This window comes from Triturus cristatus, chromosome 6, assembly GCF_964204655.1.
Source record: "Triturus cristatus chromosome 6, aTriCri1.1, whole genome shotgun sequence".
NCBI classification, from domain to species: Eukaryota; Metazoa; Chordata; class Amphibia; order Caudata; family Salamandridae; genus Triturus; species Triturus cristatus.
In genome coordinates this window covers 1273798564-1273942742 of record NC_140589.1, presented here as the reverse complement: position 1 = coordinate 1273942742, position 144179 = coordinate 1273798564, and positions in this window count along the sequence as shown.

Here is a 144179-nt window from a genome sequence, read left to right as displayed (position 1 = left end):
AGCATTTAGCGTATATTTTCAGGAAGCGTAATGAAACTACAATATTAAATAGCTGTATTCATGATATTCATTGTAATTTACAGAACTCCTTGCAAAGCATAAATAATTTACATTCAGAAGTATTTATTTGTACTGTATTCCGTTTATGTATTAATAGATCATTGCATCGCATCACCATGACTTATCAAAATTTAGGAGTAGAGTTAACAAGGGAGTGCATAACATACATACCGAATTATTATTGAAGTATGTTTTTCCTGTGTATGCTTTGTCACTGTTTACACCATGCACTGGTCACTTTAAAAAAAAAGAAATACCTTGGCCAGTGCTGTCATGTGATCAAGGTCTAGCTGGACCGAAACATGTAATTGCCAACTAAATAAAGAAATAATTATTTTGCACTAACTTTGTGGTCCGCGCCTTCTTCCAAAGAACGATTGATGTTACAGTAAGCGGAGAATCTGGATATATATATATATATATTCACTGAAAAAACCATAGGTTTCACACACGTTATAGGTAGGAATTAGCATTTAAAAAACCTTGCAAATTCACTGAAAAAACCATAGGTTTCACACAAGTTATAGTTAGCTGTACATTTCACTCGTAAAAAACCAATGAAATTCCACGTTATAGTTAGTGCAGGCAACTATAACTCACGCGACCGCAATCCTCTGCTGATGCTAATACTGTATTTAGACACTTATTTGCCCATGTCTTCTTCCATTAAATTTTAGCTATACATATATTACAAATATTTTTTTTTCATAAAGACACATATGTCATCAGCAGAGGATTGCGGTCGCGTGAGTTATAGTTGCCTGCACTAACTATAACGTGGAATTTCATTGGTTTTTTTACAAGTGAAATGTACAGCTAACTATAACTTGTGTGAAACCTATGGTTTTTTCAGTGAATTTGCAAGGTTTTTTAAATGCTAATTCCTAACTATAACGTGTGTGAAACCTATGGTTTTTTCAGTGAATTTGTACGTTTTTTTAAATGCTAAGTTACTTTACGCTGTTTGTGCCGTGCGCGCCCACTTCACACACCGTGCGCGCACAGTGAGCACGCGGTGCGCTTCGCGCACCGCGCGCCCATTTTACGCAGTTAGTGCCGTGCATGCACGGTGGGCCCACGTTACGCTGGATGGGCCATGTACGCGCGATGCTTCGCGCACCGTCCGCACACGGAGGACATATTATGCGCATCGAGGTGAAAGGGTAGCTATTACATGTTCTTCGATAAAAGATATGCCAGGCGCAAAAGGTGCCCGGCGGGCACCTTTTGCACACGGGGGGGGGGATATATGTGGAATTTGGTTTTTTTTTAAATATTTTTTACCGTACGCATACGGTAAGCGTATTCGGAGTTTTTAAAAAAAAAAAAAATTTTTAATTTTTGGCCTGGGGGGTCCTTCTGGGACACCCTGACCAAGGCTAGGGGGTCAGGAGCTGTCTAGTCTGCCCCTTTTCGTTGTTATCCAACTTAGTTTTTCCTCCCCACCCTCAGAGTGCGAGAGAGAAAATGGCGGCCGACACTTCCTGGTTTCGACCGATTCGAATGTTTACTAAGATCTAACAGCCAATCCGAATCGCGCTCGCGCACGGCACCGTACGCGTACGGTAAGCTTACGGTGCGCGCTCGGAGCACGCTTACAGATATATATTTATTTAAATGCTATTTTCTCAGGAAATACTGAACAGATTTACACCAGACCTACAAAAGGCACTTCCTTGACCTGAGGACTACCTCTCTGCCAAATTTCAAGTAATTCTGTTCAGCCGTTCGGGCTGTAGCTGTGTCTAAAGGTCCTATGGAAAAATGCATGGGGAAAATGCGTTTTGGGACCCCCCTTTTTTCTCAGCCCCCGCTTGACGAATCCCCCCGAGACTTTCAGGGTAGGAGCGGAGCGTAGCGCCTCATTAGTTTTGAAAATTTCGCGAGGATTCGTCGACCGGCGCCAAAGTTATTCCAAATAGAATGTTGCGGTTTTCCTATGGAAAGAGGGTCCTAACTATAACTACCTACTGGCGACCGCCAGTAGGTAATATATATATATATATATATATATATATATATATATATATATATATATATATATATATATATATATATAAGCGTGGTGTGGTAAAAGCCATCAATAGAGGACAATAGAGGAACAGGGCCAAAGTGGTGACCCTGCGAGCCTGTGCTGCGATTGAGGACCAGTACCAAACCTGTAGCACCACCTCCTACCTGTAAGAGCAACCGAAAAACTTACCCATCATCAACGGAGCATGGAGAACCCCCGGCCCCCACATCACAGGACCGTGTGTGAGGAACAGTGGACAACAACCCACCTGGGCTGCATGTGAAAGAATTAACAGCAACAGCTGCTGCAGCTTTAATGCCCATGAAAGGGGGCGTCAAGAGACTCCCATTACTACGAGCCTGCTGATGGGGTAAGACTGATTTCAAGCCAGACGCCCTGAGTGAACTTGCTTGCCACATAGTGCTGAGGCGCTGGAACAATTTTGAATTTCATTAAGAGTCTGTTTTTGCTATTTGTGCTCTGCAAGTTAGTGGTTCCTTGTTGCTGTTCTCTGGTAAACGTAAATCTAATTGTAATCCATTTTGTTTGTGTAGAATTTGAGGGGGAAGATGGTAGATTGTTAGAAAGGTTAGCATATGTATGCTAATTAGATTTTTAGGTTCCAGGTAGTTTGAGGTTTAATTGTAGGTAGATTTGACAAGCCTAATTATGTTTAACTTTATATGTATGTTGTTTTTTAAGGAAGTGGGTTCTATCTTTAACTATTTTTAGGATTTTTCCTCGTCTGTTTGTTCATTTTTAGGGTTGATTTCTCTGTATTTTCTCTTAAAGGTGTTTTCATTAAAAGCTAACTTCTTTTTTAGATGATGGGTGCATTTAAGTTTTTTTAAGGAAAAATAGTTGGGGTTTTTTTAGCCAAATTTTTTTTTATTATTATTCGTTTTTTATAGTTTTTCTGGAGCAGTTTTTGAACCATATTTTTGTGTGGTTTTGGAGAGGCTTCAATGGATTTTATATGATAGATTGTATGTTTTGAGCTTAAGTTTTGCATTATTTTGGCAATAATTTTCAACACTTTTTTAATTAATTGTGTATTTTTGGAAGTCACTCAGTGTGGCAGGGACTTCAGCTAAAAAATCAAAATTAAATGTATTTTTATTTTATTTATTTGCAGGGTAGAAATGATTTGTGGTATTGTGCTTGTTTTGTATTTGACCATTCAGTAGATTATGTGCAATTTTATTTTGGTTTCATTATGTAGTGTTTTCGATATATGTGTGCTACGTATATTACTATATGTTTATAGTATTATTTTGTGTAAATATTTAACTATAGTAATGTTTTTATAATTCTGAACTCATGCTTTCTAATTGTTTTACTATTTTATTCAGGGTGATATAAATGAAATAATATTTTTGTTTATTGTTTTGAGATATGTTCTGTAGATATTTTTAAAGCAGTGTTATGGCTAATAATTCAAGATAGGGTAGGTATTAGATACTAATAAATAATCACACTTTGCCTGTTGGTATTTTGTGCATTTATTTAGATTGCTTTAATATTTTTGGTTTCAGTTGTATACTCTATTCTCAATTTTTTTTCTTTTTTGATTATTTCTAGAACTTGATAGAGTGTATGAAGACTTCTTCGAGGTGTTCCAAAGAACACCGCCACCCATCACAGACATTCCATCATGGAACTAAAAATTTGGGTTGGTACTACTGTCCTGATCTATGCAGGTGACAGTTTATTTTTGTTTCTTTGGTAGTATGGTGATTATGTTAACATGATGTAGTGTTTGTTTACTTCTGTGACAGGAGCGTAGGTTAATGATGAATATTTTGTACTTCATATGCAAATTGCACATTGCTGGCATATACTACAAGTTGATTTTTGTAGGTGCTTCCGTATACTTTGATTAAAGTAGTAGCAGCACCCTTGTACTGCTGTGTGTGGGTGCACTTTTAAAACTGTGAAAATCATTGCTTGTTCAAAATCAATAGATTTATAGGGATTTATTTTTTGTTTGATTGGTATTAAGAGCATGTAATAGGTTGCCCTTTGCTTCTTTGACAGTAGTGCATATATTTAAGAGAAATGTATTTTACCGTACTGCCTATGTAAAGTGTATATTTGCATAAAGGGTGCTGGGCACAATTTAAATATCCCATTCATCATCCATCTCTTGCAATATGCTAGTATAAGTAAGCTAATGTTAGTTGCATTTTTATTGTCATACTGTAGAAAATCTTGGTTAGTATGTTTTATATTTACATTTTGGGAGATTTCTATTTCTTCATATGTTCAGCGTGCTCTTGGTATTTCCCTAGCACCGCTCTATTAGACCTGTCAGCCTTAAGGAGGTCTTCCACCAAACTTTCTGCCTTTCTCCACCATTGTTGGTGATCTCGTTTCCGTTGGCCTTAGGACTTTGTGCACTTTACCACTTCTAACCAGTGCTAAAGTGAGTATGCTCTCTCCTTTTAACAGGGTAAAATTGGCTTACACCCAATTGACACATTTACTTGTAAGTCCTTAGTAAAGGTAAACTACATCTACCCAGGACCTGTAAATTAAATGCTTCAAGTGGGCCTGCAGCACTGATTGTGTCACCTACTTAAGTAGCTCTTTAATCAGGTCTGCCATTGCAGTGTGTGTATGGTGAAAAGTGCCATTTTGGCCTGGCAAAATGAACCTTTTGCCAGACCTAAACCTTATTTTTTAATACATATACATAACACCTTGGGTAGGCCATAAACAGCGCATAGGGCAGGGTGCAGTCCATTAAAAAAGTTGGACATTACTTTAAACTTTCACAAGTCCTGCTAGTCAAAAACATTTAAATTCATTTTTCACTACTGCAAGGCCTACTTCTCCCATAGGATATGGGTTGCCTTGTTACATTTAATAAGTGATAACTTTTAATTTAGACCAGTAGGAATGTTGAGTTTGGTGTCTAAAGAATTGTAACTTAAAACCCTCTTTAATGGCAAAATCAGATTTTAAGTCACAATTCAGAAAATGTCACTTTTAGAAAGTTGTCATTTTCTTGTCCTCCCCGCCGCAGCTGCCCCCGCGACCATTCTCCCCAGTGTGCCGCTCCTGCCTCCCAGCTGATCACCCGCCCCGACCCCTACTTAATGGTGGCTGCTGCACTGCCGCGCCGCTGGCCCCTGATCACCCTACCCCCCCGCCGATATGACCCCAGCACCCTCCATGCTCTTAACCCCGGATGCAGCAATAACTGCCAGCTCTCAATGCTGAGCAACACCCAAGGCCCCATCTCCTGCCCACACTGCCGTCGCATCTTCACTCACCTCCAGACCCCAGCAGCAAGCCTCCATCCCACTGGATGCTGGTGCACACAAACCACTGAACTGCATCCTCCTCGATGTGCGCTCAATGCATAGACAAACCATAGAAATCTGGAACCTCCTCAACACCAACACGCCCAACGTTGCCTTCCTCACAGAGACCTGGACCAATGCCAGCTCTGCACCCGACATCGCAACCATAATCCCAGAAGGATACAAGATGCTGAGAAAAGACCCACCCCCACCTGCCCAGGAGGATGCATTGCATCATCCACAAAAGCTCCCTCAGCAGGACAACAACTGCTAAGGATGACGCCTTGTGTCACTTGGAATACATCCACTTTCAGATCCAGACCAACCCCAGAATGACAGTCTGCAGGAAACCTCGTCTACAGACTGCCTGGCCCTGTGCTCCATTCACCAACGTCATCGCTGACCTCATCACACCTCACGCCCTCACCTCCACAGACCGCATACTACTCGGAGACCTATACTTCCACCTGGACAACCCCGATGGCCCCAACACCACCGCCCTCCTAGAGAACCTCACCAATATAGGACTGAAGCAAAATGTTTCCGCTCCCACTCACACAGCAGGACACACACTCAACGTTGTTTTCGGACGAGGAAACAGCATCTCCTTCAACCAGACCACGGAACTGCTCTGGACTGACCACCACTGCATCCATTTCTCCTTTAGAAAACCCACGGCACACAAGCACGCGAGTAGCCTCCCACACAGAATTTTGAACAAAGTCTCCGAAGAACACATCACCTCCACCCCCAACTACAACAGACGCCAACACCACGGCAAGCAACCTCCACCAATGGATCGCCAACTGTGCCAACACACTCACCCCCCTCCACAAGACTACCACATGAGACAACAAGAAAGCAAACTGGTTCACCATGGCACTCCAATAATCCAAGTGCTCCTGCTGATAAATGGAAAAGACATGAAGAAATAACAAAACTCCGGAAAATCGTGCACTGCCTATAAAATCCACCAAGGCACACCACCAACTCCAAGGAACTCTTCTCCATCAAACAGGAATTTGCCAAACCCAGCAGTAAAACAACAGATGTCCCTCTCTCCCAAGAACGCAGCGTCAGACTCTGCTCCTTCTATCACCTCAAGATCAAGCCACTCAACAACAATTTCAATGACCAACACCTCTGCACCACTCAACCCCCACCCCCAGTGATGCCACCCAACAGACCCTACTTACTTGCACCCCACACATGACAGAGGACACCCTAAAGACCATGAAGAGCATCTACTCTGGAGCACCTTCAGACCCCTGCCTGCCACACATCTGCCACATGGCTGGCACAGCCATCACACCCGAGCTATGGCAATCCATCAACTGCTCCCTCGAGACTGCCACATTCCCCAACAACTGGAAGCACGCCAAAGTCAACCCCTTCCTAAAGAAACCCTCCGCAGACTCAACAGACATCAAGAACTTCAGGCCCATCACCCTGCTTCCTTTCGCTGCCAAGGTCATCAAAAAAGCTGTCAACACCCAACTAGCATGGTTCATTGAAGCCAACAACATCCTAGACACCTCCCAAACCAGATTCTACAGCAACCATTGCACCGAGACCACCCTCCTTGCTGCCAGAGGTGACATCCGTGATCTCCTCAACCAAGGGAGAATGGGAGCCCTCATCCTCCTGGACCTATCTGCAGCCTTCGACACCGTATCCCACCACACACTAGCCACCAGACTCCACAGAACCGGCATCCAATGAAAGGCCCTAGTCTGGATACGCTCACTGGCAGAAGACAGATAATAACACTCCTGCCCTTCTTCTCAGAACCAATAGAGACCAGATGCTAAGAATCCCAAGCATCCTCCCTCAGCCCCACTCTCTTCAATGTCTACATGGCCGCCTCGCAACCATCGTCAGAAACCATGGGCTCAACAAAGTCTCCTACGCTGATGACACCAACCCCATCCACTCCCTCACAAAGGAACCTGACATCACCAGGCTCAACTTCCAAGAAGGGATGAAAGCTGTCACAACCTGGATGAAGAACAGATGGCTGAAACTCAACTCAGAGAAAACAAAAGTCCTCATCCTCAGCTTCACCCCCTCCATATGGGATGACACCTGGTGGCCCACTACCCTCAGAAAAACAACAGACCATGCACTTAACCTCAGCATCATACTTGACTCATGGCTAACCATGAATCACCAGATCAATGCTGTTTCCTCTGCATGCTTCAACACCCTCCGCATACTACGTAAAATATTCACTTGGACACTCTCTGACTCCAGGAAAATGGTCATTCACGCCCACATCACCAGCAGACTGGACTACGGCAAAGCCCTCTATGCCGGAAAAAAAACTCCTCCCCAAAATCCAGACAGTGTGGAAAGCCGCAGCCAGACTATTCCTCGATACCCCATGGCACAACAACATCACCCAACACCTCCCAGACCTCCACTGGCTCTTCGTCGAAAGAAGAATAACTTTCAAGCTGCTCACATATGCCAACAAGGACCTCCACAACATCGGACCCCAATACCGTTGTAAATAAGTAAGTCCATTCCATGTAGTATGTTCAAGTTGATTTATTGAGTAGATGTTACAAGGGAGAACCCCACCGGGAGCAGCCTTACTGCTTCTCAGCCCATCACCAACTGACAGTCACACTCACGAACATTCCACTCACCAACATTCTCACACACAGTCACCCAGGCTGAGCAGCAGCAGTATTACACATCCCCATCCTTTATAATGGAAAGAAAGGAACTCTCAAAAGCCATTAGAAAATTTGCAAGAAATACATAAGATGACAACTTTCTGAAGCATAGCATGAAAAATTAAAGATGGAACATTCATGCAGAAAAAATGAAGTAGGAAGGGAGAAACAGTAACACGAGAACAAAGACTCATGCACACGATCTTCCTTTCAAGCGCAAAAACAACCCAAACACTCCCACACCACAGCCTACAAACCAACCCAACTACCTGGATCATGCAAGCAGGTCAAGAAAACACAAGAAGCCTTAGAGAGCCAACAACAACAGTGTGAAGGAAAACCAACCTATAGAGAAAGAAGCACTTCCCCCAACAACACAAGTTAGGGTGGAATGTGTGGAAGGGACACCTCACGGGACAGCAAGAATAACTAACACTTCCCCCAACAAAAAATGTTGGGGTGGTATGTGTGAAAGGGACTCCACACAGAACATCAAGAACAACAATTGTACTTCCCCCAACTAAAGACGGGGTGTGATGTAGAAAACACTCTACACAGAACCTCCGTAAGCACACTACACTTCACTCAACATCTGAAGACTTCCCCCAAGCAAAAATGGGGTGTGATGTGTAGGAAACACTCCACACAGAACCAACGTAAGCACACAACACTTCACTTAACATCTGAAGACAACCCCGAGCCAAAATGGGGTGTGATGTGTAGAAACAACTCTACACAGAACCCGTAAAGGTCACAGCGATCATCAACCATAAACTCCACCCAAAATGAAAACTGGGTTGTGACGTGTGGAAAAGGCGCTCCACACGGAAGATGAACAGATCAAGCAGAAACTCCACCCAAACATAAAGTTGGGTTGTGATGCGTGGAAGAGGCGCTCCACACAGAACACATAAAAGTGCACAACACTACACCAACAAGTAGTAAGGGAAATAGGTAGTATATCGTTACCAACACAAAACCACAAAGGAGTGGGAGACAGCAATATCAGGAGTGGAAGCACGCAAAAACGCATTACACGAATCACGATAAACCCTGTAACCAATGGCGTACTTGGTAGCAAACTTAGCAAAATGTAGAATAGCATGTAAAACCCAAGGCAGCAAAATAAACTGAGGGTGAGCAAAACACAAAACATCATGAAAGCAAGCACGCAACATACATGGCACACAGTAACATATTGAAAGGTAGCAAGCATTGCATGTGACCAAAATGAACAATGATGCAGGAAAATGGCAGGTAAGCACAGCAAACAAAATCTCAGAAACATGGGAAACAACAACATAGAAAAAAAACCATTATAAAGCAGGCATAATTTCTGAAGCAAACTCGACGAGCGAAGACTCTCCTGCTGATATTGGAACAATGACCCAGTTTCTTTGGTGTACCAGAATAAATAGAAGAAAATGCTGCCTACAGACGATCAGAATGTGAAGCAAAACAGGTTGGCCACGTCCTCTTGTCCAATGTTTGTTGTTGCTCCACAGAGAAAAAAACAAATTGAAAAACAAAAAAAAATGAGATACCACCTTTCAGAAAATGCCAAAGTCATGCGTTTCACCAGCATTGGGTAAATAACGAGACGCTCGAGGAAATTGCATAATATTGACTGTTCCACAATGCAAAAACTGTATCCATACTAAAGGGAGAGGGAGACCTGAGGCACAGATGAAGACAGATCGATGTTGTCATTGACAAGAAAAAAAAACTGTCCTCAATTAATTTTATTAAAGAACACACGATATGGTTGGCAGAACGTGTAGGATGCTAAAAGCAGGAAATAGCATGGTAAAACGCTCCAAACACAAAATCGAGGCATACACTGGAGACGCCGCGCCGGATGGCTCACGGCAATAGCGTGCTGCAAAGCTTCTGAAGGAAAGTTGCATGCCATAAAGACGTCACTGAGGAGCACTCGGGAACAACGCGTGACACCACGCACACGCGCCTAAATCTCGAGGCAAGTTTGACAGTTACACTAACTTAAAAAAAAAACGATAAGAAGGCGCGCGTTCAAATGCAGTGCGGTAGCTCTGATGCCTGGCCTCACGCATAGGTGACACTGAATGCAAATAAGCTCAAAGTCACAGTCTGTAAAGCACACAGCAAACATGCCGCAAACTCACTAAAAATGCCAACACGCCTGATAAGATGCCCACCGTCACAAAATTCCCAATGCGGCCAGTAGGAGCTCCTAGTTGACGGTGCAGAACAGTCCAGAAAACACTGCTTGTAGCTGAAAAAACACAGTAGACAATATCTGATGCCAGGTACCACCACTTGCAAATTAGCCAGTGGGCACAAGCAGGAATGGCGGGTCTTCTCCCTTCATGACAGTCACCGGGCAAAGTAGGTCACTGGGTAACTTGGCAGTAGCAAAATGTAAGGAGGCAGGAGCCAGTTACTCCTCTGGGAAACTCCACTTACAAGAGACACTGTCCCAATGTAGGAGGACAAGGACAGCTCATCAAAGACAGCAAGGCAGGGAGACATAAAGAGAAGCAGGAACTGGAACCTTTGAGTTGAGCTGGGAACAACTCATTCAACACAGCAGGCAGAAGGGAAGGTGAAGAAAGTCCAAATGGAACTGGCACTAAGGGGTTGGAACTGGCACCTCAGGGTTGGAACTGGCACCTTTCAGTTGTGGGCGACCGATTGAGTGGTCACTGGTGGGACTCTGGGGTGCCAGCTTTCTTTAAATATGTAGTTTTAAGTTCCTTTACCTTGAAGCTTTTCAAAGTTCATAGTTTCAGTCCACAGAAGTTGCACACGCAGGTTCTTTTCCTTAAAATCGTCGCCAAAATATGTTGTCCATAAGTAAGTCCATTCCATGTAGTATCTTCAAGTTGATTTATTAAGTAGATGTTACAACGACGAACCCCAGCAGGAGCAGCCTTACTGCTGCTCAGCCCATCACCAACTGACACTCACACTCACGAACATTCCACTCACCAACATCCTCACACACAGTCAGTCACCCAGGCTGAGCAGCAGCAGTATAACAAATACCTCAACAACCGCTTCTACTTCCATGCCCCCAAGAGAAACCTCCGCTCAGCCGACCTCTCCCTAACCGCCATCCCATGCTTCTACAGGAACAGAGCGGGTGGAAGGTCCTTCTCTTATATCGCAGCCAAGGTCTGGAACCATCTCCCCCTTCACCTCCAGCGTAGCCCGACACTGGACCAATTCAGAAAAGACCTTAAGACCTGGCTCTCCGAATGACCCAAACTGAGCTGCTCACACACCCCTAGCGCCTTGAGAACCTATCGGGTCAGTGGCATGCTTTACAAACCCTGATTGATTGATTGATTGATAGCACCATTGTTGCCCCCTTAACTGAGCTGGCTTCAGAAGAAGCAACTGAAAAAGATGATCTGAACAGAGGCCTACCAGAAAGCCTTTGACACTCTCAAGGAAGTTGGATGTACAGCACTTGTTCTCTGGGCTCTGACTTCTCCGAGGAGTTTATTGTGCAGACAGATGCTTCAAAGCATGGTACAAGGGCTGTCTTAGCACAGTTAAATGAGGAGGACCTAGACAAACCTGAAGTCTTCATTAGCAGGAGGTTACTTCACCGGTAACATAGGGGGAGTGATATTGAGACGGAGGCCTTTGTTGTGGTTTGGCCACTGAAGAAGTTGCCACGGTACCTATTTAGGACTACTCTCCGAGTTCAGAAAGACCACAGGCCCCTCCGATGGATCATGCAAATGAGTGGTGAGAATCCGAAGCTAATGAGGTGATCCATCTCCCTACAGGGTAAGAACTATATGGTGAAAGAATGTCCTGGGTCTGACCATGTCAATGCTGATGGCCTCACCAGGTTCTTCCACCTTAGTGATGAGAACTCCCAGGAGGTTGGGTAGTTCTCCCCACTTTCAGGTCGGGGGCGTGTGGTAAATAATTTAATTACCGGTACTTAATTTGATGCGGAAAATCTATAATAATAGCTCAGTAAAATAAGAGGCAGAATCCGTGGTATTAGAGGTTCGGAACGGGTTTTATTCCAAAATCAATTCGAATTGAGGACTCCATATTCCGTCACCACGAAGGTTCAGGAAGTGAAAGACAATACTTTATTGACAGACAATCATATTTATAGAAGAGGCATTATAGTGAAACAGATGCAGGAGGCGTAACAGTTGATAACAGAGATAAGGACATACATGCGTAACTAAAATGGGTGTAACTAGGCGTAACTAAAGAACGTCATTGGGTATGATGTCACAAATGGGTGGTTCCATGAAAGAATTTCGCAATGTCAGCAAAAATACTTGGCAGAGATGCGCGCGCAGCAGCATGACGTGTGTTTGACGTGTAACTAGAGGGTGAAGGGGACTTGACATTTAGCTCTACATGTGGAGACAGAAGTCTGGGGTTATGTCAACCTAATCCCAAATCATATCTAATATCCTATGTTTAAAGAACTGTGTTATCCAAAAAGAGAGGTCTCTTAGGATAGAATCTTATTCTATACTGACTATACTGACTGTTAGTGCGTGTACAAGCGTCTAAGTGTCTACACTAGATGCGAGGGTGTAGGAATATTCCATGGTAACAGGCTATGAATTACTTGCATGAGGGCAGCGAGGCCTGGCCCCTTTGCACGGTAGCTGGAGGAATGTTTACCTAAACTACTAGACAGGAATGCATCGGATGAGGAGCGGAGCAGAGCAGATAATCTTGAAGGTGAAATACAGTTTTTGGCAGGCAGATAGGCCGAGTCAGGCACCGTTAGCCGCGCAGGGAGTAAGACAAAGTTCATGGTCACAGATGCAGGCTCAGACTGGAGCTTTCAGAGGCAGAAGGCAGAAAAGGCTTGATGACAGAATTCGGGCCTACTCGCCTGAATCTGTAGAAATGTGGGAAGTGAACCATATAAAGCCGGTGGCCTTTCATATTTAAGAATAGAATATCCGGCCCATTCATGGCGGATCTGAAAGAGGACATGTTGACGGTGGACGCACATGTGTTTGCGTCTTCATAACTGGAACTGGAGGGAACATACATGTACTTGTGATTTATACTTGAAACCGTTGGGGTCCAAGATAGGGGACATAACTGATCATAAAAATCCATATTTCCACATTCCCTCCTTGTCCCCTACTTGCCCTTAAGAGATATCAATCTTCATCAATCCATCGATCTGTTCATATAACATCATTTGTTCTTCTTTCTTCTTCCGGGATCTTGAATGAAAACTTGGATGTGGGATACACGAGGTGGCACATAGACCACAAATCGCTGGCCCACATTGTAGACATAAGCAGCAACTGAATAGTATGAGAAAGCCAATACCTAGGAAGGAGAGCATTCTCCATCCCCAGGCTGACAACACGCCCCAGAACCAACCGGACCAAGTCCAGGTGCCTGGACTCTGGTGTATCTGGCTTACAATCTTATGAAGGCGGGTTATGGCTTTATATACTGACGGTGAATTTTCTGGTATGAAAATGCAACAACTTGATCCGATGACCCTACAAGCTCCGCCCCTATCGGCCAGGATGACGTCAAGGACAAGACGATTCTGAAGCACAACAATCCGCATAGCAGACTGCTCTTCTGTTAAATTGCCTAAGGCGGAAATAGTTTCGTTCACTACTGCTTCAAGGGTTCTGGTTAATCTACGTATCAGCTTACTATTAGTGACTGTACCTATATAAGGAAAGAAACCTTTATTGAAATCTGTGTATTTTTCCCATGCTGTTTCAGTGTAATCGACGATTGGGAGATCTCTCTGCTGTCTATTGTGTACTAAATGAGTATTTCTATGATAATCAGGAGGAGCTAGGAAAACAGGTGGTAGGAGGAATGCTATGTAACAGGTACCATCCCAATCTAAAGGTAAACGTATATATGCGGTCTGGCCACATATGAAGTAGGAATGACGAGAAGCTCTAAATGTAGACTTGCCTTGATCACTGAATTTTATCACAGTGGTGCATTTACTATGGCCCATGTGTATGGAGCCATTCTTTCTTATGCATAGTTCCCCTTTAACCGGGAATACCGACATGGCGGGCAATATTGGTGTAGCTTCAGATTCAACGTTCAGGATCATGAGGTTAAGTGTAAAATTACCTAATCCATATACTTCATTTTCTAGATCAGTTCCTGTTCTTTTGGGAAGTCCCTCCTTGTTAGGGTAGCAGACTTTAAGCAAAACTAAGTTCAGGTTTCCCCATACCCAGTTGTCTTGATAAACTGCTGAGTTTGAATCTAAGGAATTAATTAAACTAAACCATGCTCCACAGGAGCCATTGTGTGTGAACGGATATGGAAAGAGAGGCAGAATTCCCTTATAGTTCTGATAGGGAGGGAGTCGGCCACATATCCAACAATTTGTAGCATTGCTAGTCTGATGGGAATGATGTAACATACTAATAAAAGTGTTGTTGCGCAGCGCAAATCTATATGACAACTCATGCGGGGGTAATTCACTAAAAGAATGTTCAGCAGTAACATTGTAAACATGTTTAGAAATAGGATAATATATGTGCAACAATATACTTGCAGCGATTATTAAAAGACATAAGAAAAACAAAATTAACAACGTCACTGTGCAATGACTACGCAGTGATTTACAGTACGCATGTTTTTTCAACTGTATTTGATTATTTCTTTCTCTATTCCGGTCCAGAGGATACATGTCAGAGACAAATTCAACCGATTCACCTTGGAGAGGACTTAAACAATCAAATTGTCTGACTGACTGGACCTCAATTTTAGTCTATATAGTTCTGAGTTCGTTTGCTCAACCAAGGGGAGCTTTAAGTCTGTCTTTGAGGAAATACAGGGTTTAGTCTCTATATCGGATGGTAGTCCATAAAATTTCTTGATATGACTCGAATGTATCCAACCTTTGCGACCTTCGATCTTCACGGCTGTCCTCGTGGTGAGCAGTACAAGTTGAGGCGATTTCCACCTCGGATCCAGCTGAGTCTTCCGGTCAAAATTCCGCACTAACACCAAGTCCCCGGGAACTACGTCATGGGGTTTCACCTCGGTGTTGTCGGGAAAGGCTGCAGCTACCTGTGAACGACAAGATTGTAGTGCAGACATCAAGGAAGCCAAGTAATCTGTCAGCATATTACAGTCAACGTCAGTGATTTTACGAGGTATAGGCGTCCCCCACATATTTGGTGGTCTACCGAAGATCACCTCATACGGGGATAGCCCTGTTCGAGAGTGCGCTACCATTCTCATGTAAAAGAGTGCAACTGGTAAGGCTACTACCCAATCGACACCTTTCTGTCTACATATTTTGGACAATCTAATTTTCAGAGTTTGATTATGTCGTTCCACGAGACCTGCTGCCTCGGGGTGTCGGACACAGTGAAATCTCCATTGATAGCCTAACAAAAGTGAAACGTGTTTCATTAGTTCGGATGAGAACGGCTGGCCGTTATCTGAGTAGACAACACGTGGTAAACCGTACCGTGGGAAGAATTCTCGAACTAACTGTTTGGCAGTAGTCGGGGCAGTGTAATCTGAGACCGGGTATGCCTCTGTCCAACGGGAAAGAGCACAAACAACTACAAGAACATATTTGAATCCTCGACATCGTTCCATCTGGATATAATCCATCTGGAGGACTTCAAAAGGGTGATCAGGAGGCTGAAATCCACCCTGTTCCACGGGAATGCTTTTACCTGGGTTAAACTGACAACAGATCATACAGGTACGAACTTTTTGTTTAGCTGCTGCTCGTAAATGTTTGTTGAACCAAATGTGTTGAATGCTATCTAGCATAGCTTTTTCTCCTAGGTGCGCTGGACTATGTATTGTATTAATGATAACTTGGACCATTGAGTCGGGAAGAAACCATACAGATTTCTCCTTCGTCATCCATCCCTGATCGGTTTGGATCCCTCCTAATTCAGTCCATTTCTTTATTTCTTCTGGTGTAGCATGTGTCTGTATGTCAATTACGTCAAGAGCGGGATCCTTAACCGTCATGCAATGTGTTGGTGTCAGAACTATTGTCTTTGTCATGTCAGATGTGTGAGTTTTATTCTGAGCAGTCTGTTTAGCTGTTCTGTCAGCTAGATCATTGCCTTGGGAAATGATATCAGTAACTTTCGTATGAGCTTTACATTTCATAATTGATATTGCAGCGGGTAGATGTATTGCATCTAATAAGGCATGAATGAGGGGTCCGTGCTGAATGTGGGCACCGTGAGAAGTTAAATAACCTCTCTCTCGCCACAGCACGCCGAAGTCATGTACAACTCCGAATGCATAACGTGAATCAGTGTATATGTTGACTTTCTTATTTGTGGCTTGAATACAGGCTTGTGTCAGAGCGATGAGCTCTGCTGCTTGAGCTGACAAGGTATTAATACGATTTGTTTCAATAATTTCAGTGTCTGTTGTGACTGCATACGCGGCCACTAGCTCTCCTGTATTTGTTCTCATACATGAACCATCTACATACAACGTCAGGTCTGGATCTGACAATGGGACGTCTGTCAAGTCTTGTCTGGGTTTCGTCGTGATAGTAATAACTTCAATACAATCATGTGCTAGTGGGTCTGTTCCGTTTACTGGCAAAAGTGTGGCAGGATTCAATGTACTACAACGTCTGATTTCTATGTGTGGCTGGAACAATGTTAATTCGTAACCGGTGAGTCTTGCTATAGTCAAGTGTTGTGTCTGTGTGCGGTTCAAGAGAACTTCTACTGCGTGTGGTACTTGTACTGTCAATTGATGTCCTAACACTATGGCATCGCTTTGTCTGATTGCTAAAGCTGTCGCTGCCACTGATTTCAGGCACGCAGGCAGAGCCTGAGCTACGGGATCTAATGTGCTAGAAAAGTAAGCACATGGCTTGTGTGATCCTGCTTGTTCCTGAGTGAGTACTGACAAGGCAGTACCTTCGCGTTCTGTAACAAAGAGTGTAAACTGTTTACTGTAACATGGTGTTGCTAGGACAGGTGCTTGACATAAAGCTTTCTTTAAACTTTCAAAGGCGTGTGTATGTTCTTGAGTCCAAGGGAGGACAGTCGATGTGGCCGCCTCCTGTGTTGTCAACTGAATGAGTGGTTTTGCTAGAAATGCATACTGAGGGATCCACTGCCTACAATATGAAGTGAGGCCTATAAAAGCTCGTACCTCCTTTTGTGTCTTGGGTATTGGCATGTTAGCAATTAACTGGATGCGGTCGGGTGTAAGCTGCCTTCCCTCCTTGGACAGCGAGTGCCCAAGGTAAACAACTCGCTGGACACAGAATTGCAGCTTAGAAGGGGACACCTTGTGCCCCTTTTCGGCCAAAAATTGTAAAACCGTCAGTGAAGCTTTTTCACATTCAGGTTCGCTTCTAGCGGTGATCAGCAGATCATCGACATATTGAAGCAGGGCAGTGTTGACTGGCATGTGGATACTGTCAAGTTCTCATTTCAGTGCTTGGCTATAGATGCTGGGGCTTTCTGTGAATCCTTGAGGTGCGCGTGTGAATTTAAAGCTTCGTCCATTTAAACTAAATCCGAACAAGTATTGGCTTTCCGGATCTATTGGGACGCTGAAAAAGGCATTCTTGAGATCAATTACAGTAAAGAATGTTGCTTCGGAATCAATGGCTGTCAGTAATGAAGAAATGTCTGGAACTACGGGGTATTGTGGTACAATACATTTATTTAATTCGCGCAGATCAATAACCAATCGATATACTGGCGGGGCTTTAGGATCAGTTCGTTTAAGAATCGGAATTATCGGGGAATTACATACATTGGAGTCGGTTTCCACAACCACTCCTTGGGTAATAAGCTCGTCAATGATTTGCAGTAAAGCCACTACAGCATCTGGTGGTAACTTGTATTGTCGCATACGTGGTAGTACCACTCCTGTCTTTAGTGTGACTCGATATGGTGAAATGTTCATGCAACCAACATCTGTAGGGCCTTGTGCCCATAAATGTGCGGGTAAAGTCTGCAGTCGGTGATCCATGTCTCGGGACACGTAGTGTCCTTTGAAATCACGTAAAAACAATCTTACTCCTTCCGGAGAACAACATATTATAGCTCCTAGAGCTTTCAATGTTTTTATACCTAACAGGTTTTCTGGACATGATTTAGTAAGCAATAAATCTGTAGTTCGTGTCAAAGGACCAATCGTAAGTGGAAGAGGCTGTGATACCTCGTTAATGATAGGTTTTCCTGAAAAACCAAGGGAAATATTCTGTGAGCCTGAGAGGGGTGCCCCTGGAACTTCACTACGTTTTATGGTTGTTCGGCTTGCCCCTGTATCAAGTAAAAAATTTCTATCTTGGCCTAATAGTTCACTGTGTACATAAGGTCCTTCTTGATCTACAGGGACCTCGATAAGGGGTAAGCCAACTTCCCTCTCTAGGCTGTTTCATGAGTATCGTTGATAATCAGGATAGTCATACTGTGCGGTCTGGTACATCTGTCGTGTCGTTGTTGGTGTGGCAGCAATAGGCTGCGGTGGTGGAGCTGGCATAGACTGTTGCGGAGCTGGCATGGCCTGTGCATGCTGCGGAGCTCCTTGTTGGTTCTGATCCTGTCTAAGTGGTCGTGGTCTTTCTTTTGTATTACCTATGGCGATATTATGTTTTAAAACTGGACAATCGTGTACATAATGACCTGGCTGTTTACAATAGTTGCATGTCCCTTTTACAGAAACTGCTGAAACACTGGACTGTGTCATACCCTTTTTATGACCGTCAGCTGGAACTGTCTGGGAAACTAGCATTTTCATTTTCGTGTCTTTCATGCGTCTTTGTTCATGTTCTTGTTCCTCTCTAATTCTATTGTGATGGTACTGTAGCATTTGTAACATTTGTGACGGAGTGTTACCTTGCCAGGTACTCTCGAATTTCAATACTCTATTCTTAACTTGGGGCAGGGCATTTTCAACTAATTTTGTCACAAACAGATGTGGATAAGATTCGCTACTTGCTTTTATTCCACTATTTATACCAAAACATTTTTCGAATCGGGCATAAAAGTCACTAGTGTCTTCATCTTGCTTTTGTTTACAGGCTGAGATTGCACCCCAGTCTTCCTTTTTCGTAGTTAATAAACGTGGCAGTACCTGTACTAGTAAACCTGGTAGTATTTTGGTCTTTTCCCCAAGCCCTAAACCTGGACCTCGAGCTGTTTCTTCGTTTTCTAATGCTGTCCAATCTATCTTTTGGTCTCCCACCTCCCAATCCTTTTCTTTGAGTTTTTCGTAAATGCCCGCAGGCATTAATACCTTTAATATTTTCATAATGTCGGGATAGGTATACTCTCCCATGAGCAACATGTCTTTAATTTCACGGTGGAAACCCGCTGGGTCTTTGTCATGACTGGGTACCACTTTCTTCATTTCTAATAGTTCCATTTTGGATATGGGTGTGTATACAAACACACGTTTAAACCGATTGTCATCACCTTTTATCGGGTGCACTTCGCGTAAGGGATTCTGTCTATCCATATAATACGTCGTTCTTTCCTTGATGGGCAGTGAGACATGTTCGGGGCATACAAAAAGAATGTACTGCTTTCTGGATTCTAGTATTTCTCTAATTAACTCAGTACCTGAACCTCTCCATTTATTCGTGAGTAATTCGGTTAACATATCAGGTAAGGGACCAGGATCGGAGTGTTGGCTTTTATATAATATAAGGAGTTGTTGAATCATGTAGATACCAGCTAAACGCTGTTCATCTGGGTTGAGGTTCAAAAACGTGTGTGCTAGTGTATCATCACTATATTTTCCGGGACTGTCAACCCAGTGAACGGCTGACCTGGCTAATTCTTGTTCGTCCATAGAATCGAGTATATGATAACCCCTTCGTTCTCGGAGTAATTTGTCAGCGGCTTGGAACGAATGTTCGGGGGACCTTATATTTATTATAGGGTTTTGGAAGTTTCTGTTATTATCTGGACGTATCGGACGTATCGGATCAGTAAAGCATCTAGTATTATTGCAAGATCTTCCTCTACCTACATAGGCCATTGTTTCTAACTGTCCTGTGGGCAGTTCTAATTCTTCCTCCTCTTCGGTTTGTTCAGGCTGGTCTACTGCTAATCTTTCTTCGTGTATTCGTTCTACTTCTTTGCGGATCTTTCGGCACATAGCTATTATACTTAATCGTTTATCATGTCTCCCTTCTGATATATTCCGACTCCATGTGGTAAGAATTTGCATTTCTTCCGGATTTACCCCTGGTCGATCTTGATTTCTGACCACACAATTTATGAGGAAACGTAACAGTTCTCCCTGTATCTCCACTTTCTGGTACTCCATGGCTCTATTAATACTTTCAGAATCTCGCCCTGACTGGACAAAGTGATATATATTTTCTAAATGTGTAGTCATTCCTGGTAGCCTCCCTAAATATATTGCAGCTCGTCGGATACGTAATGATGCCAGCAGCATTTCGTCCTCTTTGCCGGGCACAGGATCATATCTACAATCTATTAGAAGTTCCTTAAGCATGTCGGGAGTTACTAGTTTGGGCGTACGTTGGTGAGCTAATTCTTGAAAGGAAAGTTTATTTACTCTGGGTGGCGTGGAAAAAATGTTTGTTGTACCTCCTGTAGCACCGCCTGGGGTGCTGGATGTGAAAGGATTCGTTGAACGTGATATAGCAACCATAGGTGTGGGTACAGCTGTAGAAACAGATGTACTTGCCGGAACTTGTGTCGGAGTTTGTTGTTGTGGAGGTACAGACGGAGGGTCTTGGCGTTGAACCCCCTCGGCAGGCGGTCTATGTGGCGCGGTATTAGCATACTCGGGAGCTGCGTCGTCTAAATAAGAAGAAAGGAAAACATCTTCTGCGGTTCTGGGATGCCCTTTGGGATGTGCTTTTATCGGAAACAATGGGGGTGGCAAGTCTTTTGGTATCTCCGGAGTAGCCTTAGGTAACCCTTCGGCCAGAAGAGGATACATACCATTCATAAGGGCATTTCTTTGTCTGTCTACTTGTTCTGATTTTACTCGAGTACCTTCTTCAATTAATAGATTTTCTCGGATTTTATTTGAATTCTCCTTACTCTTCTCTTCCTGTCTACGTGCTTTTTCTGTACGTCTATACGATTCTTTACGCCATAATTCAATGGCATCTTTCTGTGATTGTCTAGCTTTCTTTTTCCATAATTCTTCCTCTACTTTCATGATGCAATCTGCATCCCAGGTCCCAGCTGCGGGCCACCTCTGACTTTCTGGTAATTCCTTGGTGTAGTCTGCCCATAAATCAAGAAATAATATGGCGTCTAGGCCATGTTTATGATACATGAAGTACCCTGGAGTGTCCCTAGGAGGAATGGGAACAGCTTCTTCGAGTACCCCTTTTCTAGTTTTGATCTGTCTTAATTTCGAAAAGAGCGGCATATTGAGAACTGATCTGATACCTAATTTTGAACACGTTTAATACAACAAAACACAATAATGAACAGTCATTCATACCACAATATGCAGAACGTATTTAAAACATTTTAACATTTAACATTTAATGAACAACAATGATGGCCATTTAGGGAACTAGTCACTAAGCATAATACTCGGCACTAACTAGGTAATTCTGAATTATATACTAGACATACTTGATATACTGCTGAACAGTACAGATACACTGCTGAAACAGTGCAGACCGGATTTGTGTACCCAAACCCGTCTTGACCGGCACAACCTATGTGCACGTCAGAACGCCTCCCCGGCAATGGTACTCACCGGGTAGCTCGGAACGGAAGGCCTCGGAACTGAACTGAACTGGACTCGGACCGGACTGGACTCGACTCGAAACTTCGGAACTTCGGAACCTCGGAACCTGGTGGGCCTCTGTATACCTCGGATCTTGCTCTCTCAGCTAGGCTCTGGTCGGGATACTTCGCACTTCTCACCGCCTCGTCTGGGTGTTGATCGCAGCCTCAGTTACCCCCGCTCGGCAGGAGGGAGATACAGGAAATCCTGTGGGTACGCGTTGTTGTCCGTCCAGCTGTGGCAGGAGACCGGGCCTGCAACGCACCTCCGGCGCGTGAGATGAGAAAGTGTCCCTATTCGGGCGCCATTTATGTGGTAAATAATTTAATTACCGGTACTTAATTTGATGCGGAAAATCTATAATAATAGCTCAGTAAAATAAGAGGCAGAATCCGTGGTATTAGAGGTTCGGAACGGGCTTTATTCCAAAATCAATTCGAATTGAGGACTCCATATTCCGTCACCACGAAGGTTCAGGAAGTGAAAGACAATACTTTATTGACAGACAATCATATTTATAGAAGAGGCATTATAGTGAAACAGATGCAGGAGGCGTAACAGTTGATAACAGAAATAAGGGCATACATGCGTAACTAAAATGGGTGTAACTAGGCGTAACTAAAGAACGTCATTGGGTATGATGTCACAAATGGGTGGTTCCATGAAAGAATTTCGCAATGTCAGCAAAAATACTTGGCAGAGATGCGCGCGCAGCAGCATGACGTGTGTTTGACGTGTAACTAGAGGGTGAAGGGGACTTGACATTTAGCTCTACATGTGGAGACAGAAGTCTGGGGTTATGTCAACCTAATCCCAAATCATATCTAATATCCTATGTTTAAAGAACTGTGTTATCCAAAAAGAGAGGTCTCTTAGGATAGAATCTTATTCTATACTGACTATACTGACTGTTAGTGCGTGTACAAGCGTCTAAGTGTCTACACTAGATGCGAGGGGGTAGGAATATTCCATGGTAACAGGCTATGAATTACTTGCATGAGGGCAGCGAGGCCTGGCCCCTTTGCACGGTAGCTGGAGGAATGTTTACCTAAACTACTAGACAGGAATGCATCGGATGAGGAGCGGAGCAGAGCAGATAATCTTGAAGGTGAAATACAGTTTTTGGCAGGCAGATAGGCCGAGTCAGGCACCGTTAGCCGCGCAGGGAGTAAGACAAAGTTCATGGTCACAGATGCAGGCTCAGACTGGAGCTTTCAGAGGCAGAAGGCAGAAAAGGCTTGATGACAGAATTCGGGCCTACTCGCCTGAATCTGTAGAAATGTGGGAAGTGAACCATATAAAGCCGGTGGCCTTTCATATTTAAGAATAGAATATCCGGCCCATTCATGGCGGATCTGAAAGAGGACATGTTGACGGTGGACGCACATGTGTTTGCGTCTTCATAACTGGAACTGGAGGGAACATACATGTACTTGTGATTTATACATGAAACCGTTGGGGTCCAAGATAGGGGACATAACTGATCATAAAAATCCATATTTCCACAGGCGTGTTATACCTGTCTATTAGATTGTTCTTCCCCCAAACTTTCTGCCATTCACCCTCATTTTTGCTGATCTCGTTTTTATTGGCCTAAGGCCCCTTTACCACTGCTAACTTGTATTAGAGTGCATATGCTCTTTGCTTTAAAAATGGTAAAATTGTCTAACACCCAATTGGCTTAATAAATGTACTTGTAAATCCCTAGTTAAGGGTACTACATGTACCCAGGACCTGTAATTCAAATGCTAATGTAGCACTGATTGTGCCACCCACTTAAGTAGTCCTTTAAACATGATCCAGGACAGGTATGGTAGCCTGTGTGGCAAAGTAAGGTTTTTGCCAGGTCGAAAACATCCTTTTAAATACATATACGTAACATCTAGGGTAGGCCCTACACAGCCAATAGGACAAGGTGCAGTGTATTTAAAAAGTTGGAAATGTACTTTTAACTTTTACATTTCCTGGTAGTGAAAAACGTATGCATTAATTTTTCACCACTGCAAGGCTTCCCTCTCCCACAGGATAACATTGGGTTACCTTATTGCATTTACTAAGTGACAATTTTCAATTATAAGCAGATAGGAATGTTGAGTTTGGTGTTTAAAGAATTGTAATTTAAAGCTCACTTTAATGGTAAATTTGAATTTTAAGTCACAATTCTGAAAATGCCACTTTTTGAAAGTTGGCTTTTTCTTGTCACAACTATTTGGTGTCTGCTGCCTGTGTCCTGGGACACATGACTAGGTGTTGCTGGCAGTTGATCTTTGTGTATTCCTCTCAGAGAGTGAGACAAAGGAGCATAGGTGTTGGCAGTATGGGCCTTCTCTGACTTGATGAGGGGAGAGGAGCTGCCACCTCTCACACTTGCACATCATAAAGGTTCTGCTGATCACATTCACAAAGGGTTTGACACTGGTCTATTGAGGTCACAGACAAGCTGGGGTTAGGACATGGAGGCAGGGAATTCCAAACAGCTCGGGAAGTGGTAACTTCCAGAACGTTCTCCAACGTGAAAGTGGGCATCAGTAATAAATAATGGAGCATCAGCCCCAACACTTCAGCACACCTCTGTACCTGTGGAAGACTCAGAAGGACTGCTGAGCTGCTCTGCAAGAAGGAATGCTACTCTGTGCCCTGCTACCCTGCTGCCTACTTCTCTGGTGCCTGAGTAAAAGGACTGGACCTGCATCTTGATTATAGGTTGACATGATTGACCCAGAGGGCTAGTTGGCTGGCCTTCTGATTAGATCCTCAGGGGCAGAGAAGGCTCCAACCACTTTGAACTCAGCAGCTGGACTCGTCCTGCTGTGAATCTTGCCCCCCAAGTGGGTCCAACCCAGTCCTGGACCCTTAGAAATGGTCTTGAAGGTGCTCTGCCAGTTCAGCTGCGGTTCTGTGAGCAGAATCGATGCAGCAACTCCTAACAGCAACTTTGGAACTGGCGCTGGACTATGCATCCTCGATGCAGGACTTTTCAATGCAGCCCGCTGTCTCCACGGAACCGCCCTGAGTGACACATCGTTGATGCAGACCTTCATATCACAAGACCCTTGTAGACTCTTTCTCGATGATAGCACAGAATTCCACATCACAGCCCTCCAGCTCCCGGGAACCACAGGTGCGTAGTGCATCCTCAACACATGATGTCAGAATGCTCCGCAAACCAGCATTTAAGATACTTTTGTTCAGAGTACCTAACTGTATCTAGCCTATGCTCCATCGTGGTCAGTCAGAATGTGTGACTTCTTCCCACTCAGGTGTGACCAGATAACCACAGTTTGTGTTTTTAGGCACTATTTTAACTTACATCCTTAAAAAGACATATCTCTGGATCCACTGTTTGAATTTTTTTTGATTTGGTGACAACTAATTTCTTACGTTACTTTATTTTTGTAAATTGGTGTGAACATTTTCCTCTGCTGTGTTCACTTTGTTATTGTTTGAAGGGCTGCATAAATACTTTATACATTGCCTTTAAGTTAAGCCTGACTGATAGTGCCAAACTTTCAGAGGGTTAAGCACAGGTTAATTTGCTCGTGATTTAGCCCTGAGAGAGACTGTGGGTGCTGCTTGAGTAGGGTTTCACCCCTATCAACTAGTAACCCAATTTCCAACACAATCTTTGTTGTACTTATTAGTCTGTTCAGATTTTCCAGGGCAGGGAGTTAACCAGTCCCTTCTTCAGGAAATTGGGGGCTTATCTTTTACTATAGTTACTGTGAGCTGTTGTGAGCTTGTGCTTGCAACTCTTAAGTCATGTGAATGTTCCTAAATTGAGTTTCACTCAAGTTTGGAGAGTGATTGTGTTCCCTTTCACTTTCAATAATGTCTTCTTTGGTGGTAGCCTTACGGTAGCAAGCATTGTGTTGCTTGAATATGAATTTACCTTTGAAAAAATGAAAGACAAGAGGCATTTGGCAAAACGGGAACAGTTGTTTAATTAAACGCATCGGCCGGGAGATCAGGCAACAGAGTCGGGGTCTGAAGACTGTCTCGAAGCCCATTGGTTTTGTTGTCATTTTACACATTACATGAAGCATCATAAACCGATTTATGCATTCCTTTGGTGACAGAAAATTTGGGTCTAGTCACGGGTCATAAATTGAGTGTTCTGATAAGAAGCACAGGTAGGCCTCGACCTAGCATGGATACAATGCACGCCACTGGGTACTTGTCCAGAAGTCCGACATGGGGAACATGTGATCACTGTGTGTAATATGAATTTTGTGTTCTGATTGGATGTGTGTTCCTAGCTTAGTGCAGCATCTGACTTTATGGTGTTCTGGGAATGCTCGCCCCTCCACCCAAACATGTTTTATTGGGGGCATTCTCCAGGGACCATTGTAGTGTCATTGCCTATCTGTGGGATCGATTTGGGTTTTACTGTTCGTGCATTTGTCTAAGGGTTACTTACTACCCCACCTGTGATCTGTCAATCAGTTGCTTCAGGCCTAGGTCACAGGGCCTGCCTAACCCACTATTTCTGACTCTGGTTTTGGAGGAGTTTGCATTGGGTAAATTCAGACATGTAGGCTCGTTTTTATACATACATATATCATGGTGTACATCGAAATTGTATTTTCCAATTTTCACAATACAATCCTTTAACAGAAGTGCTTTCTTTGCTACAGTTGTATTCCTACATAACTTAATAGCTGCTTCTTCTGTTGTCATTTCATATATTTTGTATTTTCCAACACTATAGCTGTATATTACAGCATTATTAAAATATATGAAGTTTTTATGTAGATTATATATTCTTAAATAAGTTACATGACAGTTTGTTTATGATGCAACCAGTGGAGGCTCCTCCACTAAGGCGAAGGAGTGTTGCCCCACTGCTTGTACTGCAAGCTGAATACAAAAAATTAAATAATAATGTTTGTTATTATCATTTTGTTTTCTCAATTCATCTTGCAGCTGAAGCCAGGGGTGCGGGGATGGGCTCCCAGCATCAAAGCGGAGGAGTGGTGGCAGCACCGAAAGTGCACATGATGGTTTGCCCAGCCATCTCAGGCCAGCCAACGCGTCATGTGCACTCTGCAGGTTCTCCACGCAGGCTGTATTACAGCCTGTGTGGAGAAAATGCACAGCCTGCCAGCCCCTGCCAGCCACGGGGCTCAGACCAATCACAATGCTGATGTAAGGCAGCGTTGTGATTGGTCAGTGGATTCTGGGAGACTGTGTGCTTCCTGCGAAAGGAGGACGGAGGACTGAGGAAGAAGAGGTGGCGGGCGGCGGTATAGGTAAGTGTTTTTTGTTATTTTCTATTATTTCCCACCCCTCCCCGCCACACCACCTCTGTTCGGTAGCAGCCACTAGTGGATGCAACTCCTGGTCTGGCTATCTTAGTAGAGCAGGCCTTGAGTCTAAACCTATGCTTCTGTGTTTTGATCTACCTTTAGTGTCACCCACTTTACGCAAAGCAGTTCAAAGTAACGCTAAGAATTTTTTTTTGCTGTAAAAAGTGCACCTTTCTGGTGCAAAACAATTATTGTACTGGATAGTAAATGACACTCACCATTTGCATCTTTGCACCACACAAGCGCTGACGCAAAGCATTACATAATGTGGGCCCGCATGGTTGTTTTCTTTTTCACTTTAAATAACACTGTTCATTGTGCCACGTGAGCTGCTTATGCTATTTCCATTCTAATTGTCACTCCATCAATATTCTGTAAAGGAATGCAGGCGTGCTAGTGACAACACTTGTTCAATTATGATCTATTGTTTTTCTCTTAAAAATGAAACAATGGCTTTAAAAATGACGTTATTCATATATGACATATGTGATGGACAGCAGCACACTCCTACCAGGCACATTTCAAGAGTGATCATGTGTGGAAGGCGTCAGTTTAATTGAACTCTCATGCTGACAGAATAATCCTGGGAAACCGTTCTCAATTTCATTTCACCTCTTTTTTCGGTTAGCATGAATATTTTTCTTCACTGCAGTGCTGGTTTCAGCTCTGTAACGATGCACAACTAATTTGACCATGAGGGATGCTCTCAAATCAAGCTGAACAGGGCATATTTCAGAGGGTTGTGTGAACTAGATGAGCTATCTTAAAACTTTGTTTTCTTGATTATCTATGTGATTGTGGGACTCACGTGGACAGGGTTTGAAGCGATGTATTAATGGGATTCTAATTCATGAATCTCAAACTAAAGACCATGCTTCTATTGTATACTATGTGGTTCTCGACAACTTGTGTTACACTAGTCATTGCAATAAACATATCAATAAATTGTCAGCGCAGTTCAGCAGCAAAGCAATCTGGACAAAGGGGAAGGCAACACCATTAGGGAGACACAGAGGGGCAGATTTACAAGCCCCCTGCTCCACCACTACGTCACTTTTTGTGACTTACTGGTGGCGCAGGGGGCTCCTCCATATTTACAGGGAGAGGAAAAGCCACCCTGCGTGAATTTTCCTCTCCTCGTAAATATGGCCCCTTCACACGCAGCACTGTGCGTTGAAGGGGCATCCCATAGGTGCTGCTGTGGGTGTGCCCACGCAACACCCATGGAACCAGACACATCTCCAGATTTACGAGAAATCGTAAATCTGGAGATGCGTGTGAATGCTACACCACCCTAGAGGTGGTGTAGCGAGGCGCAATGAGGAGGAATGTTTTCATTTCTCCTCATTTTTTCCTTTTTCAATGCGTGCTGCATTCTACAGCACGCATTGAAAGAGGAACAAGCCTCCTTTGATTGTTTTTGTGCAGGAAGGTGTCCCTTCCTGCACAAAAACAATCTCCCACGAAGCAGGCATCCTTGCACCATGGTTCAAGGGTGCCTGTGCCGGCGCATGGCTGCAGTTTGTGCGTCAGCGCAGGGGAAGCACAGAGATGCGACATATTCTTGAAAATATGTTGCATCTCTGTGCTTTCCAAACTAATGCAGCACGGCGCAGCAAAATGACTTGCTGCACCGTGCTGCGTTACTTTGTTGTAAATCTGCCCCAGACAGTCTTGTTACTGCTTGGTGATACCACCAAACACCATCAGTAGTTCTTCAGTGAACATCTTCCTATAGAGATTCAAGTAATTTTAATGCAGTGTAAATGTTTGGTTACTTAACAAAAATTGTCTTTTCAGGCAAGCACACTTTCAAAGGTACTTAGAAAGTTAAATTCAGTCACATGAGAATTCTTAACCAAGCAAACCAATACACATGTATGCTATTTTACCTAATACTTTGGATCAAACTAGACTCAGCTTTTGTAGTCAATGTGGAAAGGCACCATTGAAGATGCTGCAATGCTTTCAGCAAATCACTGTTAATTGGAAAGACTCTAAAGAAATCTCCTATAAAGCATGGTGGTATGCGGTCTTCCATAATCAAAGATTGGATACCACTTTTGTCTACCCCCTACGTATGGCAATTAAACGTTTGGACTTGTGTTCACCAGTTACATTGTACATAAATGCATGTACCAAAAATGCTTCTAAACCTAGGCCATCCCAACAGGAAGTTCTGAAACCACCTTGACTCCCCTAACACGTTCCTAATTTGCTTGTATTCTACTGGCATTCATATTTTATTTAGTTTGTTTGATTTTTTCTCTCTTATTGAAAGTCCGATTCATATACTTTTATTGTACTAGATTTGTGACGTATTGTTATGGTCTTAATACTTTGTATCGCATACATAAATCTTTTATCTCTTTAATAAAATTTTCTTGAACTTAAAAAAAGTAATGTGAAGATGCGGCAATGCTGACTCAGAGTATGTAAAACGAAGGCGTGGGTGAAGAGTCATAACACCCAATCATTCTTCTCTGCCACCCCTCCCCCCCCCCCCCCCCGGGAAGCCCAAAATCTTCGGATATAGTGTGAGACAGATGTTCTTTTGGTTCTTTACCTGAACAGCATCATGGAGGCATCTGGCTCCACCCTCACTGTTTCCTGTTCAGGAAGTGGGAAGTGTTGTGGGGTGTGGCACCTTCTCACAAGCTATGAGAAATCAAAAAGGGTACCAACAGAAAGAACTTCGGGGCATATTAACAAGCGCCAACCCCACATAGCGGTAGAAATATTATCGCCGTCTATCGCTGAAAATTATCGCCATGATAACGCTATATTAACAATACATAGCGCTATGGCGATAATATTTCAGCGATAGCGGTGTTTACCATGGAACATCGCTGGTTTTCCAGCGATGTTCCATGGAAAACAGCGATAACATTGCTGATACGACCCTGTGGTCGTATCAGCATAATCCACCTACCATTATTAGTATGCCTTAGTTTGGAATTTAACAGACATTAAATTCCAGCGTTAAGGCCGAGGTAGCGCGATTTTTTTTATCGCTGCACCTTCTTGTTAATATCGCGATATTTTCATTTGTTGTTTTCACAGCCACGCCTTCTTTGCATCTCATTAGCGAGGCGAGGCTGTGAAAAAATGGGTTCTACATCAAAGAAACACACGCTAGCATGTCCTTGATGATATTGCGATATAATTATCGCCGCTTATTGCCCGAAAACGGACGCTAAAGCGGCGATAATTATATCGCCAGCCCTTGCAAATATGCCCCTTTGTGATTTTGTTTTTGTTATGTTACTGGTTTGTCAGAGGGGGCCAAATTGTTTAGTCTTTAAAAAAGATGCAGAATCCTCAGCCACACTAAATGGTTTGATATGATGCTTCATCATATGGGGAGCTCAGAGCCAGCAGCTAATGTTCCTAAGCGGGTTTTCCACAAGCACTTTTTTTTGTTTTTGTTGATGCTGTAAAGTTACTATGATTTTAGCTTTCAATTTTGAATCTTTGGGGGTTTTATTACTGCTAAATTGTGTGTAATCGATCAATCACACATTTATTTTATTGGATTCATTAATACTATTCCTTCCATAGTCGTCACACTTGTCTTTTTGTGTCAGGTGAGAAGGGGAACTGCAATATATGCGCTGTCCCTTTGTTCATATTTGGTCTATTCTAAAATTGTAAATCTCTTGTAAACTATTGATTCATAATCAGGGAGGCAGCATGCTAGCTAGATTTTTGTGTACCTCTACCTGAACACTGCCCTCTCAGACTGGATCTGTTTCAGTTGCCCAGTAGCTGGTGAAATCAGACCGGGCAGGTGATCCTCTACAACTTCAATTCTGGCTTGTGGTTAACCCTGGGTGTAGTTCGCGTAGCGTAGTTGTCCGCTCAGGGTTACTTGTGGTACTCCCCAGAACTGTTGTCAACTGCAGGGATGATACCAGTGAGTGAAGGTGGCACATAGGTTTCCAGAGCAACCCCACCAACGCCCGTTGAGATGGTTGATAGAGGCTCTTCTGAGGAAAAGGTGGGCTCCGGGGCACAATTGGCATAATAATATGTGCAAACACCTAACATTTTTTAGGAGTCTACGGTTTGCTTCCATTGGCGCTGCCCATCTATATAAGTAGTTATAAATCATACTCACAGTATCAATCCTCAGTTCATCTAATTGTACTTAAGGATTTGTGCAATCTACGCACAAAAAGGGGCATACGTGTTTAAAGTCTGTGGATGAATATGTGTGTGCTGTTTGCTCATATTCAAGTCTGCATTATGTTGAGGAGTGTGCTTTATGGAAAGGATGTTTTCAGCGCTGCAATGTATTCAGCGTTTTCTAAGGCGCAATATCCAAGCACCCATTCCCTCTGTTAAATGTGCTTAATATCTTACACCGAGCTGAGGGCTCTGTTGGAGGACCAATTTGAGAGTTTTCTAAGGCATTGCTTCGCCATAGAAAAACACTCTGACAACACAGTTCAAATTAATAACTAACTACCATTTACCTAAAACAACAAAAACTGCTCTTTAAGTTAACACAAGCATAAACTAAAAAAAGACATTTCTAGCTCACTTCATGCTACCAAGGGCAATAATGGTTGAAGACCTTCTATATGTGTTACAAACCCAATCTACAGGCTCTTGGCCATTTCCATTAATGAAATTGGGGCATATTATCAAGCACGGCGTTAAAATTGGGCTTGATAATATGCCGCAGAGAATTCCAATAGAAGCTCATATTGACACCAGAACATCGGCTTCTATGGGAATTCTCCAGGTCATATTATCAAGCCCATTATCGCCGCTTTAGCGGCGATAATTTTAATGCCGTTTCTTGATAATATGCCCCATTGTGCTGAAAAATGCATAATTTTACCCTATTGTTAGAACATGTTCTTGGGGACAACATCTCCCCGTACCCTACTGAACCACTCTCAGGACAGCTCTCGCTCAGAAAAATGCATGGTTTCATTTACGGCCCACCACTTTCAAATGCCACCAACAGCCACTGCCTTTTAGTTCTGCTTCATTGTGTGCAGTTTTGTGACATGAATCTAATAATGTTTTACCATATATCTACATATGTCTTTCCTAAAGTTCTGTTTTGCTCAGTGAATATGATTTTAAAATGATTTATTCCAGTGTTTACGTACACTTTAGGATAAACTATTGCCAGGATCCTGTGATGTGAGACCCTCGTCTTAATGTGAGCAGTTTCTGCCCTACCAAATTGAGCAAATATGGGAATCTACAATGATAAATGTTTTTTTTGTTCAATAAAGAGATCTTAGGCTCCTATTCGCTAGTCTAGCCTGAGCAGAAAGGCTTTCTAGAGTGAAAATATGTCAGAAATTGTTTATAGAAAACCAAACAAGTATTATCACATGTCTGGAATCATAGAGCTTGAATGTGCCCATCAAGCTTAAGTACAACTAGAAACAATGATGGAATTAAATTTAAATGAGGAAAATTGGATACATGATTAGAATGTTGTTCAGCAAGGTAAGCTGTTCCTTTTTTTATTTTTTTTATTTTGGATTTGTAATGCGCATGGCTGCCTCAGCGACGAGGCGTCCCAGCACGACCAAGGACCAAAAACGAGAGCCTAGGAGAGAGACAGAGTGATTTGACAGCCGAGGTAGGAAATGCCAAATAATTCGGAATAATTCTGATAGGAGTCGGGAGCGAGTTCCAGAGTTTCGCCGCCATACCGCGGAAAGAGCGCCCCCCGGCCCTCGCTCTCCAGACTCGAGGAATACAAACCAGAGCAAGGTCAGCGGATCGCAGCGAATGCCTAGGCACATAAGGCTCCATCAGATGGGATAGCCCCGATGGAGCCTGTCGTGACAAGATCTTATGAGAAATACACAGCGCCTTGAACTGAATACGCTTGTCAACCGGTAGCCAGTGGAGTTTGGGGAGAACGGGCGCCACTGAGCAAGATCTAGGCGATGCAACCGGAATCCGTGCTGCCGCGTTCTGAACCCTCTGCAGGCACTTAATGCTAGCCTTGTTAGCGCCCAAATAGAGGGAATTTCCGTAGTCCAATCTTGACAAAACGGACGCCTGGACAATGGTCTGGCGCACCTTGGGAGGGAAGAACCCGATCAAAGGTTTTAGGCCACGCAGGAGCCCGAAACAGACCCTCGCAATGGCTTTCGTTTCTTTATCGAAAGTCAAGCCATTATCAAACCACACCCCCAGGTTTTTTACAGTCTCCTTAGGGAGTGGGGCGGGTTTGAGGCGGCCCAGCCAACATTGCTCAGACCATAGATCCCGGTCCTTCCCAAACAACAGAATCTCCGATTTACTGGCATTTAGCTGTAAACAGTTTGCCGCCATCCAATCGGAGATAGCCAGAAGATCTTGCCTAAACTTATCCAAGTTGGTATTGCATTTCTTCGAGAAAGCTATTACCAATTGTGTGTCGTCAGCATACAACACCAAGGACAACCCCCTACCCTTTGCCACCTCCGCCAGGGCGCTGACATATAGATTGAACAAAAGTGGGCTTAGTATGGAGCCCTGTGGCACCCCCTGATGCAACGCAAACTCCTGAGAGGAAAAAGGAGGCACTAAGACCAGAAAAGACCTCTTCTCTAGAAAAGAGCGAAACCAAGCCAAAGCCGAATCCCTGATCCCAATAGGCGTTTAAAACCCATCGAAAAAAAATTCTTGCTTGGAAAATCAATGGCAAGTTTAAAAATAGCTAAAATACATATTCAAGTGACCTATGAAGGTCTGACTGAAATTTCAGCACCACAATTGACTGCAGTACAAGTGCATGCATTTGGAATGAAAACGGTGGTTGGACCTGGTGAAGACTGATACCAGGATATTTTAATAACCAGGAAAATTCAAATGGGTCGAACCAGCAAGAATGATCTGAATATGGTTTTAGGTAAGTTGGAAGAACAAAGTAAAAATCTTTGGGTGAATGTTGGTTAGTCAATGGATCAATCAATTATCGGTGGCTCGTCGACAAGCAGTTACAGAGGGGTCAGATGTAGCAGCTGATTTAGGAGAAGATTTCTAAATTCTTACTTAGTCACATGTTTGGAGTTTGAAGTGGCCCAAATAGATGATTGTGTAAGCTCCACACTGAGTCGAAAGCTCAGCACACAATTTCACTACAAAAGAAAACCTCAGAGCAGGACACTGGAGTCCACTTATAAGTTCACTCCTTGGCCAAATGAATGCTCATGCTTCAATCAGATCTTCTGGGACTAGGAAATGTGGAGATTATTGCCATAAATCAGATTGATGTCCTATTAAACAAAGGGAGCCACTTCGAGTTGGGCCAGGTGGGAGCATTGCCATAATTTGGCAGTGGTTTCACTCCATCAAACACTGGATTTTCATGTCCCATTTAGCAGTGGAAGAATCAGAGACTTTTACCGATGGAGACTCTGCTGGCTCTGCCAGTGGAAACAATTGACCTGGTGCAAGCCAATACTGGGTCACCCTACATATGAGGGGGAAAAAAACAATCAGCCCCACAAGCGGGGAAAGAACTTATAGCATGCCAGGACAATTGCTTTTTCTTTTTCATAAATAAACCCCTGCTTTGTGGTTTTGTTTCTCAAAAAGAAAAACAAATGACAAGCTGGTCAAACATATCATGGTGGTTGTCTCATAATTAGCAGTGGCAAACGTGTATATTTGCCATACTAACAAATGTCCTTTCTATACAGAGATTGCAGCCAGGAGGAGAAAGATGTTTAATTGTGGTGGTTCAGTAGCTTCCTTTGTTTCTGTACCTTCTTCAACCTCCTGGGCATGTGGGTATCCATGCTCTCTGAAGTAGTTCCTGTAATGTGAAAGAATTTCTGCCTGTCTTCAGACAGACAGGGACATATTTTAGCACTGTTGGCATCAAAGTATTCCTCATTTATGCTATTCCAGGGTGGTTCTGATGTGCTAATGGGTCAAGGATCAGCTTTTAAAAGGTGAACTGACATGTCACTGGTAAGTGATTTTGATCCTATCCATAAAACATTCCCTACGGCTGAATTTGCATCACCATATTCCAGTTCCTGTTCTTAGATGTTCCAGAATAGAAGGCTATTGCATAGGGTGCCACCAAGCTGGGACCACCATTCTGTCCATATGGTCGAAAAATATATTGACTAGTCGATGAACAGAGGAAGAGCGATACAGTCAAATGCCCCTTAAAATTGGGCTGATAAAAACTTGCCCTGTCAATGTCTAATTTTTGGTACTCAATATTCCTATCTCCAAATGACACTTAAAAAAAGTATCTGAAGACTGATCAGTATCTGGACCAGCCTGTAAGAGGAGAAAATTCATAGGCATTTCCATTCGAAAAACCACAAAAACGACCCTATCTAAATTCCTTTTAGTACACATTTGAAAAATGAACTAGCAGCTAAATCAGATTGCATTTTGCTTGTAATCTGTTGAGGCAACTGTGAAATACTGAATGCTAATTTATTTTCCATGCATTTGCCTCATGTTTCATTTTGTTCAATGGATCGCTATATGACTGCATTGATTTTCTCGCGCAGCCATTAGTGCCGCCAGGCACAGTTCAGGCTTAGAATAACTTTTTAATAAATAATGAATAAACATATAGATTAACAGTGCTACCAGCTTAACAGCAGGTCGCGATTTCACCGAAAGAACCTTACAAATGTGTGTGTGGAGTTCATTAAGATGTTGAAACGCCATCTGTAAAAAAAAAAGAAATGCTGCACGTTGTTATGCAGCCTGAGCGTATTGACGCACTGTGGGGCATATTTACAAGTAGGCGATAAAAAATTATCGCCGCTTTTGCGGCCGTTTTCAGCCGAAAAGCGGCGATAATTTTATCGCCTAATTAGCAAGGCCACACTAATGCGTGAAACCTTGCTTTAGCGTCAGGATTCCTAACGCCCAGCTTTGCATCTCTAATGAGATGCAAAGTGGGCGTTCCTGACCTAACATGACAGGTTTCTCCTATCATCAAGCCCCACGCTATGAAGCATAGCGTCAGGAAAAGTAGCGATAACCCCTGTTATCGCTACTTTCCTTACGCCTGCTTCAGGACTAACTTAGCCATGATATCCTATGGAAGGTGGATATCATGGCTAAGTTTGTGAGTCCCTATCAGCAAGCTAACGCCACATTGCGTGAGATTATCGCTGGGTTTCCAGCGATAATCTCACGTTAGGCAGTTAGCGTGAGGATTTTTATCGCTGAGGAGATAAGCGTTGCTAATAGCACGCTATCTCAGCGATAAAAATCCACGTTACCCGGCGATAATTATCCTTACGCTAAGAGCGCTGAGCGATAATTATCGCCGGGTGTTGCTGATATGCCCCAAAATCTTGTAATCAGTCCATGCCTCGGAAAGCAGAATCAAACCGAGGCTGCACTGCACATTCTATCATTCTGGTTGCTTCATGGTAGTCTACAGGCTAGGTGGCTCCTTTCAGAGAAAGAGGTACAATCATGAACCCACCATGCCCCCCACACCACCCCCATTCCTTTCCTATTTTTGGTCACCTGTACTGTGGGGCTGATTTGAACATTTGTGTCAAGGCCGTATTCAAGGCCTCATTTACAAGCCCATTGTGGCGCCAGTGCAATGTGCCTGCCCATATTTACAAGGTCATGTAAAGTCACTCTGCATGACTTTTCATGGCCTTATAAATATGGGCCCCAATCACGCATTCAACGGGTGTTGCAGTGGTTGTCCCCAAGGAATGTGTCAGAATTCTACGCCACCCAAGGAAGGCGTAAGAGTGGCTCAACAAGGAGAAATACTTTTATTTTTCCTCTTTTCTATGGATGCTGCTTTCTGCAGCACACATAGAAAGGGGAAACTGCCATCAATTATTGTTTTTGTGCAGGAAGGTGTTCTTTTCTGCACAAAAACAATCATCTCCACTATGCAGGCACCCATGCAACATAACACAAGGGTTCCTTCGCTGGTGCATGGCCGCCAATTGTGCTCCAGTGCAGGGGAAAGCACATGGATGCGTCCCAATGTTGTTTATGCGACGCATCCCTGTGCTTTTAAAATGACGCCGCTTAGCACAGAAATATGGCTTGCGGTGCCACGCTGCATCATTTTGTAGTAAAAGAAGCTCTTAGTCAGGAAATGGCACTGCTGCCATCGGTGCAAGCAAGGTAAACAGGCCCCCATCTACAATCTGAAGAGTGAAATAGAGCAGTAATTTGCGTGCTATGGACCACTATGGTCCTTGGTGCCACTGCACCTACTCCATTATTAATGGCCATACCTCTGTCCACGTGTACAGATATTCTAAGTGAAAACATTAGCGGGTGGGAAAACTGTATATGATATGTGTGTCCCTACATGGAACACTGCTTTCCAGATGTGATATCTAAGGCTATTATAAAGCTTATTAGCCATTAAAGAATAATTTATTCTTCCTCCCTCTCACCTTTTCTGTGATATGGTCTTAAAAATAGTCCTGCCTTTTTGCTTTACACAAAAAGTTCCTTTGTCTGACTTTCTGTTTGACAATTTGTGTGTTCCGTATTAAAGAAGCCCGCCTAGTTACATAAAAATATATTTTTTTCTTCTTATACTGACCTGTGTTCTCCTTTGCTATCTTCAAGTTTAAAAAATTGTAAGAAGCATCCGAGTTTTGGAAATATCAGAACAAAGCGTACTGCCTGAAACATTCCAATGGTCCTGAAAACACGAACATATTGCAGGTTTGCTTTCAAGTATGTAATATAGGCATATACTTTTGTAGGTCTGTCCCAAATGTGAATTAATGTTTGCCTTTGCAAGACTAGTTTGAGCAGAAGATTTCTTGTGGGAAGGATTTCAGTGGCTTAGGAGCCTATTTACAAAGATAAACTTACATGTGAGTAATGTACACATGCAAGTGTACTCTTACCCATTTATGTAACCTTACCACTTTGGGCTGTGCACTATTTACAAGTGTAAAGTTATTCAACAGTGAGGCTTATATGTCTCCACCCCCTGAAAGAGGGAGCAGAGTCAGTCTAAACAACATAAATTTACTCAAATTTAAAGTTACTGCCAGTAAATTTATAACTGTGTTTTACATTCCACACATTTGGTTGGACTATCTGCACTCAAGATGTAATCCTCCGCACACTTTACAAGATCTCTGCCACCTGAGCAAAGATCTTTGCATTGAAGAGATAGGAGAATTGCATATACCTGAAACAAATCACATAAACCTGACACTCATTCCCTCCCAACAACGTAAATACTGCCCACAACATAGGATCTGTTTTTTACTTTTCATTGTTCCATCCAGAAGCATGTAGTCCTCCCATCAACAGAAGAAAAGAAATTCCACTGAGGAGGAAACAGCACTGGCATTGAAATGTGTGTTGAAATACTACAAACAACTACAAGGGCTGCCTCCATTAACCCTCAGTGGATCCCAGAAGTCAGCCATATGTCAGGAGGTGACCGCTCCTGTCATTGCATTGGGGAAGAAGCCCACTCAGTGGAAGGGGCAAAGGAGAACTTCTCCAGGATTCAGGTGATTGAACTACTGCCTGGAGAGCAACTGGATCCTATCTCTGTCTCACCCTCTGCAAGGATGCAGGTCTCTCCACAGTGCACCCCGACCTGCTACATGGGCTACCATTTCACAACAACACCAATGTGGTGCCAGGTAAAATTTTAAACTACTCCCTGTCTCTATCTGTCCCTCTCACTAAAGGCAAACAAAAGATCACTCATCCATATCTGTCCTTCACCCACACCTGCATTGTTAGGCACATATCACATATACCCCTTTAAAAACACACTCAAACTCACCCCTATAAATTCCTACATGTTGTACTATTTATATTTTTAACTTCTCTTCATACAGCCACTCTTTTCAGTAAATAGGTTGCAATAGCTGGGGAAGGATTCATTCCCAGCGGAACAGAGCAATACACAGGGCAGGTTTTGTAATGCAACCTGCCTACACCCACAGGTATGCCCTTATGCTAACAATATGATTAGCACACTATAGAGAATTTCTATTACATGTTTGGTTAAAACGTAACGCTATATTTTACAGTGTGTTCTGGAATTGTGTATAATGGTAGTTAATAGTAACCATGCCATTTATACTCTTAGACTATTGTATACTTATAATTTAGTTTTAACATTTGTAAGGCCTTGTGTTGTTGTCAAACCCACCAACTGCCATTACAACAACAACTGCTCCGAGCAGGGCAACTAAACCTGAACTGGCACCACGCAGCAAACGGGTGGTGGGCAGTGGTATGTTAAATGTGTGTTCTCTTACATTTGGATGAAACCTTTTTATTACTGAATGGGTAGCTGTATGTCTTTTGTCAGAATTCACTAATGGCGACATGCTCAATATGTAATGCAATTCTAATATTATATATTGTCTTACATATTTTCCCTTGGACTTGCAATGTAAGGTTAGCATACTATAAAACTTTCTATTAAACCTTGTCTAAACTTGCAGGAGAGAAATATTTGTCAGCCACAAAATGATTATTGAAACCATATAAATAGTATCTTCTTGTATGATTACAATGAGTTACTCCTAAATCAATACCTCTCTATACTGTCAGCGTCTGTCGCACAAAAGCCTCTGGTGTCCATCTTGAGAACATCAGCACCAATGATGTTAAGGGATATCTTAACAGCAGTTCTTAAGCCCTCTACCATCCATTTGTTAAGTAAGTCTAGTAAACTCTGAACTTAACTTCTGTTGTCTCATCATTAGTTCTATCATGTATCATTTATTACATTTTTAAGTATATCCAATGTTAAAAGTAATTTTATTGGTATTACATGTTTTGTTTGTTTTATGCATCTCAAATGGTGTTATAATATGTAGTCATGATGATTTTTTTAGATTGACAATATTTATTGAACATTACCCCTTTTTCAATAGCTAATGATCTAGAGATGTTTTGGAAACACCAACTACATTGACATAGGTTCAGCTGCTGACCGCATGGGGTATCTCCAGAAATCTAATCTCGGTGGCTGCACCTGGTGACTTCACATGTTAGAGATATGAAAATTCTATTCATGGATCAACCCTTAATTTAATATGTTTTAAGTTCAGATGGTAATCAATGTGAAATGTATTTGGAGAATGACTATTTAAGTACTGTGTTGAAACTGACTCAAAACTAGATTTTCTGTACTTTTAAATGCTGACTTCTTGTTCTTCCAGGTACCGGGGACATTGCGCCAGACAGTGATGCTAACCCGTCTGCAAGTGGAGGATGAAGGAGAGAATCCAATCCTCTATCAAGCAATGATGCCAGTGACCGGCCCTGCTCAACAATAGGTGTGGGCGAAGAATTATGCTCGCTCGGAGGAGTTCGCAGAGTTTTGCCTACTCCCCACTTCCCGAAAAAATCCACAAAGTGACACAGAGTGGATATTTTTTTACAGCTCCGGGTGAGATTTCTCAACACGTGCAGTTACGGCAGGTCACGACTGCTCCTATTGAGAAATCTGCAGCTCCCGTTGAGGAAGCTGCCGGTCGAGCAAAAGGTCTACTTGAGTGGCAGAAAGCAGCATTGCTCTCTGGCATAACACATAGTGCCTTTCGCACTGATTTTACAGCGTGGGACAAACTCAAGGTGCTAAAAATCAGCGCAAGCAACCTGACTTAACAGATACCACTGGCGGAACTCCACGGAGCACGGCAGAGTTATTTTTTCACTTTGTGGAGTTCTGCAGAGTAGAACTCCGCAACCTCCTCCCAGGCCTACTCAACAAAAAGAGGTGGAGGTGCAGGAACTGTTCAAGGAGGAGAAAGAAGAGGGCCTGGATGAGTTGAATATTGTTGCCCCCACACAGAACATCTTCAAGAAGGCCACTTGACAGTCAGACAGCAGTGCTCCCCCTAAATCATTTCTGAGAATTGCAGTCCCCAGTCTTTAGCTAAACAGTCATAGATGCATGTTCCGCCTACACAACACTCACCTCAAAACAGCCCTCCACTAACAGGTACTTCTCTTCAATTTCTACACACTCCTCACATAAAAGAGAACCACAAGTCTCCTCTCAATCATCTGAAGGAGGAAAGACCCCTATTGCATAGCCTCCCAGCTGCCACTCTTCTCTGTGCTAGTAAACCCGCAGGACATGTCAGAAGACCTTATGTGCAGGGGTTGGCTTGGTCTAATGAGTATCAGTTTTACCAACAGCAGTCTCTAAGGTGCCTGTGGATATTCATGCAACGGGTCTATTCTCTATGGGATAGATGACACCCTTGAAGGAGTCCCTCAGATGATTGACAGTCATACCCATGCTTTGAATAACATTGAAATATGTTACCAAGATGTGGGAAAAATGCTACAAAAACATCTTAGAACTTTTGGGGATGAGAGTCCAAGACAACATGCCTTGGTTAAGATGATAGAGGAAATAAGCAAACAATTGCAGGGCTACTCTTCATGACCAAAGCATGAAGGATATTCTACTGAGGCACCTCCTCTTAGGTGGGACACAACACCCGACAACCTTGCATCTCTGCTACAACCTGCAACACCTCCACCTCCTCAACCTCCAGCACCACCAATTCAGCCATCCACAGCACGAGTCCAGTCTCATCACCACCATCGCATAAGTAGAGTAGTAGTAGAACCCCCACTAAATAACTGTTTTTGGTTGAAAAATAACAACTCTATCACTCACACAGTCACTGTCACTATTTTTCTTCATTAAAACTATACACACCATTTTGATTACAACCCTGTGTCTAACTTTCTTCTGTGTTGAATGATTAATGTTGCATTTAACACATAAGAAAGTGACATACTTGTTTTGTTGGTTTGCCTACTAATTGAAATGAATTGAAACATTTCATTCTGATATTGAAGGCATTTTCTAATTAACTGAATATTTATTTTGCATGTGATGCAATGCATTAATCTGTAAATTATGAAAACGTGAAGAAAAACATTGAAGTATGATTTATAAGTATACTTTGATGAAGAAAGAAACCTAAAGTATTTAGGGCCTGATTTTTATCTTGGCAACAGTGGCGGAGTAGCTTACCACCAAGATAATGGTCCACCCACCCAATTTAGATGTGGGCAGATCATAGGATTAGTCATGGCAGAAACTGCTCCATCTCCACCATGATTGAATCCCTCCGTTGGCCCTGTGGAGTAAGAGCCTTAGGAGTCATACCTGTTTTTCGGCCCACCTGAATTAGATGGGTAAAATTAGAGGTCAGTTTGCACTGCCTGTGACTGTCAGGAAAGCCCTACTGATAAAAGGCAGTGAAAATTGCAAAATAATCACCTCGCTATGCAAGAGGACTCAATGGTGAGGGGAGCATTGTCTTTTTCATTTTTGAACAGAAAATCCTATTTCAGGATTTTCTTTTTGAAAAGGAAAAAAGAAAACTGTTTGGTTCCGGGCTCCGTCATGTTGAAGGAGTCCTGTACTAAACAGCAAAATGATGTTGATGGCAGTTCCAGGCAATGCTTTATAAATGTCCATCAGCTTGGCAGTCATTTATAAATCTGGTGGGTGGTGCCTCTACCAGGGCAATGGAGCAATTTACTCCATCACCCTCTACCAGGGCAACAGAGTAATGTACTACATAGCCTCGGCTGAACAACGAGTTATCTGCCAAGTAATAATCTTGCCCTTAACTACAAATAATATTTTATGCTAAACTAAAAATTGTCATTGGAAAGCGCAAAAATTAAATAAATTGAGTCTTAGAGCAGAATAGAAATCCTAACTTGAGGGACAGGTGGAAAAATGATAAGAACACTGTTATGATGTGAATACATCATCTTGACTCTTCATTCATTTGCATATGTTCTATATATCACATTCCATGTTAGATTGTGAGGTGGATGAAGTTCCAGGGTCGGCAGTTGCTGCCTGTACCTTGAGGAGGACCGACGCCAGGTTGTGTTACCGATAAAGGTCTTTGGAATAACCTCATTCGAGCAGTGTGGAGCAGTATTTTCATCCAGTACATTTTGGCGATGAGGGGTTTACTGCGGAAGAGGGTAGACACACAGTGTGATGTGCGTTCGGTACCACGGTTTCTATCGGATTATGGAAACAGAGTCTGGATTTTGATGTCTGTTTCACTACTTTTCCTGTGGCAGTGAGTGTGGTGTATGTGATTTGTCAAGGTACTGGGTTTTCATTTATTTTTGTGAAGAAGCTTACCGTTGCATGCGCACTTTCGCGAGGACATGGAATCCAGTTAACTCATGTGGCGTTGCAAGCGAAGAACCCTTAGCTTCTTCTTCCTCGTCACTGATGCTGCATGTCAATGAGCCGCACGATAACCACGTTGCGTGTGGCCATCTTTGGTGCTTTCGGAGTCAGCATACAATACCGGAAGACAAACGCTGTTTGCCATTGAAACACAGTGCAGCCACGGTGTGTGCTGTCATCTTTTTATATAAATATACTTTGTTACATGCTGTGGACATCGTACAACATGCACACTACACCAGGTACCTTTCTTCCGGCATATCAAAGGCGGCACCCGGGTTACAGGCAAGTCTGTGTTCGGTGATGTGCATACCTATTATACGTACAGACAAAGGTTCTTGAGAAGTCTCTGGTTTCGGTGATCTGCACACCATTTAGAGTACAGGCAAAGTCTTGATTTAGCATCCACTTTTAGATTCCTGAGTATATGTCTATGTTTCTGGTGATCTGCACACACAGGTCGACCCATCTTACGTAACTTTTATACATTGGATACATTGATACATTGAATAATCTTTTTGTATTCATCAGTCATGGCTGCTATTAACAACATATTAGTTCCTCCATTTTTTTTAAATGTACCTGGCACACCTACAATTCCTTCGGAAGATTGGATGGAGATACTTGATAACTACATAATATCATTAGATGGCCAAGAATATTTTGCAGCAAGAAAAAAAGCATAATTGCTAAGTGTTCTAGGTAATGAGGGGCAAAGGGTTTTTAAATACTTGCCTGTAGCTGTAGAACTAAATGGTCAACCTATTTCAAATGTGTATGAAGAAGCGATCAAGTGCCTGGAAATAAGGTTCGCCAAGGAAATAAATCTGGTTATGGTACAGTATAAAATTTACACCCATCCACAAGCAGAACATGAGTCCATTGATGAACTTGTGGCAAGGCTTAGAGAATTTCTGTTAAATGTCACTTTGGCTCAATGACCTAAGAACTTATTTGTGATCAGCTTATTGTCCAATGTAAGGATACAAAAATACAGAAGAGACTATGGGCAGCAAAGGATCCCTCTCTTAGGGAGGCGATTGAGATGGCAAAGGTTATTGAGGAGCCCCAAAGGTGTATTAAGGAACTTAATAGGAAATAGAAGGCTGGAGAAGTCTCAGCAGTAGACAACTGAGGCCATGATGCTCAGGAGGAAGTTTGTGTTGTTAATAAAAAATATGGGAAAGGAGCAACGATGTCTACTGGTAGAGGGAAGTTGAAAGAGTGTGCACGCTGTGGTAGCACATCTCTTTCCAGTGACTTCAAGCAATGTTTTGCTATCAACAAAGAGTGCAGGAGATGTGGACTCAGGGGACATTGTGCAAGGATGTGCAAAGAAAATGGTGAGGGCAACAAAGAAAGAAGATCAGAGGATAGGGGTAGTAGGTGAAACATTTGACAATCAACAGGGGAATATGGGGATAGGATACTTGTGGTGGATGTGGACGCCAAGTGTGAGAGCATATGTACCAGTACAGATGAAGAGAGGAGACTGACAAGGTCGGTGGCCAAGTCTGTAGTGTGTGGGAAGGAGGTGGACCTGATGGTTAACCCGGGCTCGATATACACCATTATCCCTAAAGAATTGTTTGAGGCACGATGGGTTGGAGTGCAATTAAAGCCGAAGGACATTAGTCTTAGCGGGTTTCAAGGTGAGCCCATTGATATTGAGGGTAACATGGAAGGAAACATTAAATTTGAGACACAATGCATAAGGGGTAAAGTATATGTTTCTGTGGGAGGGCCACCGATATTGGGATGGATGCATCAACTCGACCGTAACATTATCATTATCATTAACCCAAGAGCGAACAACCAGGCAATGGTTGTTGGCAATGTTCCTTTGAAGGATGCATTGGAAGGGGAAGCGAATGTATTCAGTAAATCCCTAGGATGCTTAAAGGTGTATGTTCATACAATTTTGTTGAAGGAAAATGCTGTAAGTAAACAACACAAACTTAGGAGAGTACCACTTTCTGTGAGGGAGAGAGTAAAGGAGCTATTGAGTGACATGTTAAAAGTAGGGATGATTGAACCAGTAGAAGCCTCACAATGGATATCTCCAGTGGTCATCACCCAGAAATCCGAAGGCCGTTTGAGATTTTGTGTGGACCTCAAAGCCCTTAATCAGGAGGTAATCACAGACACATTCCCTCTCCCAAACATAAGTGAGCTGTTGGTCTTGGTAAGCGGTGGTAAGTACTTCTCCAAATTAGACCTGATGAGTACTTACTGTCAGATCAGATTACACGAAGACTCAAAGACCTTGTCAGCATTTATCACTTCTGAAGGTACTTATCAGTTATCTCGTATGCCGTTCGGGTTAGCGCTGGCTATGAGTGTCTTCCAAAGGACGATGGCAAAAGTCTAGGAGGGAGTGAAAGTTGTTGTATACTTTGAGCATGGTTTTGAGGAAATTAGGCCTAACATTCAATAAGGAGAAATGTACCTTATTGAGTGAGCAAATAGAGTACCTGGGCTACACCATATCTAATGGTGGTGTCAAACCCAAACGCTCGTTGGTGGGTTCCATAAGGTTGGCTCCTGCTCCAGTTGACAAAGTTCAACTAAGATAATTTCTGTGACTCATTGAATACTATTCCAAATTTGTAGATAGATATGCTGATAAACCTAACAGCCTAAGGAAACTTTTGCGTAAAGGAGAAAAGTTTGCGTGGGGGAAGGAGCAGATCATATGTTTCAACAAAATAAAGACTGAGGTTTGTGATGCTGGGATTTTATCTTTGTTTGACAATAAATTGAGATCTATATTGACTGTGGATGCAAGTGCGACCGGTTTAGGGGTGGTGCTATCCCAATTATATGCTAAGAATGAAAAACCTCTTGCATTTGCATCACTCACCCTTCTGCAAGCTGAGAGGAATTACCCAGTAATAGAAAGGGAGGCGTTAGCAGCTGCCTGGGGTGCTGAATATTTTTGTGTATATCTGTGGGGAGTTACTTTTACCATGCACACTGACCACAAACCTCAATTAAAAATAATATCATCCAAGGGAGAAGGGAACGTTTCTGCTAGGCTGGCCAGACTAGCAGCAAGACTTCAAGAGAAATTCATATGTGGTGGAATTTGTGCAAGGGTGGAAGAATGTACAAGGGGACTGTCTAGATTGCCTTTGGATTGGGAAAATGTTGATGGTATGGTAGTAAGGGAGTCAGAGGAGGAAGGTGCTGTAGACTCAATGCAGGGTGCAGTACAATGTGGTTTGGGAGCATTTACTTCTGCGGAATGGGAGGAAGAGTGTATGGTGTTCTCAGAGAGGTTGGCAATTTGATCCAACGGGGTGTGCTGAGGGAGAGTATGTTGTCACAATCAGTGTCCGTACTTTAAAAAATCTTGGATGAGTTGACATTGTGTGGTCGGACTATCAGAATGAGCCTCCAGTTGGATTGCGCTGCAAGTTGTTTGACTTTGCTTATGAAGGCCATTTGGGACAAGGTTTGACTAGTAAGAAGATTAAAGAGGACTTTTGGATGCCTGGCCTTGATGAGCAAGTCAAAAGATGGGTTGAGTCCTGATGTATTTGCAAGTAGAGTGAGAAAGGGTTGAGGGTAGGTTATGGAAGTGAAGCAGGGCACTTTGAAGATCCTGGAAAGCGCTTGCACACTATATGTTTGGACTTGATTGGACCCATGGCAGAATTATCGGGAGAGTTGAGGTTTGCTATGGTCATTGTGGATGTTTATTTCAGATGGATAATTGTGAGGTTTACGAAGGATGTGACTACTAGAAGTACTATCTCAGCTTTGAAGGACATTTTTGAGGATGAAGGTGTCCCTTTAGTCCTCATAACTGACAACGGTACTAAGTTGACCTCACATGATAAGACTACCTTTCTCAAAATGTTTGTTGTGTGAAACTTTTGCACCTCTTTATACGATCCACAGAGAAATGGCATGGCAGAAAGAGTAAACAGATTGGTGAAGGGTACCATACACTGGCTATTACTAATCGCTGTGATGTGAAAAAGAATGGTAACCCGCATTGTGTGGGCTTATCGCACCACTGCACATAGTTACAGGTAAAATACCTTTTCAAGAAATGGAGGGGGAGGTTTGCAGGAACTCAGTTGGTGCCTACCTGGTTGGAGGATGGACTGAAGTGTGAGAGACCAGAAGTGAATAATTCTGATGAAAGAAGGAAAATGCGGATAGTTAGTGGAGATTGGGTCAAAGTAAGGTCTTGGAGAGTTGCAAGGGGACTGTCTAAGTTCAGAGGTCCTTTCCGTGTTGTCAAGGTGGGAATTTCATTTGTAATTTTGGACAATGGTGAGAGATGGAATTTCAGAAATGTGGCTCTTTATCAGAAGGGCGGAGTTTGTTTGAGGGAGGAGGACGAAGGGTGTTTGGGTGTGATGTTGATGTTGATGAAGGATGAGGATGTAGGTGGTGCACACAGTTCCGGTCTTGATTTGGATTTCTCTGGAGGAAGTACCATACCCATGGGTAATGTCCCAACTTCTGATTGTGTCTCTAGAATTCAGAGGCCACCGTCTTATCTTTGAGATTTTGTAACAGTTTAGAATTTTTATCCTTCTCTCTTGGGATGTTGTTATTATTTACTTTTCTCTTTGTTTTGCCATCACTGTGACTTTTCTATCCTTTAATATTTCTCTTTCTTTTCCTTAGTTGCTCACAAGGAATGAAAGGAGATGTGTTATGATGTGAATAAATCATCCTTACTATTCATTCATTTGCATATGTTCTATGTATGACATTCCATGCTAGATTATGAAGTGGAGGAAGTTCCAGGGTAGGCAGTTGCAGCCTGTACCTTGAGGACGACCAATACCAAGTTGTGTTACCCATAAAGTTCTTTGGAATAGTCTCATCTGATCAGTTTGGAGCAGTACTTTCATCCAGTACAAATACCCCAGGAAATGTCAAGGAAATCAGCCTGCCTACAAAGGGGAAAAAAAGTCCATACACCAAAAAAGTCCCAAAACAAGAGACCACTGTCCCAAACTGGGAGAAGGGACAACAGGAGGTAGGGTGGGTTGTTGAGATACACAATACATAAGAGGAGAGTTTTTAAACACAGCTGCAAAGCATTGTAAAGGATGTTTAACTCATCTATATATTTCACCATAAAAAAGTCCACACATCAGTAATTAATTGTGTGGCTGTTGAAGGTAAAAAGTAAAAACTCTTTGGTGGTTAGGAAGTAAGGTAAAGGTACACAATGTTACCATCACATAAAGTAACATTGGCTAAATTGAAAAGGTAAAGATTTCAAAAGTATAACTTTTGTTTTACCTATTATGTTGATAGAAATTTAGAGTTTGTTAAAAGCATATTACAACCTTTTACAAGTAGATATCAACAATCTAAAATTTGGTATGCTCATATGTCCCCAATTTATTGCATTACAAAATGTTAAAAACACATCAAAATCAATATTTCATATGATAAACAGCCAACATGTGTTTTACGGTGTTAACTCTACCACTATAGTTTGAATTCTCTCATAAATGTATTCAGGGAATCTCAATTACGCATTCTAGGAGCACTCATTTTTATATTTCATTTCATGGGCTGGAAATTTGAGTTATGGCAGTCAGCATCCTGTAATTTATTTTTACATATTAAATATTTTTCATTCATTTTTGACACTCTATAAGTAGCAAAAAGAATTCATATAACCAAAATCGAACAAACAGATGTCGTTATTCTATCAGTGATTTATCAGAATGCATTAACACATCTAGTCATCATTAAGGCGAACAATCCACACCTCAAGAGACTCTAACCCTTCCACATTTACTAGTCAGTACAATTGTACTACTGCTAAATGTGCTACAAAAAGCAGTTTGTGAATCGGCCCTCTTGCGTCCTCTCCTGCTGATATTTTGTAAAACTTTGATAGTGAGGTATGCCCTTATATTAAAAGTTCAGTTAACATACCGGCAAGGGACTTTCATGAAATTTTACCTGTTTGCAATAATTATCACAGCATATCACAATTTCGCACAAGCCTACTTTTGAGTGCTATTTATCCCATGGCTTTTGCTTTAAGGAATTCAAAATTTTTACATAAAGCAAAAGGGTGGGGCTCAGTCTCAATTATTTGTGAAAATATCTGTAGTGAAAATGTGTGTTGTAAAACGTTTTGGTATCTTGGGGTCAGATGTACAATAGTTTTTGGCTTGCGCAAACGAGTTCTAGACCCATTTGCGCATGCTAAAAGCCTTGAGCCCATGTACAAAACCTATTTTGTGGCTCGCTAATCAATTAGCGACTCGAAAAATAGGTTTTGCGACACGGTATTAGGAAGGGGTGTTACCTTCCTAATAGTGACTCATGAGCCATGTATGAATGTTCCTTAAAGGAAAACGGGCTGCATTTTATAAAAAAAAGCTGCTTTATTTAAAAGCATTCCCAGACATGGTGGTCTGCTGAGCCTAGCAGGCCACTATCCCTGGTGGGGCCAGCCATTCCCAATGGGGTCGCAAAATGCGAGTGCCTCATTAATATTAATGAGCTTCGCATTTTGCGACCACATTGAGAATCGCAACCAGTGTCTCTGACACTGTTGTACATCGTAAATTGTGGCTCGCAATTTGCTACTCGAAATCGAGCGCAAATTGCGAGTCTCAATTTGCTAGGGTCGTACATCAGGCCCTTCGTAAATAAAGGAGAGAAAGAAAGCAGAGAAAGTTGAATCATTCAAGTGGTAATGTAGTAATAGTCCACATGCCTTTCATAAGAGGTGAGTTTTCAACTGTTGCCATTAGTTTCCAAAGCCTATGAACTGTAAGTACATTTTCCATAAACCCTTCCTAGATCGTCGGTTCATCTGCTTCTAAATGTTTGCACCACATGCTCCAAATTGCACTTTGAGATGTTTTTAGCAGTTTGAGTCTCACAGTTTAACAGCATCTTTTTTTGATTTGTTGCGCTGAAAGCACATAGCATATCACTGAAAACAGTCACCAATGATTACACAACAATTTTGGGAGACATTTGAGGCATTATTTACTAACATTTGTGTGGGTGTACGCTTGCCACACAGTGATGCAAAGCATTCCATTCACTTACTGTTAAAAGGGGCATTGTGCATCCATACAAGAGTGACTGTGCAATCCTTAGTAAATCTAGGCCTTTGTGTTTTTTTGGAGGAGGAGGAGTTTTGAGAGGCTATTAATCGTGCAAACACTTTCCATCTGTTGTACCTTGATTTTTGTGTCCAGTGACAAAAATCTGCATGTCCTTTTTCAACCACCACATTAAAGGAGTATTAGAGGGATAGGTACTGCATTCTATTAGAAGAAATATGTCACATAGAGTTATATGCTATCATTTTCTGTGATGTGTGCAGCACAATAATCCTTATATGTCCTCAGCACTAGTGGCCAAATATGGCCAAAATAGTAAAAGGATTGAAATCACTGAGGACTCTACTGCAGTAACTGTTGCCAGTGAATGCTTTTGAGTGTGTTTTGCTTTAGAGCACCAAGCAGTCATAAGTAGTACATAGACAAATCAAATACCAGTCATGACAGCTAGCCCACTCATCACTGTCACTTTGGTGCAATCAGTTCAAAATGGCAAATGTGTACGATCATTCAGTATTGAAACAGATCACATTACCCATTCAACTGCTGCCAGTGACTGCTCAGGTTCCAAGAACAGTTCAGACCTCAAAATCTATTGCAATAGAGGATGTGTTAAACGGATTCTTAGGAGCAGATCAAGAACACAGTAACCTGAGATATTAGTTGAATTTTGCATCACATTTCAATAGCCCTGTGGCTTGAACATTGATGATGGTGTTTTACAGAATAACGTAAATTAGGTTCCTTGTTGTAAGAGAACCTGGTAGAGGGTATTCACAATAGCACTGATATTGAGTCAAGCACTGATTCACAATACCACTTATATTGAGTTGAACATTGCTCATAAACCATGGTTGTGTATGTACACTGTGTAGAAATTTTGTATGTGGGGTGAATCATTGAACATTGATATCTGGACTCTATGACCTAAAAATGCTGGGAAACGTGTGGGTGCTTTGTCTGCACAGCCAAAGGAAACAGCTGCATAAATAAAACTAGGAATTACAATGAGTCTTCCACAAAACCAGAAAACATTGGAGACAAATTTAGAATTGTCCTCTAAGTCGAAATGCAGACTGAAACTTTGTCACCTTTTGAGAAGGAAAATCTTCTCCGAATGAGATGTCCTCTGTAAATGGCATTGTGTAACCAAAGGCCATATAGCTGAAGCAGGTTGGTACTACTAATGGTCTGGAGTGTTTAGGGTTTCTTGCTGAAAATGTCACATCTCAGAATGGGACTTAGTCAGGTGCAGAGATCTCTGTGTGTGACGAAGCAGAAACCCAAACCCTTACTGTGGAACTGCCAGTTAGATAATTTTTTAGATGGGTCTCAGTCAAGCTCTGGAGGAAAAGGTTTTAAAAATTTCGAAACCTTCTGCTGGTGCTCAAACACCCACAGGAATGCCATTCCCTTCTAAGGCCCACAGGACTTCAAGGGAAGTCACTTAGAGACTCTCAAAGTATTAGGCAGAGGACAACGGTCCAGTTCCAGTCCTATTGCCACTAGTCCACTGGGATTCTTCACAACAATATCCTCTTCAGCTTTTTTATGTTTCCTTAGCCACCCAAGAGATCAGTCTTATGATCCTTGGATCTCTACTGTCCCTGCATTTGAATTGAAAGGGGTTGCAACTTCCCCAGTCCTTCTCATGGGTCACAGTTGCCAAGTGCAGCACCCTCAGAATGCCTGTTCTGAGGAAGGCTGGTGACCTGTGGAGTAACTGTTCTTTAGTCCTAGCCTATGTACATTTTCAGAACTTCTTGTTTGCCTTACTGCAAACAGACACAAAATGAATGGGTCAGGGCAAATCTAAGATGGCCAATGTCTTCAGCAACACTAAACTTGGAATCTGAGAGCGCTTGGAGTATCCTCCCACTAGTGTCCTCCAACATGTAACACTCAAACTCTGAGAGCTGGGGGTGTCCTCCCATATCTAATGCTAAAATCCGGTTTGAAAAAGGCTCTGGACACATAACAGAAACTAAAATAGATATCTACTATGACAAAGTAAGGTCCTTCAGTAACCAGACAGAGATACAGAAGAATTGTCATCTGGGTCTGTTTGATCCCTTTTTAAGGCGCACAAAAGCACACAAGTTTTACATGCTCCTCAGACAGGCTTGTGATGTAGGATTTGATTGTGCTGCGGCAATAAGAGGGTCAGTAGCTTACACCCTGACATTTCTGCTGAGCTCAGATCAGTCATCCCTTCCCATTTACGTGGATTTGTCAATCAAAGTGGTCTATAGTGTTGCTCAGGGAAGGAATATCACTCTTCATTTTAGACAGGGATTGGCTGGCCAGTATCTGCAGAGCGTATATTGGCCCGGAAGGTAAATATAGCTTTTCTTAACTAGTTTGAAATAATCTGAGTTGACCAGTGAGTTGGATTTTTAAAATGCATTAAGAACAGTTATTAAACTTCTATTATAGCTATTTCCTAATGGATAATGCAGAAATCCTGATGTAATCTGCTTTACCCGTATTGTCTCTTGAAACAGTTAAACCGATATACACGGAAAAAAACTTTAGGTTGTTTATTCACTGCAGGCACATGCTTACATTCATTTAGGAATGCACCACTTTTAGGAACTATGCACCGTATCCTATGGGCAATAAAGCAATTTTAGGCATGAGTTGTTTAGTGTTAGAAACATGGTTTTAGACCTGTATAAAACAATTTACAAGTGGAACGCTGGGGGTGGCCATCCAAAAAGCTGTCACTTTGCAACAGGGTTGAAAGCATTGACAGCATTCAGCGGGGACAAAGGATTCACAAACTCTAGGCAAAGGGACACTTCAAACTTAAATGAACAGACATTCTCCAGCAAAGAACAATATAACCATAACTTGTCTTCGAATAAGGGAACACTGCCATGATATTGCTGGTGTTACATGTATTTACATCTGTCTCAATACTTACTGATGCAAAACCTTTCAACCAACTAAAAGAATGATCTACGTCAAACACCCTTCTTCATTAACGAATTCACTGGGGTCACTTTCTTTCCTATGTGTTCACCATGCAATTGTTTTAAGAAAATTGACCTACCCACAGAAGTGAGGCACCATCATTATCAGAAGACTTAGGGGAATGAGGGTGGAAGGAAGTTTATGGCCCCCCACACATTCCAGAACTTTCTATCTCAGAAATGTGAGGAAAATGTGTTTGTTTAGTCAAAGTTTGAGGTTTGCAAGGGATTCTGGGTAAGACAATCTGGTCAAAACCCCACAAGTCACTCCATTCTAGATTCCCCTAATTATCTCATTTTAAAAAATGTCCAGGTTTGCTAGGTTTCACTAGGTTTCGGCTGAGCTATGGCCTGAAATCCAAACCTTCACTTTGCAAAAACAGGTCAGATTAGTGTTGAAAAATGTCATGTGCCAATGTTTTGTTTTACGCAGGTGCCTGTCGTAGTCACTAGGCCTACCCACACAAGTTAAGTACCATTTTTATCTGAAGACATGTTGAATATTTGGTATTAGCCATTGGATTTCACAGCATTTGTGCCATCCAAATGTAAGCCAGTGTGTAAGAAAGAAGACATTTTAAAAAATACCCTCTAAATTATATGCATGTACGGGTATCTACAAATTGAAAGATGTACAAATTACCACTGCTCCTAAACCTCATATTTTGTGCCCATTTCAGAAATACACAGGTTACCTTAATACCTATTTTTCACTCTACATATGTCACCATATGAATTGGTCTATACTCAATACACAATGAAAAACCATTGTACAGTGCAGCTCAGTTGTTGGCTCTGGGTACCTTGTGTTCTTGAAGGACTTACAAACCCTATATATCCTCACAACCAAAAGGGTCCAGGGAATGCAATGGTACACTGCTTCTGTAAATCGTGACAAAATGTTACAGATGGTACAAACTGCTGTTTTTCCTACTCATTTACAATATTTCCTTATTTCAACAGTAAGGTTCTGTAAGAAAACCTTGAGGGGTCAACACATATGTCCCCATCCTGAATTTATATTCAGGCTGCAATGCTAGGTATATAAGGCTCTTAAAGCTTTAGCTGGGAGCCATGGATTAGTTGATGTGTGGACTCGTAAGGTAGTAGGAGATGCCGGTTATACTTATTTTTCTTGCCCCCACCAGAAATATGCTAGATTAGATTATTTTTATATTTCCACCTCCCTTATAGACCGTGCTAATATACGGAAATTCCCAAAGATCCTGTCAGATCATAACCCGTTGATTTTAGAAGTGGAGCTTTCTGCATTTCTGAATCGTCCTAGCAAATGGTCCTTTGATAGGAAACTTCTTGTAACTGAAGGATTTGTAGATCATCTCAGGAGTTCAACTAAGCTGTTTTTTGACATAAATCGGTATAGTGCGTCAAGGGAAACGGTTTGGGATACGTTCAAGGCATATTTAAGGGGGGAAATTATAAGTTTTGCTGGACACCTCAGGAAAGAGCATAGGGTGACTGTACAGAAACTTATGGCTGACCTCTCTATGAATGAGGAACTGCATCTTAGATCAATTGTTAATAAACATAAGGATGCTGCGAGGCTAGCTGAACTAGAAGTGATAAAGGCTAAAGCTAAATTAAACGGAATTTACAATAGTAGGAATGCTAAAATATATCAAACACGCTCCAGGGAGAATTACGAATATGGGGAAAAGACCGGAAGGCACCTTGCATTAAAATTAAAACAGAGGACAGCGGCTAACAATATCCTGGAGGTTAAACGGGGTGATGGGAGTAGTGTAACAGATCCCCAGGATATTCTTCAAGTTTTTGCTGATTTTTATCGAGACATTTATAAATCTCAGACTGATCCACAATCTGCCACAGGTCAGGGTTTAATTTCTCCTACTCCCACTCTTACTCCTGAAATTTTACAGGAACTGGAAGAAGATTTTACACAGACTGAAGTCGATGAGGCTTTACAGTCTATGGCATCTGGTAAGGCTGCTGGTCCCGATGCAATTCCTATAGAATTGTACAAGGTTTTGCACTCCGAGCTATCACACATACTTCTGGACTTATTTTTAGCAGTACAATATCATGGCACTACACCCTATTCTTGGAAAGACACTAACTTAATTGTTTTTTTGAAAAAAGGGAAACCTTCTGTTAATCCAGCCTCATATAGACCTATTTCTTTGATTAATACCGACGAGAAATTATACTCTAAAATTATAGCCAACAGGCTATCAAAAATAATTGCTTCATTGGTTAGCCCATGGCAGCATGGCTTTATTCCCGCGCGTGGAACAACGGATCATGTGCGCCGGGTGATCTCCTTATTTGATATTACCGAACAGTTGGGGGGTCAAATGTCCTTGATCTTACTAGACGCACAGAAAGCCTTCGATCAGGTTGAGTGGGCTTTTCTTTGGCAGATTCTAAATTCCAATGGCTTTGGTCCCCGTATTCAGACTGCCATAAAGGCTATGTACTTACAACCATATACAAAAATACAAATGATGGGGATGGAATCGGGGAGAATTAAGATCTCACGTGGCACCAGACAATGATGTCCATGCTCCCCGATTCTTTTTGCTTTGTACATAGATCCTCTAATAAGATCCATGCTTAACGATCAGGCTATTAAACCTATAGTGGTTAGGGGATTTAGTACAAAAATCTTAGCATATGCGGATGACATCGCTATAATCACTCCTGACCCCCTGACTGCGTTGGTTCGTATCGAGGCTCTTGCATTAGAGTTTGGTCGTCAATCAGGATACAGGTTGAATACAACGAAAACTAAGATTGTTTGCTCTGATAATATCCCGCTTAATGATGATAGGAGATCCTCGGAGGCTACCTATTTAGGGATCAATATAAGTGCGAGCGTTTCTTCTATTTGGGATATTAATCTCCCACAGCTGCTAACTAAGATTAGCACTGACTTAAAGCGCATAGATAAATTATATATTTCTATTATAGGACGTGCTAATATCATTAAAATGACTATGTTTCCCAAAATTTTTTATTTTTTTAGATGCATTCCAATTGAGCCCCCAAGAGAGTTTTTTCAAAAAATTGACGGGATATTTTCTCAGTTTGTATGGGGGTACAAAAAGATTAGAAGATCTATAAAGTTGATGACTTTGCCACAAGACCGCGGAGGATTAGCTATCCCCCATATGAAATTTTATTTTTGGGCTGTAATGCTACAGCAAATGGTCAGCTTATTTCGACCGAAATTTGGACCAGGTACAATTTCGGCACAGTATAACACGGACTCCCCTCCATCTGTCTATGAATTAGCATTAGGAGACTATGCACCAGGCGTTTTATTAAGGCAGTTAGATGGCAGCTATTATAAGAGAACGCGGTTCAAAATAGTCAGAACTGCCTGGAGTGTTTGGAGCAAAATAAGTAAATGTTTGGGGATCCCCAAGATACATAAATATCATGTTATTTGGCGCTCGTCTATTTTTCCACCTTTATTTTATGATAATTTAGGAAAAACCTGGGAACTGGCTGGTATAAATCTAATCGGAGACTTATTCGTGAGATCCGAGCTAAAATCCTTTCAAGAGCTTCAAAGTCAATTTGGGGTGGAAACTAAGACTTTTTTTAAATATTTACAATTTAGGGAGATTATCAAAACTGCAAAGTTTCAATTAACTGGTTTTGACGATATACCAATGCTCGATTGGCTCGGGCATAGGCAGCCTCGAATAAAGGACTTATACTTAATTTTGCTGAATGCTAATCAAGATGATATCGTCAGTTCCGAAAGTGCCTGGGCAGGCTTATTAGGGGACCCAGACGTGGATATTTGTAGGTCTCTTTATCTGTCAAAAAAAATATTTCTTGCAGCTAACCTTAAAGCTCAACATTTCAAAACTTTGTTTAGGTTATACTATACCCCGGCTAAACTCTTCAGTTGGGGGAAAAGGGAAACTGATTGCTGCCCCAGATGTGATTATGGTCCGGCAGATATAATACATATGTTTAGTGGATGTTATAAACTGGATAATGTGAAGGTAAAGATAGAGAATTTTCTTAATCAGGTTACTGGTGGCTCGGCACGACTAACTTCAACTCTGATCATTTTAGGGATTGATGATAGTCTAGGTCTAGATTCTTCCCAAATTTATTTTTATTTTTTGGCCGTGGCCATTTTTCGTTTAACTATTGCAACTCACTGGAAGGATCCTGAACCACCCTCCTTTCAGGAATGGTTTTCAAGACTTCATCATGTTTTTAATTTAGAGAAGGCACTGTATAAATGTAAAGGAAATAGAGCCAAAAGAAGAGGTCTTCGGATATGGGGCCCAATCTGGGAAACTGATGAGATGTAGAGATGTTTTTTTTTTTTTTTTTTTTCTCTGTACCGTTCAACCGTTATTTTGAAGTGCATAGCTGGCTTTGAAATATGTTATTTGCAGTGATTATTTTGCTTTTCCTCATTGTTTGTATGACTATCTCTTTTGTTCTTTTCTTCCTTATATTTTTTTTTTCTCTCACAGTGTAACTATGTTTCTCTTGATTTCCCTGTTTAAACCAATAAAATATATTTAAAAAAAAAAAAGAAAAATGGGCAACCTCTCTGAAAAATACCAAAACTGTGGCAAAGAATTAGGGGGCTGTTTACGATGGCGGACGTACTTTAGCTCCCGGGACTTGAGCCTGCCCACCTTTATGGCAGCGGTCCCGCATATGGAATTGCAATGCGACTGCCACTGTGATGACTAGAGCACCTGCCGCAATGGTAAAAATGCAAGTTTTGCATTTACGTGCACAACGTGGCAGGCACCACGCGGTGCCTGCCACATGGTGCAGAAAAATTTTGTGGGGCACCTTTGTACAAAACTTGAGTGCCCCTGCTGAAGGGGGGCCCGCTACAGGCCTCCAAAGTACATCTCTGCCAGCCTTTGAATGGCGGTTGAACCATCTGGTTTTCCTTTTGTGAGTATGGTATTATAGTGGAGCGATACCGTTGATGGTGATAATAAGTCCAAAAAAAACCCTATAGTATGATAAATAAATGGCGGTTGAACTGCCATTTACAGGCTGGCTGGGATGCAGCATCCTAATCCGGCGGACGGTGCCTGCTAGGTACCGCCACCATTTTAGAAATGCTTGGTGGGTCCCCCAGGCAATCGTAACGATTGCCTGTGGTGGACCCATGGTAGACGGACTTTGCGTCTGCCAGCTCACCGCCTGCCATCGTAATATGGCGGGCTGAGAAGTGCTTCACGATGGTGGGGAAACCGCCACTGGCAGGCTGCTGGTGGCGGTTTCTCCGCCATTGTAATCAGCCCATAGGTTTTTTGATTCAGCGATGCATGTTCCTGAAAGCTGGGAAGATGGTAACTTTATCACAGCAAACCATTCACTGATGCCATTTTAGGGAAAAAACCCAGACACGTTTATCCAGTGCACATTTTTCAATTTTTCCCCTGAAAATTAAACATTTAACTATTTTTCGCCTAATTTTTTGGTCCCTTCCAGGGGAATCCACAAAGCATGGATTACTTTGGAGGGGACCAAGGATGATCCAAAAAAAGGATGCACATTTGGCTTGAATACAGTTGTGGACAAAAGGTTATGAAGGTCTAAGCACAAATGACCTCAAACAGCCAGAAAAGAGCCCAATACTGGAGGGGGGGGGGGGCAGCAACTAAGGGGTTAATTTACCACTTCCTGTGCCCACTTTATGTGATAAAATCCAAAGTATGTAGCTGCTCTGTGTGTGAGAAGTTTCTTCTATCCCATTTTCTCAGTCCGCTTCTTTGCACTAAGGCAGAAACAAGTATTGGCAAAACTCAGTAGGTCTAGCTTTAATGTAACAACAATTGTTAACATAGGAATTCGCAAATGTTTTTTACATCCATCGTTTGCACATATGCTATTTATCACATCAAGAAATCCTCTCCTATTGGCTTTGCTGAAGCTGGAAAAAAGTATCGAAAATATTGATTTATGTGTAGCATGCTTATAGAAGAAAAAGAACCAAATGTTACTAACAGGACCTTTGAGTTTATTTTTCAGATTTAGGATAGTCACTTGTGCATTCTAATGGAAGCACTTCTGGTAACGGGGAACAATACATTGCTAGCTGATGGCATGAGATGAGAGAGTAGTACTCATCTGGGTGGGGACAAGCCAAATCCTCTCTATGCATGTTTAAAGAATTGATAAAAATGTAACCCAGATAATTATGCTGCCAAGCCAGACCTAAAAAGAAAAGTGTACCATACCCAGATTGGCCACTATCTTGCACTAATATTTGGTCATTCACAGACATGCTACTTTGAAGATCATTTAGAACGTGTTGGATGCAGTAAAATGCAGTGGAATTTATAAGAAGTAGTTTTCATTACAATTAACTTAATTTTTGCTTTAAGAAGAACTGCATTCTGTTCCTATTAGCACCAGAGCATAGGAAAAGACTGGTGTTAATTTTTACCAGTAATATTGAAAAAAGAGACAGAAAGTGAACTAAATGTGCAATAAGGTCATGATAACTAGTTGCAGTAAAATTATTACAGAATTTTGCCGTAACAGTAATGCATCTGGCATTCTGTACATGACTCCATTAGTCAAGAGAGCTCATTTGTTCCAAAGGCACATGGCAAATCTAATCTGAGGAAGAATGGTGACCAAAAAAATGAGGGCCTGGGATGCAGTCCGAGTAGTTACCACTGGTTGAGATTAATTTAATCAGACCATCCATCAAATGTTTGCACTGACCTAAGTAGCCTAGGGTATGCCCAGAGTTCAGATTTGTACTCACTGCATCACTGGTACCAAGATACATCTGACTGAAGAGGCCTCTCTTGGATGAAACTTGTCTCTAACTGTTTGCGTTCTAGTTCAAAGCGGACCTTTTTGACAGTTTGGGCTGGACTGCACTGATTGGAGCAGGGTCAAGACTGATTTGTATACAGCTGGATCTAATCTGAGGTGGAATGGTCAGCAGAAAAAACACTACTAGTCCGAATAGTTACCAGTGACTGAGAATAATTTAAGTGTACGGAAACAGGCTTTTTGCAGGCTCACTTGAACTTTCTTCCACGATTTTAACTACTATGCACCGATGTAAAGACTAACATTTGCTGAGGCCTTCCAACCATATCTCAGTGCCAGTGTTCTAACCCTTTACAAAGTGTATTGTTGAACTGACTACCCCTATATGACAAAAGCTTGTTACTTATAAGTCCCTAGTATATGGTAACAGGGGTAATCAGGGCATGTACTTTAAAGTGCCAACCCATAGCTGCAGCATTAATTGTGCCACTGTGAGTGTGACAAAGCCCAACATGGCTCCCAGACTGCCATAGCAGACTGGAAGAGCAGTTTAATGAAATGCTGGTTTGACTTTGCCATTTAAACTTATAGCTAAGTCCTAGCCTCCCTTAATGATATATCTAAGTCACCCCTAAGGAAGGCTTGTTAAGAGCTAAAGTAGAGAGATGTATATTATTAGATAGGACATATGTTTTATTATGTCCTAATGGAAAAAGCCCCAAATTGACATTGTTACTGTGGAAGGGCTAGAAGTCCTGTTGGCATGTACAGAGCTGCAAGCTGACATCTCTACTCTGCTAACTTCTTAATGGAACTACTAAAGTTGGTACTTCAAAGTAACAAGTTAATTGTGGGATCAAATCTGGCTTGGAATCCTACTCCTTGTTTGAGGAAGAACAATTTGGCTTTAGACATGGCCATGGTACAGAGTAGGGGTGGGCGGAATTCGCGGAATCGCGTTACGCAAATCTCCGCGAAATGGTAAAAAATCTCCGCGAACATGCAGAAATTCCGCGAACACGCGGAATTGCTTGTTCGCGATACTTTTTTCCTGTTCGCGATCGCTGTTTGCGTGCTCGGGGTGAAATATCTCGCGAACACGCATATTGAGAACGCGAACAAGCAAAAAATTTCGCGAAGTCGCGGAACGCAGATTTTTGGGCAATTTCGCGTTCTCCTCGGAACGCGAAATTACCCAAATTCCGCAAATTCCGCGAGCGGAACGGAATTTGCTGCCCAGGCCTAGTACAGAGACAGCATTAGTGACTGCCATAGACGAGATTTGTATGAGGATAGATATTGGCCACTCTACAGTACTTGTTCTGTTGGATCTGTTGGCCACCTTTGATACGGTCAACTTCTGAACCCTGGCGGAACGACTGTTTTATTGGGACCACATGGAAGTGGAAAAAATCCTACCTGCAAGATCGCTGTCAAACTGTGGTGCAACCCCATTTTAATCAGACTTTAGATGCATCAAACATGGGGTGCCACAAAGATCAGCACTCAGCCCTGTGCTGTTTAACATATAAATGGTGCCACTAATCCCTCTGATAAAAATGCATAATATTTCCTTGGTTAATTATGAGGATGACATACAGCTGATTCTGTCTCTTAACAACAATCAGTCAGATGATGTAAAAACGTTTCAGACCTGCTTAGTGAACATTGCACACTGGATGAGTGCAAACTCCCTTAAACTAAATGGGGACAAGGCAGAATTTTTACATTGCATGGTGAACAAGATCCCAATGCCACTACCCTCAAATCTTTGGCCATTACCTACTGACACTGTGCTGTCCTCCTTGGAGGCAGTACGCAACCTGGAGTTATCTTTGATGACTGTCTGTCTTTAGAAGAGAAGCATGTCAATAAAGTTGCCAGTGCCTGCTTCGCAATGCTTCATGACCTCAGAAAATTGTTTGTGGTTTTGCCTGCTCATGTTATATCCTTAATTGCGTGGAGTGTCATCCTCAGTGAACCGGACTACTGTAAAACTCTTCTTTTGAGAGCCCTTGAATACCTGGTCAAGAGGTTATACAGAGTCCATGTGGCTCCAGTCAAACTGATGCTGAATAAAGTATGGTGATCCTCAGCCTCCAATGCTCTTAGAGAACTTCATTGGTTACCGGAAGAGCAAATAATTGTATTCAAGTATACATGCATTGTGTTCAAAGCCCTACAGAAGAAGGGTCCAGTTCCGTTGCAACGTAGACTGAGAAGATATGCCCCGGAAAGGGCTCTATGGTCAGCAAATGCAAATTTTATACAGGACTATAAGTTCTGGAAGGTTAGACAAGGTAGTCGCACTTTCACAGTGACAGTTGCACAGCCTTGGAACAGGACGCTGCCCATTCTAAGATCCTTGACAGATTTGCTGATATGTAGGAAAGCCTTGAAGACCTGACTGTTCCCAAAATAAGAATTGTTGTTGATGTTCCTTAATAACTGAATACCTGTGTTTTGGTACAGTTTCTGGTTTTCTCCCCACTTGTAGATAATTACTGCTCATAACACCAGGATACCAGTGCACTCTAAAATCTAAATACTATAAATATAAACATATATACAAAATTAAGATACCAAGTCGGATTGATGTCACTTTTAAAGAAAGTCAACATTTAGAAAGTTACTGCTCTGTTGCCCAGTTATTCCTGTGGGTATTCACAGATGCTGGCCACCATACAGCCTTTGCCCTCCTAGGGTGGAGTGTGAAGGACTCCCACACACAGGAACAAGTGAGGCCTGCCACACAGAGAGGTTTTACCTCCCTCTCACAGGAAGTCACAAAGGATGTTGGCCCAAAAGGATAGCTTCAAAGAAAAAGCTGCCTTTGATTAGCAAATGGCACCACACCTGAGAGGGGCTGATATTTTGTTCAGATAGATGGGCTGGCGGCAGAGGCAGAGAGGGGGAACCAGTTGCCAAACTGTTTTTTTCTGTGGGGGTGTAGCACACAGGTAGTCACACAGCTAGGGTGGGCTACCAAGTTCCCAACGCCAAGAGAAGGGTTCAAACATCTTGATAGAGGGCAAAATAGTGCACTCTGGGATAGTTAGAAGCCACGCATTGACAGAAGTCATCATAAGGCAGGAGGGAACCTGGTAGCCCATTGGATGGTGAACTCTTCATACCCAAGGGCACTTTCAGGAAACAAATATGGCACACCTGGCACCCAGAACATCGGCTCATGTCTGGATTGGTGAGAGGACCAACAAAGGTTTGCCCAGCTGACCACCTGTAAGAAATGGGTTTACTGGAGGGGGTGAAACCCTACACAAATAGCAGCCACAATGTTTGGAAATGTGAAACACCAGCAAACCCCAAATGAACCTGTGGTTAACCCTCTGGTACCTTGGCACAAATGCAGTCAGCTTTAACTCAGAGGTAATGCGTAAAGTATTTATTCAGCACACAAACCGTAATACAGTGAGAAAACAACACAACAATATTCCCACACCAATTTAAGCAAAAAAATAGGGTAACATTTAATAAATTATTTGACACCAAAACACCAAAAATTGAATTGGTAGATGAGCAATTTGAAATATTTAGGTAAGAATTGTGCTTAAAAGCACAAAGTGCCATATGAAGTTATCTGGTCATACAGACCGGGACAATGTCACCAGTTCAGGCCGACTGCGATTGAGCCCCGACCAGCTACAGGGACCACGGTTAGGCCCAATGAACAAAGTACCTAAAATCCTGGTTGTGCAGCATTGTGAGGTCCCATTTCTAGAATACGTTGTGTAGAGGCGAGTCATGCTGCAATGCGAGGTCCTGCGTCGAGGATGTGCCACACAGCAGCTGTACTGAGGAGCTGCAGGCTGCAATGCTAGGTCCTGCATCAATGATGCATCATGCAGAGGTGATTCTAAAGAGCTATGAGGTCCTGCATGGGGAATGCATCATACAGTTCCAATGCGAGGCTGTGAGGTGATACGCTTCATTGGTTCTGCTTGGACCACAGCTGGACTGGTAGAGCACCTTCAAGCCCACTTCTAAGAGTCCCGGACTGGATGGCACTACTTGGGGGACAAGACTCATAGTAGACAAAGTCCATGTTCTGAGTTCAAGTTAGTTGGAGACTTTTCTGTCTCTGAGGCTCAACAAGCCAGCCAACAAGCCCTTGGAGTCACACGGGTGGTCTTGACTTCAAGTTGCAGGTCCAGCCCTTCTCACTCAGGCAGCAGGGAAGCAGGGTAGCAGGACAACAGAGTAGCAGTGGCTCTTACAGCAGAACAGCACAGCAGTACTCCTGAGTCTTCCACAGGTTCAGAGGTGTACTGAAGAGTTGGGTCTGGGGGTCATATACTGGTACCTGGGGCCATATTATGGAAGTGTTGTGGAGGTGCAACGGGCATTAGCATCCGCTTTGAGCACCCCCGGGGCCCTTTGTCATTACAGAAAGGGCCGCAGATGCTTGAGCAACCCTTTCTGTAATACTGGAAGCGCTAGCGCACATGTAGTGCCAGAGCTTTCTTAAGAGGGCAATCCATCATGTTTATGGGGGTGTGGCCTCATGCAAATGAGGGAATCCCTTTGTCTCTGTTGCAGCACCTTATTATAGACAAGGGTATAGAGACAAAAAAGGTGACAGTAGGCATACTAACAGTGTGCCACCTAAAAGGTGGTGCACTGTCAGTGTGCCCCCTGATGGCAGCCCTCTGGAAGGGGGAAAGAGTGTCCTATGGACCCCCAAGACATTCCCTTGCAGGCAGGTGCAATAACTCACTGAACCCGCCTCCAATGGAATCTCTAATCTACCTTAAAAGTGAAAGCGGTTTTCCGTGTGCACTGTGAAATACGGAGTGACTGGTTCAAAACCACTCTGTATTTAACCTGAATGTGCTGCCCCCAGGGCATTCATTGTAATGGGCGCACATTCCCTGTTTGTGCCCGACACACCTGATTTAAGGCATGCCGTGGTGCAAACAGGGAAAGTGCGCCCTATACATACTACGCCCCCTGGTGCCAACTTTGAAGTAGGCGAAGGTACTGGAGGTTTCCACCCCAGAGGTGCTTGGAATTTCTTGTCTCCCTGCCCTGGCCCCAGATTGTCTGAGGGCACAATAGACTAGTGTCAAATCCTTTTTAGCATGCTTAGGCAGAGCCTTTGTGACGTGCAAGTGTGGTAGGTGACAGCTCTTCCTCCTCATCAAGTCAGAGATGGCCCATCCTGCCAGCACCTGTGGCTCTTTATTTTATTGTCTGAGAGCAAAACACAAAGACCAACTGCTGGCTGCACCTAGTCATGTGACCCAGTAAACAGGCTGCAGGCACCAAATGGTTGGAGCAAGATAATGCCAACTTTCTAAAAGTAGCATTTTAAGAATTGTGACTTAAAATCCAACTTTACTATTAAATTTCACTTGTTTAAACACCGAACTTGACATCCCTACCTGGTCCCAATTGAAAGTAACACCTATTAAATGTAATAAGTTAACAGAAAGTAAATGTAGGCCTTGGAGTAGTGAAAACAAAATAAGACTTTCTCACTAACCGAGCATGTTAAAGTGCATGTCCCGCTTTTGAAATGCAGTGCACTCTGACCTTTGGACTATTTAGGGCTTACCCTAGGTGCGACTTCTATGTATTAAAAAGGAAGGGTTAAGCCTGGCAAAGGTTTATTTTGCCAGTCCAAAATTTCAGGTTAAACTGCACACACAGGCTGCAATGGCAGTCCTACGATACATTTAAAGGTCTACTTAAGTGGGTGGTACAATAAGTGCTGCAGTCCCACCTCTACCATTTAAATTACAGGCCCTGGGTACATGTAGTACCACATTATTAGGCACTAAATGTACCAATTGGGTGTAAGCCAAAGTTACCATGTTTAAATGAGAGCGCACTAGCACTTTAGCAATAGTCAGCAGTGGTTAAGTGTGAAGAGTCTGAAAGCTAGCAAAAACAAAGTCATCAAAAAAAGGAGGCTGGAAGGCAAAAGGTTGGGGAAAATCCATGCCACGATGTCAAGTCCAACAGCGACCAAATAGAAATCCAATGACAAATCAGCAAATCATCTGTGTAACAGTGAACCTGATTTTGTGGGTATCCAGCATAGGTAGAGCGTTATGCAAAGACCTGAGTAAAGAGTCAAAGTTGATGCTGAGAAAGTTATGTGCTAATACACAGCCAGATGTACCTGAGTCTCCATAGAAATATTACTAATGTGTTGAGCATCAGAACAACCTGCCCATTATTTATGTTCAAGCTGCAAAGAATAGTTAAAAGCAGAAGTTAAGCCCAGCATGACTTATTAATCCACAAAGCAATTTTTTGGACCACAGCAAAGATTGAAACCCAGACCACAAAAAACATAGCAGAACTGGATGACTGCCTCAGACTGTGCAATCCAAGGATGAGACACCCCATTGACAATAGCAGAGACCTCTAAAACTTGATAGACCCTAGAACTTCTCTGATTGTAAAAATCCTTGAAAAAGCCCTAGGCTATCGGCCACATAAGGTGAGATGTGGTGGCTGTAAATCATGCACAAAAATGATTAACGTTTAAATAAACACTGGGCTACATCTGCACTATTAAGAATAACAAAGATGTAACCAATTCAGTTCAGAAGAATAAAGATCTAACTTTGGTTGTCAATCCTCTAGACAACCATGGGGCTGTTTTCAAAAACGGTATTGGTTTTAATATTATTATTCTAATTATTGTTATTATTCTGATTATGTAAACTGTTTTCTCTTAGGATTAGCAGCTAGCAGAATCCTGGCAGAAATCTTAGTATGCAAGCATAGCATATCCAAAATTCTGCAATATGAACAATTAATTGTGTTGCCTTTCTTAAATATAGTAAGCTGATGGGAGCCCTTCCATTGCACAAATAGATGACACCCATTTACAAAATACTTGAAAGCAGGGAATAAAATTATGGACTACTAAACAGAACTAGAGGACATCTTGAAAACCACCCAGAAATGTTGTTTTGCAGCGGGAAATGATTTTGGACACTTGATTGACAGATGTGGCCCAACAAGTTGGTATAAACTGAGGAAAATGGGGTATACGAAATTATCAATAACACAATTGTACAGCCAAATAATATGCTTGGTGCAATTATCCTCCGATATCTGGCTACTGGTGCTACCAAGTGTAATATCAATAAGCACTGTAGCAATGGACCAAAGGCTTTTAGATGTTTTCCTTTTACTGCAAGTCTCAAGGATTCCAGGTTTTTGATATGGAGGTTGTCACAATTGGGTTCCATCCAATAAGTATGCCTAGATTTTTTGCTTTGTTGATCACCTGGTTTTGGACTTTTTACTGTGGGTGAGTCTCACTACATGTGTCTCACCCACGTTAATTGCAAGGCAAATGGACTACACCTGTGTACCACCAGTGTCCTCCTTTTAAGATAAGGTTGCTGTGATGCAGCTAGGTTAATGGGCACATAGATGGTTACTCTAAACACAAGTGCACACACATGTTCACATGTTTGTAGGCTACGTGTGTGAGACTACATTCATGCACAGCCCGGTAACTGTGCACAGGTAGCCTGACGCAGAAGGGACTGCAGGATAAGGTATTGACCTTGGGCGGGCCTTATAATGCTAGTATACACTCGTAGGGAAAGTCAGTGTGGTTAACTGGTTTGTTTGCAGTGTCCCTTTATTATACACATGGTGGAAAACTACCTTAGAGTGCAGTTTTGCTTCCCTTTGGTCTTCAAAGTCTGGTGACATATCAAAATGGAGTGGAACATGAGCTTCAAAATCAAATCTGAGATTTCCAAGACGGCATCTATACAACTTATGGGCCATTCGGAAACACCATATTTCTCTGGCTCAGCTCGGGGTCAGAGCCCAGGCCTTTTATCACTCTGCTGGTCCAAGTAAATTACATTTCTCCCCAGCAGAGGGAACAAAGGCAGCCACACACATAATGAGTAATTAACAGTACTTCCCTCAGCTCTTGAGAAAGAAAGGAGGGATACAAATAATCTGCATCTGTTAATTACCTGTGACACTGTCCCATGTTTGGGGAACAGCCCATACCCACTGAATAAAGGAGGAAGCACCAACAAATGGAGCCAACCCAAGACGGGCTCCTCTTTATGTTTTTGGTGGGAAATTCCCCGGCAGTGATATCAGTGAGAGATGGAGCTGAGATCCCTGATGCAGATGTGACCAGGGAATCATGTATAATGCCATCTTCAACTTTACCAGCATGCTGTGCAGGGGGATTGGGACAGGGGTGAAGACGTGATGTGTCACACTAGGATTGGCAAGGGGTTGTTGGCTTCTAGAACCTTCCACCTTCTTTTATAAACTCTTGTACAAAGGAGAGAAAGGGATGTGTATGTGTTTGTTTTTTGCTGCTAGGCACTGTGACAGCCATAGACAACAGGAAGGAAGAACTCCCTGATGCCTAAAAGAAATAAAGAGACTGACCCAATTGACCCGAGGACCTGTGGGCCTCTCCAAGGGCCAGTGAGGCTGGTCCCCTTTACAACCCATGATGGTCAGTTGGCGAAAGGTCTGCACCTCTGCACCAAGAAACAAAGACAAGGAGGAGAGTTGGTGAAGGATGCCAGAGGAACCATCTCCCTGCGAAGATACCACATCAGAGAAGAAGAAAGCTGCTGAAACTGCTCCTAGTCACTCAAGCTGACTAATAGGAGTAAAATGAGTCCACGATCATCATAATTGACAGAACAAAAACGGAGCACATGGGGCTTCACTGAATCTCTACAAATTACCTTGGATTGGGCCAGGGGATTGATGCAAGATTGATTTATTCAAGGAGGAAACATGCGGGGCCACCTGCTAGACTCTCCATTGGCCCAAGGACTCCATACCCTGGCCCAATAGTATTGGAAAGGGGTCTGGCATCCCATCCCTGAAGCCAAAGAGGATGGAGAGTGCTGTCACCTGCCCTTAATGGTGGTGGCCTTGCACCCGCTCCCTGTGCAACTTCCTGGGGGGAGCACTGTGGCCACCACAGAATGCTGCATACAGCCTTTAATAAAGCGGGCAGGGAAATGAAGACAGGTGGTTCCTGTGCCAACAAGGATGGAGCCAGTCACAGGGGGACCTGGATGGGTTGTGTAGGAGTAGGCTTCCCACACGGCCCCACCAATGAGAAGCACAGGGTTGTCTGGGTGGGACTGGGCACCCCCCTAAACAGAGAAAAAAAACAAAAGAAAATCTTTGTGGCTCACCCTAGCACCACCTAAGAGGCGCTAATAAAATATTCACTGCTCCTGGCTGGGGCGTCCCATAATGCTGGTTCTGTGGTAGGCATGGGCAATTAATTCCGTTCCTCTTGCGGAATTTGGATAATTTCGCGTTCCGCGGAGAACGCGGAATTGCCTAAAATTCTGCGGCTTCGTGGAATTTTTTGCTTGTTCGTGCTTTCAAAATACGTGTTCCCTCCCCGGGCATGCAAACAGTGTTTGCAAACAGGAAAAAAGCATCGCGAATGGGCAGAACAAGCAATTCTGCGTGTTCGCGGAACTTTTGCGTGCTCGCGGAGGTTTTTTACCGTTTCGCGGAGCTTTGCGTAGCGCGACTACGCAAATTCCGCCCACCCCTATAAATCTGTGGCTGTATTTATTTGTGGCTTGAATGTGTATAAAAAAGATATATAGAGTGTAGCACCCTCTAGTGGCTGGGTCTATGGTTTCACTTTAAGTGGTGCTCTCTAGTGGCTTTTGAATGATTGTAATTTTGATGGCATCATAGTATATTAAAAACACACAGAGACATGTTACATTCATTTTGAAATGTTGTATTGAAAACATAAATATACTTTTCAATTTTCTAAAGAAAAAGCACTGACTGGGCAATCATTTTTTGAGTGTTATTATTGTGTGCCATCGAATGGTGATTACTACTCGCACACACCACCTCCCATGAGTAGGCCTAGGACTGCTCTGCTTCACTACCCTGAGAGAGTCAAACGCTACAATAGGGTGCCTGGTTCCCAGTAAGGGGAAATTGTCAACCTGTCACTTACACAGGCCTAACATCCTGCACAACTCATAACTGAAATTCCTACAGAGGTTCAGCTTCTTCCATTTGATTAAAAGTCTGCATAGCTTTCCTGAGGATGGCTCTCAAACTTTGGGGCATATTAGCAAGACCGGCGATAAAATTATCGCCGTTTTAGCGGCAGGAAACTGCCGCTAAAACAGCGATAATGGGCTTGCTAATATGCGTTATAGAATTCCAATAGAAGCCCAGGTTAGATGTGCAAGACATCTAACCTGGGCTTCTATTCGAATTCTATAACGCATATTAGCAAGCCCATTATCGCCGTTTTAGCGGCAGTTTCCTGCCGCTAAAACTGCGATAATTTTATCGCCGGTCTTGCTAATATGCCCCTAGATGTAGGAAATCGTCAAGGATCTCACACTTTACCTGTGAGTTTGCGAATGGTTTGACTATTCCAGACAATGTCTTAATCAAGCCATTTACTGGAATTTAAGTCAAATGATTTATGCTGCCTATTGATCAGCTGAACTGATTCCCTGCATATGTCCTTGAGCAGTAAACTGCAATTGGTGATTGCAGTTTGTTGGTTTACCTGCCAGAAAGGGGAGAGGAGACAAGAAGCTAGTAATAATACCGGCACAGTACCACCCCACTGAACATGAACGACTCAGACCAACGATGCCCCAAAGCATCTCAAAGCCTCTTATCATTGGCTATAGCAAGCTGCAACATATTATGTTATTTTGATGTTACCTTGTTAAACAACAAAGAAACACTCAATATTGGATCTTGTGCATTTACAGTGCCCAGTGTGCAAATTGCATGTCTAGATCTTAAAAACTTTAATCACTTGTTGCACCCTGTAAAATTCAACAGTGTTACTTGAAAGCTGTCACGAATATTGACTAGAAGCATGTTTTCATTCTGCTCTTTTGCTCCATCCTAGCTTTCAAAACACATTATTCCAAAGGTGGGGAGCACTCCAGTGGTTGATTCTCCTTTAGATTTAAATCACAAAGAGACATGTCATTTAAATCTAAAACAACACATACAACTCATAAAACAAACATTTAGGATCTCAATTAAAGCTTGGCTGAAAGACCTGAAGGGTATTATTACATGCTAATACATTTGTATTAAGGAGATCAGGATATCCATCAAGATAGTCCACAGAACTCTAAATCGGACCCTTACATATTTTCAAAAAATTGTAAAAAAACAGCTAAGCTGACTGCTACATAACAGATGCACAAACCATTACATCATATTCAATTATTTAATTAACCTGCCTTTTGAAAATGGAGGACTATCAATCACCACCCAGCACTAATTCAGACTTAAAGTTCACATAGCATTTGAAAAGCATTAAATGCAATGTTAGACTCAGCCCTCTCTGCAGGTCACCCCCAAACATTTTGTCTTCACCCCTCCTGCTTTCTGAACTATTTTTTGTTAGCTTTTAGGACTCCACGCATTTTATCACTGCTAACCAGTGATGAGTGCTCATGCCCTCTCCTTTAAACATGGTGAAAGTGGCTTACACCCTGTTGGACTTGGCCCTTCTGGCAGGTTCACCCCTGAACTTTTTGCTTTTTATTGGTGACTTGGTGTGGTGATTTTTGGTTTCTGCGCACTTTCCCTGTGTCCCAGGGTAAAGTGCGTGCGCGCTCTGAGTGCATGTGGTGAGATAGGCCTGCCCTCCCATAGGAATGCATGGGGAATGTATGTGTCCCTAGTAGTTCCTGATGCGTGGGGTGTGCAGGCCCGAGTTTGGTATGTGCGGACTCGTGGGAGTGAATGCTGCGCGATGATGTGTGCGGCGTGCATGTACCTAGTGTGGAAGTGCCACTTCTAGAAGTGGGCACTTCTGTGTGCAGTGTGTCTGTCGCGTGATTGGCTGGTCATGTCATGTGATGGGCTAGGGATTCCCCAGAGTCAGGATGAGTCACCCAGTGGTGAATGGGGAGATCAGCAGCTAGATGGGTGGGAGGAGTACACCTGGGTCCTGAATAGGACAGGGTTTTCCACACACAATTCTGGCCCCGCCCCCTGTGGTGCGACTGACGACCCTAGCCCTGCCAATGAATAGAGTGAGGGGCTGAGCACATCAAGGGTGCTCCCCAACCAGCTGCGACTGGTTTTCCCCCTCACCCTGAACCCAGAACAAAGGGGTTTGCTGTATAAAAATGGGGCTGTGTCCCCACAGAAACTGTTCTCTGCCAGGATCTTACCTGAGGGGGGCTGCTGCTGCTGCTGGACCAGAGGACCGCCACTTGGACTACCTCCCTGCCTGGAGGCCCAGTGAGCTGGCTCTGGGCCTAGCCTTGCCCCCCACCCCTGCCCCGCTGCATGCAGGGAAGGACTTTGCTGGACTTTTGTGGCTACTGGCACCCCTAAGCGCCTGGGAGCGCTTTTATCTTGCAAATAGCGCTAGGAGCGCTTTTTATGGTACCCCCAGCGCTTCCAGAGCGCTTTTCCTTTGGCCGTAGCGCTAGGAGCGCTTTATTTGGGGAAGCCGGTGCCCACCCGGCGTTTGACCCGTCTTTGCGGATTTTAAAGCCTCCTGGCAGGTGCCCACCCTGCCAGGGACATTGCCACTCGTTGGCGGGTGCCCACCCCGCTTATTTGATCATTTACGTTGCGGGTGCCCACCCCGTTTATTTCCCCTACGTCGCGGGTGCCCACCCCGCGACGTGAAACTGTTGCCGCGATCTAAAAATCACCGCTGCAGCCCGGGCCGGGACAGACAGGAAGTCAGGCGTCCCCTGGGGGCGTGCCGCGGGACGGAAGCCTCGTTCTGGAATCAGGAAGCGGACGGGAGCCTACCCCGCGCTCCTGTGAAGTGCTGAAGTGCCCGGGTGAAGCCAGGACGTCGTGGGAGGAAGCGGGCGGGAGCCTACCCCGCGCTTTCCCCAGGAGAGAAGGACGAGACTGCCCCGCCGCGAGAGGAGTGCTGCCGGTCCCGTGGAGCCGACGGCGGGAAGCGGAGGCAACGCAGGAGTCCCCCGAGAGCAGCCCAGTAAGTACAAGAGGGCTGGGGGACTCCGCGCATGTGGTGGGAGTGCGGGGGCAGTAATCTCTCGAGTCCCTGAGAGGGACTCCCCCGTTGGAGGCAGTGTAGTTTCGTCTAAGAGCTCAGGGTAGCTCCAACGAACGGGGGCTTTTCTCTTTCGAGCCCATGAGGCTCCAACGATCTCGGGGGCATTTTAGTGTTAAGAGCCCCGTGGCTCCAACGTCGGGGGCCATATTTAAATAGAGCCCTGAGAGGCTCTAGGGGGCATTTTGTGTGATTAGAGAGCCCACGTGCCAGGGGCGCATTTCTTTGTTCAAGAGCCTAGTAGGCTCCCACGCCGTTAGGGGGCATTCTCCTCGTAGAGCCTCGGTGGCTCCAGTACTATATATTGGTTGGAGAAGGCACAGTGGGGCCCACGCTCCTTTTCCCAGCTGCCCAGCACTTAGTGGGCAGCTGCAACGTTTAGGCTGTACATTGTGCGCCTGGCTTGCGCAGCCTGCGCAGTCGCGCCCTGGCATTCTTGGATATTGGTCATTTCTACACCCCTGAGAGGCCAGTTGGCCTGGGGACAGTTCTGCTGTGTTGCGCCCTCCCCTAGGGCACCTGGTGATTTTCATATATGTACTTTTGCGCCTGCGCAATGTCTTCATGATATTTTCCTTCCTAAACTGTGTTGATGCATTGGAGATTGTTTTACTAGTGGTAATTATGCTAGTGTGTTCATGTTTCCCTGCGCGAGATTTTCCTAAGGTGGTTAGGGTTGCGTAGGAGGTACTTACCTGTTACCAGTGGGTACTGGTTGTGCGCTATATCTTCTAATTGTGTGCGACAGTAATTTTAGATCCTATGTCCTGAAAGTATTATTTCTACCAAGTGCTAATTCCTGACAGTGGTCCATGTGGCCCTGTCCCCTGTATATATAATCCCTTGTAAATTCTGCCCGTGCCTGTTGGCACATTGTAAAGTGTGTGTTTTTATCTGATGTGTTGTGTATAATACAAAGGCTATTTTTATAGAATACCTTGTGTGGAGTTTCCTTTGTGGTGGGCCTTGGGTGTTGTTGCTGGGTGCGCGCGCAAACGCTTTACACATCGCCTCCGGGATAAGCCTGTCTGCTCGTGCCAAGCTACCAAGGGGGTGAGCAGGGGTTATCTTTGGCGTGTAACTTCCTTGCCCTGACTAGAGTGGTGGTTTCTGCCTGACTTTGGCGCAAGCCTTAGCCAACCAGAAATCCCATTTCTAACACACCCAATTGTCACATTTAATTTATTTGTAATTCCATAGTAAAGTAGCATTACATTCACCCAGGGCCCATAAATTAAATGCTACTAGTGGGCCTGCAGCACTGAATGTGCCGCCCACCTAGGTAGCCCTGTAAACCTGTCTAAGGCCTGCCATTGCAGCCTCTGGTGGAGGTTTAACTGCCACTTTGGACTAGGAAAAAAAACGTTTTTCCAGGCCTAACCCTCCCTTACACATAAGTCACCTCTACGACAGGCCCTAAACAGTCCAAAGTGCAGAGCGCATTATATTTAAAAAGATGGGCATGTTTTAGATGTCCTGCTGGTAAAAAACTCTCTACTTCGTTTTTCACTATTGCACGACCTGTCTCTCCCATAGGATAACTTTGGGTTACCTTATTACAAGTGATAACCTTTGATTGGGAGCAGGTAGGTGAGTCATGTTTGGTGTTTGAGAAATTGTAATTTAAAACCCTCTTTAATGGTAAATTTGGATTTTAGGTAACAATTCTGAAAATGCCACATTTAAAAAGTTGGAATTTTCTTGTCCTAACCTTTTGGTGCCTTCAGACTGTGCTGGGGCCACGAGCCTATGGGTGGTTGGCAGTTTGCCTTTGTGTATTCCTCCTAAACAGCATCACAATAAATGGTCTGAGGGTTGGCAGGATGGGCCATCTCAGAGTTTATAGGGAGGTGGATTTGTCACCTACTACACTTGCAATTGCGCACAAGTCACTGACTCAGCTCAGGTAGTGTTGTTATCTATAGACACAGGTTTATGGGTTTAGCCCTTCATCAGTAGAGAGCAGAAGTGGTGGAGAATGGAGAAAAGTAATCGGGGTTGCTGAAATGCTGCCCAAGCCTTCACATATCACAGTACCACTCCACAGGCACAGAGGTGCATCCCGGGTGAGTTTGTCAGCTTATTGACTCAAGGGAGCGTTTTAAACACAAGGGATGAGGGAGCACACTGCCTCTCATTCCAGCACAATTCTCTGCATTGCATTCTGGTAAATGCAGTACGCTTACTTCAAAGTTGCTGTAGTTTTTCACCAAAGATGGTAAGGAAGGGCTGTTATCTCTATAATAAAATATAATGATAAACAATTTATAAATCGCACAGCTACCTCAACAGAGGTTTCCCAGCGCTATGCAGACTACATCAGCAACCTCGTAAACAGATATTATCCCTGATTAAAGAGCCAGGTTTTCAAGGCCTTCCTAAACTCGTATTCGGATTCACATTATTTATTTATTGTAAGATTTGTAATGCGCATGGCTGCCCCAGCAACGGGGAGTCCCAGTGCAACCAAAGACTTGAGACGGTAAAGGCTGGAGGGGAATTACGCCGGGAAGAGCCAGGTCTTTATGGCTTTGCGAAGGGCAAGATGATTCTGGATCCCTCTGATGGCGGCTGGGAGCGAGTTCCAGAGTCTGGCTGCGAGAGTTCTAAAGGAGCGCCCTCCAGCTCTGGCTCTTAAGACTCGGGGAATACAAGCCAGCCCTTGGTCAGCTGAGTGTAGAGTGCGCCGAGGAACATAGAAGGCTAGCAGATCCGCCAACCCCGGTGGTGCTGGTTGAGTCAGAATTCTATGAGCCACACATAGCGTTTTAAACTGGATTCTTTTTCCACTGGCAGCCAGTGTAGTTTAGGTAGAGATTTAGACACTGAGCAGAATTTCGGGAGCGCCAGGAGAATGCGGGCTGCTGCCATCTGTATTCTCTGAAGACGCCGAATACTGGACTTATTAGCTCCTAAATAAAGAGAGTTCCCGTAGTCTAGTCTAGATAAAATCGTGGCCTGAACAATGGTCTGACGGATTTTCGAATTGAAGAAACCAAGAAGAATGTTTTAATCCTCGCAGGAGCCAAAAACAGGTCCCAGCTACTGATTTAGATTGAATATTAAAGGAGAGACCACTATCAATCCAAACACCTAGATTCTTAACTGCCTCTGTAGGCAGGGGTGCTGGTTTTAGTCGATCTGGCCAAAATTGTTCCGACCACATATCACGGTCTCTCCCGAATAGCAGAATTTCTGACTTACTTGCATTCAGCTGCAGGTAGTTTGAAGCCATCCAGTCCGTGATCACCACAAAGTTGATGCAAGTATGCTGGCAAAGAGTTCCACAGTCTTGCGATCCTAACCGAAAAGGACCCAGCCGGTTGTCTGGCCTTAGCATATTGCTGGACCCAGAGCAGTCGCTGGTGGCTGTCGACATGGGCTGAGCCGGTGGCTGAGATAACCTGGGCCCCTATCACCCATAGCTCAAAAAGCAAAGGTCAATGCCTTAATTCAATCCTCTTAGCCACTGGGAGCCAATGTAGTAGTCTCTAGTGTCAGAAAGGGACCCGATGAATCAGCCTTACTGTAGCATTCTGAACCATCTGTAGTCTCTGTATCAGGTAGGCTGGTAGCCCCAGATGCAGGCTGTTGACGTAATCCAACTGGGAAGTCACCAGCACGTGGACTATTATCCTGTGGCTCTCCTCCAAAAGCAAGTGGAGGAATTTCCTTATGCAATGCAACCTCCCAAAGCAAGCTGACTAAATCTGAAGTACTTGTGTTGTAAAAGATAAGTCCATTTCCCACTAGCGTTTTTTGAGTGTCTTGAAATGATGGTAGGAAAACGTGTTGTGAACGATCTTCAAGGTAAGATTGGATCCAGGAGAGAGCCACCCCCTGAATGCTGGACTAATTTAATCTTACCAGCAAAATTGAATGTGAGACCATGTTAAATGCTGCCGATAGGTGCAACAGTACCAGCATTGCTGATGCATCCCCATCAGTAGTCACTCTCACAGTTTCAGCTACTTAAACCAGGACTGTCTCTGTACTGTATCCAGTGCAAAAACCCGATTGAGTATCATGAAGGAGGCCATTCTCCTCTGTGACATCAGCTAGCTGTCGCTGAACCATATTCTTCAGCATTTTTGCGGGTGCCGGCAGAAGGAAAATTGGTCGAAAGTTATTTAGCAAGGCTGGGTCAGCGTTAGGTTTCTTCAACAGTGGAAGTAAGAATGCATGTTTCCAAGTAGCTGCAAAGAAGCCCTCTTTCAGCGAGGAATTCCAAATATGGTTCAACACTGGGTTTTGCAATGGGGCCCAAGATCTAAAAATCTGTGTGGGGTCAAGGATCTCCAGGATAACCTGACTCTGCAGTTCAGCCAGAGATTCCTCGGGTGTGATAGAGTTAAACACCGTAAATGAGCTTGAGGTGTTATAAGTGCAAAAAGAACTATTGATGGACAGAATGCAGAACAATGTCATACATTCACCCTAGTACAGAGATCTGAGCCTAAATCCATCGTCTTTTTGCTCACCATGCCATTCCAGTTTGGACCCATCCATATGCAAATCAGTCCTGACCCTGCGCCCAATGGGAACAGTCCAGCCCGAACTGCCAGGCCAGGTCCTCCCTGGACTGGAAACAAGCATCCAAGGACCGGTTTCAGGGTTTCACCCCTCTTCAGCCAGGATAGCTTGATTCCAGTGGCATGGAGAGCACGGGACCCACGTCTGAGCATACCCGTCCCACTCGGGGTGACAAGTGCAAAAAGAACTATTGATGGACAGAATGCAGAACAATGTCATACATTCACCCCAGTACAGAGATCTGGGCCTAAATCCATCGATTTTTTGCTCACCATGCCATTCCAGTTTGGACCCAGCCATATGCAAATCAGTCTTGACCCTGCACCCAATGGGAACAGTCGAGCCCGAACTGCCAGGCCAGATCCTCCCTGGACTGTAAACAAGCATCCTTGGGCCGGTTTCGGGGTTTCACCCCTCTTCAGCCAGGATAGCTTGATTCCAGTGGCATGGAGAGCACGGGACCCACGTCTGAGCAAACCTGTCCCACTCGGGGTGACAAATGCAAAAAGAACTATTGATGGACAGAATGCAAAATAATGTCATACATTCACTCCAGTACAGAGATCTGGGCCTAAATCCATCATTTCTTTGCTCACCATGCCATTCCAGTTTGGACCCAGTCATATGCAAATCAGTCTTGACCCTGCACCCAATGGGAACAGTCCAGCCCGAACTGCCAGACCAGGTCCTTCCTGGACTGGAAACAAACATCCTAGGACCGGTTTCGGTGTTTGATTTGCTCAAGCGCTCCGTCCATCATCTCCTTTGGTATCGCTTTGTTCGCCCTAAATTGGCAGGGTATGCCCAGATGTGGGTCCCTTGCTCACTTTGCCACTGTATTCAAGATAGCCTGGCTGATGAGGGTTATGAACCCGAAACCAGTCCCAGGATGCTTGTTTCCGGTCCAGGGAAGACATGGCTTGGCAGTTCGGGCTGGACTGTTCCCATGAGGCACAGGGTCAGACTGATTAGCATATGGCCATGTCTGAACTCCGTCCATCCTACCCTTTGGTATTGCTTTGAGATGTTATAAGTAGCAGGTTGCTGTATAGTCACATCCTTTGCCCTAGCCGAGAATGAGGAATATAATTTCTGAATTTTTTCCTAGAAGAAGTCTGACAGGCTTGCACAACGGGAAGAGGATGGGTGAATGATACCCTCTGATGATGCCGGGATGGTAAAAGATCAAACAATCTTAAAGATTTCTTTTGCAGAGTTTCCTGAGCTCTCTATGCGGTTAACCAGGTATTCTCTCCTTGCCCTCCGCATTGACGTGTAATTTGTTCATTGCCTCCTTATACATATACTTTGCAACAAGATTGTAGTTCTTTCTCCAGCAGCATTCTAATCTTTTGCATCTGCTCTTTTCTATTTTTAGTTCCACGAAGAGCCAGGGGGTGGGTGGTCCTGTTCTCACGGAGTTGACTGACCTAAGTGCAGCCACTGTATCTAGGGTGGATGTAATCCATGAGTTAAAACAGGAGGAGTCTCTGTCGGGATCATCCAACGGCTGTGGCTCTGTTGCCTGTAAGGTAGACCTCTATGTATCTATAAATGTCTTTTTCCAATTTGTCTTTAACTCACTTCACTTACTACTAGGCGATTGCTTGGTCTCCAAGTCAATAGAGAAAGAAACAAGAGAATGGTCCATCCAAACTAAACGAAGGGGGTCCTCCTCTTAAAGATCTTGGATGATAGAAAAGATTAGATCTAATGTGTGTCCTCCCCTGTGAGTAGAAGAAGTGACAAACTGAGTGAGTTTGACAATGATAAGAGTCGAAATTAGGTGTGAAGTGGGGTGCAACACATGTTATCGACATGTAAGTTAAAATCTCCTAGTACGGTAAAGTTGGCATAGTGTAGAGACAACTGGGCAATGGAATTACTCAGTTCTGGTGTCAGGCTATGAGGGCAGTCTGATGGCCTATATAGCAATAGCCCAGCAAAGGAGCAGGCAGGTGAGATCTTAATGCAGAAGATAAAACCATCAATGTTGCCTAATTTATTCAGTTTCAATGTAGAAATCTCCCAGGAGTCCTTCAAAATAATAGCCACTCTTCCCTCCTCCTGTCGCCATTCCGATTGGTGCACAACTCTAGACACATGTTTCTGGGGAGAGCAGAGAAAATCGCCTGGGATTGCTGAAATGCTGCCAACGTATCATGGCACAGGTCTTTGCAGCCCCATCAGCTTCATCGACGACAACGCCAAACCTTGCATCTCAGTTCTTTGTCAATGACTCCTCAACTCCAGCCTGCATGGCTCTACGTAAGGGCTCTGCATCTTGCTACCCAGGCCGCAAGGTACTGTTTCAGTGGACTGTGCTCAATCTTGTATCTGGCCAGCGCTCCGTCACGGTTGGCCTGCACTTGTGAATTGGACCCATTCCAGCATTATCAGATAACCAGGGTTGGTGCTTTTTGCTTCTATGTGCTTAATTTCTTCAAAACCATTAAACTTGCACATCTCTAGTTCCACCGATTGAATTTTCTTTGTTTTGGTATCAAATCTTTTATTAAATTTTACTTTATTTTTCTCAATTTCTTGTGGGATATTTCTTGTGTTGTCTATTCACTTTATTACTGTTTAGTTGCAGCATAAACTCTTTAACGATGGCCTCTAAGTTAAGGCTGACCGCTTTTATGCCAACCTACTAGAGTGTTAAGCACAGGTTATGTTGGGGTTTGCTTGTGTTTCACACTGATAAGGATTGTGGTTGCTGCATGAGTAGAGTTTCACCCCCCTCAAACAGTAACCCAATTATTCACATGGCATAGTCCTTTCTTTCAATAACAATATGAGGGCCTGGATACCTTTGTGATTGACAAGTAGGGCTCTACAAATCTACTGACTGATTAAACTGATTCTCAACTCATGATGTTAATCAATGTCTTTTATCGAAGGGCTCTTTTTACTGCGCACCACTTTGGATAATACAGATATGATTTGTATTGATGGACGAGGTAAATACCTATTTATCAGGTATTTATTTTGCTGAGTGTGGTATTAGTGCCACAAGTACCATAGCACCATTGTCTGAATCGGAGCTGCAGCCCCCCGCCCTCTCCCCCAGCACCTTGAGACCCTCACAGGTGAGTAGTGCGCGTCACAAATCCCTGATTGATTGATTGTTTGATTGACAAGAGCCCATATATTAACTAGAAGCCGTGTTTTTGCTTTCTTTGCTAGGACCACTGGCAGTGTGTACTGAAGCCGTGCAACAACTCACGTTTTAAAATAATTATGGGGCATATTATCAACGGCCAGCGATAATTATCGCTGGCCGTGCTTAGCAATCATTTTATTATCGCAAGCTATCGCTGGAATTTATCGCCCTGGTAGCGCATTATTAACAACGCGTTTCTCCAGGGCAATAAAAATTCCAGAGATAGCGAGGTTATCACCCTTTTGCAGGGAACATCGCTGGTTTTTCAGCGATGTTCCCTGTAAAACGGCGATAACCTTGCTGATACGACCCACAGGGTCGTATCAACCCACTGGGTCGTATCAGCATAATCCACCCCACTGTTGGGGATAGGTAAGTCTGCATTTTAGCAGACGTTAGTTTTTTGAGAAAACAGCTGTTTTCTCCAAAATCGAGCGTCTGCTAAAATGCTGGGGCAGCCTTGTAAATATCGCAATGTGAACATCAGTGATATTTGGAAGGTTGTCCATCCGGGGTACGCCCAGTGACGCCCACTTTGTATCTCATTAGAGATGCAAAGGGAGGCGTTGGGAAAAAAGGGTGCTAACATGCGATTATGCATGTTAGCACCCTCTTGTAAATAGGGTGATAGTTTTATCTCCGCTTTTTTGGCTTTTAAGCCAAAAAAAGCGGAGATAAAGCCCTTGTAAATATGCCCCTATATACCACAGAGTGGAAAAACATTAGCATTGAGAGTAAAAAGTCCATTTTGCTAACGTATCACGAGTACAGAACACAAGATGTGACACAACTGCGGATGAAGTAGCCCTCAGTACAGTACATTAGTTCGTGAAAGGTCGGATGAACCAAGCGGTGAAGTGTTGGGAGCAGGTTTAACAACGTAGTTTGCTCAGCTCCTCTTGGTGTACTTGGGTGGCTTGGACATTTTCCATGGCGTCTGGCTGAGTCATTAACTGGAGCAGCCTTCCTTATATGAGCACTTCTGCCTAAAGGTCAAATGTTATAGTCAACCGCTGGCCTGTAATTATGTTGCGGTGATTGCACTGGAAACAGTCGGAAGAGTGATTGACAGCATAAATCAATGCGCTTCCTGGTGATGTCTGATGAGTAATGGCTGTACAGCTATAATTAGGCGTGAAGAGGGAAGGCGTCACGTGTCTATGGTCTCAAGTGTGTAATATACTGAAGACCCTGCACAATGAGAAATGGCTAATGGACTGACATAAATTGAGCCGAAGTGTTTGAGTGGTTGCACTTGTGATATGCTGCTTAAAAGTACTATTAAGGCAGTTATTGTCAACCACCGTGCTTCTGAAATGTTCGATTTATATATACGGCGCAGCTACGTATTTCTTTTATTTGCAGAGAACAGAAAAGTGGTGGGAGAAAAAAGTCTGAGGAGAAGCAGAGAGTGCAAGGCTGACCTAGTCTTCTCACTCTCACAGCTCACCCTATCAGGTAAAGTGAAACCAAACAAACAACACCCCAGTCAGGCACATTTCCCTCCATTAGAGACTTAGGGCCATATCTGTGAAAAAATGGCGCAGCTCAGCAAGTCACCTTGCTGCTCTGCATCCAGGGGTGGACTGGGAGTCGAAACTGGCCCTGGCAATCTGCTCCCTGGCTTGCGCTGTTTTCCAGGGCCGGTTTCAGACGATTTTGTTACAGCTCCCAGTAACAAAAACGGACCCCAGGGGCCCAAAACTGACCCCCAACCTACCAGCCCACAGGGGAAATGCCTGGTGCCTGCTACGGCCGGTCCGGCCCTGGCTGCATCACTGGGAAAAGGGCAGGAATGTGCCGTATTTAAGGCAATACGGAACATTCCTGTCCTTTCCTCTGTGCTGACGCACAATGGGTTCCCTAGCGCCACTGCAGGCACCCTTGCACATGAGTTGCATGCAGGATTGTTTTTGTGCACCTTCCTGCACAAAAAAAATCCTGAGAGAGTTTTTCCTCTTTCCATGTGGGCTGCAGAGTGCAGGGGCAGGAGGAACAGGACAAATGTCCAATCATGTGTGGCTTTATTTTGAAGTCACACAGAAACTAGGCATGTTTATGTGACTGTGTCTCTGGCATCAAACACATTCACACAGCACAACAGACGGCGAAGGTGTGAGAGCACGGAGAGAGCAGTCTGCATGTATCGCCTGAGTTTTCCACTTACCAGGAAGACGCTGCAGACAGTTTCTCAAATTGCTGAAAGATTTATTCAGACTGTGCTTACTGTTCAAACAAGCCACACTCATTCACCATGAAATCAGCTTGCTGTACCAAGCCCTACTTCTCAATGGTCACGGTGTATGTATACGTGATGGTATTCCAAGTGCATTCTCTTAGTTCACTGGTCCGACCTTAGGAAGGTGACTGCCTGGTGCTAGTGTTGAATTTGGCCAGTGGTTAGCTGCCGGTCTTGCTGATGGACTCCACTGGCACTCTTTCCAGCAAGGTTAAAAGTGCTAACAAAGAATAGAGACAGAGGCAGTAACTGTAACCTTTGATGCTTATTCACACTGCATTAAGAACAGATGGAGTAGGCCTTTAGCAGTTTATATATATAAAGGCATCAGGCCTGATTCACAAAGGTAAACTTAGATATTTGGTCTAAATTTAGACCATATGGCTACATTTACGACTTTGGGAATTCACAAAAGGCATTCATTTACGAGTACTATCTTTATGTCTGTCCTCGAGGCGTAGATCTGGCCGGAGTGAGGACATAAAGATAGTACTCGTAAATGCCCTTTGTGAATTCCCAAAGTCGTAAACTCAGAAGTTTGGTCTAAGTTTAGACCAAATGTCTATGTTTTCCTTTGTGAATCAGGCCCATAAGGTCTCATGAAGCTGCCTTAGCAGACTTGGGCTGCACAAGTCTGTAACCCTTTCCCTTACCACTGCAGCGGCCTTTACCTCCAGCCACATGTGTGCTCTTTCCAGGGCGATATTAGAGAATGTCATCAGTTTCTTCCTTCCTCTACCGAGGTGAGTGAGAACCTCCATCGCATGAACATTTTGCCAGAAAAGTTAATAATTCGAGAAGGTAATTGTAAGAGTTCCTTTTTTGGATCATAAATTGAGCATTACTAGTTGAGCATGTCCATCTTGCTCTGATGACTGTATTAACATTCCCCAAGGCCCTAACAGGTGACTCAAACCCTCCTCTAGTTTTCTTTGTGAAAAACTCAGAAAAAAAATCATGCATTCATGCCTCTGGAGACATACTTATCAGGCTCAGTAGTGTGTTATCATAATGTTCGTTAAAAGCACAGACGTAAATTAGGCCTCCTCAAGTGCTTCTTTTGATCTTCTGCCTTATCGGAAAGTCACCTGAGCAAATAGCTTATTGTGTTTTTTTGCCAGTATCGCCTGGTATTAAATTATAAACTAAACAATCTAAGCAGCTGTCTCTGGTTTGCTTCAGGTTACTTTCCTTATAGCATAGATGTGCGCTCTCACAATATATTGATTTAAAAACAGTAAGTGGTTGCTTTTACTTTTACACGATGATGACCTTACAATGGTTTTGATGTTTTCTAATTACGCTACTCTGCGATTGTTCTTTCAAGTTTTAAAAAACTTCTACAAATACCATACAGAATTCCCTTTTAACATATTGCCTTTTAACCAGTTTTATCACTACAATTCTCTGTAAAATTCTCAATTTCTCAAAAGTTTCTTTTGGAGAGCCCTGTTGAACCATTTATAGCAGTCATACTCACATGCTTTGCTCACTCATCCATAGCTCTCGTCAACAACCTTTATGCCTCTCCACTTTCAAAAGTCACCAGCCAACACTGTAATTCTGCCAACATTTTTATATATAAAGTACTGTTGTAGTGCACATGTATGCACTGCAGAACGCAACACAATCCAACACATCGCTAAACATCGCTACACAATGTAACACATCATAACATTGTGCAAATATTTTCAACATCATATCATTACGCAACACTATGAAAATATTTTCATTGTCAATATGTCACAATGCAGCGCAACACACCACAACACTACACAATAGTTTTTAACATTATTATAACACAACACAAATATTAAGTATGACCATTTGTGTTTCTACAGTACCTATGAGGCTGTCCCCAACCAAGATGTCAGACAAACTCTCGGAAGAAGGTCAAAAATATTACAGGAAATCACTGAGTGTGGTGGCATGGAGGGTGTGGTAAATATTTCGTTACCGGTACTATTTTTTATGCGGTAAAGTCTATTAAGAACAACTCAGTAAAATGAGAGGCAGAATCCGTGGTATTAGAGGTTTAAAAAGGCTTTATTCCTATACAAAGGAATACAATTCGAATTGTAGGCGTTCTATTCCATCACCACGAAAGTTCAGGAAGGAAGGGCATATATTATTGACAGGTAATCATTTTTATAGAAAAGGCATTACAGTAAAACAGATGCAGTAGGCGTATCAACTGATAAGACAGAATAAACTATGCATGCGTAACTAGAATAGGCGTAACTAGAAAACGTCATTTATACATGATGTCACAAGTGGGTGGATCCATAAAAGAATCCTGTAATGTCAGCAGAAATATTTGGCAGAGATGCGTGCGCAGCCGCATGACGTGTGATTGACGTGCAACTAGAGGGAGAAAGGGACTTGACATTTAGCTCTACATGTGGAGACAGAAGTCTGGGGTTATGTCAACCTAATCCCAAATCATATCTAATATCCTGTGTTTAAAGAACTACGTTATCCAAAAAGAGAGGTCTCTTAGGATAGAAGCTTATTCTATACTGACTATACTGACTGTTAGTGCGTGTACAAGCGTCTAAGTGTCTACACTAGATGCGAGGGGGTAGGAATATTCCATGTTAACAGGGCTATGAATTACTTGCATGAGGACAGCGAGGCCTGGCCCTTTGCACGGTAGCTGGAGGAATGTTTACCTAAACTGCTAGACAGGAATGCATCGGATGAGGGGCGGAGAAGATAATCTTGAAGGTGAAATACAGTTTTTGGCAGGCGACGGGCTGGATCAGGCACCGTTAGCCGCGCAGGGAATAAGACAAAGTTCATGGTCACAGATGCAGGCTCAGACTGGAGCTTTCAGAGGCAGAAGGCAGGAAAAGGCTTGATGACAGAATTCGGGCCTACTCGCCTGAATCTGTAAAATGTGGAAAGTGAACCACATAAAGTCGGTGGCCTTTCATACTTAGAAAAGGAATATCTGACCCATTCATGGTGGATCTGAAAGAGGACATATTGACGGTGGACGCACATATATTTGCGTCTTCAAAACTGGAGCAGGAGGGAACATACATGTACTTATAGCATGTACATGGAGCCGTTGGGGTCTACGATAGGGGACATAACTGATCACAAAATTCATATTTCCTCATTCCCTCCTTGTCCCCTTCGGACCCTTAGGAGATATCGATCTTCATCAATCCATCGATCTGTTCATATAACATCATTTGTTCTTCTTTCTTCTTCCGGGATCTCGAACGAAAACTTGGATGTGGGATACACGAGGTGGCACACAGACCACAAATCGCTGGCCCACATTGTAGACATAAGCAGCAACTGAATAGTATGAGAAAGCCAATACCTAGGAAGGAGAGCATTCTCCATCCCCAGGCTGACAACACGCCCCAGAACCAACCGGACCAAGTCCAGGTGCCTGGACTCTGGTGTATCTGGCTTACAATCTTATGAAGGCGGGTTATGGCTTTATATACTGATGGCGAATATTCTGGTATGAAAATGCAACAACTTGATCCGATGACCCTACAAGCTCCGCCCCTATCGGCCAGGATGACGTCAAGGACAAGACGATTTTGAAGCACAACAATCCGCATAGCAGACTGCTCTTCTGTTAAATTGCCTAAGGCGGAAATAGTTTCGTTCACTACTGCTTCAAGGGTTCTGGTTAATCTACGTATCAGCTTACTATTAGTGACTGTACCTATATAGGGAAAGAAACCTTTATTGAAATCTGTGTATTTCTCCCATGCTGTTTCAGTGTAATCAACAATTGGGAGATCTCTCTGCTGTCTATTGTGTACTAAATGGGTATTTCTGTGATAATCAGGAGGAGCTAGGAAAACAGGTGGTAGAAGGAATGCTATGTAACAGGTACCATCCCAATCTAAAGGTAGGCGTATATATGCGGTCTGGCCACATATAAAGTAGGAATGACGAGAAGCTCTAAATGTAGACTTGCCTTGGTCACTGAATTTTATTACAGTGGTGCATTTACTATGGCCCATGTGTATGGAGCCATTCTTTCTTATACATAGTTCCCCTTTTACTGGGAATACTGACATGGCGGGCAAGAGTGGTGTAGCTTCAGATTCAACGTTCAGGATCATGAGGTTAAGTGTAAAATTACCTAATCCATATACTTCATTTTCTAGATCAGTTCCTGTTCTTTTGGGAAGTCCCTCCTTGTTAGGGTAGCAGACTTTAAGCAAAACTAAGTTCATGTTTCCCCATACCCAGTTGTCTTGATAAACTGCGGAATTCGAATCTAGGGAATTAATCAAACTAAACCATGCTCCACAGGAGCCATTGTGTGTGAACGGATAGGGAAAGAGGGGCAAAACTCCCTTATAGTTCTGATAGGGAGGGAGTCGGCCACATATCCAACAATTTGTGGCATTGCTGGTTTGATGGGAATGATGTAGCATACTAATGAAAGTGTTATTGCGCAGCGCAAATCTATAAGACAATTCATGTGGAGGTAATTCACTAAAAGAATGTTCTGCAGTTATATTATAAGCACGCTTAGGAATAGGGTAATACATGTGCAATAGGATGCTGACAATGATGATCAGAAGACTTAGAAAAACAAAATTAATAATGTTACTGTACAGTGACTACGAAATGATTTACAATACGCATGCTTCTTGAGCAGCATTTGATTATTTCTTTCTCTATTCCGGTCCAGAGGATACATGTCAGAGACAAATTCAACCGATTCACCTTGGAGAGGACTTAAACAATCAAATTGTCTGACTTACTGGACCTCAATTTTAGTTTATACAGTTCTGGTTTCGTTAATTCAGCCAAAGGGAGCTTTGAGTCTGTCTGTGAGGGAATACAGGGTTGAGTCTCTACGCTGGATGGTAATCCATAAAATTTCTTGATATGACTCGAGTGCAACCACCCTTTCCTTCCCTCGATTTTCACAGCTGTCCTTGTGGTAAGTAGAACCAACTTCGGTGACTTCCACCTAGGATCCAGTTGGGTCTTCCGGTCGAAATTCCTGACCAAAACCAGGTCACCAGGAACCACGTCATGGGGCTTCACCTCAGTATTGTCGGGAAAAGCTGCGGATACCTGTGAACGACAAGATTGTAGTGCAGACATCAAGGAAGCCAGGTAATCTGTCAGCATATTACAGTCAACGTCAGTTATTTTACGAGGTATAGGGGTCCCCCACATATTTGGTGGTCTACCGAAGATCACCTCATACGGAGATAGCCCTGTTCGAGAATGTGCTACCATTCTCATGTAAAAGAGCGCAACTGGTAAGGCTACTATCCAATCGACTCCTTTCTCTCTACATATTTTGGACAATCTAATTTTCAGAGTTTGATTATGGCGTTCCACGAGACCTGCCGCCTCGGGATGTCGGACACAGTGAAATTTCCATTGGTATCCTAATAGAAGGGAAACGTGTTTCATTAGTTCGGATGAGAACGGCTGACCGTTATCTGAGTAAACAACACGTGGTAAACCGTACCGTGGGAAGAATTCTCGAACTAACTGTTTGGCAGTAGTCGGGGCAGTGTAATCTGAAACCGGGTATGCTTCTGTCCAACGGGAAAGAGCACAGACAACTACGAGAACATATTTGAATCCTCGACATCGTTCCATCTGGATATAATCCATCTGGAGGACTTCAAAAGCATGATCGGGAGTTTGGAATCCACCCAGTTCTACGGGGATGCTTTTACCTGGATTAAACTGACAACATATCATACAGGTACGAACTTTTTGTTTCGCTGCGGCTCGCAAGTGTTTGTTGAACCAAATGTGTTGAATGCTGTCTAGCATAGCTTTTTCTCCTAGGTGCGCTGGACTATGTATAGTGTTAATGATGACTTGGACCATTGAGTCGGGAAGAAACCATATAGATTTTTCCTTCGTCATCCATCCTTGATCTGTTTGGATCCCTCCTAATTCAGTCCATTTCTTTATTTCTTCTGGTGTAGCATGTGTCTGTATGTCAATTACATCAAAGGCGGGATCCTTAACTGTCATGCAATGTGTTGGTGTCAGGACTATTGTCTTTGTCATGTCAGTTGTGTGAGTCTGATTCTGAGCAGTCTGTTTAGCTGTTATGTCAGCTAGGTCATTACCCTGAGAAATGATATCGGTAACTTTTGTGTGGGCTTTGCCTTTCATAATCGATATTGCAGTAGGTAGATGAATCGCGTCTAATAGGGCTTGAATGAGGGGTCCGTGTTGTATGTGGGCACCGTGAGAAGTTAAATAACCTCTCTCTCGCCACAGTACGCCGAAGTCATGGACGACTCCGAATGCATAACGTGAATCTGTGTATATGTTGACTTTTTTATTTGTGGCTTGAATACAGGCTTGTGTCAGAGCGATGAGCTCTGCTGCTTGAGCTGACAAGGTGTCGATACAATTTGTTTCAATGACTTCAGTGTCTGTTGTGACTGCGTAAGCGGCCACTAACTCTCCTGTACTTGTTCTCATACATGACCCATCTACATATAATGTCAAGTCTGGATCTGACAAAGGGATGTCTGTCAAGTCTTGTCTGGGTTTCGTCGTGATAGTAATGACTTCGACACAATCATGTGCCAATGGATCTATTCCACCTACTGGTAACAATGTGGCAGGATTTAACGTATTACAACGTCTGATTTCTATGTGTGGCTGAAACAATGTTAATTCGTAACTGGTGAGTCTTGCTATAGTCAAGTGTTGTGTTTGTGTGCGGTTCAAGAGAACCTCTACTGCGTGTGGTACTTGTACTGTCAATTGATGTCCTAACACTATGGCATCGCTTTGTCTGATTGCTAAAGCTGTTGCTGCCACTGATTTCAGGCACGCTGGAAGTGCCTGAGCTACTGGATCTAATGTACTAGAGAAATAAGCACATGGTTTGTGTGATCCTGCTTGTTCCTGAGTGAGTACTGACAAAGCAGTACCTTCGCGTTCTGTAACAAAGAGTGTAAACTGTTTACTGTAACATGGTGTTGCTAGGACAGGTGCTTGACATAAAGCTTTCTTTAAGCTTTCGAAGGCATGTGTGTGTTCTGGAGTCCAAGGGAGGACAGTCGATGTGGCTGCCTCCTGTGTTGTCAACTGGATGAGTGGTTTTGCTAGAAATGCATATTGAGGGATCCACTGCCTACAGTATGAAGTGAGGCCTATGAAAGCCCGCACCTCCTTTTGTGTCTTGGGTGGTGGCATGTTAGCAATTAACTGGATGCGATCGGGTGTAAGCTGCCTTCCCTCCTTGGACAGCGAGTGCCCAAGATAAACAACTCGCGGGACACAGAATTGCAGCTTAGAAGGGGACACCTTGTGCCCCTTGTCGGCCAGAAATTTTAAAACCGTCAGTGACGCTTTTTCACATTCATGTTCGCTTCGGGCGGTGATCAGCAGATCATCGACATATTGAAGCAAGGCAGTGTTAACTGGCATGTGGATACTGTCAAGTTCTCGTTTCAGTGCTTGGCTATAGATGCTGGGGCTTTCTGTAAATCCTTGAGGTGCGCGTGTGAATTTAAAACTTCGTCCATTTAAACTAAAACCGAATAAATATTGACTTTCTGGATCAATTGGGACACTAAAGAAAGCATTCTTGAGATCAATTACAGTGAAAAACGTTGCTTCTGAGTCAATAGCAGTGAGTAATGAAGAGATATCTGGGACCACAGGGTATTGTGGTACAATACATTTATTTAATTCGCGCAGATCAATAACCAATCGATATACTGGTGGTGCTTTTGGATCCGTTCTTTTAAGAATCGGAATTATCGGGGAATTACATACATTGGAGTCAGTTTCGACAACCACTCCTTGTGCAATGAGCTCGTCAATGATTTGCAGTAAAGCCACTACAGCATCTGGTGGTAACTTGTATTGTCGCATTCGTGGTAGTACCACTCCTGTCTTTAGTGTGACTCGATATGGTGTAATGTTCATGCAACCAACATCAGTGGGGCCTTGTGCCCATAACTGTGTAGGTAAATTCTGCAGTCGGTGATCCATGTCTCTGGATACGTAGTGACCTTTAAAGTCACGTAAAAATAGTCGTACTCCTTCCGGAGAGCAACATATTATGGCTCCTAGAGCTTTCAATGTTTTTATACCTAACAAGTTTTCTGGACATGATTTAGTAAGCAATAAATCTGTAGTACGTGTTAATGGACCGACTGTAAGTGGAAGAGGTTGTGTTACGTCATTTATTATCGGTTTTCCTGAGAATCCAAGGGAAATATTTTGTGAGCCTGAGAGGGGTGCCCCTGGAACTTCACTGCGTCTTATAGTTGTTCTGCTTGCCCCTGTATCAAGTAAAAACTTTCTGTCTTCCCCTAATAGTTCACTATGTACATAAGGTCCCTCTTGGTCTACAGGAACCTCAATAAGGGGTAAGCCAACTTCCCTCTCTAGGCTATCTCATGAGTATCGTTGATAATCGGGATAATCTGTTTGTGCGTACTGATACATCTGTTGTGTTGTTGCTTGAGTTGCAGCGACAGGCTGCGCTTGTGGTGGTGCTACGGTCTGTTGTGGAGCTGCCTGTTGCGGAGCTAGTTGTTGCGGAGCTAACCTAGGTTGTGCATTCTGAGGGATTTGTTGTTGATTCTGATCCTGTCTAGGTGGACGTGGTCTCTCATGTGTTCTACCTGTGGCAATATTATGTTTCAGGACTGGACAATCGTGTATATAATGACCTGGTTGTTTACAGTAGTTGCATGTCCCTTTCGCAGGACTTGCGGAATCACCCTTTTGATGACTATCGGCTGGAACTGATTGTGCAACAAGCATTTTCATTTTCGTATCTTTCATACGTCTTTGTTCGTGTTCTTGTTCTTCTCTAATTCTATTGTGGTGATATTGTAACATCTGTAGCATCTGTGATGGGGTATTACCTTGCCAGGTACTTTCGAATTTCAATACTCTATTCTTGACTTGTAGCAGAGAATTTTCAACTAATTTTGTCACAAACAGATGTGGATATGACTCACTACTGGCTTTTATGCCACTATTTATACTAAAACATTTTTCAAATCGGGAATAGAAATCACTAGTGTCTTCATCTGGTTTTTGTTTACAGGCTGATATTGCACCCCAGTCTTCCTTTTTCGTAGTTAATAAACGTGGCAGTACCTGTATTAGTAATCCTGCTAATGCTGTAGTCTTTTCCCCAAGCCCTGCTCCTGCAGCTCGGGCCTTTTCTTCGTTTTCTAATGCTGTCCAATCTATCTTTTCGTCTCCCACCTCCCATTCTTTTTCTTTGAGTTTCTCATAAACACCGGCGGGTAATAGGACCTTTAATATTTTCATAATGTCGGGGTAAGTATACTCTCCCATGAGTAACATGTCTTTTATCTCACGGTGGAAACCTGCTGGGTCCTTGTCATGGCTGGGTACTACTTTCTTCATTTCTAATAATTCCAGTTTAGTTATAGGCGTGTACACAAACACGCGTGTAAAATTATCACCGGCACCTCTAATTGGGTGTACTTCGCGTAACGGATTCTGTCTATCTATGTGATACATTCTTCCTCCCATGATGGGAACTGGAACGTGTTCTGGGCATACGAAATTTAAATATTGATTTCGGGATTCTAGAATTTCCTTAATCAAATCAGTACCTGACCTTCTCCATATATTCGTGAGTAGTTCTGTCAATATGTCAGGTAAGGGTCCTGGATCGGAGTGTTGGCCTTTATATAATATAAGGAGGTGTTGAATCATGTATATACTAGCTAAACGCTGTTCATATGGGTCTAGATTCAGAAACGTGTGTGCAAGTACATCGTCATTGTATTCGCTGGGACTGTCAGCCCATTGTACTGCTGACCTGGCTAATTCTTGTTCGTCCATGGAATCGAGCACGTGGTACCCCCTTCGATCTCGGAGTAATTTATCAGCGGCTTGGAATAAGTATTCGGGGGATTTTGTATTTTGCATAGGATTTGGAAGATGTCTATTACATTCTGGACGTATTGGACGTATTGGGTCGTTAAAACCTCTGGTGTTATTATGGGGTCTTCCTCTACCTACATAAGCTATTGTATCTAATTGGTCTGATTCTTGCTCCCCCTCCTCTCTGTTTAGGTCAGCGGCGTCTATCTCTAATCTTTCTTCGTGTATTTGTTCTACTTCTTTGCGGATCTTTCGGTACATAGCTACTATACATAACTGTTTATCATGTCTCCCGTCTGATATATTCTGGCCCCAAGTGACAAGTTTTTGCATTTCTTCCGGATTTACCCCATGCCGGTCTTGATTTCTGATTACACAGTTTATGAGGAAACGTAACAGTTGTCCCTGTACCTCCGCTTTCTGGTACTCCATGGCTCTGCTAATACTTTCAGGACCTCGTCCTGACTGGACAAAGTGATATATATTTTCTAAATGTGTAGCCATTCCTGGTAGCTTCGTTAAATATATTGCAGCTCGTCGAATGCGTAATGATGACAGCAGCATTTCGTCCCGTTTACCGGGTACAGGATCATATCTACAATCTACTAGAAGTTCCTTGAGCATGTCGGGAGTTGCTAGTTTGGGCGTACGTTGGTGTGCTAATTCTCTAAGGGAAAATTTATTTCCTCTGGGTGGCGTAGAAAAAATGTCTGTCGTACCTCCTGTAGCACCGTCTGGGGTGCTGGACGTGAAAGGATTTGTTGAAGGTGAGACAGCAACCGTCGTTGCGGGAAAAGCTGTAGAAACAGATGTGCTTGTCGGAATGTGTGTCGAAGCTTGTTGTTGTGGAGGTACAGACGGAGAGTCTTGGCGATGAGCATCATCGGCAAGCGGTCTATGTAGTGCGGTATTAGCATACTCGGGAGCTGCGTCATCTAAATAAGAGGAAAGGAAAACATCTTCTGCGGTTCTGGGATGCCCCTTGGGATGTGCTTTTATCGGGAACAATGGAGGTGGCAAGTCTTTTGGTATTTCCGGAGTAGCCTTAGGTAACCCTTCGGCCAGAAGTGGATACATACCATTCATAAGGGCGTTTCTTTGTCTGTCTATTTGTTCTGATTTTACTCGGGTACCTTCCTCAAGTAATAGATTTTCTCGGACTTTATTTGAATTCTCCTTACCCTTATCTTCCTGTCTGAGTGCTTTTTCTGTACGTCTATATGATTCTTTACGCCATAATTCAATGGCATCTTTCTGTGACTTTCTGGCTTTCTTTTTCCATAATTCTTCTTCTACTCTCATGATGCAATCTGCATCCCAGGTCCCCGCTGCGGGCCATCTCTGACTCTCTGGTAATTCTTTGGTGTAGTCCACCCATAAATCAAGAAATAATACGGCATCTAGGCCATGCTTATGATACATAAAGTACCCTGGAGTGTCCCTAGGTGGGATGGGAACAGCTTCTTCGAGTACACCTTTTCTAGTTTTGATCTGTCTTAGTTTCGAGAAGAGCGGCATTTTTAGACCTTATTACTGGGACACACTTTATAAAAAACACAATAATGAACAGTCATTCATACCACAATATATAGAACGTATTTAAAACATTTTAACACTTAACAGTTTTACGAACAACGATAACTAATAGAAAACTAGTTACTGACATAATACTGACACTAGATAATACTTATTTATATTTATTTTTATGCAAAACATACTATATATACTGCTAAACAGTACAGATACACTGCTAAAACAGTGCAGACCGGATTTGTGTACCCAAACCCGTCTTGACCGGCACAGACTATGTGCACGTTAAATGCCTCCCCGGTAATGGTACTCACCGGGTAGCTCGGAACGGAAGGCCTCGGAACGGAACTGAAACTGGACTGGACCGGACTGGACTCGGAACTTCGGAACCTGGCGGGTCTCTGTATACCTCGGATCTTGCTCTCTCAGCTAGGCTCTGGTCGGGATACTTCGCACTTCTCACCGCCTCGTCTGGGTGTTGATCGCAGCCTCAGTCGTCCCCGCTTGGCCGGAGGGAGATACAGGAAATCCTGCAGATACGCGTTTTTGTCCGTTCAGCTGTGGCAGGAGACCGAGCCTGCAACGCACCGCCGGCGCGTGAGATGAGAAAGTGTCCCTGTTCGGGCGCCAATTTATGTGGTAAATATTTCGTTACCGGTACTATTTTTTATGCGGTAAAGTCTATTAAGAACAACTCAGTAAAATGAGAGGCAGAATCCGTGGTATTAGAGGTTTAAAAAGGCTTTATTCCTATACAAAGGAATACAATTCGAATTGTAGGCGTTCTATTCCATCACCACGAAAGTTCTGGAAGGAAGGGCATATATTATTGACAGGTAATCATTTTTATAGAAAAGGCATTACAGTAAAACAGATGCAGTAGGCGTATCAACTGATAAGACAGAATAAACTATGCATGCGTAACTAGAATAGGCGTAACTAGAAAACGTCATTTATACATGATGTCACAAGTGGGTGGATCCATAAAAGAATCCTGTAATGTCAGCAGAAATATTTGGCAGAGATGCGTGCGCAGCCGCATGACGTGTGATTGACGTGCAACTAGAGGGAGAAAGGGACTTGACATTTAGCTCTACATGTGGAGACAGAAGTCTGGGGTTATGTCAACCTAATCCCAAATCATATCTAATATCCTATGTTTAAAGAACTACGTTATCCAAAAAGAGAGGTCTCTTAGGATAGAATCTTATTCTATACTGACTATACTGACTGTTAGTGCGTGTACAAGCGTCTAAGTGTCTACACTAGATGCGAGGGGGTAGGAATATTCCATGTTAACAGGGCTATGAATTACTTGCATGAGGACAGCGAGGCCTGGCCCTTTGCACGGTAGCTGGAGGAATGTTTACCTAAACTGCTAGACAGGAATGCATCGGATGAGGGGCGGAGAAGATAATCTTGAAGGTGAAATACAGTTTTTGGCAGGCGACGGGCTGGATCAGGCACCGTTAGCCGCGCAGGGAATAAGACAAAGTTCATGGTCACAGATGCAGGCTCAGACTGGAGCTTTCAGAGGCAGAAGGCAGGAAAAGGCTTGATGACAGAATTCGGGCCTACTCGCCTGAATCTGTAAAATGTGGAAAGTGAACCACATAAAGTCGGTGGCCTTTCATACTTAGAAAAGGAATATCTGACCCATTCATGGTGGATCTGAAAGAGGACATATTGACGGTGGATGCACATATATTTGCGTCTTCAAAACTGGAGCAGGAGGGAACATACATGTACTTATAGCATGTACATGGAGCCGTTGGGGTCTACGATAGGGGACATAACTGATCACAAAATTCATATTTCCTCAAGGGGACCCCTCCAAAGACACCTTGCAAACTTATGAACATAGGGGACCCAGGCACACATAGCTGCCCCTCCAACTATGCCAGTAAACTAAAATAAATGCGACCAATCAGTGTGGAAAAAGTTCACCACTCCATCCCACCACCCACCAAAGACTCAGCTGCTAACTTGCAGCCCCCTTCACAATCTGACATAGAGGAGGCCGCCGACTCAGACCAGGTCCTGGTGACCTGGGCCTTCTTGGACTCCCTGTTTGATTCACTGAAGACGGACATCTAAGATTTTAAAAATCAGCTCTCCTAGGACATGTGAGGGCTACGGCAAGAATTGTCTTCAGTACGAGAGTGAGTTTCCATCATAGAAGAAAACAAAACTGAGAGGCGAGGAAGTAGAAATGATGCACCAAGAAATCATCCACCTCCACGAACAACACAACAACCTCAGGGCCCAGGCGGCAGACCATGAGAACAGATCCAGATTCAACATCAGAAGGGCCCAGTGAATCAGAAATTTGAGGATACATCCAGGTGTTATTCCGCCCCAACCTGGAGTAGGACGCAGTCATTGAGCTCTGTCTGGACAGTGTACACTGGACTGGCCGTCCTGGGGGCCCCAATGCTAAACTGCCAGACATCTTAGCCTGTGTACATGACTTTCAAACCAAGATATTTTGAGGAGTGCCAAAGCCAAACAACCCATCCACTTCCAAGGCCATGTAATTGGACTCTTCCAGGGTATCTCACTCCTCACCCTCCAGTGCTGCAGGGAACTTAAGCCAGCCACTGACTTTTTGCGCTCCAAGGAAGTGCCCTATGGCTGGGGCACTCCTTCAGATTGCTGGCCCTCCACTGGGAGGTCTGCTTCACCAACTTAAAACCGTGAGAGATGCCCACCGTGTCCTTGATTTGCCAGAGGACCTATCTATACACTCCGTGTCTGGCTCTCCCAGTGGGTCTCCACCCCATGCACTTACCTGGTAAATGGATGGCAGGTGCAAAATGCATCCCTGTCCTGGTTGGGAGGAACAGGCTCAGGAGTGCCAAGCGGTGCTGGACACCTTGGTCTCAAGTCTGGCTGGGCCACCTTGTGATACCCATCGCCTTGCACATCCTATGTCCACACAACTTGCACCAGGCTTGTTCATCTCCTCTTCTTTGAAGTCTGCAGTGGCAGAGGAGCACCCAACAGCATAAACTTCATGAATGCCTTACTGTGCCGCAGGTCCACGCTCACTCTGCAACCTAGAATTGACAATGGATTTCTCATGGTTATAGTTTTGTTACAATTGTAATTGGGGATTTGTTCTAATTGGTTTATACTCGTTCACTGTTCCAGTTCTACTTCTGGTGCCAAGGGGTAGATTGAGTGGATCATCATATTGCCACCCCGGCTTCTACCTCACACCCCATGATCCCAACCCAAGATAGCCCGCATGCCCCTTCATTCTTGCCAGCCTTCCTGGATCTTAAAGTGGCAAGCCTTGATGTACGAGGCCTTAACAAACCCACCAAGTGAGCTGCTGTCCTTTCACTTCTAGAACGCTCCGGTAACGACATATGCCTTCTACAAGAGACCCACTTGTTGTCCAGCGATCTACCTAGGATACAATCCTGATGGTTCCCACTACAGCTGTGGTCCTCAAGCCTTAAGAAGTGGGGGAGCTGGTGATTCTTTTTCAAGGTGCTTTAGGGACTGGGTCTTGTCTAAGATAACTGAAATCCGGTGGGGAATTTTGGCCTATAGGTTTCAGTTGGGCACTTTTCATTTTATTCTCCCTAATGTTTATACACCTAATGAACATCAAGAGTCATTTCTTACCCATGCCCTTGCACCTGTACTCCTCTCTCCTGAAGCTGTTATATGGGTTGGTGGCTACATGAACCCAGTAATGGACAATGGCCTAGATTTATCTGGCCAAGGCTCAGTACAGGGCCTTTGTTGGTTAGCAGACAGCAATTTGAGAAACGGTGGCAACTGTTGCACCCTAACACACAAGACTATACATACTATTCTGCAGCACATAAAACTTACGCCTGTATCAATCATTTTCTAGTAACTCCATCCTTTCAGACTCTCGTCCATGATGCTTCCGTTGTTTCAGGTCCCTTTAGGATCATGCTCTCCTATCCCTTGTGATATTGCTCGAAATTAGACAGACCAGGACACCACACTGGCGACTTCGAGATAATCTACTCCAATCCCAATCCACGATCGAATCCCTGCGCAAGGTGATAGCTGATTTTCTCCAAAGAATTGACACTGGGGAGACACTCTTAGTTTTTATTTGGGAGATTTTGAAAGTAGCAGTGCAGGAAGAATTTATAGCTATATAAGCAGATGACAATCGTTGTCGGAGGGAGAAGCAAGAGATCTTAGAGCAGAAAGTCTTAGAAATTGAGGCAATACACAAACGCACTGGGCGTCCTAAAAGTGTGGTGGGAATTGGAAAAATGCATCTACTCGTCAAGCGCCTAGACCTAGATAGGACAGAATATGCAATGGCACACCTTAAAGAAAAGTTCTACCTAGGGGGCAATCACTGCAGCTGGCTGCTAGCACACCAACACCAGGCCAAAATCCATGCAAGATCTGTCCAACTGATATGCACCAGTCCATCCACAAGGCACGCACAGACACACAAATGGCATTGGTTTTTCTAAATTTCTACAGCGCACTCTACACAGCCTCCGATGCCTCTCAAGGTTATCTGGATGCAAGCCCACTCACCCCCTCACACCTCCCGATTCTGAAGAATTGAAGAAATCTTCCTGGACCGAGGAAGTGATCGCAGCTATTGACCTTTCTTAAACGGATGTAATCCCCAGGGCCTGATGATTTTTCACCCCAATTTTATAGTCGCTAGCCAAGATCTAGCCCCCTTGATTATATGCCTCTACAACTCCTTTGCTGGTACCCTCACTGGTAGCCTACACAAAACTGACCTGACAGCTAAGGAGAAGCCTTGCTGACAGAGCCTTCCACACCACTGGGGAACTCAAACTACCGTCATCCACTGCTCCACATATCGTGCACTTAAGCGCATCACTGCCTCGCGGCATGTGTAGCTGCATGAAACAGATCTGAGACCTGAGAAGAGAAGCCATGCTGACAGAGCCTTCCGCACCGCTGGGGAACTCAAACTACTGTCAACCACTGCTCCACATATTGCGGACTTAAGCACATCATCCCCTTACGGAGCAGGATGCACGCAGGGACGCACCCAGGCTGCGCCCTGGCAAAGCCCGGGCAAAGGGTGGGACCTTCCACGGCCTGATGACTTTTTGCCCCAATTTTATAGTCTTTAGCCAAGATCTAGCCACCTTGATTACAAGCCCCTACAACTCCTTTGCTGACACCCTCACTGGTAGCCCCACAAAACTGACCTGAGAGCTGAGGAGGGAAGCCGTGCTGACAGAGCCTTCCGCACTGCTGGGGAACTCAAACTCCCACCATCCACTGCTCCACATACCGCGCACTTAAGCGCGTCACCGCCTCGTGGTGTTTGTAGCTGCACGAAACTGACCTGAGAGTTGAGGAGGGAAGCCGTGCTGACAGAGACTTCGGCAACACTGGGGAACTCAAACTCCTATCATCCACTGCTCCACATATGACTTTTATGCCCTGCCGCAGAGCTCTTTTATAAATCTACCAGGCCATTTCCATACCTACTCCATAAGGCAAAATTTACTTGCTGCCCCATCTCTCTTCTTATTCACACCTTCCCCATTTCACCGCACTTGTACCCCTTACCAATAGATTTACCATACTATGGGACATGGCTGAATGTGATTGACTTGCTGACCCACATGTAATACTGCCTAATGACCTACGTGTAACATTGTCTAATGAAAAAGATACGGTTCCCTCCTCTCCACCCAAATCAAGTAAAATGATGCGCCCTGAATGATAGCCTCGCCTTGCCTCAGAGTTGAGATCATTTGGGAAATATCCTGGAATACGCAAAAGTCATCTCATGGAACATAGCGGGTTATAACCAGAAAAAGAGTAACCTGTATTGGCTGTCTCTGATAACCCACTATGGTATAATGTGTCTCCACTCTCCAGGAAACTTGGGAAAGTGATCAGATTTATTTAAATGGGTACCGAACATTTCAGACGCCCACAATACCATTGACTGCTGGGCGCTCTAGAGGTGGATTAGTAACCTTACTTTTTAATGCACTTAGCTTAAGGGTAATATAATTCCTAAATACATCACCGTATTATCATATCCTGCTCTGTGAGCCTTACAAAGGTAGGCCCTGAATTCTTATCAACTTTTATAACAACAAGTTTGAAGCTAACCAAGCAATGATCTTGGACCCTTTGGAAAAATACATTGCCATTCTGGGAAAAGTATATTGTAAACCCTGAGATATAGTCTGGATGAGCGATTTTAACACCCATACCTATAACAGGGTTAATTCGCCAGCTTGCGGGTTGATTGATGCTGATGGAGATCCTCTTCCCCATTTCTTTCATAATGCATATGTTAATACTCTTAATAGGTTATTAATAGCAAACAGTCTAGTGATGATAAACCCATTTGATTCCATAACTGGACAACTAGATTTCACGTCCTCCTATTTTTCAACTATTGATTATATTTTGGTCTCAGACTCGATTAGAATGTATTTCCCCCAAATTAAGACCAATTTTAATGCTTTTAGTGATCATGCTGCAATCACCTTTCATATTCCATTAAAACAAAGTCAGAAACACTGTGCTAACCTAGTCCCAGAACCTGTGATTGCAAGGATAAATGGGGTTATTCTGAAATGGGAAAACGTGGACACTGTGAAGTTGATCAGGAATATTGTAACTAAAATAATGCCAGAGATAATGATCTGCTTAGATCCAATTATAAATAATGAAATACTGTTAGCTTTTGGGCAGATCTTAGGGGAAATTAAAAATAATCTGCTTCGCTACACATTTAATGGGAACCACAAGGAGGTCTCCTGGTTTGATGGTGATTGTATAAAAGCACTTGAAAACCTACATATGGCCTTGAAGTCAAAGCCTAGAGACCTGAACCTTGTGAAGTGTTTGTGGCAGACAAATAAAAAAGCAAGGTCAGTAAGGCTAAACAAATTTAAAGGAGGAGATGTGGGAGAAGCTGCAAAGAGCTGAAATACTAAATCGTAGTCAGGATTTTTGGTCTCTAATTAATGGTCCCTTTTTAAGCGAAGAAAAAATTATCTCCACAGATACCCATGTCGATGAGGAGTCATTTGTAGCACATTATTACGGAGTTTTTGGAAACTCTGAAGAGGCAATTGATTTACTGCCACCTCTGTCTTCATCTAGTCTGGGAGATAGGCTTTTCTTCAGTTTGGAAGAAACAAAGCATGCTCTCACTCAATTCAAAAGATCAAAGGCACCTGGACCTGATGGGGTCCCGATTGATTTCTTTCTATATAATCCAGATCTCTGGGCCCATTGCTCACAAATGTTTTTAACAAAATTCCCCATATAGGTGTTCCGCCTTCCTGGAAAGCAACAGTTATAATACCCATCTATAAAAAGGGTGATAAGGCAGTTCCCAAAAATTAGAGGCCCATATCCTTATTGGATTCTACAGCTAAATTAATGAGCCGGATACTCTTAAATAGATTGGAGGAATGGGCCCAGGAAAAAAGTATAATAATTCCATGCCAATATGGCTTTAGAAAAGGTAAGGGGACAGTGGACCAGTGCCTAAATACACAGTGGCCAAGCATGGCCACTGATATCTGGCCTTTATGGATTTGTCGGCAGCCTTCAATTGCGTGGCTCCTTCTAAGCTGTGGCAAATTATGGAGGCTATGGGAATTGAGATCCAGTTAATTAATTTAATCCGTGACTTGTATGCTGAAGCAAGGACCTGTGTCCGATTTGGTAAGAAAGGAGAATGTACCAGACACTTTAGAATTACTCAAGGTGTGAGGCAAGGGTGTGTTCTTGCATCCTTTTTATTCACCCTAAATGCCAACACCGTCCAATCTGCTTAGTAGGGTCTATCACAGATGTCTCCCTTATTAATTCCTCCCCTGTCCCGATATTCCTTTATGCTGACGACCTAGTGCTGCTGACACTTACTGGCAATGCACTGCAGCGCCTCATAGAGGAGTATGCCAATAATATGACCAATCTAGACATCAAAATTAACCATACTAAGAGGCCCATTAGGATGGCGGCCGGAAAACCATCCCGACCACCATGGAAGAGGAAAACAACCGCCAGCCTGCACCATGGCAAAACCAGCCGTCAAATTAGGATCATCCACCAAAAAACACTGACCGCGGCTGAACGGGGCAAAGAAAAAACACCTGTAGCGGGCGGTGATTGACAAAATCTGTCCGCGGCGGTCGGATACGCGGCGGAAAAACACCAACCCGCCGCAAGCATAACGGAGACACCGCACAGGAAATTAGGATATCCCAGACGGTCCCACGGTACGTACCACTGTTTCCAACCTCTGCGGTCGCACTCTGGGATGAATGGGAGCGCCAGCGGAAGAGCTGAAGCACAGCCACCACTGCGGACGATCCGTGAAAAATATGGCGGACAAAGCAAAACACCCACAATAAGGTTAAAAAGTGCACACAGTAAACTAGCCATGCCCCCCAAATACACAAAACAAACCCCAATGACACAACCACATGGCAAAAAGAAAAAAACATTTCCCAGGACAACACACACACAACACCTGAGAGCAATACCCCATTTGGACACACCCACATAGCTGAGTATAAAACCAGTCCCTATCCTGACCATAATCCTTTGCAATACTCCAGGAGAGAAGGGACACACACCCCAGCTTAAAAGAGAGGCAAAGAACACAGCATCACTAGCCACACCACATACAGCACCACCACCACTTCCACACCTGCACCACTAACCCCCCTTCACATCACACACCATACACACCACAACCACACCCACCACTCACACCCCTGCACCCACAACCACTTTGCACAGCAAACACCATGGCAACACAGAAAATGCCCAAATTCACAGAAAGTGAGTTGACAGTCATGGTAAATGAGATAGTCAGAGTGGAACCACAACTGTTTGGTAGCCTGGTCCAACAGACACCATTAGCCACAAGGACACAAATGTGGGCAAGGATAGTCCAAAGGGTCAATGTAGTAGGGACCACCCCAAGATCCAAAAAGGAGATCATGAAGCGGTGGCATGATCTGAAGAGGGTTGTCAAAGAGAGGAGAAGCAAGAACCGTGAGCTGGCTCAGAGGACTAGCGGTGGCCCTCCCATTCCACGAAAACCATTCACACCATGGGAGGAGAAGGTGCTTGCCATACTGCATCCAGAGAGTCTCACAGGAGTAGCCGGGGGAGTGGAGGCTGGTAAGTACAAACAAATTACTACCACCACACTGATATGTACTGCCTTGCACAACTACAAAGCTACACCACCTAGGACAAATCCAGTCCATCTGCACCACACACTCACAAAAACATGTCTCACAGATCCAACATTCATTCACTTCCATTCAACCCAAACATAGCTACCAACATTACCATGGGGGCATGTGTTCAGGCAGACAGCACTACTCCCACCAGGCCCCCTTGTCCCACAGCATCAGCAAGATGGAGCCCTCTCCCCACCCCACCCAGAAGCAAGTGTCAGTCATTACATTACCATTATCAAACTTACAGGTAGGCAGCCAACTTCACAGTGAGGGTGTTTGTGGGTGGGAGGCCTGTACCACTACTCCCACCATGCACCCTGTCTCACACCTGAGCAGGATGGAGCACTCCCCCACCCAGAAGCGGTTGGAAGCCATTGCAGTACACCAAACAAACTTACAGGTAGGTAGCCATCTTCACAGTGAGGGTGTTTGTGGGTGGGAGGCCTGTACCACTACTCCCACCATGCCCCCTGGCCCACACCTGAGTAGGATAGAGCACTCCCCCACCCAGAAGCAGTTGGAAGCCATTGCAGTTCACCAAACAAACTTACAGGTAGGCAGCCATCTTCACAGTGAGGGTGTTTGTGGGTGGGAGGCCTGTACCACTACTCCCACCATGCCCCCTGTCCCAAACCTCAGCAGGATGGAGCTCTCCCCCACCCCAGCCAGAAGCAGTTGGAAGCCATTGTAGTACACCAAACAAACTTACAGGTAGGTAGCCATCTTCCCTGGAAGGGTGTCTGGGGGTGGGAGGCCTATACCACCACTCCCACCATACCCCCTGTCCCACACCTCAGCAGGATGGAGCACTCCCCCACCCAGAAGCAGTTGGAAGCCATTGCAGTACACCAAACTTACAGGTAGGTAGCCATCTTCCCTGGGAGGGTGTTTGTGGGTGGGAGGCCTATACCACCACTCTCACCATACCCCCTGTCCCACACCTCAGCAGGATGGAGCAATCCCCCACCCAGAAGCAGTTGGAAGCCATTGCAGTATATCAAACAAATGTACAGGTAGGTAGACATATTATTCTGTCTTGTGACCCCACTGAGCAGGATGTAAGCCTCCAACACACACACACACACAGATGTGTCACATACCAAAGCCAAATGTGAGCACATTACAGGTAAGTAGCCAGTACGTGCACCCACACATTCGTCACAAAAGAAAAGGTGCCATATGACAACACCAGCCCTCTCATTGCACAAATATGCACACCTACCCCATTGCCATGCACAGTGTGCACACAGGTAAGCTAAGGAAACTGTCACAGCTACCAAAGTGTGACACACCAACGCACATGTAGAAGAAAGTCTGGGCACAATCAGGCACAGTACCTATTGACATGTGCATCGCCATGGGGCAAGTGCAACAAGGACCATTCGAAAAATATGAAAGCATGTGTGGTGGTACAAATCAAGATATGCACATAAATGGACAAAGGTATGCAGGAGATGACAATGGCCAGTCCATGGCCAGATGTGACGTCTGCCAGGTCAGACAAATCAACAGAGAGTCCGCAATGAAAAACATGTTGGGCCAGTCCCTAGATAGCAACAGGTCCCTGTAATCATCAATTATGCACGTGTCGCATGGTATGCCTTGACACCTCACACCATGGACAAGTAATGCATGTACCATTGCATCATGTCAGGAAGCACAGTAGTGCACATAGTAAACAATGTGATGATCAGTCAATTCTGCAGTGTACAAAAAGTGAATGACACACAGCTAACACAAAGCTTGCGAGGTGCACTACAATGACCATTTTCCCATCTGATCCACAGGTGACGAAGAACTCACTGCAGCGGATAACACCAGCAACCTGCAGAGCCAGTCTCCCCCCCGGTACATGGACTCTTGGATGTTGACTCCCAGGATTCATTGGACGATGAGCTCGAAGCCGGCCCATCTGGTGTGCCAGGGAGCAACAGGTCCCAGGACCCCATCGTCCACCCCACCACATCTGCGGCAATAACAACTTTGCTGCAGACCCCATATGTTACGGCCTGTGTGGCCACCGCCCCCACCTCCACCACCAGTGCTGCCTGCAGCACCCTCCCTGTCCCAGAGGATCACCACCCCACACCACCGACGGAGGAGGACAGGGAGAGGATGCGGATGCCCACAGTGGGGAGGCAACAGGTCTGTGGCAGCAGGGCAGGTGGGATGGGCAGGGTTACTCACAGACACCAGAAGGCTGGGACCCAATCCCTGGAACACATCACCAGAGTCCTTGGCGCATACGAACAGGCCCAGGGATGAATGGGCCGGTCGGACGAACTGTTGCACGAGCTCATCCTGCTGATGAGGTCCATCGACACCCACATGGGACAAATTGTGGACCTCTTGGGCCAGCAAGTGGCGGTACTGAGGGACAGGCCTGTGCCACAACCAACACCTCCACCTCCCTCTGGTGGGCCGCAGGATGCAAGTTCACCATCCTCCCCTGCGCCCACAGAGAGGGGTGAGTCCTCAGACCTCACTGGCCCTGCAGCAGGGCCGCCCCTGCCAAATGACGAAGGGGCTGTCCTAAGAAGACCCTGGGAGTATCTGGAGGCCAAGCACCTGCCAGATGCCAGTCACGGAGCCAGCCATGATGGCAACCCTCTTCACCACTGCATTGACTTTTTGGACTGTCCTTCCCCACACTGCCTTGTGAATGGCATCTGTCTGTTGGACTGGGTCACCACCTACTCGATTATCTCATTTACCATATCTGTCAACTCGCTGCTCCACCACCACCTCAATGGAAATGTACACCCCTCTCACATGTCACCATTGCAAATAAAATATCCTTACACACATGTTGTTGTGTCTGCTCCGTCTTTATTGCAGGATGTACAGTCTTCAACATGATCACAATGTACCAGGAGTATGGGCTGTATGTAGGCAAGTAGAAGTCGAAGGCACCTAGGGAAACACAACAGAACAACATTCACTGGTCGTGGTGTGGCATTACAGACATCACACAACACCTACCATCAGGATAACCCAACATGTACATGTCACAATGGGCAACAAATGTCAACATACACGTCCTGTAGATGTTCCCAAATGACCTGTCCCAGAAACATTGTTAACCACTGCTGAGTCTACAACTGGCTGCTACTACAATTCTCACATACCCCTTCACGACAACAGTAATATCAGCAGACAATGGGTATGTTGTACATTGTCACCCACCTTCAAGTGAAGTAGCGGATGATGAGCTGTTCACTCAGGTCAACACCTTCCTCCTCTCCACTGTCCTCATCACTGGACACGGGTTGGTTTGCAGGCTTGGGCCTTGGGTCCTCACCATCATCCAGGAGCAGGGGAATCTCCTTGCGAATGGCTAAGTTGTGGAGCATGCAGCATGCCACTACAATCTGACACACCTTCCCAGGCGAGTATGCCAGTGCACCTCCGGTCTTGTCCAGGCAGCGGAAACGTGACTTGAGCAGACCAAAAGTACGCTCCACCACACGACGTGTCCTCCCATGTGCCTCATTGTAGCGGACTTCTGCAAGGGTCCTGGGATTCCGCAGTGGGCTCAGCAACCAGGGACGGTTGGGATATGCAGTCACCTAGGTATGACAAACACAAAAATACATTGCAATGTCGCTGAGGCAGAGGGCATCAGGTCACACGCCCAGCACGGCATACGACTAGGCATACTCACCCACAATTCATGCACGCTCGGGAAGTAGATTAGCCATCAGCTGGGGCACAATGCTGTTTCGCAGGATGTAGGAGTCATGGGCTGAGCCTGGAAATTTGGCACACATGCGGGAGATGATCATATCTGCTAGGCACACTACTTGCACATTTATGGAGTGGTAATGTTTGCGATTCCTGTAAATGTGCTCACTTGCCTGTGGTGGCACAAACCCAACATGGGTACAATCAATGGCATCAACAACAGTGGGGATGTGCCCAAGGGGATAGAAGTCTCCCTTCACAACTGGCAATTCAGCACCCCCAGGGAAATGGATGTATCTGTCCTTGTATATCATCATGGCGGACAGTACATCACGCAGCACCATGCTGAATATCGGTTGTGACATCCCACCAGCGCTGGCCACTGTCTCGTGGAAGGAACCAGTGGCAAAAAAATGCAGGGCCGCAATCACCTTATAAGTAGGGGTGAAAGCTGTTGGATATGTCCGACGAGGCTGCAGGTGGGGCTCCAACACATCACAAAGGGTTTTTAGGGTGGCTCTATCCAGACAGCATTTCCGGATGATCGCAACATCCTCCATGTCCTCCAGCACCGTCAAGTGACAAATCAGATTTGGCCTCCTCCTATTTGAGATGAAAGTGGACACATGTCAATGCAATACATCATGAGATGGGCACAGCATCTCACATTCTGGATGACACAAAGACAACAATGACTGCCATCAACATGGAGTAACAGACCAGCTTACATGTAGGGACACCTTCAGCTACACAAAGGGCACACCTGTCAACTTACACAAAACAAGTACCTTAAACACCACCTTGGTCAATGTGAATGCACATAGGGATATTGCCACATTTCACATGGGCACACCTGGCAGTACAGCATCCAGCATATGTGTAACATATCAACCCCACTGTCTCCTACCTAGCTGCTGTACCTGTCACACCTTCATGCGTCATTTCAACCTGGCACACATCCACCACACAATGACAACAGTCGACGCAGGAATGACGAATGTGTGAATGAGCAGACATGAGAGGCCATGCAAAATAGATCATCATTCATTGAGACGAGCATTGCTGTGATTGTCACTGCACCTCAACACATTGACATGTGCACACATTGTAGAGTCCAGAACAACACTGTCCTGCCTACACGACCATCAAATTCATAAGTGACATGGGAGGAGTACAGGCCAATCTACGAAATCACACACACAAACATGGCATGTGTAGTCACCAGTGGAGTAAATGCAACATTGGCATCGTGTGCAAAATGTTGTGCCATTGACCATGTGGGTACTGTGCACTGTTGATGTTTGACAGATGGCCATTGCCATTGTATGGCACTCATATCGCGGCAGCTACCGCCTGGCCCCAGCGGTGTGTCACCAGCAACCCCTTTCACAGATGTGCGGTAGTGATAGGCATGGAGACATGGGGAAACGGCGGTTGGCATGCTCCGCCACCAAAATTGCAGTAGCGCACACCGGGCCCCTGCGGTGGCATGATGCAATTTTGAAGATCGCAGTAGGCGTGCTCCGCCACCACGGAGGCGGTCATTGGATGCATTCGAAAGATGCACCATCGCGGTAGCACACACCGGGCCCCAGCGGTGTGTCACCGCCATGGACCATGCCCTAACAGCCAATGGAAACCTTAATTATGGTGGCATGATGCAATTTTGAAGATCGCGGTAGGCGTGCTCCGCCACCGCAGAGGCGGTCATTGGATGCATTTGAAAGAGGCATGCCTGGACCACCAATTGCTGCAGCTTGGCACCTTTGAAACGAGCCCAGTGGGCTATATATGTGTGGGAGTGAGCCTCACATTTCCACTGCTCCCAGAGCCTGATGCCAGAGACCCCTCACCTGCTGCTGCCTCCAGGGACTGCTACCTGAGACCCCTCACCTGCTGCTGCCTCCAGAGACTGCTGCCTGAGACCCCTCACCTGCTACTGCCTCCAGGGACTGCTGCCTGAGACCCCTCACCACCGAATTCCGCCGCTGTTGTCTCATGTCCACAGTGATGGCAAGGACAGAGAAGATCCGTGCCAGTCCCTTCATGAGCGAGGAGCTGGAGTTCTTTGTGGACGAGGTGCTCACACAGTACCCAAGGCTATATGGTGCCCCAAATGTCATGGTAAGTCGTCAACAGTGGGGGGGGGGTAGGGCAGGGGGGGCACACATGTAGTTGGACTGATGCAGTATGTGCCTGGGAGTGGGGGGTTGTGTCATGCACTGCGTGACATGCTGTCTCCGGTGGGAAGGTGTGTGTACCCAATGCCACAGGTTTGCCTGCCTGCATATGTATGTATGAGTGACCTGTGTTGTGTTGTCAGCCATACAGTGACACAGAAGGTTGTTCATGCAGGAGTCAGGACAGTGATTGCTTGGCTGAATGGCTGTGTGTGCCCCTGTAGTCCATCTCAGTGTGAGCCCAGCTGGCCAGCACAGTACTCGCCCACAAAGACAAGGACATATCACTTCACTCACAGAATACTACATCAGTCTTTTCACATTGCACTCCAGCTATGGACCATCTCAGCACTATAGATTGCACACAACCGGCCCTGTGAAGAGGATTTTGGATTTGTGAGATCATGTCCCTCAATGTGACATCCATGACACAGTCATCTATTCAGTTCAGTAATTCTTTATTCGGTGGTGCAAAACCATCATAAAAGAGTACACATTATATACAGTTAAAAAAAGTATTAAATCATCATGCAAGAACATTGACTGAATCTATATACATAAAAATAATTCATTATTCACAGCGAATCCGCTTTGGTAACTTAATGGAAATAGCGGGTGGGGAGTACTGCCCGGTTCACAAATGATTCTAACCTCTGGTTACCCTTAATCTTAGTGCAAATTTCAACAAACTTATGACAGAACACAGTGTTAACGGGTCACTAGCCCTTTGTAGGAAGGTCAATGCCTCTTTGGCTCGAGTAAACCTGGCCTTTTTTAAAATTTCCTTTAAAAATCTACGTCTTGGTGTTGCATAAAAAGGACATAGGAGTACAAAGTGAAGGGTGTCCTGCGGAGACCTATTGTCGCAGCCGCAGGCACCCTTCTGTTCAATTAAATGGCTAAAACCAGCTGGGTCAGCTAACAAATATGATAAAAAATTGAGCCTAAAACGTGACATTAAAAACCTTTCTTGGGCATTATACATAACACAAAGATACGGTTCCATCCCTTCAGTGGCACTCACTGATCGTTTGGCACCTTCCACTGTGGTTCTAGCAGACGATCTTTGGTCCAGGAAAATTCTCTTGAGTTTAAGCTTATCCTGTGGTGTGATCATTGAAGGGTTTGAGTAAAACTCCTTACAGCCTATATTTTCCAGGCTAATTTTTACGTAGTTAAGCCATGGGATATTCAGGCTTCTATCTCTTCCAAGGCAATCTTTTAGGATCTGCCTACTCAACGCAGCTTCAGGGTTTGTCCAAGTTTTGAGCCAGGCCAGAATTGGTCTAAATTTTATCATATCCTCTATGTAAGGTCTTCCTAATTCTCTATGTACTATGACAGCTGGAGTACAATTAGGGACTTTCAGTATTGAACGAAAAAGTTTGTTTTCCTCTCTTTGCAGCGAGTCAAGATTTATAAAACCCCACACTTCTGAGCCGTACATGGCTTTGGAACAACACATTGAGCCATAAAGGTTCATTGTTTGTTCCGGACACCAACGGCCAACTCTCCTCCCGTAACCTGCTATGGCTCCAGTTGAGGCCACCAATTTCCCACACCTTTCCTGTACCAAAGGGGTAAATTTCAGTGACTCATCAAAGAGCAAGCCTAGGTACTAGAAAGATTGCACCCTTTCTAGTGTGTGATTTCCAATTCTATATGGGAAGCTGGTCCGTGGATTGTGATCTGCCGTCATTACATAAGATTTTTTTAAATTGACAGACAGGTCTAGCCCGTCCATGAATTTGACAAACCCGTCAATTAGAATCTGCAAGCTTTTGGGGGTTCGCGCCAAGAGAACCGCATCGTCTGTGTACAGTAGCACCGGGATGTTGCGTGTCCCCACCCTTGGGCAATCTGTTTTTAAGTTGGTCAGGGATTGTCCTAGATTGTTGATGTATAACGAGAATAAGAAAGGGGCAAGTATGCAACCCTGCCTCACCCCACTTGTGCATCTAAAAGACTCAGTCAACCCCCCTTCCTTATTGTAGCGTACTCTGGCATAGGTCTCTCTGTGCAGTTCCCTCAAAGTACAGACCTGGATCAATTCCCAGGTGATTCGTCATAGCCCAAAGTGTGTTCCTATTAATGTGGTCGAATGCAGCAGCCAAGTCCATGAACCCCAGGTAAATGGCTTCGTTGCTGTTTTTAATATACTTTGCGACCAACATATAGAGGTTCAAGCATTGGTCACTGGTAGACCTTCCGATCCTAAAACCGTACTGAACGTCCGAGATAATATTATTATCCTCGGCCCATTCAGTCCGGCGATTCAGTATTGCTCTTCCTAGGATTTTAGCTGTAATGTCTATCAGTGAGATTGGACGATAACATTGGGGGTTATCTCTGTTGCCCTTTTTAAAAATAGGAACTATAATAGCCAACGACCAGGAACGGGGCAGACCAACCCTAACGGCCGCATTTATGACTCTGGTTAAAATGGGGGCCCATAAATCCACATTACTCAAAAACAAGTCTGGTGGGGTCCCATCTGGGCCGGGGGCTTTATTTTTAGTTAGTCCCTCAATGCCCATAACAATTTCTTCTAAGGTGAACTCCAGTACCTGTCCCTGAGTAACCACCCCCATCTCCTCTGTCCGGTCTTCCTCCCCATGGTTGTACAGGCCCTCAAAGTGGGCTGTCCACTGCTCCGGCAAGATGTTTGTGCCAATCTCAGGGGCATTGTTATCTTTAAAACAAGGGGTATTTATTAGTCTCCAAAATTCTGTGATATCCCTTTTTTCTGAGGCCTCCCTCAAGGCCGCCCACGCTTCCCCCTGCAGTGCTGCTTTCCTTCTCTTCAGTTCCTTCCTATATTTTAGTCTACACGTGGTGACTTTTGCTGTGTCCCTAGGTTTACTGCTAAGAGCTTTTTTTAGCTCCCTCAAGGCTCGTGTGCAGTCCCCATCGAACCATCTCGGTGTATTCGAGATGGTTTTCTTTGGGGCCTTGGTCCACAATAGCCCCTCCACCAGGCTAGTTATTTGGCCAAATGCGTTTGTTAACCGAGCCCCTACAACAGAGAGATCTAAGCACTCATCAATGAGTGATTTACCTTTTTCCATTAAGGACCGGTAAAATCTTTCCCCGTCTAATTTCGCCCACCTAAGTCTTCTACCTTGGTCCGTCACTCTCTCGGTAATGCCCCCAGCTGAATTGATTTTTTGTTTCGCCAGGTACAAAAACTCCATTACCAAGGGGTTGTGGTCACTGAAGGGGCTCCACTCAATTCCTACTTCAGTGATCCAGTTCTTTAAGCACCTGGAAGCAAGAATATAATCTATGTAGGAAGAGCACCCTCTCCCTTTAAAAGTGGGAGGGAGTGTGCCATCTGGCCCAAGTGGTATCATATCAACCGTGTGTTCCAGGTCATAAGATTGAAGGAGCTTGCCCAGGTCTGTACCACTCGATGAGTGAATAAAATGAGGACCTTTTTTCACTGGGCATTGTGACCAATTCACATTAATCGGAAACAGCAGGGGGCATAAGTGGCAGTTCAAATCACCCACTACTAATATTGATGAGGCCTGGGTCCCGTTAACAGGCGCAAGCTCTTGGCTCAGTCTGGAGTCTAATTCCCCCAAAATGTCATCTATTCACAGGGCAGGGACATTGAGGGCTGCACAGTCTTGAACACAGTGAGTCAACCCCCAAACACAGGTTGACATGTGATGTATGTGTTGCTCAAGCCAACAATGGACTGGAGATGTGGGCAGGCTACATAGGTGTTTCAGTGCTGGCATCATGCATGTGCGTGAGATGTGCAGGGACTGTGTTCCCCCTCACACCTGCATAGCTTTTCCCATGCAGGTATACTATGTGAGATGTACTCTAGTCTCTGATAGACATATCGTTGGATATGTGATGAGTTTGTATCTTGCTGCTATACTGATAGATGTCAGTACATGACACTGTGTCACTGATCATTTCCCCCTCTTGTCTCCCATACCTGCAGCTCAAGGTACACCAGCATAAGGCCACGTGGAGGGCCATTGCAGCGAAGGTGCGAGCTCTGGGGGTCTCAAACCGATGGCGCACGCACTGCCACAAGAGATGGGACGACATCAGCTGGCTGGCAAAGAACGTGGCAGAGATTACCTTGGGGCTGCTTCCTCGCACTGGGCACTTGGTAGGCGCAGCATGACACCACTAATGGGGCGCATCTTGGTGGTGACACAGCCTGAACTGGATGCACATTTGAAGGAGCATCAGCAGCAAGCCAGGGGTGAGAATTTTGGGAGTCTGACTTTGGCTGGGAGTTGCTGCAAGTGTACAGAGCCTGTGCCAGCGCTGGCCTATGTGATGTTGGTAGTGTGATGCTGTGGCATGTAAGTGGCTGCAGGGCTGGGTGCCGGTGGCATGCATTTGCCCAACCTGTACTTACAAAGGTTATTTGGATGCTGTGCATTCACATTACATTCTGAGCTGTGCTCTTCAGGTTTCTTCTGCATTGGGGTAGTCTTGCGAATTCCATGGGAGGGAACAGCAGTGTGTCCGATCTGACTGTGCCTTCATTAATGCGTCCATTGCATGCACCCAGATTGGGGAGGCCTAGACATCTGACAACAATGTGCACCAGCCTTCTGTCCCCAAAGTACAAAATGGTGGGTGGCATGGCCTAATGTCCATTGTGGACTGTCATGTTGTAGTCTGTGCCTGTGTCGTCCCCTCCTGTTCCATCCAGATCTGTCATTGGCAACAGGTAGTGTGCCCCCATCATGTCCCTAGGTGTGTACAGAGCTAGTTGTGTGTCTGGTTGAACAGAGCCACAAGCAGGGTGTTGTGCTGTGTGGTCATCACATTGCTCACTCATGCCTGAGTTTCCAGTTTCCACGCACTGCTTGAGTCTATGTAGTGAGTTGGCATGATGTGATTGCACAGGGTGGGGTGCAACATGTAGATTTGATCATCTTTTGTTATGCATTGCTTGCATATGTTTGTTCTGTTGCTGCCACTGACCTGACCCTAGATCTCTCTCTCTCATGCAGCATCTCCTGTGGTCACGGAGGGACAGGAGACGGACACCAGTGGGGGTGAAACCAGCACAACAGCTGCACAGGAGCCCAGTGACCCAGATGTCACCAGCGCCTCAGAGGGGGACTGGAGTCTGCTGGAGGAATCCCAGCCTGAGACGCAAAGCACCACATCATCTAATGCCAGCGGGTATGCATCCATGTTGGAGGGCACAGGGAACGGGGACTCTGCATCGTCTTCCACCACACAGCGGCCAGTGCCAGTGCCCTCCCAGCCACTTCCTCTGGTGCTGCCCGTGTCTGCCTCGGTAAGAGGGGAAGAGTGTCCTTCACCCCTGGCACTGCTGCCCCTGCCCCTGTCCCCCCTGCTGCCATCAGTGCTGAGTCTGTGGACCGTTTGTGCCAGCTGTGTGTAGGCCAGACAGCTCTCCTCAATCCCTTCATTGACCACGACAAGAAATTGCCCCAGGTGGTTGCTTTCATGGAGGGCATACATTAAGACGTGGGTGAGCTGCACCGGACTTTCCAGGCTTTGTCCTCAACAGTGACGACTGCCCTTCAACAGGCACATGCTCACAGTCCAGCTCCGGTCCCTTTGTCCACCCCCCTGGCAGTGGCCACGTCTGACGATAGTGACCACGGTCCTCATACATCAAAGTCACGATACAGCCCACGAAGCACACAGCAGCAGCAACCCAAGCGGTCCCGGGCGCAGACACCATCCCCACAGAAGGCCACAGCCACCCCAGAGCGCAGGGAGAAAAGTCCGTCAGGCGACACCAGTGGACGAAAAGCAAAGCAGCAAACCTCAGGCACATATGCCTCAGAGGCATCCCCATCCAAGGACTCTCCTGCCCCTAAAGCATCGCGCAAAGAGAAGCATACAGTGTCTGTTCCCACCAAGGAGGTGGTGCATGCCAAGGGTACACCTAGGAAGGGCTCCAAGGCAGATTCACCCACCACCTCGACTTCCATTCCCCATTCCAAGTCCTGTGAAGCAGGGGACGGAGGGCACTGTAGGGGTAACACCTAGTAAACAGGGGAAGGGGGCAGAGGCGAAGCCAGGCAAAGCGTTCCGCTGGGTCCAGCACATCAGCTGAGGGGGTGCCAGCGTCTGCACCTGATGCAGCTTTGGTGGTGAGTGTGCCTGTTGTGCCCACACCACTTCCCATTGATCCAAAGTCAGGCAAGCCATTTAGAATCCCCAAGAAGTGGAAAGGCACCCCTCCTCAATCTCCCAGCCACACCATGTTTCCCTTCTGTATGACTCCACCTCCACGTGCCACTACACCACATGGTCCAAGGAGCCCTCCGGCTTGCCAAGCCACTGATAGCTCTACCTCAGCTGTTCCGCTCTCTCCCCGGTCAAGTGCCCCGACAGTCCCCGAGACACAGCCAGCTCCAGTCTGCCTGACAGCCAAGTCTGAGTGTTATTCGCCCTCACACACCTGTTTCTCACACACATAGGCCTGTACTGCACATTGTTACGCCCTGACTGTGTTGCTGACCATGGAACGGTACAGTCGCACACATTCCTTGTGCAGCTTCTCATGGACATACTCTGCACTCTGCCCTGGCCACTAGACTTGCTGTTTTGCCTTTGCCTGTGCAGCTTCTCATGGACATACTCTGCACTCTGCCCTGGCTACTGGACTTGCTGTTTTGCCCTTGCAGCTTCTCATGGACATACTCTGCACTCTGCCCTGGCCACTGGACTTGCTGTTTTTCCCTTGCCTGTGCAGCTTCTCATGGACCTACTCTGCACTTTGCCCTGGCCACTGGCTTTGTTGTCCACTGCAGTCTTGCCCTTGCCTGTGCAGCTTCTCATTTATGTATGTATGTACTATTTTAAATCGCGCTGTATGAAATCGCGGTGCTGCTTTTTGCTAATTATCTGGCGTTTGTTGAGACAGCAAGCAGGGGCACAGTTTAGGCTTACCTGCACTATAATTTGTGTCCTCACTCGCATTTTTGCGGGATTTAGTTAGTGGGGTTGTGGTGCTCCGTCCGCCATCTTGGGTGGGTGCTGACGCGTGGGCCACTCGTAAGCGCCATCTTGGTCGGGGCTAGAGGCTCTAGCAGCCGGAAGCCCGCGCGGCGTTATATTATAAATAGGCATGTATGGGCAGGCGCGCAGCGGATGCGCGCAGCGGACGCGCCGTAGACGCGCCGGAGGTGCGCCAGAGGTAAGCCCGTTTGCGCCCGTTCGCGTCCCGGGTGCTCCCGGTGCAAGAGCGGGTGCCCGCGTGGCCACTCACCTGGTAGACAACTGCGAGGACCGCAATAACTTATTGTTCCGTTCGGGGGACGATGCCCAATTTCGGCTATATTCATCATCTGACAGGACTCTCTCCTGTGGTTTACTGAATGTTCGTTCCCTCGTGAAGCATCATACTGAGCTAGCTCTTTTAATAGAATCCTCTCACCTGGATATTCTATTTGTAACTGAAACATGGACCACGACGGACTGTGGGCCGGAACTCGGTTGGGCTTGCCCACCGGGCTACCTTATAAGACACATGCCTCGAGTTTCTGGTAGGGGGGGTGGAGTAGGTTACATTTTTAAAGATTCAATCTCCCTTGTGGAACTGGCAGTAAAAGAAGTGCCAGGGTTTGAGCTCATGGGCTTCTTGATCATGGCCCAGGGCGGCACCTTGATTGCAGGGCTGCTATGTTATAGACCTCCCTCCTCGACCGTAACTTCCCTTCAGACACTGGTTGATCTGATCTACGACCTTTCAAACTCCCATGCTAAATTTTTAATATTGGGAGACTTTAACCTCTGGCCCGGTGGCCCTCAAGATCTGGCCTATAGAGAGCTTGGTCAAGCGTGTATTAACATTCAACTTATACAGATGGTCTTATTACCCACTCATGTTAAGGGGCACACGCTAGACTTGGTATTTGCCGAGAGGGAATTGGTCGTAGTGAAAGAGGTCTTAGAGCAGTGTTGGACAGATCACTCATTGATTAACTTGTCTATTGTTTTGCCTGCTCCGTTAAAATCAACTAACTCAAGTGGCTTTAAACTTAATCGCCAATGGGCCCGTCTTCTTAGAGAGCCGATTCGCCTCACTTTACTGCCTAGGGGTTTTTTGGTGGAGGATAGTGTGGATAAGAGCTATGCTGCCCTCTGTCAGCAAATTCTGACATCTCTAGAGGAGATAGCCCCTCTGCGGAGGGTGAGGGATAGACCTAGAGGAGCTAATGCCTGGTTTAATAATGATCTCAGACAGCATAAGATCCGCTGTAAACATTCTGAGCGTACTTGGAGGAGAGGATACAAGGAGTTGGATAGGGTAGCATATAAAGTGGCCCTGCAGGTATATAAGACCCAGCTAAGAAGTGCTAAAGCAAAGTTCTTAGAAGATACCTTGAGGAAGACCACTAATAAATCGCATACCCTATTCAAGATGGTTAAAAACTTATCCAATCCATCCTGTACAGTCCCAGCTATCCCGACCTCTCAAGATCTGTGTGATTCTCTGGCCCTTGCATTTGAGGAGAAAATTAGGACCATTCTGAGTGGACTTTCAGTGCCTGGGCAGCTGGCATCATCACTACCTCTCCCCCTGGAATCCTTTTGCTACTCGGCGCCGGTATGGGACAACAAGAAGGTAGATTCTTTTCACTTGTCTTGTTTTCCCATCTTTTCGTTAGAGGAATTCGGTGTTTTGGCCAACGGAGTATCCTCAGGTTCACCACTTGATCCGATGCCTCATAAGATCTGGAAGGCATTTCAAGATGAGTTGTTTCCTCCACTCTACTCTATCTGCTGTCAGTCATTGATGACAGCGACAGTTCCAGACAGTTGGAAGTTGGCAATAGTAACTCCACTATTAAAAAAGGCTTCTTTAGATCCTTCATGCTCGGCCAACTATAGACCCATCTCGCTTTTACCATTTGTGATAAAAATCCTTGAGAGATGGGTCACGAGAGCCTTGTCTAACTTTCTGGAAATAAACTCCTGTCTGGATGCAGCCCAATTTGGCTTTAGACCGGCCCACGGCACTGAAACCGCATTGGTCACCGTGTTAGACGATCTACGAACGCGGGTCGACAGGGGCAGGTCAGCATTTTTAGTGCTGCTCGACATGTCGGCCGCGTTCGACACGGTTGATCATGCGGTTCTCTTGGATCGTCTCCAAAGCGTGGGAGTAACCGGTCTAGCCTTAAGTTGGTTAGCGTCCTATCTCAGTAACAGACAGCAAGCTGTAGCTTTACCACCATTTCAATCAGCCACTCGACAGGTGAATCAGGGTGTCCCTCAAGGGTCGGCGGTTAGTCCGATCCTGTTTAATCTATATCTCCGACCCCTCATAGAACTAATCAAGTCATTCGGCATATCGGTTATCAACTATGCTGATGACACACAATTGATTTTTTCATTTGAGGGCAGTGAGTCGGTTTCGAAGCACACCTTTCACCGCTGTATGTCGGCAACAGCAGAGTGGTTGCGAGCTAACTCGCTTCAATTCAATGGGTCAAAAACGGAGGTTCTCCACTGCTCTCCTGATTGTTTTCCTCGTGCTTTACCTGATGACTTTTGGCCAACTTCAATTTCGGGCTCTGTGGAAGCCGCTACATCGGCTCGGAACTTAGGAGTGATGTTTGAACCTGGTCTACAGCTGGATGTTTCAGTCAATAAGACTGCAGCGACTTGTATGGGCCTGCTTCGTGCCCTGCGCAAAATTTTACCAATACTCCCCCAGGGTGCTAGAGCAGAGGTAGTGCGCAGTACCATTCTCAGTAGGTTAGACTACTGCAACGCGCTACTTCTGGGAGCTCCTAAAACTTTGATCCTTAAGTTGCAGAGGATCCAGAACATGGCTGCGAAACTGGCTCTGTCGCGACCACGCTCCGCTTCTTCTTCTGCAGCCTTAGCTGATCTACACTGGTTGCCGGTACAGCAGAGGATCGCCTTCAAGGCATTATGCCTTGTATTTAGAGCGCTGCATGGACTTGGACCAATCCCACTTCAGAATCTTTTCTCATGGTATCAAACTGCCCGACCTTTGAGATCTTCATCGGCGTTCCTGGTGAGGACACCCAGGATTACTAGAGTAAGGATGGGTGGCCGCGCTTTTAGTTATACGGCCGCCACAGTATGGAACTCCCTGCCTTTGACACTGAGGAGTAGTTAAGATCTGCTCTCCTTCAAAAGGGATCTTAAGACCTACCTGTTCCCAAGAGTAATGTAAATACTTCTTCCGATGGTTTGATAGGGTCTCAGCGCCAGGATACCCTTTGGGTGACAGCTGCGCTTAACAAGAAATAAATACAATACAATACAATACAATGTACATACTCTGCACTTTGCCCTGGCCACTGGCCTTGTTGTCCACTGCTGTCTTGCCCTTGCCTGTGCAGCTTCTCATGGACATACTCTGCACTCTGCCCTGACCACTGGACTTGCTGTTTTGCCCTTGCGTGTGCAGCTTCTCATGGACATACTCTGCACTCTGCCCTGGCCACTGGACTTTATGTTTTGCCCTTGCGTGTGCAGCTTCTCATGGACATGCTCTGCATTTTGTGCCTGCTCTTCTCTTCTCATGCTACCTATCTGTGCAATATGTGAATAAAGATAGTTTCTCCAGTTGTCTATTTTGTCAGTGTCCTCACTGAATAAAGTTCTTTTGCTGTGTGTATATGGTTTACTGTGCCACATGGTCTGTACGCAACTTCAACATAGTCAATGTTTGGGCTCACTTACTCTTTTTTTTCAGGGGTGACAGGGTCTTCAGTTCTTCCTGATCCAGATACTTGTGGGGGCAATGGTGTCAATTTACAAAGGATAGCAGTTGTCATTTACCGAATTTGTTCATGTTGGCTATATTGTACACATGTCAGGTTGGGGGACACTGCCAGCACAGAGTGGGTTTATGCACACAGTATTGCAGGCAGGCTGGCCAGGGTCATCATGTATGTGTGTTCTTCCTTTATGTGTGCCCAGTGGTGTATGTGTGTGGTGATCTTGTGATAGCCAGTCATCCTAGTCCCATGGCTTACTTTCCATTTGTACTCTTGGATGGTTAGGTAATGTGCAGTGTGAAGGGGGTGAGTTTGTCGAGAGTGTTGATGTGTGCATGCCCCTGCATTGTCAACTTCACACATGTGTAACCCAGGAGTTGTATGCCTGTTGTTTTAATTGTTCAGCACAGTGGATGTGATTGTATGCACATGTGTGAGTTGTATGTTGTGCACTGTGCAGTGTGTTGGTGTGTCCTTGCAGTTCTGTCTGACTCCTACTTGTTGTTTTTGTCACTTGTGAGTATGCAGAGTGTGTGACTGACAAGTCAGTGTTGTGTCTTGTTGCACATTCATGTGTCTTGTTGCTGTTTGTGGAGACTGTGCAGACCTGCTGTTCCACACTGCCGTTGTGGTTGTGTTTTCTCATGCATTGCTGTCACATGATGCCTTCTTGCCTCCAGTGTGGCACGTTGTGTGTGTTGTCATCCCATCCCCTATCTGTGCTTCAGATGCCTACCCATTGTGGGTCTGCACTCCCTCTCTTTTTGTATGGTACACTCCTGCCATGTCCCCTACTGACATGCAGTACACTTCACGTTGGTGTCAGCTGTCCCCTTGGTTGACAAGTGTGTGTGCCTCCCCATCACTTCCTTTGTGACACTGTGCTTTGTGGTGCAGCCCCTTTTGAATGAACTAAGAACTTGCCTACTCATCCCTCTGTTGTTGTAAACAAACGCTATACATGGCTTTCTTAAAACTTTAATTTTTGCACACAATTTGAATTTACACCATCTATAACTAAATTGTAAACGCGTATGTTTTAAGAACAAGTTAACAACATGATGGCACTTTCATAATTAATCTAAGGTATTGGCCTAATTTTATTGTTACATTGGCTATCTTTACAAGGAAACGGCCCAAAAATTTTCATGAAAAAAGTAACTGGTTTTACAATACTTTTTTAATTGATTTTATTGATATAATGCACTGTTAACAAATGTTATATTGTTCCGGTTTTAATTAACGAAACAATAACATTTATTCTATTCTATTCTATTCTATTCTATTCTATTGTGGTGCAGTTCTTTGGCCAGGGTCAATGTATCACTCAGGGCATTTCACCAATGGGTTGTATGTGATGTTCTGGTGCTGTTTGTTTGTCATGTTTGCTCCTATGCAGTTCAACTGTGTGTGCTGCCCAGTCCTCTGGTCAAGTTGTATCCGCCTATGTGTGGCAGACTTGTGCATCTCTTGGTGTTGTGTTGGATGTATGTGTGTTGGCTGTGTTATTGCTTCACTTCCTGGGTGTGCTGTTGTCTTTGTGCTGTGCTGTATGGTGTTGTGTGCGTTGTTGTTCTGTCACTGATGTCTCTGTGTGGCTGGTATGCTTGGTGTGCACACACTATTTGTTGTGCAAGCAGTGCTGTGTGTGTATGTTGGCTTGTCATTGCCTGGTGTGCATCCCCTGATGTCCTGCTGTGTTTGCTATGTGATTTTTCTGCCTTTTCATCTGTTGTTTGTTTGATGTGGCTGTGTTGTTCTGTGATGGTGCACTTCTAGTGTGTGTTGTGGTATGTTTTCTGCAAAAACAACAGTTGATGGACAGAATGCAGAACAATGTCATACATTCACCCCAGTACAGAGATCTGGGCCTAAATCCATTGTTTTTTTGCTCACCATGCCATAACAGTTTGAACCCAGCCATATGCAAATCAGTCTTGACCCTGTGCCTCATGGGAACAGTCCAGCCCGAACTGCCAAGCCAGGTCCTCCCTGGACTGGAAACAAGCATCCTAGGACCGGTTTCGGGATTTCACCCCTCTTCAGCCAGGATAGCTTGATTCCAGTGGCATGGAGAGCATGGGACCCACGTCTGGGCATACCCTTCCCACTCGGGTGACAAATGCGAAAACAACAGTTGATGGACAGAATGCAGAACAATGTCATACATTCACCCCAGTACAGAGATCTGGGCCTAAATCCATCGTTTTTTTGCTCACCATGCCGTTCCAGTTTCAACCCAGCCATATGCACATCAGTCTTGACCCTGTGCCTCATGGGAGCAGTCCAGCCCGATCTGCCAAGTCAGGTCCTCCCTGGACTGGAAACAAGCATGCTAGGACCAGTTTCGGGGTTTCACCCCTCTTCAGCCAGGATAGCTTGATTCCAGTGGCATGGAGAGCACAGGACCCACATCTGGGCATACCATTCCCACTCGGGGTGACATGTCTGTTCTTGTTGTGGTTCTGTGTGTGTTGCTGTTGGGTTATGAGTTTGTCTGTTGCTTTTGTGCAGACATTTGTTGTGGCATCCCTGTGTGTTTGTGTGTGATGTTTGTCGCTACCCCCAGGGTGTGTGATTGTTTGTGTGTGTATTGATTGGCAAGTATTGCCAGCCTTCAGTGTGTTTGGCACTGGTGTTGTGTGCTGCTGGTCTGAGGGGGGTATGTGTGTAGATTCATACTGGTGTTTGTCAGTCATGGAGTGTGTCAATGGGCCCTGTGTGTAGTGCTGCTGGTGTACTCCTGTGAAGTTGTTGTATAGATGTGTGGCTGTTCACAGTTTGACTTCAGGGCCTTCCTTTCATCCTTGTGCCTATACGTGGTTTGCCTTACTGTCTCCCTGTGTCGTTGCACTGTGATGTCTGTGGTTTGACCTCACTGACTGTACCAGCCATGTGTGCTTTGATGGTCTGAGGGTGTTGTTCTCTGTTCCTTGTCTTGCATGTGATGTACACTTGCTTGTTGTGTGTCTCCATGGCCTTCCATTTGTGTGCAGCCCACTTTGGTTTCCCTATTTGTTGTGCTCCATTGCTGTTGGCATGTGGGTTGTGTATGTGTCTGTGTGTCAGTCTGTGCTATGTATGCGTGACTATGCAGGCTGTGTGTCCATTTGGATGTTAATTCTTTGTATGTGTTCATTTGGTGCTTGTCCTCATTTTTGTTTCCCTTAGTGTGATGTTGTGGTGGGGTGTGTGTTTCCCTGTCCCTGTGCTACTGTGCTGTGTGTTGTGTGTTCCAGTGCAGCCACTCCTGCGGTGTCTGTCTCCATGATTGTTTGTTGTGTGGTGCAGGGTGTGTATTCACCTGGCTTGTTGTTCTGCATGGGGTGCACAGGAGGGACACATGGCATGTGCCTTCATGGGGTGGGCTAGTGTGTGGTGGGAGGGTGTGTGGCCCTTTAGTCTTTGTGCCCTGCCCATGCTTGGCACTGGCCCTGCCTTCTGCATTGTGCACATATATTCTCTTGTGTTCGCCGCTGCAGTGACGTGACCGGGACATTGCCGCATGGTGGTGGTAGCTGTGTGTCCAGGATGCAGAGGGGTGACTTGGTGGCAGGTGGGTGATGTGTGGTTGCCCTTGTGGATGTGTCCCTGTCCCCACCACGGTGTCTGATGTGGATTTGGATCCTGTGTTTGCCCGCGTGTTGTGTTTGTGTTATTGCGTACCTGCGTCGGCGTCCACGCCGGTCCATTAGTTCCTGCTGATGTTGCAGGTACAGCACCGGAAAGACGTGTAGAGCAGGATCCATGGCGGTCATGACCGGGTGGTGTGGACCGGGACTCTGGTTTCGCGGTGCATCTGTTTGTTTGGGGCATGCTAATTTGTGGAGCGGGGCGGACGTCCTTCCGCACGGCGGTGAGTCTCCATTGGCTCCCACCACCGCGGTGGCGGGTGCACTTTGATGGCGGTGCGCGTCGCACCGTGGTGGTTGGGAAATGGGATATGTTTGGCCATACTAATATGGCGGACGTGAGGACCGCTGCTCGCTGGTGGATAAAAGCATTTTTCCGCACCGTCAGCACCGCAGTGGTGCCTTCGCCCGACATCCTAATGGATCACATAGCCTTTTGTCCTTGTGGCAGGCTCAAGACAGGAGAAACAATCCCAATTGTATATGGAAAGGTTAAAACTAGAGTTTGTGGATTCCTTCCACTATCTAGGGATCATGTTTGATAGGGAAAACAATTGGAGAAATATGGTCTCCAACAGAGGAATTTTAATGGAAAAAAATATTGGCGGTCTTTTTAAATTTGTAAAAAACACTCAGAACCAAACTAATTGAGGTAATAAAAAAGATCTGTGAGGGAAAAACACTATCTGTTGCCTCTTATGGGGCAGCAGTTTAGGGCATATACAATATTTCTAAATTCCAGTGTATAGAGGATGGTTTTCGGAAAAACTTGGCATCCCTCCCTCAATCCTGCTCAAACTATATTTGTCATCTGGAGCTGAGTGTTCCTTATATTACAGATAAGATTGGTATTGCACCGATTTTCTTATAACACTCAGTCTGGTGAAAATAAACTCTTTCTCTAACTAGAGATATCGTAAAGGATTTGTTAAAGCTAGATGGCGTAGGTAAAATCAAATGGTGGCATTGGTAAAATCAAATGGCTAAAGTATATCGAAGTTAACCTGCAGGCTTTTCGCTTACTTAACTTATTTGAGGATCTGAAATGATGTATGTTAATAACAAAAAAGGAGCAGAAGATTTGTTTACTAGCCCATTTTCGCAAAAAGAGACATGAGGCTAACTCTTGTTTGTGACCAGTTAGACAATATCACATAGCACCTAGTATAACTAATACTAATTCTTATTTAGCATTTGTCACAAACCTCCAATACAGATAGATATTATTGAGATTTCATCTAAACTATATTCCTCAAATGCCAGGTCATCCGTCAAAAACCTATGTGATCGCCGCATTCCCTTCTTGTTCCTGTGACATGCGATCCACTCAGAATGACCTGCATTTTCTATTCTATTGCAAACTGCATATTAATGAAAGAAACAGACATATTCTCCCCGTCATGTGAAAATTGAACTTCGGACAATGGCGTCCAGCCCTATATTATTTTCAGTCATTACCAGATCCCCTAGCGTGTTTCTGTTTGGCCTCGCTTTTTCTATCAGCTCTAAGCAGGAGGAGACTAAATCCCTAAACTGATATCTAAGATGCAATTAAAGGTGCTAGCTTGTTTAAAATATTTGTACACATGTATGAATTACTGTTTTTAGTCTATGACGGTTTTACATTTTGCCATTTTTATTGTTGTCTTTTTAAATTGGCTTAGATACATATTAGCATAACTTGTAATGTATCTTTTTTTACAATCATCGATGAAATCATGACTGTAGAATACTTTTTATGCCAGTATTGTATTGGTGAAATAAAGTTTGATTGATTGATTGATTGATTGATTGATTGACACCCTCACTGACTCCATGCTTGAAGCCTCAATCTCTGTTACTCCAAAACCTGGTACAGACCCGAACCCCTCTGGGTCCTATAGACCTATCTCCCTCTTGGACGTCAATTCCAATCTTTTTACCAGCATTCTGGCACACAGCCTCAATCTTCTAATGCTTGCCTGGTCAACCCAGATCAAACAGGCTTTATCCCCACCCGCCAAATTAGGAGACAACACCAAATGCATTTTGCACTTATTGGAAAAGATCCACAGATCTCCTTTCTCTATCGATGCCGAAAACGCTTTTGCTAGAGTCCAGTGGCCTTACTTGTACGAAAACTTGAAGCACTTTGGCGATAAATTCTGCAGATGGGTGCGTTGTTCCTACAGTGCCCCTTGGGCGTCCATCTGAGACAATGGAGTGATGTCCCAGTCCTTCCATATCCAATGAGAACAAGACAGGGATGTCCCTTTTCCCCCTTCTCTTTGCCCTATATATGGAGCCCCTAGCGCAAAAGATGAGATCCAACCCAGCAATCTCTAGGATATCTTTTGGTGACACCCACCACCTTATCAGTCTCTATGCTGATGATGCAATACTAGCCGTCACTAACCCAGTGTAATTTCTCCTCACCCTTGTGGCAGAAGTCCAGATTTTTGGGAACACCTCAGGGTATAAAGTTAACATGCAAAAATCCCAGTTCCTAAACCTCTCACTATCCCCACAACAGGAAGCTTTACTCCATTTAAAATCCCCTTTCGAATGGGCAAAGGAGTCTATGCCCTAACTCAGCATCAAACTGGCTCATTCGATCTTTAAAGTCAAATATGTGGCCTTTACCTTGCAAATTCTCACTGACCTATATGCTCGGCGCTACCTCCGCCTTCGATTAACAGGCAGAATAGTGTCTCTCAAAATGTCTATCCTGCCACATGCTCTCTACCTCTTTCAAGTCCTTCCATTAGCCCCACCAAAACATACATTATGCTCCTTGCAAAGTAGAACTCAACAAATTTACCTGTAATGGGAAGGAACCCCCACCTTCCAAAGCACCAACTGTATTGTCTGATGCAGAGAGGTGTATTTGCCGTGCTTATGTTAATGCGCTACTATCAGGCTTCCCAGCTCCACATTTTAGTGGCGTGAAGCAGGCTGACCTCCAAGAAAAACTGGTGCCTCATGGATCAAGCCATAGTGGGCTTTCATATATGGAAAGAGCCCTGAACTTTCCCTTAAACATCAGTGTGGGGTCTCCACTCCTCTCCGGTGAACGACTCAGTCTTCTAAATACGGGATGCCATAGAGAACATAGCCGGCCCGATCTATGCATCCACTATGACTCCATTCTGGCCAACCCAGATTTCACCCGGGGAATGCAACACAGCAGGTTCTGGTGCTTGCAAGAAGGTGGGTGCAAATACATTGGATGAATGTTCGATGACCATGGGATCATCCCATATGAACACCTAAAATCGGACTAGGTCCTGGTTTGAGACAGACCATATTCAGTACTGCCAGATACGACAATGGGTGATGCAGCCCTCAGTCAGACCACATGCAGGGAGGCCCCTCACACCTTTTGATAAGTTGGTCAGTCTAAAAAAGACAACAACAGTCTCATCACAGAGCTCTGTGTCCTGCTAGGCAAAGGGATGTCAACGTCCAAAACTATGGGCCAGACTAGATGGGAGACTAAACTTGGCAGGGGTCTCTCTGCTAAAGATTGGGTAGACATCTAGAACAGAGCCAGGCACTCATCACACAACATGGCACGCAACAAAAAAGCGTACAAGATAGTATCCTACTGGTACCTGACTCCAGCCAGGCTGCATGTGTGGAACCCAGAATGCTCGAAAGAGTGTTGGAGGAATCGTGGAGTATGGGCACCTTGCTCCACCTTCTATCGCACTGCCCAAAACTAAGCCATTATTGGGAACATATAATAAATGACATAAATAAAGCCTTCTGCACTACAATCCAGAGATTCCTGGCCTACACTCTTTTGGGGCTTCCTAATCCCTTGACTTACCTGCTTCGCTCCCTGAGAGGGCAACAAATGGTTCTAGCATTAGGAGATGCCCAACAACTGATTCTCTCTCTATAAGGCAGTGACAGGACTCCTGACTATACCGATTGGCTCCCCAAATTATGGTTCTTACTGTGAAATGGAAAAACTGTCCCTAGCTGTTGGCCACAAAAGTGACTCCTATACCAAAATGTGGGTGCCCTTCATTCATATCCTCTCCTCCAAATTTAACAGATTAACCCAGGGCCGGCACTAGGCATGGGCAGTGTGGGCAGCTGTCCAGGGCCTCGCACTCAGACCATCAGCATGGGGCCCACACCAGTTTAATACACCACCAGCCCTCTTGTACTCCTGCCGATTCCATTGAAAGAAAGGCGTCTCTTTCCAATTGGGCCCAGGAGAGGGAGGGGAGGGGGCCCTCCCTGGGCCTCTTAGGGATGGTGTTCCAGTTGCAAAAAGACACATTTTGCAGGTTTGTGCTGCAATTAGACCTCTTGCCCGGCTGCCCATTCAGAGACACTGCGGGACGCCCTTTGTCCAGCCCTTTAGTACCCAACAGTTTTAACTCTCAGCCCCCAGGCATTTCTCACACTTTCAGCCTGATATTAGCTGTAAAGTGGTGCTTGTAGGTGGCTAAGAGGAGGAGCTGCGGCCAAGGAAGAGTCTCCACAAAGAAGGTTTCGGAGTCCTGAAGGTGACACTTATGTAAATTAGAGGGACCTTGCATCTTCCCTTTGACCCAGGGCCTCGAAAATCATAGAATAGGCCCTGGATTAACCTCCCCGGTCTGCCTTATACTGCTCTGCTTACTCCCAGTGACAGAGGCTATGGATAACTCAGCACCCACCTAATTTCCTTGGTTGCCACACACTCTTGAACTTCCACCATTTGCTTCGCAACAACATCACTATAGATCACCTTAGCAATATATTCTAAAGAATTTTGGGGGGATGGAGTTTGATTATTTGGGGAGTATGTTTTATCATTTTGAAATTGTCTTGGTAACGCTGCCAACCCCAGGGTTATAGGTGGACAGCTGTGTAACTATGATCTGACCATTTTTAACTTAACGCTGCTGGCCCTGTGGGTTTTAGGCAAACAACTGTGTATGTACATGCCTTGTCATGGCTAAGATTACACAAAATTGATTCATAAAAAAAAGGGATAGGCCTGGCAAAATGTTTATTTTGCCATGCATAGGAATAGCAGTTTATAACTGCACTGCAGGCTGCAGTGACAGGCATGAGACATGTTTTGAGAAGGCAACTTTAGTGGGTGGCACAATGAGTGCTGTACCCCCACCAGTAACATTTAACTTAAAGGCCCTGAATACTTGTAGTCCCATTTACTTGGATATTCCTAGTAAATGAAATGTGACAATTAAATGAATATCAATTTTGACTTGTTTGAAGGAGAGGGAACATGGATTTTGGCTCTGGTTAGCAGAGGTAAATTTCACAGAGTTCTCAAGCCAACAAAAACTAATTAAGCAAAACAGGAGGAGTGAAGGTAAAATGTTTGGGGGAATACCACACCAAGGATGTCAGGTCTAACACTCAACCTTTTCAATCCTTACATCATCTGCAGCAAAATCACTTTATAATGTTAAAGACCCCAAGGAAGAGAAAATGTTGCTTAATTGGCTACTGTGTCTGTTATATTTGCATAAGATGAGATTTAATTAAAGGTGTATGAATTTTACAAAGATGGCTTTTGTAAAACGTTGTGACCAATGTTATCGTTTTTACAGCCCACTATATGATAGACGAAGCCTTCAAAATTGTATAAAAGTGCCAAAAATCACTAATGACCTGTAAAAACAAAACACAATCACTATTCTGCTGATATACATTATTACAGTTAGAGTATGAATAAACAATTTCTCTTGACAGGGGGAGTAGTAACAAGAATTAGCAAATCCAGTACATTTGGTTTTAAACACAAACAAAACTTTGTGATGACAGTGATTTCGTGTGTTTGTGTGTGTTAGGACTTTAAAGCCACAACTATTAGCTCTGCCAATATTTTCTGCTACTAGATGTGACTCTTCAGTTAGACGTGCATCCTTGATTAGTCTTTCAGAAAGGTGCATTACCTGAATGGCCTTCCTGAGTCAGTCACACATTTGAAGAGTGATTCACAAAGGTACAATAATGTAGGCAAGTATGAGATGTCCTTCTTGATTTAGGAACACATGCTTATGGAAAGGCTGTAGTACTGGAAACTGTCACTGGATGTGCCTCTTATATCACACACATGACTGTTTCAGTACTTTAGACTATTACTAGATGTACCTGGCCCCTATCAGTACCCTGTCATTCCCAGGATACAAGAGAAATATAGACAGTTCACAGCCCTGCACTTTGAATGTCTCATTTTGTTAAAAATTGAGTGGTACATTGGCAAAAAACTTGATTGAGCTTTTGTTTTGTACACTGTGCATGATAGGCGGGCATGGCATATAAATCTGCATATTCAGTTTTGCTACTCCAATGATATGTGTTTGCTTTCTATTGCCTAAATAAATATGCTGTGCCAATACTAGGTTATGATGATCAAAATCATTATCATGGTTCTGTGAGAATTATTTGAAGACACCATAATATGCGTAGGTCTTTACCAGTCAATGCTACTTAGAAAGTATATTTATTCTCTGTACCCATCACTGTTTGTTTCGAATGTGTTTGTTGAGAGCAGCACAGCCCATGTTGGTGGATAATTTGAGATACAACCGTTTCTACATAGCGATAGCGCGGTGATGTCAATTTTGATCAAATGTGTATCAATAAAAATTACTGAGGTGGTGGGTTTTGTAAACGGTATTATACCTCAAAGATGCCCACCCTAATGAAAGAGAAACACACATTGGGGTGACTGTGTGGTCAGGTTTACACTTCAGACCAGATTGCAAGTATAAACATTGCAGGCTTCAGTGAAAAAAAAGGGATTTTTTCTCTATAGAATACAAGTATGAGATAAATGCCGAATGAGACAAAAGTCGTTTCTTTAAATGTACTTTTCAGATGGAAAATAGACCTTCACAAATAGGAATGGAACCACTTTATAGGAGGCAGAATGATATACCAAATTTCCAAAGTCATCTGGTGGAAATGTATACTCCTCTGGGATGATTCAAAATGTCATGGGAAAAGACTCATTGCAATAAAACAATTGAAGACACTGTGCTGAACTGAACATAGAAGGAAAACTAACAGCTAACAACAGCACAGAGCTACAATGAAAGGTATCAGAAACCGAAATGGCACACTGGAAGAAAGAGCTGTGAGAAGCAACAAACCAGAACACTGTGTATGAAGGTTATTTTGGTAAAGATAATGGAAAAATGTGTCTTTCTGGGCAACTTTTATAATAGAATTTGTACATGTACTACTATCCCAGACAAAAGGTGGTGTGGGATGCTCACAGGACATTTTAATGTTGTCAATCGGGAGGTCACTAGGTGCATGATAAAGGCACAATATTGATACATTTCTTTATCTTTATTGATGCCTGATTAGTAGTATGAAGCAGCCCTAATCCAGAAGAGAACTTCTTTAATACAATCTGCAGGATCTAGCCTAGATAAATTAATATCTCATTCAGCCCTGAAGGCAGGGTTCTGAAAGTTTTCTATTTCCCCCCAACTTTTGGCTTTTAAATGCCCAGTGTTAGACCTTTTGTGCACAGCAAGGACTTCTTCATGGCAATCAAATCAGACCGCAAAAGTCTCGGCGTATTCGCAGTGACAAATACGCCAGGACTTTTGCGGTCCGATTCAAATAGATTCACAGAGATTACCTCTTTAGGTATGAAATTAACAGTTTCTGCAGTCGCGGTTGAAATACTAACCTGCAAGCCAAGTACGGTTTGGAGATGATTTTGAGGTCTCTGCTTCAGACCGACAGATTTACTAATACAATTCTGATAGATTTGCAACAATAAATGCTTAGGCCTACCTGATTTTTCAATAGGATAAGGACTAGTGTCTTGTGTGACAAAGAAACAATTGTTGCCCTGAAGATGTCCCTAGGATGTGGGACGAAACGCGTTGGCTCTGTCTTCATTGTCCAATTGTGAAACAATTATTAAAGGAACACATATAAAGAATATACAAGACAATCAGATGCTTCATTTGGGCTTTTCTTTTGATATTGAGTCATTTTGACTGACTTACCGATATTGAAAACAATGTGGCTTGAAGGATAAGGCTTCTCTGATTGATTACTCAAATTAGACTGTACTCCTTCTCTTAGAAGTTATAGTTAGGAATGCTATAATATTTTACTTTAAAATTTAAAAGACCCAATAAATTCATTAAATAAACAACAGTTAAAGTGATGTTAGAGTTCGGTGAAAATGTTAGTTAAAATGTTACATTCTAAACTAAAAAAACACTGAAATTCACCAATTAGTTAAGTGAAGTAACAGTCCCTTAGCCCTCGCAATGCACTGCGTAATACCTCACATATTAAACCACACATGATATTCATTCTGACATCATTGACTACATCAATGCAACATCTTAAATTACATAATTGATGAAAACACTGTGCATGGTGGGGGTGTGAGTCACTCTACTCTGACCCCCAAGACTTGGTCTTGGGGTCCCAAGGGGTCCCAAAGGGACCCCAACAGGGCAAAAAAACTTTTTTTTAAAACATTTTGCAGTGAATTTGCAACATTCATTGTTAAAATGAAAAAAAAAGTGTGGTCTCCTGCATTTATTTTTAAATAAGCCCCCGGGTAGTTCAGGTCCTGGGGGCATGCATCCTTTAGTAAATTAAAGGACTGGGACACATGTGGCCCCCTCCATCGGTGTTTTTTTGCCCTGGGGAGCACCACCTCCCAAGAGCTACAAATAAACTGAATGGAGGGGGGGCATGCAGACCCCTCTGAGCCCCGGAGACCACCACCTCCCGGGGCTTTTAGTAAATGTAATGCGGGGACCGAGCTGACGCCGTGCCCCCAGAGAACACCACCCACCCTAGGCAATACATAAAATTAATGGGGGGGGGGCATGTAGACCCCCTGAGTCCCGGGAACCACCACCTCCCTGGTACTTTAGTTAAATTTAAATGCGAGGGGCCGCACAGAACCCCTGGGCCCCGGGGACCACCACCTCCCAGGGGCTTTGAATAAATTATTATGGGGGCTGCACAGACCCCCCCAAACCCCGGCGACCACTACCTCCCTGGGGCTTTTGCTATATATAATGTGGGAGCCGTATATCTACATCTATCTATCTATCTATCTAGATAGATAGATAGATAGATAGATAGATAGATAGATAGATAGATAGATAGATAGATAGATAGATAGATAGATAGATAGATAGATAGATAGATAGATAGATAGATAGATAGATAGATAGATAGATAGATAGATAGATAGATAGATAGATAGATAGATAGATAGATAGATAGATAGATAGATAGATGGATAGATAGATAGATAGATAGATAGATAGATAGATAGATAGATAGATAGATAGATAGATAGATAGATAGATAGATAGATAGATAGATAGATAGATAGATAGATAGATAGATAGATAGATGCAAATGTATTTTTTCCACTTCAGGAATCATCTGATTCACTGCATTCTTACACCGACTCACGGGCACACACAGACACTCACACACTCACTCATAGACCTACTCACACACCTAATCACAGACCCACACACACTCACTCACACACCCATTCCCAGACACACACAGACAAATACGCCAGGACTTTTGCGGTCCGATTCAAATAGATTCACAGAGATTACCTCTTTAGGTATGAAATTAACAGTTTCTGCAGTCGTGGTTGAAATACTAACCTGCAAGCCAAGTACGGTTTGGAGATGATTTTGAGGTCTCTGCTTCAGACCGACAGATTTACTAATACAATTCTGATAGATTTGCAACAATAAATGCTTAGGCCTACCTGATTTTTCAATAGGATAAGGACTAGTGTCTTGTGTGACAAAGAAACAATTGTTGCCCTGAAGATGTCCCTAGGATGTGGGACGAAACGCGTTGGCTCTGTCTTCATTGTCCAATTGTGAAACAATTATTAAAGGAACACATATAAAGAATATACAAGACAATCAGATGCTTCATTTGGGCTTTTCTTTTGATATTGAGTCATTTTGACTGACTTACCGATATTGAAAACAATGTGGCTTGAAGGATAAGGCTTCTCTGATTGATTACTCAAATTAGACTGTACTCCTTCTCTTAGAAGTTATAGTTAGGAATGCTATAATATTTTACTTTAAAATTTAAAAGACCCAATAAATTCATTAAATAAACAACAGTTAAAGTGATGTTAGAGTTCGGTGAAAATGTTAGTTAAAATGTTACATTCTAAACTAAAAAAACACTGAAATTCACCAATTAGTTAAGTGAAGTAACAGTCCCTTAGCCCTCGCAATGCACTGCGTAATACCTCACATATTAAACCACACATGATATTCATTCTGACATCATTGACTACATCAATGCAACATCTTAAATTACATAATTGATGAAAACACTGTGCATGGTGGGGGTGTGAGTCACTCTACTCTGACCCCCAAGACTTGGTCTTGGGGTCCCAAGGGGTCCCAAAGGGACCCCAACAGGGCAAAAAAACTTTTTTTTAAAACATTTTGCAGTGAATTTGCAACATTCATTGTTAAAATGAAAAAAAAAGTGTGGTCTCCTGCATTTATTTTTAAATAAGCCCCCGGGTAGTTCAGGTCCTGGGGGCATGCATCCTTTAGTAAATTAAAGGACTGGGACACATGTGGCCCCCTCCATCGGTGTTTTTTTGCCCTGGGGAGCACCACCTCCCAAGAGCTACAAATAAACTGAATGGAGGGGGGGCATGCAGACCCCTCTGAGCCCCGGAGACCACCACCTCCCGGGGCTTTTAGTAAATGTAATGCGGGGACCGAGCTGACGCCGTGCCCCCAGAGAACACCACCCACCCTAGGCAATACATAAAATTAATGGGGGGGGGCATGTAGACCCCCTGAGTCCCGGGAACCACCACCTCCCTGGTACTTTAGTTAAATTTAAATGCGAGGGGCCGCACAGAACCCCTGGGCCCCGGGGACCACCACCTCCCAGGGGCTTTGAATAAATTATTATGGGGGCTGCACAGACCCCCCCAAACCCCGGCGACCACTACCTCCCTGGGGCTTTTGCTATATATAATGTGGGAGCCGTATATCTACATCTATCTATCTATCTATCTATCTATCTAGATAGATAGATAGATAGATAGATAGATAGATAGATAGATAGATAGATAGATAGATAGATAGATAGATAGATAGATAGATAGATAGATAGATAGATAGATAGATAGATAGATAGATAGATAGATAGATAGATAGATAGATAGATAGATAGATAGATAGATAGATAGATAGATAGATAGATAGATAGATAAATAGATAGATAGATGCAAATGTATTTTTTCCACTTCAGGAATCATCTGATTCACTGCATTCTTACACCTACTCACGGGCACACACAGACACTCACACACTCACTCATAGACCTACTCACACACCTAATAACAGACCCACACACACTCACTCACACACCCATTCCCAGACACACACAGACACTCACACAGCCACTCACACACTGACACACCCTCTCACTGATCGACACAGACACTCACTCTACCTCTCACAGACCCACACAGCAGTGGTGGTTCACTCATATGGGGCCCAGGGGCTTTGACCCACTGCTGCTATAAGTCACTACCTCCCAGGCTTATTTTGTCTATTTAAATTAGCCCCATACGTACCCCCATTCATTTTATTTCCTTATGGGTGGGACTACAGAGCTCTCACTGGATAGATGAGCAGCTGAGGCTGAAACTGAGCTATGCAAGTCAGATTGGCTGGCATGGTTGATCTGGCCAGCCTGACAAGCGCAGTTCAGGCTTTCAAATTAAAGGCCACCATGAGGCTGCATTAGCAAAGACACAGCCCTATTGGTCTTCAATGGACTGTTGTGCTTCCATGCCCCAGCCAATCCTAGCACTGCTCCTATGCTACTTAGTATTATATGCAGCATAAAATGAGTGCTTGGATTGGCTGGGGAGCTCCGGTTAACAGATGAGTGCTGAGCTGGGCTCTGTGCTCTGGGTTCTGTTGGCAGAGGCAGGAGGGGCCCGGGCTCCTCCAGAGGCAGCTTCACTGCTTGACTGGTAGTGCAAAAATCAGCTCAAATAGTAATTTCATTTTTTTATACTTGTTCTGATCATGGCTAAGAAGAATTTGCACTTGTGCTAAAAGTATTTGCTTCACGTTAGTCCACATTGTTTCCACCAATCTGTAACATCAGGCACAAAAACACACGGACGCAAATGTTAACTGTAGTTTACCAGGTTTTTACAAGAGGCTCTAAATGAGCCCATTTTATTTCCATTGTGTTCATCCATTTTTCCATTTTTTCGCACAAGCTATTATTTTGCTTCTGAAATTCCACATTAACTTTCAGTTGCTGGATTCCATGCTTCTTCTCTCCTCCCCTGCTTTGCACTGGGAAGGGCCCTGCATTTATTTACATGTAATAGACCCACTCGTGCACTTATGCCTTCCAGTGAAACAGGTGCCTGACGTTTTTGGCCAGTACAGTAATTGTGTTTTATTGTTGTTCCCAGCTGGCCCGAGCAGGTGATTTATCCTTCCCTCCGCTCGCATCCGGGTCAATTTCTGTTTTGGACATCTGAAACTTTGAGTATGGTGCCTGACACGAAATGGCCTTAATGATGGTGATGAGTGTGTTGGGAACATCACAGAGAAAGTGCTGTTCCGGGCCCTGTCTACAGAGGCAGGAGGGGCTTGAGCTCTGCCATAGGCAGTGGTGGCAACCGGGCCCCAATCACAGCGGTTATGCAACTATAACAGGCAGCTGAGATTAGCATGTGCCAAGGCTAGTGATAACGGTGACAGGAATATTAAGTGCTCCATGGAGAAAGTGCGGTGCTGGCTCTGTCAACAGGGGCAGGAGGGACCTGAGCTCTACCACAGGCAGAGGCCACAGAGACCAACAAGATCGACGACAAACAGAACAAGCATTGGCATAGCCAATAGGTCTCTCCTTCGGGACCTTATAAGTGTTTAGCCATGCAACAGTTGCATAACTAAATACTTATAAGGTCCCAAAAGCGAGACGTATTGGCTATGCCAAGCGGCCGCAAAAGTGAAAGTGATCGCCATCGCGATCAAACATCAAAGCGGCCGTGAAAGTGAAAGTAATCGCAGTAAAGCGCGGCGCACGTGTCCGCACACATGCACTATAGCTCTAGGCTGGCCTGGTAGCACTTTTTGGAGCCCTCACAATAAGTCTCGCCAGACCAGTGCATGCGCTGGGTCAGGCGAGACCTAAAAACCTAGGATGATCCCAGCAATGTGAAGCAAAAGCAAAGGAACATCCCGAGCATGAGTTGAAGCAATTATAATGCCAAGCACACAGGCATTAAAGCAAACAACACATATTTCCCCCAGGCTTTGCTATCACCCGACACAAGGCCATCCCATGTTTCCTAAGGCAATTAACAGTCATGTGCACTAATACCTGATATGATCCCAGGCTACTAGAATACCAGGCTTTGTGAGTACTAAGTATGTCACCATTCAGATTGATGCCAGCCAGTAAGATGACGAGGGGCAGACACTTCTCAGCCTTAGCCCAAGCACTCAGTGTACTGCGGCAATCAGCCACAGTCTGACTCCAGGGAACCTGAGTTGAGTATCAGCCAGAAACCCCCCACTCCCTGCCTGCCCCCACTTTTCCCTTGATGTCTGCTCCCTCTGCGTCTTGGTAGTCACCCACTGAAAACAATACAGGAGATAACCCATAGACCCAGTTGAGACCTGGGTACATCAAGTATAACAAAACAAGGTCTCAACAGGAAATCATTTAGGGGAACAAACTCATAAAGAGAACAAACCAATGGTAGTGCAAAGGTAAGAAAGGGAGACCGCAATATTTCGGAGAAAACATATGGAATGGTCAGTAAAATAGTTATATCAGCACTATATTACATTGTATGTGGGTGAAACCCAAACATTTGTGTGCACATACCTGCTCGTGTAGGAGGTGAACGGCTGAGGTGACACGTACAATAAAGTGAATAACAGTGAAAAAGGCAGTGCAGAAAATGATTTAAAGAGTGGTTACAGAACAGTATATTGGTAGTTCATAAAATATTCAACTGTTTTAAGAAACCAAAACAATGCCCAATGATGCGCTGGATGGTTGACGGCGTTTGAACCCGTAAGAAATTCAGGTCATCATCAGGACCGGATTACAGAAAATTTGGTCAGTGCTGGAGTAACAGGTAGTTGGTAATCCCGGAGGCCAGAATAAATCAGTCAAGAATGCGCGCATTAGTGTCTGTGTAAGATCGGGACTAATCAAAAACGATGTATGCTTTACCGGAAGAGCGTGAGGATAATATGGTAGAGAACTCTTAAGGTGCTGAAAAGGGAATCCAGAGTCGATGCGGCAATTTCCAAAAGGCGGAAGCAAAATAAACCAGGACCGCGGCTGGTTTGAGCATTTCAGCGTGAATAAAGAGGCTTTGAGAGTTAGTGGGGCCCTCCTCAGGAATGAAGCCTGGGAGTAACTATCCAGCGTATGCCTGGAACCAGAAAACCCTCAGTTCAGGTCTGCACCTCCTGTCAGCTTCTGCACAGCTTCTTTATTCACATCTTGCTGCACCCACCGTTCACATATTTCTGGCAATGGACCTACCTCACAATGCCCGGCACATCTCTCATCCTTTCCCTCTCTGGTCACCCTCTGCTTTGCCACTTCACTATATTTGCGCACCCACCACTGCATGTCTGCTCTACCCCCAAACTCACACTGTCTTCACCATCCCCTGTGCCCCTCTATCCATCCTCTGACTCTCCACTCATCCTGTCTCTTCAAAAAAGGCAAAGGGCAGTAGGGTATATGGCAACTGAACTACCTAGGCTAGTCACTAAAGGCACTCTCAACTTGTATTGCCCACCTCAAATGGCCTGATTGACATTGACGAGTGAGGAGCCTCACGTCTTTAAGGGTGATCAGTTCCCCTTTCTGAGAACAATGATAATCTCTGCATTTGTTGCATTGTAAACCAGCACCCTGGATGCGGCCACTTTTGGATTCATGTTTGGGCCTTGATTACCCCATCAAGCATCAAATCGGATTCCGTTGCTTTGCTAAGGTTCCCCTCTACCGCATCTCGATGCGGCTTTTTTTCCCCCAGGAATCTTGACCGGTTTTGCCAAGGTCGGCATACTAAATAGGTTGCCTCCCCCATCCGCTTGTCCTGAGGAAGACCCACAAGCGGAGGTCTTTAACCACCCTGCGTATTTAGGTCGGGTCGAAACGTCGACAGAAACCCCCAATCTTTGGGCCTGTACCATATTTTCACCCTTCCCCCGCCCAGCTAACAGATGATGATTCTCTGCAACATTAGTAAAGTAAAAAGATGATGACATATGGATGTATTGTGGACAGGCCGCATTACACTGGTGTATGTTCTACCAATAACCAGTGTAAATTGTAAAATTGTTGCAATCATTTCTGCTTAAATTGTCTTCATCTCGAAGTTCTTCTTTCTTTTTCTACACTCACAAGCCCTTATTCCTTACACCCCCTTCTGTTTCTCGTATCCGCCAACTTTCTAATTGGTATTTAATCACTAGTTGTGTTGTGCGTTCCTTTTTTTTTTTTAAATTAAAAATAAAGAATATTACGTTTTTAAAGAATGAGGGTGCTTTCTCTTTTCGATGGTGAATGTTTGGAATTGTTACTATGATACGTACTAATGACCGTGTGCTGATTCCTTCAAGCAACTAAATTGCACTTGAATCGTTAATTTTTCTGATTCGATGAGCGCTGAATAAGTCTAGGACCAACTATCTATATTACACCTCAAATGGCCTGCTGCCACATGACCACAAATAATTTCAAGAGAATGGATAATGAGAGGCAATACACAGGACCTTTTGGAAAAATAAAGATTTGCTGTAAAATTAACTACACCTGCAGAATGAACTTTGCTTTATGTGTACTGCAATTTGATGATTTTGTGTATTGCCTCTCACCATCCTGTCTCTTTTACTAGGGCTTTTTGCCACTATGTAGGGCACTGAAGCACTTGCCTACATGGGCAGTAAGCCATTAATGCAAGCACTACAGATCTCACACAGCTCTGATAGCCCAGCTGGGTGATCAGAAAAACAGAACCTAATTATGTACCATGCTGTGCACACTTACACTTTTATGCGGCTGCACAACAATTTGAGCACATTTTCAGGTACCCATTGGGTTTAACGTATGCACTGTATGACCATACCCAGTTCTTCTGAGGCACCTCAGTCCAAACCTGAATCGTTGCTGTTCTAATTCTGAGACTAAGACTGAGACGTGATATAATAAAGCACTCTTTGTTAGTCTAGCACGACAGACCTCACAAAACAACATGAAGAAGATGAGCACCATGGCCACTCGAAAACGAATGAATGATTCATTCAGAAGCTCTTCCACAGTAATAATACACATATTAATCAGAATCAAACGAACCTTTGCTGCCAAATGTTACAGTAGGGATGGGCACAACATTCTTTACTGCTTAATTTTTTATTATCTTCTGATTGGAAAAAAGCCTTTGGGGCAAATTTATGGCGATATGTATGTTTGTATAAGATGCATAGATCACTTGAATTGCCACCATTAAGAGCTCTGGAGCAAAGGATGAAGGCAGTGCGCATTTCTCACAGTGCCTATCAGTGGGTCAAAAAGGTGTTCAGAATAATTGGGGGCCCATTAGGATAGCGGGTGGACTTTAGTCCGCCCGCTACTCTAGCGGTGCTGGGATCGGCTGCCAGACGTGTGGCGGTCCCGCATCACTGATTAGGATGCGACCCCCACCCTGGCGGTCGCAATCCGCTATCTTGACATTGTGGCGGGTGCTGCTGTTAGCAGCACCCGCCGCAATGCCAAAATGGCATGTTGTGCATTGCAATGCACAACATGGGCTGCCACCTTGTGCATGGCAATGTAGAAGGATACCATAGGTACCCCCCCAGTGCAGCCCCCCACCCCCCAAACACCCTGGGGCCCACATCGGGCCCCCAAAGCAATTCCCACCAGCCTATGCATGGCCGCCATGGAAAGGCCTTGACAACCCGGCATCATGATATGGATGGCGGTGCCTGGATGCCCCAGCTCCGCCTGGCTGGCAATCGTTCAACCAGCGGAAAAGCGGCGGACGGGCTTTCCGTCCGCCGCGGTGCCTCCCGCCATTATAATATGGCGGGGGCAAATCATATTGTGATGGCGGGCGGATCTCCACCGCCGGCCTGGCGGTGGCGATCCGCCAGCCATTAGCATGACCCCATTGGTCATCTAATCCTTTGCCTCTCTGCGGATTTCCCTCAGGGATAATGATTGTAGAGACCCGAAACACCTCAGAGTGGAGGAGTAGATTCTAACTCTTCCAAAGGACAGCCGCGGTCCATGCATGTAACATTGGTGGGGCCAGGTGGGGGGGATTTCGAGGGACGATGCAGAGGGAAAATTAAATAAGTAATTAATTATCCCTCTGCATCGTCCATCGGAATCCCTCCACACGGCCCCACCCGACCCCACCGCTGTTATCTGCATGGACCACGGCTGCCAAAGGGTAGTATGCATTAACTTGGATTTGACATATAGTTTATGTGTTTGGTTGCCACTACTAGTTATGTAACATTTTTCTTTTTAGGATCTGGTAAAGTCTGAAGGCCTTTACATAATTTTTACATAATTCATGAACAAAGACAAAGAACAAGAGGGTACAGAACCCAACCACCTTTGCTACTCATGTACCAACACAGCACAACCCCAGTATTTAGAGAAAGGAAATGGATGCTATATAATTTTTACATTGCAATTAAGGGCTATTTATGTGCAGTGGTCTTCATGGTGAATCGGGCGGGGTCACATCAGTATTAATTTGAGGCATCAAACTATGCAATTGATATTAATAGATTGGAATGTTGGAAGTTCCATTGAAGACAAGATAAGAGATGGCCTTTGCTGGGCCACCAATACATCATGAAAACCAGCTGCATCATTTGCAATGTTTGTAAATGATGCAGCTGGTTTTGATGATGTAGTGGATCAATACATGGAGCAAAGGGAGTTCCATCAGGATGGGGGTGATGTGATCATATTTCTTTATCCCCTGAATGAGACGTAGTGTGCCCTACTGCCGTTTCATATTTATTGTTTGCTGTCTCATTGTGCCCAGTCAGATAAATCACAATAAATTGCATCCCTCAATAGATTTAATTTGTAAAGTTATATCAATAAATAAAGAAATCTGTAAAGTGATCACAGCATTATTATCTATAGGTCTGGTAGATGTAATCTGGGTATACTGAATAAGCAGCTAACTACATAATTATCATATGAAATCTTTTTTATTGATGTCATAATTACAATTTAACAATTGCTTTATTAACATTCTTGCTTTCTCAAATTTGCTTGAAAATGCACCATTTGCCCACTCTTTAAAAAAAAAAGTCCTGGCTCGCTCACTATGCTTGTTTGCCACAGGGCACTCATCTCAAACTTTTACTTCTCACCCTTTTCAAATGTCACCTGCCACTACTGCCATATAGACATTCACATACCAACTCACATACCCAAACAACTACTCACACACGCACACAGGTACACACACAGCCTCTGACAAGCTCAGAAAATCACTTTCACATCCACTCACACACCCACAGAGCTACTCACACACTAACACCTTTGCTCACAAACCTACTACCACACCCATACAATCAAACACCAATCATATACCCACAGAGCAACTCACACATGCATACAGCAAATGACAGCCACTCACACCCATACAACTACTATACAATCACTCACACACTCATACAACCACTCACACAATGACTCATATACCCATATTACCACTCACACAGCCATTGAAACACCCAGTCACACACTCACACACCTATCTAGTATATGACACACCTACTCACACAGCCAGTCAAACAGCTGCTAACGCACCCAGTCACACACTCACAAATTCACTCAGTGATAGATACCCCCACTCACACACCCAGTTAGAGACCCATACAGCTTCTTATACACCAAGTCACACAACTTCAAAACCACTGACACACCTACTCACAGACCTATACAGGCACACTCAAACTCTCTTAGATACCCATGTAGCCAGTTATACGCCTTCTGTATTAAATTTGCTGTTGAATTACATAAATGGTTTTATTTGAGGAAAACCCGTTGCTATTATGTGCTGAATGTGTGCTTTTGGTTTGGGATCCGCGATGCCCAAAGCACTAAACTATGAACCACAATCCACACCATGACCATTTTGGAGGTAAGGAGAAGTAGTTCAGAGGAGAAGGTTGCAGTAGAACGAGGCAGTTTTGAAGATGAAAGGAAGCTAAAATTGAAGACAGCATGTCGAATATAAAAGAACATATTTCATTGGATGGTGGAGTAGAATATAACATAACATATTTCATTGGAAGGTGAGAATTAAAATTAGGCAGTGATATGGAGAAAAAAGTAACTACATCTGTGATTGGTTTTGAAAAATGTTTAAAAATAATATGTTGTTATGAATATGCTTGAAATTACAACCAGTCAACCCCACCTGCTACAGTTTCATTTGAAGTAAGTATGCTGCTTACATAAAGTAATGTGTATTTTACTACCTAGTGGTAGGTAGGGAGTGCTGCTAACATGGTCACCATGAACAGAGAGCTAAAAGAATATGTCAGGATGTAACAAAAATGACTGCACTGTGAAATGCAAAACCACTGGTTTAAAAAAATTGATAATTAGGGAGTGTTTGCTTTTAATTGAGTAGTTTTTACAAAGTATAACATAAATGCAAACTATTATTAGTAGATTGTTAAATGCTTTTAAGAGCTTCAATGTGGATAATCAGTTCCACCATGAACTTACATGGGGGCCCGCGCTGAGTGCTGCACTGGATCTGCAGAAAAAGTCTACCAAATTGGGCTTCTTCCCAGAAAACATGGAAAGGGCTAAAAAAAACTACTGACTGTTTAGAAGAGTATAACAAAAATAAAATATGAGAAGAAGCCTGTGATTTGTTAATTACAGAAGTATAAGTAAGAGCACATGGTGAAAGGTAGCCACTTTAGCTGCTTTTGAACTGAGAGTTGAGGAGGATTGCCATGGTTTTTGACTTGAGATTTCCAATGAAAACAGATGCTAACAGTAATAGAAATTGAAGTTGGAGAACAACAAAGAGCCTTCACAGGTATGGTAATTAGGTTGTAGTATAAAAAAGAATATTTGGAAAAAACATTGTAAGTATATCTACGATGAAAGAAGCTGTGTAGTTTCTAGCCACTATACTAGAAGGCAAAATAGAAGGAAGCTTAG